Genomic DNA, 144,179 nt, shown 5'->3' on the forward strand with positions numbered 1-144,179 from the left:
TGTTTCAACTCTCCACTTCAAAGGGAATTCTTATTCTTTCACCCATCAGTGTTGCCCTCCTACCTCACTGTGTACATATACTCACATTTGCACAGAACTTTCAAAGTGTGTGTGCTGGACAGTCCACTTACCATAGGCAGGGACCATTTATTTTTCAACTTCATAACCCTTAGTTATGGTTCAGATCTTGGCCCACAGAAGGTACTCAGCAAAAGACTGTGGATTATTGCTAAGCAAAATTCATAATGGCTAAGCATTCCGGCTCTGGATTCTGTCTAATTGGTATTTGCACAGTGAAGTGTTAACTCAGCATCTGGGATGTTCAAACTCTGCACATTCCAAAGAGAAGATTGGCCTTTAACAGGCTTCTTGAAGATAACTTCTAAACCCTTGGAAAATCCTGCCTGATAAGAGTGTCTTCTTATTCCTGGAGTCTTGAGTTACTCCAGATAGTTTATGCTAACAATGTTATTTATAATGGGGGCCTAGGGCCATGCTGTATCAGTTTCATATCTGGAGGAATTAGAGACTGAGACACTAAGATCAAATGGGGGTCCATGCCTACATGACTGACCACAACAGAAACGCTGGACACCAGGGCTCAGGTGAGCCTCCTTGGTTGTCAATACTCTATACGTGGCACACATGGTTGCAGGGAGAATTAAACGCTGTCTGTATTACGCCACTGGGAGAGGACAACTGGAAGACTGATTATACCTGGACTCTCCTGAACTCTGCTCTATTTGCCTTTTTTTTTTTTTAATTGGGATATAGTTGCTTTACAATAACGTGTTAGTTTCTGCTGTGCAAAGAAGTGAATCAGCTATATGTATACATATATCCCCTCCCTCTCTGACCTCCCTCCCCCTTCCTTCCCACCCATCTTGGTCACCACAGAGCACTGAGCTGAGCTCCCTGCACTATACAGCAGGTTCCCACTAGTACCTGTTTTACACATGGTAGCTTTGATGACTTTAATCTCTATCTTTTTGCCATAGTAAACTATAACTATGATCATAACAGCTATTCAGAATTCTGTGAGTCCCACTAGCAAATTGTTGACCTAAGAGTGTTCCTGGGGACTTGGCATGGCACAGACTCTGGTTTCAAAACTAATTAGCTGTGTGACCATAGACAGATAACTCAAACTCTATAGGCTTAATTTTATGATGCGATAAGTGGGACAATAATAATAGTGCTTGTCTCATTGGGATCGTGTGAGGATTCAATATTGCACGTAAAGCACTGGACTTATACATAGTAATCAATAAATATTAGCTGTCCTCACTGTCATAATTATCATACCATGAGAATTTCCACGTTTTACAAATTTTATAGTGTTTATAAATGTCATCTTAAAATATCTGTACACTCTTCCATTAAAAGCAAACACCCTTGGTTTATTTAGCTACTCCTTTTTTATAGAACATCTAAGTGTTTTCTAATTTTTTTTATTATTATAAATAACATGGTACTGATTCTACAGAGTATGATTTCTAAATTTAGGATTATGTCCTTAAGACACATTCCAGAGATGAAATTCCTGGGTCAAAAGATTAAACATATTAACACTCCTTGATGCATGCTGACTGACTGCTTTCCAAAATATTTGTACTATTTTGCACTTTTAAGAGCAAAGTAAAATTTTGTCCATCTTTTTAGACCCATGAAGGCATAAGAAAGAAATGATTTCTTTGGATCAAGCATCTCAGAGAAACCAGTCATCCTAACATGACCATAAATTTCCTGAGAATAAACTGAAAAAAATAATTTTTGCTCTTTCTGGTTCTGAAAATGGAAGGTTCATATTTGCACAGACTGCAGTTAAGTATATTTGCTATTCACTCATCTATGCATAAGGTGAGAATGCATCATAATGTAGAAAAAAATAACTTCTATTAGCAAATCTGCATCTATTAGAGAGGATTAAGGGGGAAGAAAAACATTTTTACCTTTAGTTTCACAGAAGAAATTAATTCATTAGGCAGAGTTATGCTAATCATATTCACGTGTAATGTGATAGTCTTGTCATTAATGTTTGCACAAATCTAAAGCAGGAATGAATATTTTTCCAGAGGTGAATTTTAATTTTGGCTTCTCCAAGTGTATCACTGGCATTATTGCATTTTCACCTTTCCTATACACCTCTTATAATAAAATGAGGGTGACAAGCCAAATAAAACTTGTAGCAACATACTAAACTTTTATCCTTGTGTCTTTATATTGCAACTTTCTAATGATTCAGCTCTCACTGATTATTGGCATGTCAGAATACAGCACAGACATCTTGAGAACTCCAACTGGAAGGGGAAGCCAGATGTTTTGCTGAATGTCTTGCGATTACAAAATGGTACCCTGGCCACCTACGAATGCTCTTAAAGAGTGAACACTTTGAAAGTTCATTTTGCCCTCCCCCTTAAAACTTAGCTACAGGGGATACCTGTTGTAAGCTTACTGCAGGCCTCTCTAAGGTGAGGGCTTTTAAGGGTGCTGTACAGAGGCTGTGGCCACCAAATGGATGCAGAACCCTGTGAATTTATCTTATTCACCGCACCAAACTTTAAACTACCCACTGATCCTTTACCCTGTCCCCTGAACTTGCATTAAATGCAGCCCATGTTCAGATTGTTCCTCCCGCCCAGTGGTCCTCTTCCCATCCCTGCACAGCCAAGTTCTAAACATCCCTGCAGACTCAGCTGAAATGTGTCTACCCAAGATGCTTTTTCTCTCTCCCTTCTAGAATAATCCATTTGCTCAACGCATTCAGACTTGTGTCATAGTAACTTCTGTAATTGTCCACTTTCTTCTATTAACTATCAAACTCTCAAGGAAAGACATTTTATCTGATTTACCTTTATATTTCCAACAAAGACTTGGGTATAGAAGTTATTAAAGGGGATCTTGGTGAATGAATAAAGAGCACTAATAGATAAAATTAAGGGCTATTTTGTAAATGTGCACCGTAGTAAGAAAAAATTCTGGTTTTAAGGACATTTATTCCTTTTTTAATTAAAGGTATATATATTTGAGGAACACCTGCTATGTGCCAGGTACTGCTCAAATCCTGGCTCTTCTTCTAATAAGCTGTGTAATTTTTAGACAAAGTCTTTAACATTTCTGAGTCTCATTTTCTTCAGCAGTAAAGTGGAAATGATAGTCTTCAACTTGCAAGTGTTTTGTGAACACTGAATGTGAAAAATTACATAAAACTCTAAGCATAGTATTTGCTTAATAATTTATATTTGCCCTCTTCCTCGCCAGTCTCTCTGAAAAGAAATATAAATCAGTCAAAAAATAAAATCCCTTTCCTAGTTCACACTATGTGGTTTCCCATGCTTCAGATGAAAACAACAGCAGCAACAACAACAACAAAAAAACATAAGTAAGGAAATTATTTCTCAACAATAGTCTAGTATTAACTTCCGGAATGTATGAAGAATTTTTCTAATACTAGAACGTGTAACAATATATCCTTATAGTTCTACCAGGTGACATGTCCCAATGATCCTGTGAGTTGAACAGTACTTAACCCTATTTATTCTAATGTGGAAACTGAGGCTTAGAGGAGTCAAGTGACTACCTCATAGCTATACAGGCAGGAAGCACCAGAGTGAGAAGGTTACCCACTTCCCTGACCCTCAGAGAGTCAGGATCTCTGAAATCCCTGCCCCTCAGAGGTGCTACTGCCTGAACATGAATGTCAGCAGAGACTTCTCTCATCAGTGGCCTTCTACCTATCATTTTTCCCAGCCGGCTCAATTTCCAGCAGGTCTCTCCTTTTCGAGCTCCCAGCCTCCTGCCCCTGGAATCCTGCAAGCCAGGCTTGGTAAATGTGTCATCAAGGCAGTGTGTCATAAATCCATCAGCCTTCCCCAGCTCTGTCATGATACTGCCAGAATCCTGCAAACAAAGCCCAGGTAGACACTGGTGAGCTGTAATGGGGAAAAAAAAAAATGAGTCTGCTTTAAATGAGCTGGAACCTTCTGCTTGAGTTAATGTTTCAGTGGATTTGTTTGCTTCCTGCAGCTGGCTAAGCAGTTTTGGTGACTGTGACAACAGTTTCCACAGATTTGTTTTTACCCCTCATGAGGCTTGACACGCAGCCATTCTGTTCTACAATTTCCAGGCTGGAAGTGCTTTGTGATGTGTTTTAAACAGTGTGCCCTGACCACAGCTCTGAGAATGAGCTGAGGACACCTGAAATAGCTGCAGAAAGAAGCTCCACATACCCTTTACCCTTTTCCAAATTGGGGCAGTACAATAACCTAGGCTGATTCCACCAATATTTTTTTCAAGGAGAAAATGCATTGAAAGACCGCTGGTCTGGGAACCTGGGGAACTGGGCTTCCATTCTCCTTCTGATGGGATGTTACTAGGTAACCACAGACAATTCACTTAAGCTACTACAAAATTGCCTGACCATAAGAATCACTTGGGACAACAATTACTTGTAAAAAAAAATACAGATTTTGAGTTTGTCCTCAGATTATTGCATCAAAACCTCCAAGGGATAAGTCCAGGGTCCTATATTATTAACAAGTGTTTCAAGTGGTGCTGGCAGTCAGATTTTTTTTTTTTTTTTTTTTTACTGGGGGATACTGGCCTCCAAGATCTCAATGCCCCCTGGTATCTCATATTTAATAATACATGGAAGTGCTTCTGTGTTAGTGGTCCATAATCCACCTGCTTCAGATTACCTGGAGACTTTGCTACAAATGCGAATTCCCAAGCTCTACTGAAGATATGTTGAATCAGGATCTTGGGAGTACGACTTATATACTTTTTTGACGGTTCTTTAAGTGATTTTATCCACACCAAAATTTGGGAACCACTAATAAAATTTCTTTATACAGTTGATTATGTTTGGAGATATTATCACTATCCTTAAGGCAGCTGTGAGGATTGCAGGAGGTAAAGTATTTAGCATAGTTTCTGTCATGGGTTAGTCCTTGATAAATGTTAGCTACAAATGCAATAAAGTGTATAGTGCTTTTCGTGGGCAGAAATTTCACCTTCTTCTCTTCTCTTGATTTCCACAACATACTAGGAGGGGACGTGGTGGTTGGTCAATATGTTCTTATTGATCTAAGCTGCTTTAGTATTTCAAATTTTATGCTTTGTATTTTCTATTTCTTCTCACATCTATTCTTGTACTGGAAGAAGCTCAGGGGAGTGAGAACTGCACCTTGACTAGAGCTATTCTGGTCACCATAAAATGTTACATTTGGAAGGTTCCTATGGGGCTGCTTATGCAGCGTCTTTAGAGGTGAGCAGGGTGGTTATTATTAGTCTCATTCCATGTACGAAAAAAAAAAAAAAAAACAGAAAAAGTGACCTTGTACAAGGTTACTCTGTTGGTGAAAAAGCCGAAACCAGAGCTTGCGAATTACAGGACCATCACTAACATCACTTCTGTTTCCTAAAACTTCATTTTTCCTGCCTTTGTCTTCATTCTCCACACTCACCCCTCTCCCCTTTTGTGATCCCAACTTTCCATATCTATCCTATCTTCAACTAATGTGTGATAAATAAATCATGATGCCAGGCACAAAGGAAGTTGATTCCTTTGGTTGTGATTGTTTTTGACCAAAGAGCAATATGCCCAGGAGGTGCCTGACCCCAGCCTGTAACATGATGGTGGAACTTCAAACACCATGGTACTGAACAGGTGAAAGAGATTCAGGTAGGAAGTTCTTCCTGTGTTCCCTCAAATCTTAATTCTGAAGGCAGCTTCCTCCTCCCACGTCTAAGACTGCTACTGACATCAGGATTATAGCACTATCTTTTTCTGTGATAAGATAAGAGATTCCCCAACCTCTGGGATGTTAATATCATTTAGGGAAAAGCACGGATTCCATGGATCATTGAATATCTTGATATTCACTTGAGATGAATATTCTTTTCTAGGTACCAATGTGGGGACAATACTGGACTCTACCAGGATAAAGGTCACATGGGGAGATCCAATCCAGCTCAGAATCCAGTATTTTGAGATCAGGCCTGCCCCAACTTGACCCTGGGCTTCTAGATAGAAAGGTCCACTCATTGGCTGAAATGATACAACTTTATTCCAATGTTTCATGAGAGCGGAATGTGATATTTTAATACATGCTTCTCTGGGACATTATTGAAACAACACATAAGACACTTACCAGCTTAAACTGGTTTTGCTTCTTACTTAAAACAGGTTGTTGATTAATCAAACATAGAGTTATTTTACAGAGACAGCACTGCACATGTGCAATACGGGAACCCATGTCTCCAGAGTGACCCCAGAACCAAGAATCTTCAGTCTATAGAACTCAAAGAATAGAAATGTTGTTACTGGAGCCCTTTACAAAGCAAGGAAGTCCTTCAATAAGGAAAATCTGGCTTCCAGAAGTTGATTACCATATATGGACTGATTTGAGACTAGCCGATCAGCTTATTCTTCCAAACCCTTAAATTTCACTTGAACCCGGGATCAGGGAGACATATTTGAGAACCTAGCCTCCTTTCTCCTTGCTGGTCAACCTCAAAATAAAGCTGTTTCTTTTCTCAAAAGCAAGTGCCATAGCACTGGCTCCTATGTGTGTCTAGTAGCAAAACCCTAGCTTGGTGACATTATTTCTACTTGGAATTTTGCAATATTATTTAGTTTATCCTTTACATTTACCTATATAAATGAATTGCTATTCAGCTGCACTTAGCGCTCAGATTAATTAAAACATATTTCTTCATTACATCATATAAACTAGTCTCAATTTTTTTCTCACTAGTACTAATAATCCCTTGAGGGAAGTACCCCTCCCTACCAACACACAGGCTGACTCTATTATTTTTGTTTCAATTGTTTTCTGGAAGTTATCATCGATGTTGTACAGAATGATGTACTGAAAACAAACCAGGTATTGAACATGGGAATTCAACTATTTTTAACATATAAGAATATGGAGACTGCAGATGGCCATTTGTGCTTGATTTCACCTCCTCAACTTCCAAACTTATATATTCATATGTAACCCATGCTATGCTATCTGAGGCAACTAATGTTATTTTATCTCCCACACTATCTGCTCTTTGACACCTCTCATTCTACATGCAGACCAGGACTATAGTTAGCAGACAAATTATACTTTTTAAAAAAAAAAACCCAAAGTAAGCAATAGTTCCATGAACTCAGACTGCTGTTTGCAGATGCAGTTAGAATCTTTGCATATTATAAATGAATGTTCTAAGGAATGTTGTAATGCTGTCTCTTCATTCTGTGGTGGAGGATTCTGCAGATTTAGATAGACTAGGTTTGGAGGGCCAGTGAGATTTCCCCAAGAAGCCTCCAGGGAAAGCAGCTACTTAGGAGATGAGATACTCCAGGTGCAAATGCTGTGTCTGCAGACTAATCAGTGTCAGAGAGGAGATTATTTTGCATGTAGCAAGGCTTATGCTGGCCATTTTGCTAGCTTTGGTACTTCTTGGTTATTGGCACATACTGGCTCTGGTTGTAACTCTCATTAATATTTGTGTAATTCCTCAAAATATTCCAACAGTGATCTCAAAACACATATTGAATGACAAAAGGAAGGTGTTATTGTACTCATGATGCAGGAGAAGTACAATTTAAAGAAGACTCTGTACATGGAAGAAAAGAAACGTTTAAAAGCATCTGATTTGTGCTCTGAATGAAGAGCAAGAGAATATTAACTCTGAAAGAAACTTTGAAAAATGTAAGAGAAAGAACACACTGCATTAAAAAGAAAGGTGGCTCATAAGCAAGCTGAGTAGAAAAGAGAGCTGCGTAAGCAAAAGAAAGCTTGAACATAAATACTGAGTAGTTAAATTTGAATTGGCATTGGGAACAGCAAGGATAAAAACTGATAATGCAGAAAACAAAATAATCATTTTTGGATAATAAAGTTGCCTAGAGGAAAATGGATAAGAAGATGAAACTCATGACTAAGAAAGTGATAAATGCAGAAGACAATAATCAAGGTGCAATCTACACATAATCAAAGACATGACCAGAACAAATGGAGGAGAGTAAGCATTAAGGTATAAGTGAAGAAAACTTTTCTGTGCACAGAGTGCTTGCATTTATTGATCAAAGCCTTTGCTGAATATCAGAAAATAAATAAGCAAACACTGAAAAAAACTTGTTGGACTTTTTTTCAACATTTTGTTATAAAAATTTTTAACATAAAAAAATTGATCAAACTACAGTGAACACAAAATGTCATCTTGATTCTGGCACCAGAATTGTACTATATTTGTTTACCACATTTCTATGCATTTATCTCCCCATTCAAACATCAATCTTTCTTATTTTTGATGCATATCAATGTAAATGGCAAACATTTGTGTACTACTCCCCTAAATACTTCAGAATGAATATTATTAACTAGTGTTTAATATATTTGCTTAGAGTGTTTTTGTCTTTAGATATATGATTTATCTTCAGTAAAATGAATAAATGTTGCTATACTTTCACTGATTTTTCACAAGGGACATTCTTTTTTTTTCCATATAAATATCTAGGTATTCCAGTACTATTTGCTAGAATGTTTTTCTTTTACCCATTTGATTGCTTTAGCACTTTTTCCAGAAACCAAAATGATTCATACATGTGGGTCTATTTCTGGGTTTCCTGTAATGTAACATTGATACATTTCTCAATTTATGTGCCAATATCACACTGTTTTTATTGAAATGGAATTGACATATAACATTATATTAGTGTCAAGTGTACAATATAATGATTCAATATTTGTATATATTGCAAAATGATCATCATCGTAAATCTTGTTGACATCCATCACCACACATAGCTACAATTTTTTTTCTTGTGATGAGAACTTTTAAGATGTACTTTCTTAGCAACTTTTGGATATATAGTACAGTATTACTAACTATAGCCATCATGTTTGTACATTAAATTTGTAAACTTATTCATCTTGTGTAGCTACAACTTTGTAACCCTTGACCAGACCAACTTCTCTCTCTTTATCCCACTCTAACTCTAACGCCTGGTAACCACTGTTCTACTCTCAGTTTTTATGAGTTCAACTTTTTGTTTTTATATAGATTTCACATATAAGTGAAGCCACACAGTATTTGGCTTTCTCTGGCTTATTTTACTTAGCAAAATGTCCTCCAGTTTCATCTATGCTGTCACAAAGGGCAGGATTTCCTTCTTCCTCACAGATGAATAATATATATCATATCTTCTTTATCCATTCATCTGTCAATGGACGTTTGGCTGTTTCCATATCTTGGCTATTGTGAATAATACTGTAATGAACGTGAGAGTGCAGATAGCAGGTACGTCTTAGAGATAATGATTTCATTTCCTTTGAATGTGTACACAGAAGTGAGTTGTTGAATCATACGGTAGTTCTAGTTTTAATTTTCTAAGAAGCTTCCATACTGTTTTCCATAATGGCTGTGCCAATTTACATTCCCACCAACAGAGCACAAGGGTTTCCTTTCTCCACCTCCTAACAATTATCTATTTTTTTTTTTTTTGATACAACCATTTGAGCAGTTGTGAGGTGATATCTCATTATGGTTTTGATTTGCATTTTCTTGAACATCTTTCCATGTACCTGTTGGCCATTTGTATGTCTTCTTTTGAGAAATGTCTAATCACATCCTTTTCCCATTTTAAATCAGGTTATTTGTTTTCTTGTTGCATTGTTTGTGTTCCTTCTATATTGTGGATATTCACCCCATATCAGATGTTTCGTTTGCAAAAATTCTCTCATTCCGTTGGTTGTTTTTTCACTCTGCTGAATATTTCCTTTGAAGTGAAGAAGCTTTTTATTTTGGTGCAATTCCATTTTTCTATTTTTGTTTTTGTTGCATGTGCTTTTGGGGTCATATCAAAAAAATCATTGCACAGATCAATGTCAAGAAACTTTTTCTCTATGTCTTCTTCTAATAGTTTTATGGTTCCAGGTCTTGGATTTAAGTCTTTAGTCTATTTTCATTTGTTTTTTGTATGTGGGATGAAATAAGGTTCCAATTTCATTCTTTTGCATGTGGAAAGCCAGTTTTATCAGTACCATTTATTGAAGCTACTCTCCTTTCCCCATTGTGTATTGTTGGCCCTTTTGTCAAGGATCAATTGACTATAAATTTATGGATTTATTTCTGGTAGGAAATCATGAAAAATAGTCAAAATTACAAAATCAAAAATAGTTTAAAGGAACTGATGTTATATATTGAAATGTTTATTGATTGGATCCTAAATGTAAATGCAAATTATAGCAATGTAATATAAAAATAAGATTAAATTAAATATATTAAAACATAGATTTATTATATAGTTTCTAAAATAATTTTTTAATTCATAATTTAAAATGAAATTAATGAAGTCAAAATTATTTTCAGCTCTTAACTCCACATTATATTAACAATGACTAGATTAGGTACTGAGATCATTTCTTTCTGGACTTGATATCAGACAAATAAAGACTGAAGGACGTTTTAGAGCTAAGCTCATGCACTAGCAGAGGTAAAAACAGGCTGTGTACTTTTGAAATTATTACAAGAAGGACAAATGAGCAAAGGCATGAGAAAATATAGATTCTATAAAACCCAGAAAAATATAATTTTTACTTTGCTGTGGTTATTTCCTGGTGGTATGGGGGGAAAATAATCATGTAGGATTTTTTTGGAATTTTATTTAATTTATTTTTTTATACAGCAGGTTATTATTAGTTATCTATTTTATACATATTAGTGTATACATGTCAACCCCAATCTCCCAATTCATCCCACCACCACCACCCCCTGCCACTTTCCCCCCTTGGTGTCCATACGTTTGTTCTCTACATCTGTGTCTCTATTTCTGCCCTGCAAACCAGTTCACCTGTACCATTTTCCTAGGTTCCACATATATGCGTTAATATATGATATTTGTTTTTCTCTTTCTGACGTACTTCACTCTGTATGACAGTCTTCTAGATCCATCCACATCTCTACAAATGACCCAATTTCATTCCTTTTTGGGCTGAGTAATATTCCATTGTATATATGTACCACATCTTCTTTATCCATTCGTCTGTTGATGGGCATTTAGGTTGCTTCCTTGACCTGGCTATTGTAAATAGTGCTGCAATGAACAATGGGGTGCATGTGTCTTTTGGAATTATGGTTTTCTCTGGGTATATGCCCAGTAGTGGGATTGCTGGGTCATAGTCATGTGGGATTCTTGTCTTTATTGTGTCTTTTTATGTTTTTTAAATTCTTGCCTTTGAGCATCTGTTGCATTTGTAATTGAAATAAAAATGTAAAATTCAATTTAAAAACACTTGGAAAAATCTTAAAAATGTAATAATTCATGTTTTGAACCAACTCTGCACCACAATTTGATTCACTTTTCAAGTTAAAAAATTCTTTTTATAGAAAGTATTTCACTTAATACTGTGGAAAAATGTACAGTGTACTTCACAATTGCCCCTAGAGAATTCATTGTAAACCTCTTGGTGTTTCTTATATTTACTTATGTTGCTGTTTTACAGAATAAACATTGTACCTAATGGATATCAAAAGCATAACATACTATTAATTCATTTGAAAATGCAAATCTTCTAAGCATTAAAAAATAAAATTCTTCAGATATATACAATTAATTCAACGACTTGGGGAAAATATATATTCATATATATATATATATATATATATATATATATATATGCAGAATTCAAAGAAATGCATTGCTAACGACTAAATGTTTGCGTCCTCCCAGCCCCCTCCAATTCATATGTTAGCATCCTAACCCCAAGATGGTAGTATTCAGAGGTGGGGCCCTTGGGAGGTGATAGTTCACGAGGGCAGAGCCCTCACGGATGGAATATTAACATCTTTATAAGAGACCACAGAGGGATCCCTCCCTCCTTCTGCCATGTGAAGACACAAGAAAAGACTATAAACCAGGAAGTGTTCTCACCAAGACACCTAGTCTGCCCAAACCTTAATCTTGGACTTCCCAGCCTCCAAAGCTGTCAGAACTAAATTTATGTTTTTTATAAACCACCCAATCTATGGTATTTTGTTATAATAGTCTGAATGAACTAACACATGCATTTAGAATCATCTCTTTAGAATCTTGGTTTCAACTTCAGACTAAATTGGGATTGCAATTTTTGAATGCAGAACCCAGTTACCAGGGAGGCAAAACTACCTTGTTAAAAACTGAAAGTGAATGATAGTTACATGAGTCCTGACTGCTGTTCTCAAGATGCAGTTAGAACCTTTTTCCAAAAAATGTCCTAGTGCTGTCTTTTCACTCTGTGGTGGAAGACTGCTGCAAATTTAGATAAGCTTTAAGAGCAAAAGGCAAAACTGATTCTTTGACAATGTAATAAGTAAAACAAGTAAACTGAAGGAAGGATGTGCACTTTACTGGATGATATTTGGGGCACACTGGCTTATGCCATAGTTTGCATGTTAAGTGCAAACTTAACATTGGCTTGCACTGTGATGGGAACCAGATTGTTTTGGGGGATGAGACCAGGTGGAATAGTGTTTCTCAACATTTTGCATCTGATACAAGGGTTCCTTGAAGTAATTCAGGTAGACTGCTTTGGAGGGAAAAGGAAAGACACCAATGAGAATATCCTGAACTAGTTGAAAAGAAATTAATGGGGAGGTGGGGTTAGGAGTTCTTCAATCATTTAAGATAAAAGACAATGTCAAAAATACATTTAGGGGAAACCTTTCTCCTCTCCTGTATCTCTACATCATAACGCAGAAGAAGGAAATTTTGGCAATCCATCTGCCTTACAGGGAAGGCTGTGGGAGGCATATTGCTTCTCTCTGGAGGAGTAAGTAGCCTGGGTTGCATTGGAATGCACTTCAATAGAGAATAGAGATAGTGTGGAAAGGCCATGCTTCTGCTTCCTGATGTCTCTCTCATACCACCCTGAACTTGGACTTAGTATATGTCCACACTTTCTTGGCTTCTTGCTTGGTCTTACAGTCTTTTTTCTCTGTCTGTTACACTGATCAGCCCTCTGTCAGAACATCCAGAGTCTCTGCAGTTTGGTAATATTTCACCCATGTAGAAGCTATGTAAGACCTGCACAATGCACCCAGAGGCTTCAGAGCTAGGAGTGAAAATACCTTTTTGTTTTCATGTTACAGGCTTGTCCTCTGATAAAGTTTAACAGAATCTCTGCATTTGGCAGTGATTAAATTCTTGTTAAACCATTAATAAACATGAAACCTTGAACTCTACTTGATAGTGATTCTTATCTCTTCTTATTGGTTAGAATTTCAGTGGGGAACAGGGGCAAGCTCAGCCTGTTTCCATCCCAAAATTCCAACATTTTTTAAAATAATAGAGTATTGATAGCCCTTTATTAATAAAGATATCTGTTGATATTTAATCGGCTTAGGTATGATAAATGTACTGACATTAGAGCAAGGACCACTAATCAGGGTCTTAATAATTTAATAAGATCATGAAGTCCTCAAAACATTGCATACATTATGACACTAACTGTTGAGCATCAACAATATATTCTAGGTGAGTGAACACTAACTAATTCATCTTTCTTGAGTGGCATCTACTTCTTCTGTGAATTGCTTCTTTAAAATATATTTTGAAAATGATCTGCCCTGTCTCACCTCCTTGTCCAGCATGACTGCATCTGATTCAAAATAGGTCAATGAAAAATCTTTCCTAGAGTTATTGACATGAGGTCTGCAACAGAGGAGACATTTCCAGTGGTACGATGACATCATGATGATGTGAGACTGGGCTCTCCCTGTGACCATATACACCTTGCTACAAGGAAAAGCCAGCTGTGGTAAGAGACATGGAGTCAACATACCTAAAAAAGCATTGTGAAAATAGTGAAAGTGGAGAGTGAATAGTGACTCTAGTCACGTGGTCTCCAGTTTGCTCTGTCTCCTATTTTTTGGAAGCTTGGTTGTTCAGCTCATCTTGGAGATCCACATGTTTCCTTATAATAAATCCTCTTTTGTGTAAGCTTGTTTGAACTGTGCTTCTGTCAATTACAGCCAGCTGTCCCGATTAATATACCAGATCTTTTAAACTAATTTTTCCTGTATTTGTGACAACCCTACAAATAGATATAGATCCCATCTACAGATGAAAAAAGTTAGGCTAAATCACCTGTCTCATTCCGAAGTCCACATTTTTTTCTTAACCCCATCTCAAATATTTTTGGAAATATTTAAACTAAAGTTAACATGATAATAATGCAACCAGTTGATCACAGGCTAAGATGGCTGGTTGTCCTAAAGCTCCACTGTAGGTGAGATGGAAGAATTTATTTGTAGAAGAAGTTTGTGAAGTCCCCCAACTGGCTGAGTCATGTCAGGTGCTCTTCTCTCCTTAATGAGGTGGTAAATGGCTGACATTCTGGTACAAGACCATGGAGAAAATAAGACAGCTGCAATGGAGCTCCAGGCTCCAGATTCTCAGGCTGCTCCTCTTTTTATTGCGACGTATTACACTCTGGGATTTTCCTTTTGGCACAATGAGAATTCGGAAGACTATGCTATTCTCTTAGTAAACAGTAAGTCAGATGAAGGAGTGAAGTTATGCAACAAGAAAAGAGCATCCAGAGACCGATGTGATGGGGAGCAAAGAGCAGTGTTAGGTTGGGTGTAAGGGTCTGAGACAGGCAAGTATAGCCAATGAGTAATTAACTGGCGAAGTTCAAGGTTAGCAGATGGTCGGTGCTAGAGAGACTGGGGGGAGTTGTTGGGATGCTATGCTGAGTCGTGGGTAGAGGAGGACAGTATTCACAAAGAAGACTGGCCAGAGCAATGTAGGGTCTCCAACTTGGAGAAAATAGGATATTGGTTAGATTGTGAAGACTCAGACCAAGACATGGGAAAATAAGGTAACTGATAGAGTTATTAGGGCTAAGAAACAAACATGGTTTTATTGCTAATAGTTAAGATCCTAATTTAATTTAAATGGTTGGATTCCTAGGGGTTAAATTGCTAGCCCTTTTCCCTATTTGTTGCCCTCAGGAGATCTAATCCAGTGCTGTCCAGTCACACTTTCTTTGATAATGGAAATGTTCTGTTTTGTTCAATATGGCATCCACTGGCCATGTGTGGCAAATGAAATATAAATTAATTAAATTAAATTAAATGTAAAATTCTGTTTCTCAGCTCTACTAGGTATGTTTCAGCTGCTCCATAGCCACACGTGGTTAGTGGCTGCCGTAATAGAAGCCATGGAATTCATTGCCCATAGCTTCTTCCAATACTGATAATCTTCAGTTTTATTTCTGAGAACCCAATTCATATCTTCATTCCTCTGTATTAAATTGCCTACCAGGCATTTTTCTCCTAGAGTTCACAGGACCCTCTTGTATTCCTACATTTCAAAATCTAACTCATTTCAGTACCCCAAATTTATCTTTCCCTTGCCTTGGTAAGAGTTACCATTGAGAGGCTAGTTGTTTGAGCCAGGTATTAAATTGAGATGATTCTCCTTCTAATTTCCTAAAACCAGTAATTTATCAAAACCCATTTATTTTCTCTACTAACTAACTCCTTTCTTGAATTCTGTCTCTGCTACACATTCTTGCTGTCACTGCCCTGATATTTAGTTCCTCAAAATATCTTGTCCCTAATTCCTTGAAAACAAACCTCCTAACTTGAGTCCTTCCTCACAGTTTTGCTCCTATTCAGGCAATCTTCTCTCATGGTTAATCATTCCATTATGGTACATATTCTGAAAAGCAGAACCAGACCTCTTGTGGTAGTATTTTTGAATAAAGTTCCTCTTTATACAAGTCTGAATTTATTTGTATTTGACATCAGGCACACAGGTTATTTGATATTTAGTAATAGGAGCTACAAATATGAGACTCTTTTAATCCCTACAACTAGGGTAATTACAAGATTTTGAGACAGGAAGAGTCTAAGGTCCCAAGATATTGGTGGAAACCAGAGTGGAGACCAGGGAGCAAGTCAGATGAGTACACAGCAAATTAATTGATAACTGTGATCTTCAGAAACCCTTGGGGGCTTTTATCAATGTCCCTACCCCAGATTACTGAATCCAAATCTTCAGAATGGGGGCTAGGAATCTGCATTATTAAAGAACTTCCCAAGAGATTTATATTCACAATCAGTTAAAGGAAATTTTAAAACTTTGACTCCTTCATCTGAATCCTCTTTATTGAATCCGCCAGTGTTTCAAATTATGCATTTCAATATTAACAGAATTGAGCTGTGCAATTTACAATTTTAATCCCTAAACATTTAAAACCAGGCATTTATTTCCATCTCATGCCCCCCCCTTCTTTGAATGTGACCTTTATTTTAATAGTAATGAAATTTATGAAGCATGCTTCATTTCCCTGATTTACTATAACGTAGCTAAATTCATGTCGGAAATGATTAGACTGTGGCTACATATTAAATCCTTAATAAACACACGGAAGTGAAATTACTGGGTTCTCTTAAGCCAGTCAGTTAAAAAACGTAGATAATGGAAATAAAATTTCCCGTCAGATCTCTCCTTATTATGACTCAACGGAGTTTGTCATCACCATACAGAATCCAGACACAGATAAAAGGAAGATTATTTAAAAAATGAAGGCCATGTCTTCATTGAATCAGGTTAATTGTGAGAGACCTGATGGCAAATGAGCAGCTTGCAAGATTTTCTTTCTCAATAGATTGGTTGTTTTGGCACATTATAGATGCAGCCTCAGGCTACCTAAAATGAGTGATGAATTCCAGTATATGCTTTGGCCCCAGATTTATTTTTTCCTTATTCCATATCACTTGCCAACACGGTAGGCAGTGAAATACAGTGGGGAAAATATGAAGCCAAATAACACAACAAAATACTGGAACACCTCTTGGGGTCAATTCTGAATCCATAAAGTGGCTGTTAATATTTTCCAATAGTCACTCCAAAGAATACTAGTAATCTGTATGGTATTTCTGAGCAACCTCTAGACTAGATAGGGAAGGACAAAAGTAAAACACAAAACAAATATTTGCGGAGACATATTTTCTTGTAGGAAGATGAAGTCCAGAAATGCAATCCCAAATAATTATACAGAGGAGACAGGACAGTAAAATGATGGAGCATGATCTATATACCAGACATTTTACATCAATTCTTTCATTTAATCCTCATAAAACCCTGCAAAAAAGCTGCTATGACTCTCATTTTACAGATGAGGAAACAGAGGTCTAGAGACCCTAAGAAACTTGCCCATAACTACAGATTTAGGTTGTACGGCTCAGATGCCCAGCCAGGATCATAAGACTCCAAAGTCCAGTCATTACATTCAATTCCAATATTTCCTAAAATAAAGTGGTGTACTTTTGCATGCTTTGTTTTCTCATTTAAACCTGGTAACAATCTTGTGGGAAAGGGAAGGGTAATTTTTATATTCACTTAACTGTAAGAAAAAGGAACAAATAAAAATATTTCACTCTTCCCTGCTACTTCTCTAAGAAGGAAGCTTTTATACTGAATTTATTTTTATCTCCCTCAAGCTTACACATTCCAGATATATATTTTATATGTCTCATCATCCTCACACTATTGTAGTAGCCTGCCACAAAAGGGAGCAGAATTTGGAATTAAAAGACCTGGATGGCTGTACACCTGAAACTAATACAACATTGTAAATCAACTATAATTCAATAACATATATGTATGTAATAATGAATATATATATATATATATATATATATATATATATATATATATGCACAAAAAGAAATGCAGACAAACAAAGAGATCTGGATGTGACTCTCAGTTCTGCTTCCTACTATATTTGGTTTAGCACTATTTTGTTTCTCTCTGAGATTCAGGAGTGTATTTCATGGTTCCTGGTGCACCGTGGGTGCCTTCAAAATGCCAAAATGCACATCTTAAACTACATGACAGGGACCTTGGTCAGGCACAAACTGGCCGTGGGTCATAGTGATGAGACCTGGAGCTGCAGTGTTGACTGAGCTCTAATTTCTCGTGGGGAACTAGGCTGGAAGAACCTCCGTTTAGCCAAGGGTGTGGTAGAAGCTGTGTCTTAGCAAGGACTGCCTCTTCTGAATTGTTTTTTCTGAGGCAATGTTTTTCTTTGACATGCCTTTGGACATATCCATTATAGCTTCTTCACTCAATGTACTGACCTGGCTACTCTATCCATCACTGTTGTTGACAGAGCAGCACTGGCTTCTTCTGACAGGAAGAGCTTGGCACTGCTTTTACCTTCATACCTGGCTGGGGTTCTTGGCTTTGGAGACCTTCCCAAGTTTTTATTTAAAAAAAAAAAAAAAAAAGGTTCAGTAAAATATGTCCCATCGCCATGGCAATATTTTGAACCAAATATTCAATGTAAATGCGTGTGTTACTCCTTTAACTGGTTAATTTGAGAATAATTTTATCCAGAGCATTTTAAGCAAGAAACCTTATCTAGCTATTTATCATATAAATAATATTTTTAAAATTATTTTTTCATGTTAGATTATAAACATTAATAATTAATGAAAATAACTGACTTGTATTAGAAGCCTACTGTGTGCAAGTTACTGTGCTTAAGGTATAGTTTCCTAGGACTGCCACAACTAAGTTCCACAGCCTGGCTGGCTTAAACAACAGAAATGTATTTTCTCACAATTCTGGAGGCTAGAAGCCCTAGATCAAGATGTTGGCAGGGTTGGTTTCCTCTGAGGCTTCTCTCCTTGGCTTTTTGATGACCATCTTCTCCCTTTGTCTTCAGGTGGTCTTTCCTTTGAATGTGTCTGTGTCCTAATCTCTTCTTATAAGCACACAAATCAGATTGGATTAGGGTCCACCCTAACAACCTCACTTTAACTTAATTACGTCCTTAAAGACCTTACAAATACAGACACAATTAGAGGTGCTGGGGGTTAGGAATTCAACATATGAATTTTGGGGGAACACAATTCAACCCATAACAGTCATTTATATGAATTATTTTATATAATTAATTGAGAATTTTGCATAATTATTCACATTTTAGAATGAGGGCAAAGATGTTGAGTGTCCTTCCCAAGGTCAAAGAGCTGACAGGTGACAGAACCAGGATTTAAAGCTAGGTCTGGGAAACTTCAAAGTTCTTAATAATGAGTCTAGTGCCTTTTCCACCCTCTGCCATATCTTCTTTCCAGTTGTCCTATCTGCCATATATTAATATTCATATCCCTCTGAGCATGGACATCAGCTGACACATGGCAATTTTTGCTGCAGGCCAATAACATCTTACCCTAGTGATGTTAAATTTTGCCTGAAGAGTGGACATCTCCTTTCAGGCACTATGCAGCAGCTGTCTTGACTAGTTTGATAGAATTTGATTCAAGTGGAGATTAGGAGTGTGTTTTGTTCAGTTTCACAGAATTTTAAGTAGCTTCATGTGAGATAACACTTTCCTGTTTAAATGATATTGAGTTGTGGAGTGGCTCCACGTCTTAGTCACTTTTGGCTGCTATAACAAAAAAACCTAGACCGGGTGGCTTAAACGACAGAATTTTTTTTCTTACAGTTCTGGAGGCTGAAGTCCAAGATGAAGGTGCTGGCATATCTGATGTCTGGTGGGGGCTCTCTTCCTGGTTTACAGATGGCCGTCTTCTCATTGTATCCTCACGTGGCCTAAAGAGAAAGGAAGCAAGCTCTTCTTATAAGGGCACTAATCTCATCATGAGGGCTCTACCCTCATGACTTAATTACCTCCCCACTGCCCCTCATCCAAATATTATCACATTGGGATTAGGGTTTCAATATATTAATTTTGAGTGGACACAAACATTCAGTCCATAGCACTCATGAAGAAAGAATGTCTTTTACAGACATGTGATATCACACTTTCATGTGGGCTATCTTATCCGATCTCATCACAAAAACCTTCTGAGGTAGAAAACACCAGTGTCTGTATGACTTTGTCAATTTGCACTATTCTCAATGCAAGGGTCAGACCAGACTTGAAAGTGGTTATAGGACAAGTCAGAAGATGATTGTACTAGGACTTAAAAACTAGTAGTGATGAGCCAGATTAATTGGGGATGGGGGAGGCAGAGAAGAGCTGCAAAGAACAGCAGGAAAGCAGGTAGAAGAATTGATTACAGAACTTATGGAAGAGAGCTTTCAAAAGTATCTTTTGGCCACATTTTTGGGCACATCTCACTTGTGTGGGGTTCTGTTGACTTCCATTAAGATGAATTATAAAGGCATAAATCACAACCTCAGAGAGAACTCTATCAGGGAAGGTAAGATAAATGTGCACATACCTATAGTACAGGTAAGCATGCAATTAAATGATAATGAGTGTTTAAATTGTTTTCTGTAGGAATGCTTTAATAGTTTTCTGCTTCTCTATCAGAAGAGGGGTCAATTTTACCTAAAATGATAAGTTACGACAAAGTGAGATTTGACTGAAATTGGAAGGATATGAGAGGAAGGATATGAATTCAAGAATGAGAATGAGACAGGAAGATTATGAGCTGACTGGTAGACATAATGTGCATAAGAAAATGGCAAACTGTAGAGAAAGAAGGAAGATAAAGCAGTAATTAAACAGTAATAGGAGAACTGGTTGTAGATATGATTTGGTCCCAGTTTATGATGAAATATGGGAGGGGCTGCCTTGACAGATTAAAGTATTAGGGCTTTATTCACCAGGCAGTGGGGATTGTTTATTTGCCTTTCACAAACAAAATCTCTTTGCTCTGGAGATTTTGGAATGAAGCCATCTTCACCTTTTAAATGTTCACATCAGAATTTGGTCCCAAAGCAATTAGACCAAATTTTTATTTTAAAATGAAAAGCTCTTTCTTTTGATCACTCTCAAAAGAGTAATAAATGCCTTTACTTAACTATTTAACAAACACTTGTAGGGAATCAATCTGAAACAAAAAAGCCAAAATGCAGACAAAGATGTTCATACAGCAATATTAGTTTTAATAGTGAAAAATTAGAAATAACTTCAATTTTTCTTTTTAGAGGAAGAGCTAAATAAATTGACATATCTATACAATAGACTAAAATACAGCATTCTAAAAGTTTTGATGATGTAAAATTGAAAGAAGGAACAATGAAATATTAACAATTAACAATTGTTAACAATTGTTAACAATATTAACAATCCTGATAGGATTCTTGGAAGTAAAAAAAGTAGTTTATAAATTTATCTATTTTCTAAGTTTCACAAATTGATCACATAGTTATTAGACAATCAGAACAAAAATTTAAATTAGTCTGAAATCAGTTCCAGGCAATGGTTTTCAATAATACGGCAGCATTTTTGGAATAATCTATAAGCAAGCAGATGGACTTTGAAGGAAACAAATATTATCTGCAAGGCCACATTCTATCACCTGACAGTCTATTCCCTTAACCAGTTTTTAGCTTATTTTATCTCCAAAACTTTGTAAAAAAGAGCAGCCCTATCCTCTGGGTGGGGGTTGCTGGGTGGAGGTGCTGGGGGCACCCATAGTCTAGTCTTCTGATTGGAGGCTCACATACAAATCTGATTCATCTTTATAACAACAGAGTCTAGTACTGGGCTTGACATATTGTAGACATCGAGGCATATTTGTTGATTGCATGAAAAAATCTTGTCAAAAGATTAGTTCCTCTCACAAATAGTGTATTGTTAACCTGAGAATTTTGCGCATATTTGTTTTGAGGATTTGCCCAGATCACAACTCAATGTATTATAAATATTTCTGTTATATAGAATGTATTTTGCTGAAATTCCCTTTGTGGAGTGAGAGTACCCCAGCTTTTCTTCTTATGGGCTTCAAGACCATGGGCAAGTCGTTTATCTTCTCTGATCCTTATTTTATCAACTAAAATTAAAAATAAAAATGGAAATATCTAGCACTGAAACAATATAAGTAGCAAATACAGGTTGTTTGAGCTTGAGTTGACTGTTTCTTGGTAAACATGATTGAATGCAAGCATTTTAGAAAAAGCATGAGCTCTTCAGAAAAGAGACATTTAGCATTCATGATAGCAACTAGAAATGATGAAGGATGAGGATGTGTTAATGCCAAGACCTGACCGCTCTTAATGTCAGAAAAAGTCATCTTTGCTGGCTGCAAAACCCACCTACCACCTCTCAAAAATTTCACCACAGTAGAAAATAGCACACTAGCTTTGAGGGTCAGGTGTAATCTAAAATATAAAGAGATACTTTTAATGTTGGTTAATTTATAACCTTTCCAAAAATTGCTAGGAATGGACAGTAAAATCTTGATAAATTTACAAAGTGATTTCCTCAACATATTCTTCAGATATTTCTTCATTCACTTAAAGATGGTCTGAAAGGCAGGTAAAAGAGAGATCAAGGTATACGTGCCCAGAAGCCACAGTGAGGCAATAACAATTTTATTAATGCCCAAGGAAAGCATTTTACAGGCCCGGACACCCAGGCCCTTAAAAGAGCTAGTCCTTTGTTTCAGGCTGAGTTTTATAGAGACACTGCCATCTAGTGGACAGAGCAAAAATGTTATAATAGATCAACTTCTACAACTCTTTTTTTTTGGTAATTTGTAAAATATGATTAATTATATTCTTTATTTGAATTTTATTTTTTTAAAGCAACTTCTTATTAGTTATCAATCTTATACATATTGGTGTATATATGTCAATCCCAATCTCCAAATTGACCCAGCACCACCTCCACTGCCCCCCCCCCACTGCCACCCTCTCCGCTTTCCCCCCTTGGTGTCCATACGTTTGTTCTCTACATCTGTGTCTCTATTTCTGCCTTGCAAACTGGTTCATCTATACCATTTTTCTAGATTCCACATATATGCGTTAATATATGATATTTGTTTTTCTCTTTCTGATTTACTTCACTCTGTTTCACAGTCTCTAGGTCCATCTACATCTCTACAAATGACCCAATTTCATTCCTTTTTATGGCTGAGTAATATTCCATTGTATATATGTACCACATCTTCTTTATCCATTCGTCTGTCGATGGGCATTTAGGTTTCTTCCATAACCTAGCTATTGTAAATAGTGCTGCAATGAACATTGGAGTGCATGTGTCTTTTTTAATGATGGTTTTCTCTAGGTATATGTCCAGTAGTGGGATTACTGGGTCGTATGGTAATTCTATTTTTAGTTTTTTAAGGAACCTCCATACTGTCTCCATAGTGGCTGTATCAATTTACATTCCCATCAACAGTACAAGAGGGTTCCCTTTTCTCCACACCCTCTCCAGCATTTGTTGTTTGTAGATTTTCTGATGATGGCCATTCTAACCAGTGTGAGGTGATACCTCATTGTAGTTTTGACTTGCATTTCTCTAATAATTAGTGACGTTGAGCAACCTTTCATGTGCCTCTTGGCCATCTGTATATCTTCTTTGGAGAAATGTCTATTAGGTCTTCTGCTCATTTATTGATTAGGTTGTTTGTTTTTTTTAATAATGAGCTGCATGAGCTGTTTATATAGTTTAGAATTTAGTCCTTTATCCATTGATTTGTTTGCAAGTATTTTCTCCCATTCTGAGGGTTGTCTTTTCGTCTTGTTTATAGTTTCCTTTGCTGTGCAAAAGCTTTTTAAAGTTTCGTTATGTCCCATTTCTTTATTTTTGGTTTCATTTCCAGTACTCTAGGAGGTGGGTCAAAAAAGATCTTGCTGTGATTTATGTCAAAGAATGTTCTTCCTATGTTTTCCTCTAAGAGTTTTATAGGGTCTGGTCTTACATTTAGGTCTTTAATCCATTATGAGTTTGTTTTTGTGTATGGTGTTAGGAAGTGTTCTAATTTCATTCTTTTACATGTAGCTGTCCAGTTTTCCCAGCACTAATTATTGAAGAGACTGACTTTTCTCCATTGTATATCCTTGCCTCCTTTGTCATAGATTAGTTGACCATAAGTGCATGGGTTTATCTCTGGGCTTTCTATCCTGTTCCATTGATCTATATTTCTGTTTTTGTGCCAGTACCATATTGTCTTGATTACTGTAGCTTTGTAGTATAGTCTGAAGTCAGGGAATCTGATTCATCCAGCTCCATTTTCTTCCCTCAAGATTGCTTTGGCTATTCAGGGTCTTGGTTGTCTCCATACAAATTTTAAGATTTTTTGTTCTAGTTCTGTAAAAAATGTCATTGGTAAATTGATAAGGATTGCATTGAATCTGTAGATTGCTTTAGGTAGTATAGTCATTCTCACAATATTGTTTCTTCCATTTCAAGAACATGGTATATCTCTCCATCTGTTTGTGTCAGCTTTGATTTCTTTCATCAGTGTCCTATAGTTTTCTGAGTACAGGTTTTTTACCTCGTTAGATACATTTATTCCTAGGTAGTTTATTCTTTTTGTTGCAATGGTGAATGGGATTGTTTCCTTAAATTCTCTTTCTGATCTTTCATTGTTAGTGTATAGGAATGCAAGAGATTTCTGTGCATTAATTTTGTATCCTGCAATTTTACTAAATTCATTGATTAGCTCTAGTAGTTTTCTGGTGACATCTTAAGGATTTTCTATGTATAGTATCATGTCTTCTGCAAACAATGAAGTTTTACTTCTTCTTTTCCAATTTATATTCCTTTTAGTTCTTTTTCTTCTCTGATTTCTGTGACTAGGACTTCCAAAACAATGCTGAGTAAGAGTGGTGAGAGCAGACATCCTTGTCTTGTTCCTGATCTTAGAGGAAATACTTTCAATTTTTCACCATTGAGAATCATGTTGGCTGTGGATTTGTCATATATGACCTTTATTATGTTGAGGTAGATTCCATCTATGCTCACTTTCTGGAGAGTTTTTATCATAAATGGGTGTTAAATTTTGTCAAAAGCTTTTTCTGCATCTATTGAGATGATCATATGGTTTTTATTCTTCAATTTGTTAATATGGTGTATCACATTGATTGATTTGTATATATTGAAGAATCCTTGCATCCCTTGGATAAATCCCACTTGATCATGTTGTATGATCCTTTTAATGTGCTGCTGAATTCTGTTTGCTACAGAGGATTTTTGTATCTATATTCATCAGTGATATTAGTCTGTAATTTTCTTTTTTTGGAGTATCTTTGGTTTTTGTATCAATGTGATGGTGGCCTCATAGAATGAGTTTGAGAGTGTTCCTTCCTCTGCAATTTTTTGGAAGAGTTTGAGAAGGATGAGTGTTAACTCTTCTCTAAATGTTTGATACAATTCACCTATGAAGCCATCTGGTCCTGGACTTTTGTTTGTTGGAAGATATGTAATCACAGTTTCAATCTCAGTGCTTGTGATTGGTCTGTTCACCTTTTCTATTTCTTCCTGGTTTAGTCTTGGAAGGTTATACCTTTCTAAGAATGTGTCCATTTCTTCCAGGTTGTCCATTTTATTGGCATAGAGTTGCTTGGAGTAGTCTCTTATGATGCTTTGTATTTCTCCATTGTAACTTCTCCTTTTTCGTTTCTAATTTTACTGATTTGAGTCAACTCCCTCTTTTTCTTGATGCATCTGGCTAAAGGTTTATCAATTTTGTTTATCTTCTCCAAGAACCAGCTTTTAGTTTTATTGATCTTTGCTATTGTTTTCTTTGTTTCTATTTTAATTATTTCTTCTCTGATCTTTATGATTTCTTTCCTTCTACTAGTTTTGGGTTTTGTTTGTTCTTCTTTCTGTAGTTCCTCTAGGTGTAAGGTTAGATTGTTTATTTGAGGTTTTTCTTGTTTCTTTAGGTAGGATTGTTTTGCTATACACTTCCCTCTTAGCACTGCCTTTGTGACATCTCATAGGTTGTGTTTTCATTGTCATTTGTCTCTAGGTATTTTTTTGATTTCCTCTTTGATTTCTTCAGTGATCTCTTGGTTATTTAGTACCGTATTGTTTAGCCTCCATGTGTTTGTGTTTTTTACTTTTTTTCCCTGTAATTGATTTCTAGTCTTATAGCGTTGTTGTCAGAAAAGATGCTTGATATGATTTCAATTTTCTTAAATTTACCAAGGCTTGACTTGTGACCCAAGATGTGATCTATCCTGCAGAATGTTCCATGTGCACTTGAGAAGAAAGTGTAATCTGCTGGCTTTGGATGGAAGGTCCTATAAATATCAATGAAATCTGTCTGGTCTATTGTGTTAGTTAAAGCTTGTGTTTCCTTTTTAATTTTCTGTCTGGATCATCTGTCCACTGGTGTAAGTGAGGTGTTAAAGTCCCCCACTATTATTGTGTTACTGTCGATTTCCTCTTTTACAGCTGTTAGTAGTTGCCTTATGTATTGAGGTGCTCCTATGTTGGGTGCATATATATTTATAATTGTTATATCTTCTTCTTGGATTGATCCCCTGATCATTATGTAGTGTCCTTCTTTGTCTCTTGGAATAGTCTTTATTTTAAAGTCTATTTTGTCTGATATGAGAATCACTACTCCAGCTTTCTTTTGATTTCCATTTGTATGGAATATCTTTTTCCATCCCCTCACTTTCAGTCTGTATGTGTCCCTAGGTCTGAAATGGGTCTCCTGTAGAAAGTGTATATATGGGTCTTGTTTTTGTATCCATTCCGTGAGCCTGTTTCTTTTGGTTGGAGCATTTAATCCATTCACATTTAAGGTAATTATCGATATGTATGTTCCTATTACCTTTACCTTAATTGTTTTGGGTTTGTTTTTGTAGGTCTTTTTCTTCTCTTGTGTTTCCCACTTAGAGAAGTTCCTTTAGTATTTGTTGTAGAGTTGGCTTGGTGGTGCAGAATTCTCTTAGCTTTTGCTTGTCTATAAAGCTTTTGATTTCTCTGTTGAATCTGAATGAAATCCTTGCCAGGTAGAGTCATCTTGTTTGTAGGATCTTCCCTTTCATCACTTTAAATATATCATGCCACTCTCTTCTGGCTTGTAGAATTTCTGCTAAGAAATCAGCTGTTAACCTTATGGGAGTTCTCTAGCATGTTAATGTCATTTTTCCCTTGTTGATTTTAATAATTTTTCTTTATCTTTAATTTTTGTCAGTTTGATTACTATGTGTCTCAGCATGTTTCTCCTTGGGTTTTCCTGCCTGGGACTCTCTGCGCTTCCTGGACTTGGGTGGCTATTTCCTTTCCCATGTTAAGGAAGTTTTCTACTATAATCTCTTCACATACTTTCTCGGGTCTTTCTCTCTCTGTTCTCCTGGGACCCTATAATGTGAATGTTGGTGCGTTTAATGTTGTCTCAGAGGTCTCTTAGGCTGTCTTCATTTCTTTTCATTCTTTTTTTCTTTTTTCTATTCCACTGCAGTGAATTCCACCATTCTGTCTTCCAGGTCTCGTATCTGTTCTTCTGCCTCAGTTATTCTGCTATTGATTCCTTCTAGTGTATTTTTCATTTCAGTTATTGTGTTGTTCTTCTCTGTTTGTTCTTTAATTTTTCTAGGTGTTTGTTCTTTAATTCTTCTAGGTCTTCATTAAACATTTCTTGAATCTTCTTGATCTTTGCCTCCATTCTTTTTCTGAGGTCCTTCCTCATCTTCACTATCATTTTTCTGAATTCTTTTTCTGGAAGCTTGCCTATCTGCATTTCATTTAATTGTTTTTCTCAGGTTTTATCTTGTTCCTTCATCTGGTACATAGTCCTCTGCCTTTTCATTTTGTCTATCTTTCTGTGAATTTGGTTTTCATTTCACAGGCTGTGTGAATGTAGTTCTTCTTGCTTCGGCTGTCTCAACCACATTTCTTAAAAGAAAAAAAGAAGGTAAACTTTCTCTTAATTGACTTCCATGTGTGTGCAGTTTATAATGGAATTATATCTTTTAAAAACCTTTATATTACAGATGAGAAAACTGAGATTTAGGGAGACAAAGTATCTCATCTAACACTACATACCTTTAAGTGGCAGAGTTGGGGTTCCTGCCAAGTTTGCTTGACATTTAAACAATGAGAGAATAATGTTTTCTTCAAAATACCACAGGTGTGTTAATAGTGAATGTAGAGAATTCAGTGGGCTCACTGTCCAGAGCTGGATTTTTATTTTTGGCTCTGACTGTGATCAGCTGTGTAATCTTGCAAAATTCATTTAATTTCTGTAATCTTTGATGTTATCTCTGCATAAAAAGTGAATATTAAACAAGAACATGCATTTAAGCACTCTATAAAGTCAAAGGTTTGAGTTAATTATTATAATTGCAAACATCTCTATTTTAGGTTCATGTTTTGTGTAAATACAAATAGAAATGAAATAGAGGAAGATATGAGAGCATTGTGAGATGAAATGTAGAGAGAGATAGGAAGTGGATAGAGAATTTAATTCCTTTAACTCCAGTTGAGAATCCCCAAATCCAGCACTATTTTTGCCAGAAGAATCCCCCAGATATGGAAATAAGGACTGATGTCCATGCACATTGAATATTAGAAGGCTGCTGCACATTTCCCAGCCCCCTGCCCCCAAACATACTTGCAGCCACGTTTACAGCCATTGATGAGAATCTAGGATTCTTCATTTTTTAAGATTTTAAAATTCTCATATTCTTAGGCATTATAGTTTTTAATCTCTCCTTTTTGTCTCTTCTTCAGACCACATCCCTTCAAAAAAGTATTACTGACTACACAAAGATGTATTCTAATTCAAGACTCTCAAAAAGTATCTCTTTAGACATTCTTTTGGCTAGGGGGTGAAAGGAAAAAAAATAGACAAAAGGAATACTTAGAAATGATGGGTCACAACTAGTCTTACAATAAATAGTTTTTACAACATAGAGATAAAGGATAAAGTAGATTAGAGTTCAATAAGTAGGAACTAAATACAAATTCACTGAGTTCAAATTCAATATCTTCTTTTACTAGTTGTGTGACCTTGGGCAGGTTATATAGTCTGTCTGTGCCTCAGTTTCTTCATCTATAAAACAGAGTTAATAATAATACCTACTTCATAAGTTTGCTGTAAGGCCTAAATGCATTAATATGTGTATGGTACTTAGAACAGGGCCTGACCTTAGTAGATGCTATGTAAGAGCTAGTTATTTCCTTATTGTGCTACCAAAATGTTGTACGTATGTTGTTTTCCACCCTGTATTTTGATTTCTCATTATTATAGCTGTTTGTTCTTTATTTTTTCTCATTAAACTGTGACCTTCTATAACAGAGTTGAAAATCCATAGCTTATGCTACAAATCCAGCCCATAATCTGATCTTTTACAATCCATGAGCTGAGCATAATTTTTATCTTTCTAAAGGGTTGCAAAAATATAAAGAGTAATATGTGACAAAGACCATATTTTGTCCACAAAAACTAAAATATTTAACATCTGGCTCCTAATAGAAAAATTTGGAAATTCTTAAAAAAGACAATATCTTATTCATTTTTATGCTCAATATATTTTTGGTACAGGGAGAAAAGACAAAGACCAGAAAGGAGGGAGGTACGTCCAAGAAGAATACCATGGAAACACTGTGGAAGGAGAAGTTAGTTCTGACCAGGCACATCAGGGAAGTCTTCAGATAGTATTTCAAGAATGGCAATGATCTCAATGAGAGTAGAAGGTTTGATTAATTCAAAATGGATTAAAGATTTAAATGTAAGACTTAAATCTATACAACTCTTAGAAAAGATATAAGGGAAAAGCTTCATGACTTGGGCCTAAGAAATGAGTTCTTATGTCTGACACCAAATGCATAAGCAACAATAGCAAAAATAGACAAGTAAAACATCAAACTAAAAAGGTTCTGTACAGCAAAGGAAACAACTGACAGACTGAAAAAACAACCTGTGGAAAGGGAGGAAATATTTTTAGACCACATATCAGAGAAGGGGTTAATATTCAAAGTACCAAAGGAACTCAATGGCAAGAAAATAAATAATCTGATTAAAAAATGAGTGAAGGACATGAGTAGACATTTCACAGAAGAAGATATACCAGTGCTCGTCAGGTATATCAAAAGATCTCAACATCACTAATCATCAGGGAAATGCAGTCAGAATCACAATAAGAAATCATTTCATACTCCTTAGGAGGGTTATTATCAAAAATCAGAAAATAACAACTGTTGCCAAGGATGTGAAGAAATTGAAATTTATTTATACTTTTGATAGAAATTTTATGGGAAACAGTATGGAGACTACATTAAATAAATTTCAATTTTTTTTCTATCATCCAACAATCTCATTTCTGCATAAATATCCAAAAGAATTGAAATCAAGATTTTGAAGAGTTATTAGCATTCCTAAGTTCATTGTAGCATTATTCACAACAGCCAAGATAAAGAAACAACCTAAATGTTCATCAATACATGAGTGGATAAAGGAAATGTATTGTAGTATATACATACAATGGAATATTATTGTCTTAAAAGATGAAAGGAATCCTGCCATATATGACAACATGGATGAACCTGGAGGGCAATATGCTATGTGAAATTAGCCAGTCACAGAAAGACAAATACTGCATGATTCTGCTTAACAGAAAGTAGAATGGTGGTTGCCAAGGATCTGAGGGCAGGGAAAAATAGAGTTGCAGTTCAACAGATATAAACTTTTACTTAAATAAAATAAGAAAAATTCTAGGGTTCTGCTATACGACATTGCGCTTATAGTTAACAATACTGTATTTTGCCCTTAAACATTTAAGAAGGAAGATCTCATGTTAGGTGCTCTTACCACAATAGTTTAAAAAGAAAAATAAGAAGGTTTGGTACATTAAAGTTTGGAACACAGAAACATTTCAAAACTATTTCACATATGTTGTTGAAATAAACAGTGACAGTTTTATGAATGTAGTGAATCAAAGATACTCTGTATTAAAAAAGGTTAAGTCCTGGGTGAGGAAAAATTCCTTGTATCTCATAACAACCTTCAGGGTCAGGGTGGATTATTGTTCTCTTTTTATGGAGGGGGAAAATGAGGCTCAAGAGTTTGATTTGCTCAAATCCCCAAAGCTCAAAAATGTCAGGATAGAGGCTAAAAACAAATGCAGTCAACCATGCTATCTCCTCCCTCATCACCTGTCAAACAGTTTATTTTCATAGATGATATCTCATAACCTCATCTAGTTCAGTACTCTACCTCTGATTAGGACGCTTGTTGAATAAGCTTGACTCAAGCTTAAGGGCTCAGCATCAATCCTGCCTTTGACTTAAAGCTAGTGAGTAGGGCTTAGCCCCTAACCAAATTAGATGACTTGTGTTTTTGTTCCAGTCATAACTTCCTTGTCCTGTTTCCTCATATAAGTCCTCCCAACATTCATTCTCAAGAGCCTGCTTTGAAAGACTTCCCAGGACCCCAGGTCCTCAACAGCTGATGTGTGATGTTTTCCTGCATTTCCCTGGTCCTAGAGTGCTGCTTGTGAATCTATTCCTTATGTTTTGAGCTCTTCCTACTGCCAAATATTTTCTTACATCTGGATCTCTGCCTCAAGTCTATTGACAGATTTCATCTAACACTTACTCCCTACACCTGCCAAAACAGTGCCTCTTCCCACTTGATGAGCATTGCCATTGTTTTGTTATTGCCCATTCTGCCCTTAAGAGCATGGCTGTTATACCATTCCTCTTTGTCTCTGGTCTTAATCATTTAACTGAATCTAATCCTCGCTAGTGGTAATGCAGTGCAGGACCAAACAAACAAACAAGAACAGATGATGTTTCTGATTATGTAAGTAAATCACTGTTAATGTTTAACATTATGTTGTATTTCCTTTGGTCTTGTGTGTATGAATGTGTATTATCATGCTATTGGTAGAAGGTCTCCATCTTTCTTGGCACACTGAATGTCTTAGAATGTTTTTCATGGCACCTCCTAGGACAGATACCTAAGATTTCCACTTATTAAGTAGTTATTTCTAAACAACTTAAGTATTTGTGTCCTCAAAACTTATAGCCATTTGAAAAAATAATAAATAAATGGAAATAAAAATAACATTTTTATTTGCTTCTTAAATAATTATAATTATCCACTAATGGGATAAAACCAGTGCACTTATCAAGCACTGCATGCCTCGATTCCACTAATCCTTGGAATTAGATTGGATACTACCACCCTAATTTTCTGCTCCACACTGTTTACACAAGTACTTTTTAATCATAGCAACTGTTGACAAAGGTATGTGTTGCAAAGATATGACATCCCCGGGCTTCCCTGGTGGCGCAGTGGTTGAGAATCCGCCTGCCAATGCAGGGGACATGGGTTCGAGCCCTGGTCTGGGAAGATCCCACATGCCGCGGAGCGGCTGGGCCCGTGAGCCACAGTCGCTGAGCCTGCGCGTCTGGTGCCTGTGCTCCGCGACGGGAGAGGCCGCGATGGTGAGAGGCCTGCGCACTGCGATGAAGAGTGGCCCCCACTTGCCGCAAATGGAGAAAGCCCTCGCACAGAAACGAAGACCCAAGATAGCCATAAATAAATAAATAAATAAAATTTTAAAAAAAAATCCCTTTAAAAAAAAAAAAAAAAAAAAAAAAGATATGACATCCCCAAAGGAATGGAACATAGACTACTTTTGAAAATATGAACCACCTTGAGCTAGTAGTTTTTGTAGCATCCAACAGATGTTGAATATAACTGTATTTCTCTCAAAGTGTAAACTATGCTGCAGCACCACTGAGAGTTTGCTGTGGTATCCCAGGGAACTTCTACACATAGCTTGGGGACCATGGCTATATGGAGTTTTGAAATTTGCAATTTTTAATAGCATTGTACACAACCAATGTCCCATAACATTAAAAAAACTTTCTAAAAAGAATTTTATTTTCTGAATTTGAAATTGAAACTTGTTCAGTGTTGTAATTTTTTAAGAGAATATATTTTAATAGATGTCCTCTTCACTCTTTGCTGTATAGTCTGCCAATATTTGCATGTATTTTTTTTCATGGGATTGAGATCACATGGTTTATGAATGTTTGAACCATGCTTTTGTTCCTTTCATATTATGTCATTCTTGTATTTTCAAGTAAGACAAGGTAAGAGGGACTTTAGCCTCAGATTTTCCCCCAGCGTGAAATAGCTAACAGAATAAAGACAAAAAATATATGAAATATCGGTTTTCAAGACTTTGGAAATCAGGCAAAAAAGAAAAAGATAGTGATTGATGAGAAATGGAAAACTTGAGTTGAACCCTATGATTTCCTGATTCCTTTCCTTGAGAGAATCTCCAGGCCATGGCTCAGGTGTGGGGGAACAGAGAAAGAGCTGAGAGTCCAGGGGAAAAAAAAGTGGTTAGAATTTGCAGGACAGAATGCCAGAGAGGAGAGAGCTGACCCATTCTGAATATCCCATTAGACTATTCCATGAAGGATCAGGGCATACATGTGAGGAAAATAATCCAGGACTTAAGAAAGAAATATTCAAAAGGACAGCTGAGGACAGTGCCTGGAACTCACACTAGACCAGAAATATTGCCTGTTCTCACCAGTCAGACTGGAAAATTCCATAATTCATGAGGAATTGGGTAGAAAACTCAGGAAAGTCTTACCTCAGTAACAGAAAATATAAACCCTCAATTAAGCACTTCCCCAGATGCATCCAACATGTCATAAAAGCAAAGCCTAAATATCCAAAGTGTCCAAGTAACTTATCTGCATTACAACACAAAGCTCAAAATTATATAGAGAATTAAAATATAGAATCAATATAGTTGGGTCTTGCTTGAAAAAAATGCAATCTGACCATCTCTGCCTTTTAGTTGAGATATTTGAATATTTACATTTAATGTGATAATTGATGCAGTTAAGTCTTTCATGTTACTATTTGCTTTCTATTTATCTCCTTTGTTCTTTGTTCCCTTTTTCTGCCTTCTTTTTTATGTGATTTCCATTTAATCACATTTGTTAGCTTATTCACTGTAACAATTAGACCACCCACTTGTGCCAGAAGCTAGAAATGTATTCTTTCTTGGCATCCATGTGGTGAGCAATACAGTTGTAAAATCCTGTCTTAGCATCTGGTTTCATGAGTCATTGCTGGAACTAAATGGCTCCATTGGGTTTCTCAGGAAGCAAATGCTAAGTTGGAATTTAGCATCCATAATGTCTTTTAAGCAGTATCTTTAGGCTCAAGACCTATAGAAGGGAGCTGAAAGAAACATGAGTGAACACACGAAGATGCCATCATGAATTATCCTCAAATAAAACAGGACAATCATGCCTTTATGCTCCCATATGAATTGGTTATTGGATGAGGGCCAGTCCAGTAAGTGTTTTGAGGTTGGGGAAAGCAGTTCTTTGTAGGTGATGAAATCCCATAAAGCGTTGACATATGCACACTGCCAACAGTATTCTCAGAAGTTGGATCAGCAAATTCCTAACTGAAGGAAGATTTGGGCAGCTTATTACAGTACCGATTGCGATATTTCATTAGAATTTCTCAATCTATTCATCTATATCACTTAACTTCTCTTTCTTATTTTTTAACTATTTATTTCACTAGACTACTTTCCTGGAGAATTTGTCTGACTGTCTTGTAATTTACTACTTCTTTCAGATTACAGAAGTGTCTTAGAAGTGTGTAATGACTTTTTAAAGCCATGATTTAAAAATTTTCTAATAGATTTTTGGTCTGTTATGATTTATGTTCACCTTTCTTTGCTTCCAATTTTTTGATTTTTTTTTGTTGTTTGGATGATTTATGTATTTTTAATCTCTTGGAGGCTTTTGAATATAACTGTTTTTAAGTCCTTTGAAGATTGTGCTATTATTTCCATTTCCTCAGAAGTAATTATTTTCTTATTTTCTCTGGTTGATTGACATCTGTGTCTCTAGTAAATTTTGAAATTTTACTTCAGCTTGAGGAGAGGAGTTCCTAAGAAATTTTTTTTAAACTTCATCTTTACCTCTCTATGTAAAGATTTTGTAATTGCTTCTGTCTTGTTCATTGGTTTCTCCAGTTGAGAATCCGACACCTTATTGGTGACTTTAGCTCTGTTTCACAGCATTGCAGTTAACTATTGGTCCTTAACAAACTACCCCAAGGCAATGAATTTAACCACTAAATTAGTACATCTTTAATAGTTTTCTGACTGTGGGACAGGTGTTTCACTCCCTGTCCAGGTTAATCTCTTTGAGGCTTTTGAATATAACTGTATTTAAATCCTTTGAAGACCCAGGCACGCAATCCATTATCGTCTCTTCTCTTGAACAGTGGTATAAGCAGTCATCCATATATGTTCCTGGCTGGTTCAGCCCTCTATTTCACATAATGATTCTATCTCTGGTCCTTTACTATGTGGGAATGCTGTGAATCCTTGTTCCTCTTTGGGGGGGGGGGGGACAGGGGAGAAAATTCCTCACATTCTCTTATATTGAGTAGAAGTTCAAGAAGAATCTAATAATTTGAACATAATAAATGGGCTGCTCTAAGGTAATTAAGCACCAGCTATTGATAGAATTTAGGCAGAACTGTCTGACAATGTTTTGGGCATTCCTACATAGGGTAAAAGCTAGAACCAAATAATCTCTTAGTTTTTTTTTGTTTTTCATGTTTTGATTTTGGCCTAACATCCAGTTTCTATTTTTCTCTGTTCAGAAAAAAATAACATTGAATTGAAAAATATTAGATTCAAGCCAGAACTTAGAGGGAAAAAGTTTAGAAACTTTCCTATTTTGTCCTTCATGGATGAGAACATTCTATAGAGATGTTTGTACTAGTTTGTGGTTGTCATGGGCTAAAAAGTTCCCATTTTGAATGAGCTCTCTGTTACATCTAGCTTGATTTGTGAATGAATGTTCCTGTTATAAATGCACAACTCTCAATTTTGACTCTAAGTAGGACAGACAGAAAAGCACAAATCATCAAGCTCTTCAGTGTTCATCAACATAAAGGCTCACTGTAGATAATTTCTCTGTACCTTCACCTATGTCTGGGAAATATGTCAAATGCCATTTGACATGTCTATGTTCTATTTAGAACCAAGTATACACTTCCAGCATTTCAACAGCACTGTTTTCCTCACTTGAGAATTTTAAATAGACTCATAAAGTATTACAGGTAGGATGGATTTTGGAGATCACTTAGTCTAATCCTTTTATCTCACAGATGGGATTATTTTGCTAGGATGGGAGGTTACCTAGAGACTTTATGACAATGGTAGATGGTGATGATGATGATGATGGTGATGATGATGATGATAGCAACTCATTTCTGAGCAACTGATATGTGACAGATAGTGTGCTCAGTGGTTAACAAAGATTAACTCTTAATACTCACCATGATCCCCTGAGGAGAACACTGCTAACCCCATTTCACAGATGAAGAAACTGAGCCTTGAATAAAATAATTTATGTGAGGTTATAGTTATCTGGCAGCATTGAACTCAGTGAGATCTCACATGTAGTGGCAAAATGGTTCTACCAGCTGGTACTTTAAAAATCTGGACCCATATATATTAAACACCCATTGTAAAACCATGAGATTATCAGGTTTGGATTCAGGAAATGTTGGAATCAAAATCTGCCTTGTTCATACTGTGTGATATTGAGAAAATTACTCTTCTCTGAGCCTCAAGTTCATCATTTATCAAAAGATGAGAGTGAATAGTCCCTATCTTATTAGGCTATTGAGATAACTAAAGATGACATAATGAATGTAAAGTGCTTAGAACTATATCTAATATACAATAGGCACTAAAAGCTGGTAAAATAACACAGATAGTAAGTACATATAACACTATTATTATCATCACTTGATATTCAACTGATATTCAACCTCTAAGCATGTCTTTGCCTAAATGTTCCTGGTCAGTGAGAACTTTCCTGGATATTGTATTTAATATAGCAGACCGGCCTTCCATCCAGCATTTACTGTTTCCTTTTCTACTAGAATTTTCTCCATAGAATTTATCAACACCCACCATGCCACGTAGCTATTTATTATTTGTCTCCCTACACTAGCTTGTCTGAATTAACTCTTTTATTGATTTTGTTCACTGTTCAGTTTGTAGAACTACAGTTTGTTCAATAAATATTGGTTGAATTGCTACTATTACTATTTTTTTTTTAACTTTTGTTATCCAGGAAGTAGCCTTCTCCCTTCAAAGGTCTGATGCAGAACTATATCCTCCCCAAATTAATATATGGAAATCCTATTTCTCAGTGCTTCAGAAAGTGACTATAATGAATATGGAATGTGACTACATTCTTTAAAGAGGCAGTTATGTTAAAATCAGGTCATTAGGGTGGGCTCTAATCCAATACGACTACTGTCTTTATAGAAAGATTTGGACCTAGAGACACATGAAGGCAAAACCATGTGAAGACACAGAGAGACAAGCCATTGACAAGCCAAGGAGAGAAGACTAATCCTGCTGACACCTTGGTCTTGGACGTCTGACCTCCAGAATTGAAATAAAATAAATTTCTGTTGTTTAAGCCATACAATATGTAACACTTTATTATGATAGACCTACAAACTAAAACAGTCACTTTTCTCCAGTATTGTTTGGAAATACGGGGTTTGTCTCCCATATGCTCCTGAATTATGTGCTCAAAAGCTGCTTTTATGAAATACACATTCTATTTTCCCCACCGTTCAGCTCTACAGCTTCCAATTGCACTGTGGGCATGGCAGCACTACACTCCTATTTATCTGATCTTAGATCCACATAAAAGTTATAGATTTGAGCCTCTCCTTATACATAATCTTCAGCAAAAGAATGAATGTTGAGCAGGAGTCATTACTTAATTTTAAATTTTATTTGTTTGTTTCCCCATCTTTTACTCCCTATTATCACAAGCCTGACTGTACATATAAAGTAGACTTTTACTGAATGCTTGAGGCAGTATAGGACATTTATAACACAACAACAGAAACAAATTAAAATGGAATATTAGACATGTTTGCTCTTGGAAATTCCCTACCCTTCCTTCATCTGAAATTCTCATGAATCACCTGTCCCAATAGGTTCATCTTCCTAGACCTTTCTCTCCTATCTGGGTTCTTTCTCTTTTTTATTTATTCTCCTGCCCCTTATCTCCAATTTGCTATGATAGTTTTATGCATTTCAATTTAATTTGTTTGTGATTTCTTCCTAAATCTTGGCTTGCTAATTCTTTTGCTAAGAGGAATCTTGGTGTCAGTTAACATATCACTTGGTTTTTATTATTTTGTTTTATCCCACTACTTTATTATTAATAAGCCAGCAAGAACCTCCAGCAGCAACAAAGTAGGAGTTTAACCCCCTCACCTACTGCTTAAATACCTGACTAATCTTTAATGACTTATATTCCTCTGGTGTGTAGACCACTGTCACTCAAGGTGGGGTCTCAGCAGTATCAGCACTTCTTTAGAACTTACAGAAAAGCAAATTCTCACTGACTCAGAAATTTTGGGGAAGGAACCCAGTGCTCTGTGTTTTATTTAACAAGCCCTCTGGGTAATTATAATGCATGGGAAATTTTGCCAAGTTCTACTCTTAGCTCTCCACAATGCTTTTGCAAACCTCATTTTGCCTGGCTATGAGAATTGTTGAAGGATAAGAATAATGTATGATGTTCATACCCAGGGGCACATAAAGGGTTTGAAGAGCTGAAAGATTATAAAACTTAGGGAAATAATTTTTAAAGTATTAATATTTTTTAAGTATTAAAAGTATTAATAGTACAAATACACAATTAGGTGTAAAGTGTTCAATTAAAAGGACAAAAAGATCACAGCAAAAGTCACATTTGAGCAAGCTGACAAATATTGCCAATATCACAAGATCTAGAAAAATAATGTACTATTTCATACATTAATTTCCTGACATATCCCTTATAATACCTTTTCTTTCCTACACTTTTGTCTGCACACTCATCACCTTTTTACATTACAAGAATTTGATAACATAATTCCCATGGAGGATGTAAAAAGATAATGGTAAGTCATTTTTTTTTATACCATGGTTGTTTTACATTTAGCATCACTATGAATGATAATTTAGAAACCTTTCAACTTAACAACTTACTAGAGAAATTTGCTGTAAAAATATTTAGGATTGTTGTAAAATTTAGCAACACCTTTGTTAAGTTTCTTTCATCCTTGAGCTGTTGCAGACATGCTTATAGTTTGCAGTATTACTATATATTCATGCCCTAGAAACACAGGAATTCTGATAAATTCTGTCATATTATTCCTATAAAATATTAAAAAAATCATGGTGTATTTTTAATTTTCATTTTAAATCATGTAAATTTGTACTTTACTTAATATATTTCTTGAAGTGAAAAATCTGTCTTGACTAGGAATCAATGAAAACTACCTTCTACTTACTTGTCTGATGATTGAAAGTATTTTCACAGACTAAATTCTGACTTTGTAAATTTCATTCATTTTTCTTACATTACTTGTGTACTCCTAGTTATGGACACCAAAAGACACATTTGTCATGATATGAACCTTTGGTCCTAAATTGCCATGCCACCAGTATGAGTGACTAGCACAAGGGTGGTAATGGTATTTCTGACATAATAGTGATATAAATAGATCCAACTAATTAAAAAGTGATGAGTTCATAGATTTCCACTTATATGGAATCCCAAAATGCCCACAGTTAATTAAATTCATCCCATATGAAGAACAGTACGACAGAAGGAAAGTCAAAGTGCAATAGGAAGAGACATTTGTCTTAACCCACTGAGATTAAAAGTATTTATTTTGAAAAAAATTTCCAGAAATATATAATCATGTGAATCCATTACAAATTACCTCTCAGGATGTCTTAAGAAATCCATGCAAATAAGGGACTCTGAAGCTAATTTTCTTCAGCTTTGTGGTATGTCTGCCTCTATCCACATGAAAATTATCTCAGTTGATAGGACCAAGTTGGCATAGGAACTGTAAAAATATTGTACCCATTTAGTAGCTATGATCTTTGTGGCAACATGATAAAATAGAGAAACTTTATGCTCTAGTTCACAGACTTAATAAATTATATTGATGTCATATCTGCCATCTCATATAAGCAAGAGAGTGGACATATTCAATCTAGTTCCAACATGTTCATTTAAACAGCATTCATGTAAGTCACAAGCAAAATAGAACAAAACAAAACAAAACATCCCCTCTCCTCTGCAAGGTTGTATAATTTTTCCCCAATTTAAGCCATTTTTTTTTTATCCCATGACCACTGTGAGATATTTGAGGGAAGGAATCTGTCTATTATTTCATCATTTAGTCTTAGTCGAGGCATGTTTTTTCTCAGAGGCATCTTTCTTGTGAGTACCTGGCATCTTTTGATCTTCTGCACCTGCTTTTGAACATAGGAGTTTCTGGGCTTTTCTCAGTACCGTGGCACCAGAGATAGTACCTAACCTTTCTCTCACTTCCAAAATCCATAGATCAGAAAGAAAAAAAAAAATCAAAATTGCATGCCTCCTAAATAGCAAGTAGGGAAAAAGTGAAGGTGTGACTTTGTAAGACAAATGGAAGTCAGGTTATTACTGTCTCTATTTAATACATAAGAAAATGAAGAGCGAATGAGGGCTCTAATGTTGCATCAAGCTGGAGACCTAAGAGAGGAATAATTAGCCAGAGGGACTGTAATTTCACTTGCTGATGCTTAAGATAAGAGGACAGGAGATATCCTTTGATTCTGATAACGACAACAGTCAGCAAAATGGGGCATATTGGCAAAGAGGGCTGAACTGAAAGTAAGGAACTGTGGCTTCTACTGTGGATTGTGTAACAAGCTAGGTAACACTGTGTAAATTTCATAGATAGAAAAGATGTGGACATAAAAATTGAAACTATATACAGTGGCATTACATGAGGAGAGACTGCTGTAATAGATGAGGAAGTTATCTTAAAAGAAAGTCACAAGGGTCCCTAAATAGGTAATATTATCTTACTATACAAAAGTATTTTCTTTAAAATACATGAAACACTCCAGTTGGCCTCTTATACTCGAGTGCTCACAGGAACCCCAGGATATTAGACTTTAGTCCCAACATGTCACAATGCTTTTGGTGACCATAGACCAGTTATAACATCTGCCTGAAACTCAGTTTTCCTATCTGTAAAATGAAAGCTCAGGTCTGCTGACTCTCAAACTCTTTAAGAACTAGTTAGAAAATAACAAGAGACCTAATTAAGTCTGTATTTCTGTAGTTTTCATTAAGACGTCAGTATGTGCTGTTGTGCATTGGTGTCAGGAAAGTAATATGTCTGTGACTCCATGGGGAAGGGACAATGGATGCTATGCACTTGATAATTTTCCTAGACTCTGCCCTATGTGTCCTGTCCCTTGGCTTAATTTAATATGTTTCTTTTATCTGTAATAAACTGTAACTGTGAATATAATAGCTTCCGGTATGTTATGTGAGTCTTTCTAATGAATTAAAGAAAATGAGGGTGGTTTGGAGAACCACAGAATTTGTAGTTGGTGACAGAAATGAGGGTCATCTTGTGTGGACTATGCTGGCTCTAACTTTGCAGTTGACTAAAACTCTTGCAGAGCTTCATAGCTTCGGAGACTAACTTTATTTAGAACGTAGCTTGAGAAACACCATACTTAAGGGCATTGTCTAAAACAATGGAGGTCTTGGTGGAGAACAATTAAAAGGAGACTGATAGCTCCACAATCTGAATAAAATAGCAGATCAACCAGAATTTTAATAGAGAGAACTAAGAAAAGAGACAACTTAAGAAGGGCCTTCCATGGTTCAGAATCTAAACCAGAGGGCAGAAAGTCTGTGCACATGTGTAGGCTGCACCTACTCAGGGAGTATTGCAAGATGTGGAGCAAACTTGAAAGCATCTCCAAGCAACACACAGACCCTCATCAACACAAAGCAGAAGAACCTTAATGGCACAAGAACCTCAATGGCACAGAAACATTAAACACAACTTTTGACCATACACTGAGTGAAAACTAAGCTACTATGACCCAAGGATAGGTCATAGGGACCCAAACAAAAACAAAATCACATTTATTCCTGGGAGTCTGGAAGACTATGTTCATTCAAGTTTTCCCTATCAGGAATGATTGGTGAAAGAAACCAAGTTACTTGGCTCCTCACTTAATGTGGAACAAAAATATTAATCCCTCAACTATGATAGTAGTCTTAAAGCCACACACGCATCTAACAGTAAAGTGTAAAAATCTAACTTGTCAAGTGGGTTAAACAACCTTTAATTAATAAGTGCCTTAGCCAATCCAGGGGTGACTCCTCATACCCAGGATAAAATATAAAAACAAGAGAAAAATTTTGAGTAGAGCTATCTGAGACACACTGTCGGGGAAATAGACTTTGCAGGATTAGTAGAGTCAAGTTGCTAAACAAATAAACAAGTGACCAAGAAAACTACAGCAACAACCCCTGGTGAAGGGATAGAAGTCAATATCCAGAGATGCTACAATATATTATCTAAAAATGTTTAAAAAATTTATGAAACATGCAAAAAAATTGTGACCTAAAAAGAGAAAAGGAAAACAAGTAATACAATTGCCTTGAAGGGCCCATGAAGTCATAATTAGTACACAGAAGATTCAAAACAGATATTATAAATATGTTCAAAGAGCTAAGAGAAACCATGCTTAAAAAATTACGGGTAAGTCTTATGACAATATCTTATTAAACAGACAATATCAATGTAGGGATAGAAATCATTCAAAAGAAACAAATGAACATTTTGAAGTTAAAAATTACCATAACCAAAATGAAAAACAAAATTACTAGAGGAGATTAATAGATTATGTGAACTGGCAGAACAAAGAATAATCTAACTTGAATATATAGCAATAAATATTATGTAATCTAAAAAACAGAGAGGAAAAGAATGAAGAAAAGTGAACAGAGTCTCAGGGAAATGTGAGATGTCATTACATGTACCAACATATAATGGACATTTCAGGAGAAGAGGGAAAGAAGGGGACAGAAAAAATATTCAAAGAAATGATGGTTATAAACATTTTTTTTGAAAAAAATTAATCTACACATCTAAGAAATTTAACAAATTTCAAGTAGGATAAACCAAGAGATATTATCCACACAGGCATATTGTAGTCAAAATATAGAAACACGAAGACAAAGAGAAAAATCTTGAAAGCAGAAAGGGAAAAGTGACATACTATACAAGAAAAAAAAAGATTAACATATGACTTTCTATCAGATATAACAGAGGGCAGAAAGCAATGGAACAACATAGTCAAAGTGCTGGAAACACACACACACACACACACACACACTTCTCTTTGTTAAACAGAAATCTTATATCTTCAAAACTGTCTTTTAAATATAGAGGTTAAATAAATCCCCAGATTAAACAACAACAGAAAAATAGAATCCATTGCAAAAAGACCTGCCTTACAAAAAATACAAAAAGAAGTCCTACAAGATTAAAGCAAGTGAGATCAAATAGTAATTCTAACCCATTTGAAAAAAGAGCACCATTAAAGTTAACTATGTAGGTAATTACAAAAGACAGTATAACTGCATATCTATTCTCCTTTCTTTTCTTAACTGATTTAAAAAGCAGTTGTATAAAACAATTTTTGTATAAATGCATTGCTGGACTTATATGGAAATGTAATATATTTGACAATAGTAGCAAAAAGGAAAGAGGTAGAAACAAAGCTTCACTGGAGTAAAGAAATTAAAACAGGTGGTAACTGAAGACTGCAAGAAGAAATAAAGAGAACCTGCAAGGGAAAGTAAGAAGGTTAATATGACAAACTCTATAAAACTATACTTGTTTGCCTTTCTTCTTTCAACCTCTTTTATAGACATAATATTATATAAGGTAATACTTAGAACAATGTATTTATGGGTATGTAACATAAATAGAGGTAACATGTACAAGAATAATAGAATAAAAAAGAGGGGATAAATTGAGCTATGTAATAGTAAATTTTCTATTTTCACTTGACCAAAATCAGTACAAATCTAAAGTGGTTTCTGATAACTTAAGATATATATTGTAAATCCTAGAGCAACCACTAAGAATGTAACTCAAAACATAATTTAAAACAAAGAAATTAAAATGTTACACTAGAAAAGTGACTCAATTAAAAAAAAAAGACAATAAAGAAGAAATAAAGGAACAAAAAAAGAGACATATAGAAAACAAAGTAAAATGGCATATGTATTTCCAACCATATCAGTGATAACATTAAATATGAATTAATTAATCTAAGAAAAAGACAGAAATTGCAAAAAAAATGATAAAACAATGATAAAAGGATTGTTCCACCAAAAAATTATAACAATTATAATAATTATAAACATATATATACCTACAAACAGAGCTCCCAACAAACATCAAGAAAACACGGATAGAATTGAACGGAGTATATAATTTAACAATAATAATAGGAGATTTTAATACCCTTTGTTCAATAATGGACAGGACAACTAGGCAGAGGATAAGCAAGAAAATGAAAGTCTTAAATAACACTGTAAATCAAATAAGTATAACAAACATCTGTAGAGAGCTCCATGCAACATAGTTAAAGTATAACATAGAACATTCTCCAGAATAGAACATGTAAAACCTCATTCAATGTAAAAGCATTAAAATCATACAAAGTATGTATTCTGACCACAGTGGAATAAAATTAGAAATCAGTAACAGAATGGAATTTGAGAAATTCACAAATACTTTGGGAATTAACACAATTCTAAATAACCAATAGTTTAAAGAAGAAATCACAAGGAAAATTAGAAAATATCTAGATATGAATGAAAACAACAACACATCAGAACTTATGGGATACAGTAAAAGTAGTGTTCAGAACGAAATTTATAGCTATAAATACCTATATTTTAAAAAGAATGATCTCAAATTTGTAATGTAAACTTTCACTTTAGGAAACTAGGAAAGGAAGAGCGAAGCAGGAAGATTCACACTTCCTAACTTCAAAACCTACTGTAAAGCAATTATAATCAATACAGTCTAGAACTGGCATGAGGATAGGCATATAGGTCAATGGAACAAAATTAAAAACAAGAACTAAAACCGTACATTTATGGTTAATTCTTTTCAACAAGGGATCTGAAATTCAATGGGGATAGAATAGTTTTTTAAATTAATGATGCTGAGACAAATGGTTATTCACATACAAAAAAAATGAGGTTGATGTCTTCCACATACCATGGACAAAAATTAACTTAAAATGGATCATAGACCAAAATATTATGACTGAAATTATAAAACTCTTAAAAGAACACATAGGAGTAAATCTTTGTGACTTCGGATTAGGCTGTAAATTGTTAGATATAACACCAAAAGCACAAGTGACCAAAAAATAGATAAATTGGACCTCATCAAAATGTGAACTTTTGTTCAGAAAACACTAATATTGAGAAAGAAAAAACAAATCACAAAATGGGAGAAAATGTTGGCAAATTATATATGTGATAAAGGAGTTTTACATTAAAAAATCTCTTATAACTCAATAAGATAAATAAATCAAATTAACATTGTTACAGACTGAATGTTTATGTCCCTCCAAAATTCATATGTTGACAACTAATTCTCAATGTTTTGATATTTGGGGGTGAGGCCTTTGGGAGTTAAGCTGATAATGAAGATGGAGCCCTCATGAGTGGGATTAGTGCCCTAATAAAAGAGACTCCAGAGAGTGCCTTGCCTCTTCTAACATGTGAGGATGCAATGAGAGAAATTGACTGTCTGTGAACAAGAAGCAGGTCCTCACCAGACACTGAATCTGCTAGTACCTTCATCTTGGACTTCCCAGATGCTAGAACTGTGAAAAATAAATGTTTGTTGTTTGTTACTCTGTCTATGTTATTTTTGTTATAGTGGCCTGAACAGACTAGGATAATGGGCAAAAGATTTTGATAGACATTTCTCCAAAGTATATTTACCAATGGTTAATAGTACACAAAATGCTGATTGACATCATTAGTCATTAGGAAAATGCAGGTAAAAACCATGATGAGGTTCTACTTCCAATCCACTAATACATCAAAAGATATATGAGTGTTTATGAAGATGTGGACAAATTGGAACCCTCATGTGTTGCTGGTGGGAATGTAAAATTGTACACCTGTTTTAGGAAACAGTTTGGCCATTTCTCAGAATGGCAAACATAAAGTTACCCTCAGATCTAGCAACTCCACTCCTAAGTATTTACCTAAGAAAATAAAAACATATGTTTACACAATAACTTGTATATGAATGTACATAGCAGCATTATTCATAATAGCCAGAAATTGGAAATGGCCCAAATGTCCATAAATGATGAATGGCTAAATACAGTGTGGTATATCCATACAGCAGAATATTACTTGACAATAAAGAAGCCAGTTACAAACAACTATATATTGTATGATTCCACTTATATGAAATTTCCAGTGTTAGTAAATCTGGAGAGAGAGACAATAGATTAGGGGTTGTGTGGGGAGTGTGGTGTGGTGAAGGGTCATAGAGAGAGAATACTAGTGGGTAAGGGAGTTCTTCTTGTGGCAATAAATGGTCTAAATTAGATGGTGGTAATGGTTACACAACCTTGTGATTATACCAAAAATATTAAATTATACCACTTAATAAATGAATTATATGGTATGTTAATTATACTTTCTTTCTCTGTGTGTATATATATATAGTATATATATATAGTATATATAATATATATACTATATATATATATATATATATATATATATATATATATATATATACACACACATATATATTTAGGATGCTCTCCAGAAAACAAGAAAATAAAGAGTTTGAGTAAAGACAAGAGAGACAAAGAAAGAGATAAAGGCAATATATGAAGGATAAAGTTTACCCATTTGTCCAGAGAGGTTTTCCAAGGTAACAGAAATATTTAAGGATTTAAGGGACGATTGTACAGTTCTTTGCTCTGTAGTGAGTGATGTGAATTTTCATCTTCCCTATGGAATCTTTAGTAAAATCTTCATTTCTCACTAACATTTAGCTTTTTCTTTCCTTTTTGAGGTACTTGTAAAAATATTCCGTCTAATTTTAAGATTTGTGTGGCACAAGAATATTATCTATCCACCAAGCAGAGCCAAGCTATGAGATAAGAATAGAAAGCCTCACGTTCAGAGCTGTCTGGCAATGAAGCTATGAGCTTCAAAGGACTCGGGAAGATACTAAAGCACTCTTTATCAAAAAACTGTAACAAATGTAGATTATACTTGTTAGATGATTTGAATTTCAAAATGATCTCACGTGCTTTATCTTCTTAATGAGAATGTAAGAAAGGCAAATTTGCCCCATTTTTTTATAGCATATTATATAACTGTATTATTATTTTTTAATTTTTCAGTTTATTTATTTATTTATTTATTTATGGCTGTGTTGGGTCTTCGTTTCTGTGCGAGGGCTTTCTCTAGTTGCGGCAAGTGGGGGCCACTCTTCATCGTGGTGCGCGGGCCTCTCATTATCGCAGCCTCTCTTGTTGCGGAGCACAGGCTCCAGACGCGCAGGCTCAGTAATTGTGGCTCACGGGCCTAGTTGCTCCGCGGCATGTGGGATCTTCCCAGACCAGGGCTCGAACCCGTGTCCCCTGCACTGGCAGGCAGATTCTCAACCACTGTGCCACCAGAGAAGCCCTATAACTTTATTATTTATCCACATTTTCAAAGTGTCAAAATTTATACGGGAAAGGTACTACCTATTATTATGATGTACCATCCAGTGTACAATCCTTGCAAATACAATCCTTGACATGAAGTGATGTTATTGATATCATTGAGATAAATGGTGTATCCTAAAGCATAATCTTCCCTGACACAAGGACAGGATAATGTCACATGGAGGCAGGAAGGTCGCATAGTTAGGGATGGGTTAAGCTCATATAACAGAGACAAAAATTACAAAATCTCAAGCAAGAGAAGTTTATTTCTCCATTATATAAGATGGTGGAGATAGGCTGGTGGTACAGGGAGAGTGGGCAACTCAGCTCAATGAAGATATCAGCCAACCAGATGCTAATGGAACCCGAGTTAAGTTTCTCCATTTTGATATTAATGTAACTGAGCTTTAAAAGATATGGGGACTACAACACAGATAACTATTAGTGTCAGAGATAGAAAATAGATGTAGATTATTTTGGCTGCCAATGGCTAACTATTTCTCAGACTCCAAAGCAGACCTTCCAGTGAGAGCTTGTTTATTAGATTGTCATCACCTTGAGTACAGGGACAGCATATTGTACATCTTAGTTATGCCTGGCCTCTTTTACTCAGAGTGAGTAAGACATTCAAATGTTATCTTGAATGAATAATCACAGGGTATTGGAAGTTGGATGTTTTTAAAAATTGAAATATAATTGACACATGGAATGTAAGTTTAAGGTATGCAAAGTATTGATTTGATACATTTTTATATTGCAATATGATTACCACCATAGCACTAACCAATACTTCTATCACTTCACATAATTATCGTTTCTTTTGTGTGGTGGTAACAAGATCTAGTTTCTTAGCAACTTTGAAGTATAATACAACATTGTTGTCTATAATCATTACACTGTGTTTAGATCTCCAGGACTCATTTATCTACTGGCTGCAAGTTTGCATCCTTAAACAATATATCCCCAATCCCCCTGGAAGTTGGATTTGATGACTTGCAAAGAGAGGATACTAGATTTCTCCTAGAATCTCCATGTTCTTAGAAATGTTATTGCAAATGGAGAAATATTACCTTCTCTGTTTTCCCAGGTTTTTTTCCCAAGACCTATACTTTACATGGTTTCAGTCATTCCTTATCTGATTGAAATCCTGCTCTTTGGCAATCTCACTAATTCTCTGAATTCAATTAAGACCAGGGAAGAAATACAAATGGCCCCTGGGCTGACAGATTGCTGTTATAAAGAGGAAAGATTTCAAAAATACCCTTCACTGGGTAGCCTAGGGTGTTGGACTCTGCCATGTTTATACTTGGTTTTGAGACTGAGGGTAGTTTAGGATAACTCTAGAATATATTCTCACTGCCTAGGTTTTGTGACCATAGACCGCCCTGCTTTTGTCAGACTGAGGCAGTAGTATGAATTGGGTCCCTGGGTTGCAGGGTAGCTGGTTTTATTTTTAATGCATAATGTTTATTTCCCTGAGGGATTCAGATGAATATCGTGTGCTAAGAATTTTGAACTTTTTGTTTGCAAAAGGAAATAAGCAGCTCAGATACAGGATTCTGTATGTACAGCGAGGCCTAGGTGTCGGAAACACTTACACAACCTATAAGACGCCCTGATGAGGTTTCCTTCTCCTGGCTTTGCAGATAGTTCAGTTCGTGTTTACACAAATGAGAAAACAAATCAGTAGTTAACGGGAACACCGCTGTGCTGCCACGTTAACTTTCACTTTATAACCAGATGATGTCAATGCATGCAGATTACCCCAGTGGGGACTCTGCCAGGCAGGGGAGTGTGCACAGGGTCCCCTCCTGCTGGGATGGCAAAAATAGATTCATCTTTGTCAACCTAAATCAACAAGAAAGTGCAGTGGCTTGTGCATGTGGATGGATGTAGAACTATATTGAGTAGCATAGCTACTATCTTTGCCCTATTACTTTCTTAGGACTGATGCAACAAATTGTCACACATTCAGTGGTTTAAAGCAACAGAAATGTATTTCCTTACAGTACAGGGGCCAGAGTCTGAAATCAAGATGCCAGCAGGGTTGGTCCTTTCAGGAATCCCTCAGGGAGAAACTGCTTCATGTCTTTCTCCTAGAGCCTCTCTTCAGTGGTTTCTTTCTTTTTTTTTTTTTTTTTAAACATCTTTATTGGAGTATAATTGCTTTACAATGGTGTGTTAGTTTCTGCTTTATAACAAAGTGAATCAGTTATATATATACATATGTTCCCATATCTCTTCCCTCTTGCATCTCCCTCCCTCCCACCCTCCCTATCCCACCCCTCTAGGTGGTCACAAAGCACTGAGCTGATCTCCCTGTGCTATGCGGCTGCTTCCCACTAGCTATCTATTTTACATTTGGTAGTGTATATATGTCTATGCCACTCTCTCACCCTGTCACATCTTACCCTTCCCCCTCCCCATATCCTCAAGTCCATTCTCTAATAGGTCTGTGTCTTTATTCCCTTCTTGCCACTAGGTTCTCCATGACCTTTTTTTCCCCTTAGATTCCGTATATATGTGTTAGCATACTGTATTTGTTTTTCTCTTTCTGACTTACTTCACTCTGTATGACAGACTAACTCCATCCACCTCACTACAAATAACTCCATTTCGTTTCTTTTTATGGCTGAGTAATATTCCATTGTATATATGTGCCACATCTTCTTTATCCATTCATCCGATGATGGACACTTAGGTTGTTTCCATGTCCTGGCTATTGTAAATAGAGCTGCAATGAACATTTTGGTACATGACTCTTTTTGAATTATGGTTTTCTCAGGGTATATGCCCAGTAGTGGGATTGCTGGGTCGTATGGTAGTTCTATTTTTAGTTTTTTAAGGAACCTCCATACTGTTCTCCATAGTGGCTGTATCAATTTACATTCCGACCAACAGTGCAAGAGTGTTCCCTTTTCTCCACACCCTCTCCAGCATTTATTGTTTCTAGATTTTTTGATGATGGCCATTCTGACCGGTGTGAGATGATATCTCATTACAGTTTTGATTTGCATTTCTCTAATGATTAATGATGTTGAGCATTCTTTCATGTGTCTGTTGGAAATCTGTATATCTTCTTTGGAGAAATGTCTATTAAGGTCTTCTGCCCATTTTTAGATTGGGTTGTTTGTTTTTTTGTTATTGAGCTGCATGAGCTGCTTGTAAATCTTGGAGATTAATCCTTTGTCAGCTGCTTCATTTGCAAATATTTTCTCCCATTCTGAGGGTTGTCTTTTGGTCTTGTTTTTGGTTTCCTTTGCTGTGCAAAAGCTTTTAAGTTTCATTAGGTCCCATTTGTTTATTTGTGTTTTTATTTCCATTTCTCTAGGAGCTGGGTCAAAAAGGATCTTGCTGTGATTTATGTCATAGGGTGTTCTGCCTATGTTTTCCTCTAAGAGTTTGATAGTGTCTGGCCTTACACTTAGGTCTTTAATCCATTTTGAGTTTATTTTTGTGTATGGTGTCAGGGAGTGTTCTCATTTCATACTTTTACATGTACCTGTCCAGTTTTCCCAGCACCATTTATTGAAGAGGCTGTCTTTTCTCCACTGTATATGCTTGCCTCCTTTATCAAAGATAAGGTGACCATATGTGTGTGGGTTTATCTCTGGGCTTTCTATCCTGTTCCATTGATCTATATTTCTGTTTTTGTGCCAGTACCAAACTGTCTTGATTACTGTAGCTTTGTAGTATAGTCTGAAGTCAGGGAGCCTGATTCCTCCAGCTCCATTTTTCATTCTCAAGTTTGCTTTGGCTATTCGGGGTCTTTTGTGTTTCCATACAAATTGTGAAATTTTTTGTTCTAGTTCTGTGAAAAATGCCAGTGGTAGTTTGATAGGGATTGCATTGAATCTGTAGATTGCTTTGGGTAGTAGAGTCATTTTCACAATGTTGATTCTTCCAATCCAAGAACATGGTATACCTCTCCATCTATTTGTATCATCTTTAATTTCTTTCATCAGTGTCTTATAGTTTTCTGCATACAGGTCTTTTGTCTCCTTAGGTAGGTTTATTCCTAGATATTTTATTCTTTTTGTTGCAATGGTAAACGGGAGTGTTTTCTTAATTTCACTTTCAGATTTTTCATCATTAGTGTATAGGAATGCAAGAGATTTCTGTGCATTAATTTTGTATCCTCCTACTTTACCAAATTCATTGATTAGCTTTAGTAGTTTTCTGGTAGCATCTTTAGGATTCTCTATGTATTGTATCATGTCATCTGCAAACAGTGACAGCTTTACTTCTTCTTTTCCGATTTGGATTCCTTTTATTTCTTTTTCTTCTCTGATTGCTGAAGCAAACACTTCCAAAACTATGTTGAATAACAGTGGTGAGAGTGGGCAACCTTGTTTTGTTCCTGATCTTACAAGAAATGGTTTCAGTTTTTCACCATTGAGGACAATGTTGGCTGTGGGTTTGTCATATATGGCCTTTATTATGTTGAGGAAAGTTCCCTCTATGCCTACTTTCTGCAGGGCTTTTATCATAAATGGGTGTTGAATTTTGTCGAAAGCTTTCTCTGCATCTATTGAGATGATCATATGCTTTTTCTCCTTCAATTTGTTAATATGATGTATCACGTTGATTGATTTGCGTATATTGAAGAATCCTTGCATTCATGGAATAAACCCCACTTGATCATGGTGTATGATCCTTTTAATGTGCTGTTGGATTCTGTTTGCTAGTATTTTGTTGAGGATTTTTACATCTATGTTCATCAGTGATATTGGCCTGTAGTTTTCTTTCTTTATGACATCTTCATCTGGTTTTGGTATCAGGGTGATGGTGGCCTCGTAGAATGAGTAGGAGAGTGTTCCTCCCTCTGCAATATTTTGGAAGAGTTTGAGAAGGATAGGTGTTAGCTCTTCTCTAAATGTTTGATAGAATTCTCCTGTGAAGCCATCTGGTCCTGGGCTTTTGTTTGTTGGAAGATTTTTAATCACAGTTTCAATTTCAGTGCTTGTGATTGGTCTGTTCATATTTTCTATTTCTTCCTGGTTCAGTCTCGGCAGGTTGTGCATTTCTAAGAATCTGTCCATTTCTTCCAGGGTGTCCATTTTATTGGCATAGAGTTGCTTGTAGTAATCTCTCATGATCATTTGTATTTCTGCAGTGTCAGTGGTTACTTCTCCTTTTTCATTTCTAATTCTATTGATTTGAGTCTTCTCCCTTTTTCTCTTGATGAGTCTGGCTAATGGTTTATCAATTTTGTTTATCTGCTGAAAGAACCAGCTTTTAGTTTTATTGATCTGTGCTATTGTCTCCTTCATTTCTTTTTCATTTATTTCTGATCTGATCTTTATGATTTCTTTCCTTCTGCTAGCTTTGGGGTTTTTTTGTTCTTCTTTCTCTAATTGCTTTAGGTGCAAGGTTAGGTTGTTTATTCGAGATATTTCCTGTTTCTTGAGGTAGGCTTGTATTGCTATAAACTTCCCTCTTAGCACTGCTTTTGCTGCATCCCATAGGTTTTGGGTCGTCGTGTCTCCATTGTCATTTGTTTCTAGGTATTTTTTGATTTCCCCTTTGACTTCTTCAGTGATCACTTCGTTATTAAGTAGTGTATTGTGTAGCCTCCATGTGTTTGTATTTTTTACAGATCTTTTCCTGTAATTGATATCTAGTCTCATAGCGTTGTGGTCGGAAAAGATACTTGATACGATTTCAATTTTCTTAAATTTATGAAGGCTTGATTTGTGACCCAAGATATGATCTATCCTGGAGAATGTTCCATGAGCACTTGAGAAAAATGTGTATTCTGTTGTTTTTAGGTGGAATGTCCTATAAATATCAATTAAGTCCATCTTGTTTAATGTATCATTTAAAGCTTGTGTTTCCTTATTTATTTTCATTTTGGATGATCTGTCCATTGGTGAAAGTGTGGTGTTAAAGTCTCCTACTATGATTGTGTTGCTGTCGATTTCCCCTTTTATGGCTGTTAGTATTTGCCTTATGTATTGAGGTGCTCCTATGTTGGGTGCATAAATATTTACAATTGTTATACCTTCCTCTTGGTACGATCCCTTGATCATTATATAGTGTCCTTCTTTGTCTCTTGTAATAGTCTTTATTTTAAAGTCTATTTTGTCTGATATGAGAATTGCTACTCCAGCTTTCTTTTGATTTCCATTTGCATGGAATATCTTTTTCCATCCCCTCACTTTCAGTCTGTATGTGTCTCTAGGTCTGAAGTGGGCCTCTTGTAGACAGCATATATATGGGTCTTGTTTTTGTATCCATTCAGCCAGTCTGTGTCTTTTGGTGGGAGCATTTAATCCATTTACATTTAAGGTAATTATCGGTATGTATGTTCCTATTCCCATTTTCTTAACTGTTTTGGGTTTGTTATTGTAGGTGTTTTCCTTCTCTTGTGTTTCTTGCCAAGGGAAGTTCCTTTAGCATTTGTTGTAAAGCTGGTTTGGTGGTGCTGAACTCTCTGAGCTTTTGCTTGTCTGTAAAGATTTTAATTTCTCCATCAAATCTGAATGAGATCCTTGCTGGGTAGAGTAATCTTGGTTGTAGGTTTTTTTCCTTCATCACTTTAAGTATATCCTGCCACCCCCTTCTGGCTTGCAGAGTTTCTGCTGAAAGATCAGCTGTTAACCATATGGGGATTCCCTTGTGTGTTATTTATTGTTTTTCCCTTGCTGCTTTTAATATGTTTTCTTTATATTTAATTTTTGATAGTTTGATTAATATGTGCCTTGGCGTGTTTCTCCTTGGAGTTATCCTGTATGGGACTCTCTGTGCTTCCAGGACTTGATTAACTATTTCCTTTCCCATATTAGGGAAGTTTTCAACTATAATCTCTTCAAATATTTTCTCAGTCCCTTTCTTTTTCTCTTCTTCTTCTGGGACCCCTATAATTCGAATGTTGGTGCATTTAATGTTGTCCAAGAGGTCTCTGAGACTGTATTCAGTTCTTTTCATTCTTTTTTCTTTATTCTGCTCTGCAGTAGTTATTTCCATCATTTTATCTTCCAGGTCACTTATCCGTTCTTCTGCCTCAGTTATTCTGCTATTGATCCCATCTAGAGTATTTTTAATTTCATTTATTGTGTTTTTCATCATTGCTTGGTTCCTCTTTAGTTCTTCTAGTTCCTTGTTAAACATTTCTTGTATTTTCTCCATTGTATTTCCAAGATTTTGGATCATCTTTACTATCATTTTTCTTAATTCTTTTTCAGGTAGACTGCCTATTTCCTCTTCATTTGTTAGGTCTGGTTGCTTTTTGCCTTGCTCCTTCATCTGCTGTGTGTTTCTCTGTCTTCTCATTTTGCTTAACTTACTGTGTTTGGAGTCTCCTCTTCGCAGGCTGCAGGTTCGTAGTTTCCATTGTTTTTGGTGTCTTTCGCCTGTGGCTAAGGTTGGTTCAGTGGGTTGTGTAGGCTTCCTGGTGGAGGGGACTAGTGCCTGTGTTCTGGTGGATGAGGCTGGATCTTGTCTTTCTGGTGGGCACGTCCACGTCTGGTGGTCTGTTTGAGGGTGTCTGTGGCCTTATTATGATTTTAGGCAGCCTCTGTGCTAATGGATGGGGCTGTGTTCCTGTCTTGCTAGTTGTTTGGCAAAGGGTGTCCTGCACTAAAGATTGCTGGTCGTTGAGTGGAGCTGGGTCTTGATGTTGAGATGGAGATCTCTGAGAGATCATTTTTGCCATTTGATATTACGTGGAGCTGGGAGGTCTCTTGTGGACCAGTGTCCTGAAGTTGGATCTCCCACCTCAGAGGCAGAGCCCTGATGCCTGGCTGGAGCACCAAGAGCCTTTCATCCACATGGCTCAGAGTAAAAGGGAGAAAAAATAGAAAGAAAGAAAGAAAGAAAGAAAGAAAGAGGATAAAATAAAGTAAAATAAAATAAAGCTATTATAAAGCAAAGCTATACAGACAAAATCTCCCCCAGAAGCATATACATATACACTCACAAAAAAAGGAAAAGGGGAAAAATTAATATCTCCTGCTCCCAGAGTCCCCCTCCTGAACTTGGGCTGATTCGTTGTCTATTCAGGTGTTCAGCAGATGCAGGCACTTCAAGTTGTTTGTGGAGCTTTAATCCGCTGCTTCTGAGGCTGCTGGGAGAGATTTCCCCTTCTCTTCCCTGTTCGCACAGCTCCTGGGGTTCAGCTTTGGATTTGGACCCACCTCTGCATGTAGGTCGCCTGAGGGTGTCTGTTCCCCGCCCAAACAGGACGGGGTTAAAGGAGCAGCTGCTTCTGGGGGCTCTGGCTCACGCAGGCCGGGGGGAGGGAGCGGTATGGAGGAGGCGGGGCGAGCCTGCGGCGGCCGAGGCCGGCGTGACGTTGCACCAGCTCGAGGCGAGCAGTGCGTTCTCCCGGGAAAGTTGTCCCCGGATCACGGGAGCCTGGCCGTGGCGGGCTGCACAGGCTCCCGGGAGGGGCGGTGTGGAGAGTGACCTGTGCTCGTACACAGGCTTCTTGGTGGCGGCAGCAGCAGCCTCAGCGTCTCATGCCCGTCTCTGGGGTCTGCGCTGATCGGCGCGGCTCACGCCCATCTCTGGAGCTCATTTAGGCAGCACTCTGAATCCCCTCTCCTCGCGCACCAGGAAACAAAGAGGCAAGAAAAAGTCTCTTGCCTCTTTGGCAGCTCCAGACCTTTTCCCGGACTCCGTCCCGGCTAGCTGTGGTGCACTAGCCCCTTCAGGCTGTGTTCACGCCGCCAACCCCAGTCCTCTCCCTGCGATCCGACCGCAGCCCGAACCTCAGCTCCCAGCCCCGCCCGCCCCAGCGGGTGAGCAGACAAGCCTCTCGGGCAGGTGAGTGCTGGTCGGCGCCACTCCTCTGTGCGGGAATCTCTCCGCTTTGCCCTCTGCACCCCTCTTGCTGCGCTCTCCTCCGTGGCTCCGAAGCTTTCCCCTTCTGCCACCCACAGTCTCTGCCCATGAAGGGGTTTCCTAGTGTGTGTAAACCTTTCCTCCTTCACAGCTCCCTCCCACTGGTGCAGGTCCCGTCCCTATTCTTTGGTCTCTGTTATTTCTTTTTTCTTTTGCCCTACCCAAGTACGCGGGGAGTTTCTTGCCTTTTGGGAGGTCTGACGTCTTCTGTCAGCATTCAGTAGGTGTTCTGTAGGAGCAGTTCCACGTGTAGATGTATTTCTAATGTATCTGTGGGAAGGAAGGTGATCTCCATGTCTTACTCTTCCGTCATCTTGCCCCCTCTCCTCTTCAGTGGTTTCTGACAGTCCTTGGCATTCCTTGGCTTGTGGCAGCATAACTCCAATCTTTGCCTCTGACTTCCTTCACAATGTTGCCTTCCCTTTACATCTGGATCCAAATTTCCCTCTTCTTGTAAGACACCAGTCATTGGATTAAGGCCTACTGTGATCCAATATGACCTCATATTGAATTGATTTCTTGTATTATGTATAAATCCTATTTCCAAATAAGGTCACATTCACAGGTACCTGGGGTTAGGACTTCATCTTTTGTAGGGACATGATTCAACCCACAACATGTTTAGCTTAGGATGCTTGAAAGTTAAGTCCACGTTCTTATGTCTTGTATAGGAGTAGCCTGGAGGGGTAGTGGTTGAGGCAAGGAGCAAGCCCTTGGCGGTATTAGGAGGAATTTAGGGAAGATGGTGTGTATTTGCAGAAGGCTGGCCCAGGATTGGGCTGTCAGTCTACAAATATGTATTAAGTTTCACCATGAGTCAGACACTACAGGTGATATGGTATTGGACAAATAGATGTGGTCTGTGGGCCCAACTGGGACAGGAGAAGAGAGGCTGATTATTATTGTAACACAGTGTCTGTTATGCAGATTGTCTCCAGCCCATTTTCCCCAAAGGTTCATGTTGCAGACCTGGAAACAGTGAGCTAGGAGTGAAACAGACATCTGTGGGATGCACACACTCACAATGAGTGAAATATTGGGGACAATGGGCAGTAATTTTCTAGGCCACAAAAGGCCAGGGAAGCTTTAACACACTTTGGTTTAGACCAAAGCATAAATGGAGCACTTTCTGAGAGTAATCCCTGCGACAGTGAGACTCTGGCCAAGCAACACTGGTGCCAGAGGGAGAGAGCACTGTATTAGTTTCCTGTTGCTGTTGTAACATATTGACACAATGAGTGGCTTAAAACAACATACATTTATTACCTTAAAATCTCCATGATCAGATGTCTGTAATGGGTCTTACGGGATTAAAATCAAGGTGTTAGGAGAACTGTGTTTCTTCTGGACGCTTTAAAGGAGAGTCTGTGCCTTGACTTTTCTAGCTTCTAGAGCTGTGCACGTTCCTTGGCTTGAGTCCACATCACTCTGACTCTGACTCTCCTGCTTCCCTCTTTCACTTATAAGGACCCTTGTCATTACACTGGGCCCATCTAAGGAACCCAGGATAATCATTGCATCCCAAGATTCTTAATCACATCTACCAGATCTTTTTTTCCATATAAGGTAACTTATTCACAGGCATTTGGCATTAGTACATAGATAACTTTGGGGGTCATTATTCTACCCACCAGAAGCGCCCCTAGTCATCATTGCAGAAATCTGGACCTCAGAGGCTTCAGCATGACAGGTGGCCAGATGAGCTGCCATTTGGTCAGATAAGGCTCTGGACATTGGTTCTGTTTATCTTCGGAAGCCTTTCTGCATTCAAGTAAACCTTTGTTTACAGATAAATACTGTTGGTTTTTGTGGTGGGTTGTGTGTGCGTGTTTCTGTGTGTATGTGTGTGTGTGCCTGGGAGTAGGGGCGAATGATGTTTGTATCCCCTCCCTTCAGCAATATTCAACTCCAGTGTTAGTGCAGTAGTCATGCTTATTTTTTTGCATATATAACCTATGCCCTGTTGTAGTCCGGCTATGCCAAAATGTCCTGATAAGTATACAAAATATAGGCACATCTTGTGCATACTATATACTTAACATAGTATATCAAAATGTCCGTATCCAAATTTGCATTCTATATCCATAATTCATATTGTTATATATAATCTGTATCATGGTAAATTTTATAATCATCCTAACTAATAATATGAATATTATTATATTTGTATTAATACTAATGTGAATACTGCTATGTAATTTATATACAAATGTATGTGAACTATTTTATATAACTATATTAAATATATATACATATATATACATATAGATGTAGGCACAATGTGTAAATATACATTTCCTGTGATCACATTTTATTTCTTGGACAGTCCTTTCCTTGGTCCATCAAGTTTGATAAAACAGACAATAGCATAAAAAAGATAATAGACTTTAGAGTAGACTACAGAGCAAAATACAAGATTTCAAGGAAGAGAACCAATATACCTTGAGCAATTGCTTTATATTTTATATTGCTTAATATTCTCACCAACTGTATGATATAGTTAAATCATAATTATACCTATTTTAGAGATGAAAAAATTGAGACTCAAAAACCAGTGAGTTTTCTAAGATCAGGCAGCAGCTTTTGTCAGAATTCAAGCTGAATTCCAGGTTTTCTGATGAATCCTACTCTGTCACTTATAATCATTATGACTTGGCATGTTTGTGCAACTGTGAATGGATGTGATGATGACAACAGCTTGTTCACAAAGTGAAATTCTTTGTTAGATGGCATGCTGCTGAGTGTATATAATGGCATGTTAAATTAGATGGAACCAAGTATTCCCTCTATAGGAATTCAGAAAAAGATAATGTCAATGTAATACTGAGGAGATTGTTATTGACTTGGAATATTCTGCTTTGATTAATCTAATTTAACCCTCCCACATTTCTGCTGTAGTTATCGGTTCCATTGTACAGTTGAGGAAATAAGAATTCAGCAGTGATACATAATATGCTCTCATGGTGCTCGGGTTCAAAATTAGAAAGTCTCTAAAAGCCATATTCTTTTGACTGCTTTCCATGTATTCTCAACAAAGTTTCAAGTCCTCGGTGGTGAAAAGATACATTGGTGCTTAGTGGCACGCTGAAGTACTCACCTCTTATTCAAATAGGGCAGTGGTCTTACAGGAAAAAAGGAGACAGACCAGTGTTCAGATAATTATAACATAAAATAATAATTATTCAAATAAATCCTTATCCAACTGACTTCCTTACACTCTCAACTATCTATATTTCTTTCTGCAAGTGCAGTCTGGCTTTTCAACATTCTGACAGTGGTTTCAGGGAAAGCAGGAGGTATTGAAAACAGGAGAAAGTTCTTTTAAGGCCTCAGGGCAACCTCTAAGTTCTTTAGATGGATTTGGTTCACATTCCTTGGTGAAACCTCTGTGCATATCAAAACCTTCTGCAAGACACCATCCACCCATCCACCATCCTTTCAGATATGCAGTTTAGTGATGAATGCTTACCATCTCTTGCTTCCTTGTGCACATTTGTAACAAATCTGAATCCCTGACCTCTAAAATAGTAAATACAGCCTTGTAATTTTTCTCATTTTTTCAAGTTTTACTTGAGACAAAAAGTGTGAGCTTTTAATTAATACCTCCCAAGAATCTGCCTACAACAGGTATCTGGAACATATTTTTCTGGACTGGAATACAGATGCTTCTGTCACTTCTCCATCCAGGTGCTTTTGTAACACCTCCTCATGCTATGAAAGTTTGCTCTAATGTTACGTCCCTCAGAAAGCCTACCCAGATTAGCTTTTCTCCTGTCTGAGCTGGATATATTTTGTTTTTAGAGAAGCCTGAGCTTACCTAAAACATCGAGCAAATAGAGAGCAGAAATCTTATATTTAAATCTATGAAGTCTCATATAGAATCGGAATTAAGGCGATGCTTAATTTTTTACAAAGATAAATCAATAGCAATACATAAATGGAGAGCCAACAAAACAGTCTGCAATTAAATGGAAGATTGTCATAAACCTCATGAGTTTTACACTGAGGAGAGCTGTATAGCTTCCCTCAAACGATTGAATAACACTCTTTTTGTAAGTAGGATACAAATTCTGCTCACTAGTATTTCTGGTTCTCTTCCTCTGAGCACATGGTCAGATTTTAGTTCCTCCATGCACTCAAGTTTAGACATGATCAGACCACTTATCTAGGTCAATAAAATACACATGTTTCCTCTGGGCAGAAGAATTTACTGTCTGGGATGTGATTCTCCATATTGCCCTTTTCTGTGCTATGGAGCAAGGTGATCTTCTACATGGTGAGACTTTATCCAACCCTGCATTCTAACTATATCAGAAACAGAAGAGGATCCTATCCTTGCCAATCTACAATGGTTCCTGGACAACAAACAACTATTTTATTGCTTTAAACCACTGAAATTTGGGGGTCATTTGTTATGGCAGCATAACCTACTTTTTTCTAAATGATACAATAAGCATTATTTATAAAATTAATATTTGAATATAACTTTGTTGGTTTACATTGATGATCAGTTATTCTTATTCATAAAGGATGCTAGAAGGTGTTTGGATAATTCTGCTTCTTGGGCATTTATCAAGATACATTTTCTTTCCTTATTCATGAATACCATGTGGGAGTCTGTCTTGGGGTGTGAATACCATAGGAACACAAATGTCTAATACATTCCCCTGAGAATTTTTATAAGAGATGGGGTATCTCTGCATCTTATACTGTAACTTGAGAAGTTTCACTTGCCTTATGGTTTGTATTACTTCTGTTAGGAACTATCGAAAGTCCAAATATCAGTGCTTTAAGTGAGAAAGAAGCAACTGTAACTGAATTTCATCACCAACTGTTAACTCAGAAGTAAATTGAGTTAGGGAGTTGTCACCTCAAGAATTAGAATAAGTGACCAGGTGATGCACATGTGTTTGCCTATGGATGATAAACCTGCCCCCCCCCCCAAAAAAACTTCCTAATATTTGGGGATAGAAATCCTGCTTAAATCATTGACAGTTTTTAAGAAGAAAAATGTCACCAATTGGGAGATGAGGAATTAGTAAAAGCTGATATTTTGGTATTGTTTCATAGTATCCTAAGTAAAAATACAAGTAGTTGTTGGAAGTGCTTCTGAATTACCTTCTGGAGTTATGAGTTTCTACCTAATGACCCATTAAAAACAATGTAATATGTATTTGAGTCTATCCCCCAAGAAACAATGCTTTCTTCCCCAATTTTTGTTCCTCCTAAAAGAAGGCACTAAGAAAGGGCCTTGTATGGGTGAGCGAGATTAAGATCAGTGAATATTTAAGCAAAATAATACAATCTACTACACAGAAATTCAGTATCAAAACTGCCCTTCAAATTTAGAACCCAACTACAGTGTTTAGTTTCCTGAAAATTAGCTGATAAGCAACCAAATTGATAATGACAGGATTAGAAAACAAAAACAACTCCACAGAGCTGAGCATGTTGCTTTGCCTTTTCTGCAGAGATTTTTTTTATGTGTTTCCCACTTCACTGGGTAGAAATCAAATTTCAACAAAATGATCATTATTATTCTTGAACAAATAATATGATGTCAAACATTATGTAGACACTTAAATCTATGTTGATCTATTTGCTAGATGTTTTCCATTCTCCTTTTCCCAGATACACCCATGGGAAGCATTTACCTTCAAATTTCCCTGATTTCCCATAATAATGAATTCATAATAGTTTACTTGAACTGGGTATTATACTCAATGTCAGTTTTCTGTCACTTAAACCTGTTCCCTTGGAGGAAACAGAATAACTTTCAGGATGTCTTAGCTGTTCTCTTTTTCTCACCCCTGCCAACAGTGTACTACTTACATAAGCCTGCTATTGACTTAGGACTTAGCCTTCTTTATCCACTTTGAACATGACAAAATCCTTCAGAGGAAACTGAGGGATATTTCCCCAGCCTTTGAATCATTATTCTTTTCTCTGGAGAGATTTGCCAAATCTTAGCTCTGGGTCCAGCCCTAAATATCTAAAGGCATTTTTCGAAGTCTAGTCCCTCTGTGGTCTCTTTCCTGGATTTACCTTAGCTTCTTAAATGTAACTTTTAAAAAAAGTAAAGAAAAAAAAAAAAAAAAACTAATATTATACATTCCAGTCATTCTTCTTTTCCAGGCCCTTAAATATGCACAGATAACAATCAGGTCTTCTTTTTCTTGTCACTTGGCCAAGATTTGAAATATCTTTGAAACTCATTCCTTTTTAAAATTCCTGTTATGAATCAGTCTTTCTACTCACCTGAACTGTTATTCTTGGAGCTGTTTGTTGAGTTCTTTCAATGTTCAAAGTTTAATACATCATTGCAGGTGTAGCCTTGCCAGGGTCAAAGAGGAAAGGAAACTTTCATGTGGAAACACAGAGTCTGCCTTGGGCAAGAATATGAAGATGATCAAAGTCCTTAGTGCCTGAGCTGAAATCGATGACCCATTGCTTCCTGGAGGGTCCTCCGTCCCATTCATTTATGCATCTTTTATTTCCTCATTGAGTATGGGGAGATAATATGCTATCATAGTTAAAGATACAGTCTTTGAACCCAGACAACATGGGCTTGAATTTCTTGCTTACCCACTTGACTGATCTTAAGTTATGTAGCCATTTCAGTCCTTAGTTTTCATTTCTGTGTAAAGGGGCGCATATCACTACTCATACCCTATGGTTAGTATCTCTTTTAAATAAGACAAGGAATATAAATTGTGCAATATATTGCCTGGCACATAATAAATTCTTATTACATGTTCCTGCCATTAACAGTAACTTTGATTCAGGCACTGAGCTCCCATTTTTCTCCCTGCTATGTCATAGGCTTTCTGATACTATAACCTCATTATTTTCTTTTTATTGTTCAAGGATTTTATTTGAATACTGTGCCAGGAAAAATGTTCAGCACATTTGTTATACTCATGTTATGTTATCATAATCTGTGTAAGGGTGTAGACTGATTGCTTCTACAGATGTAGAATCTGTACTCAGAGAGGTCAGGTAACTTACCAAAGATTTAAGTGGCATGGTTATAACTTGATTCTAGATCTAATTTTTTTTAAAGCCTTCACGTCCTCTCTATACCATACCTCTTTACCCCTCAAAAAATATCAACATAGCAGTAACACTATTTTAATGAGGAACTTTCTTTTCCCGTGCTTATTGTTTCCAAGTGGGGGGAAACACATTCACATGAACTTCCTGTTCCCTTTCCACTCTCCACAATTTTTCCCATTGTTAGTTTCAACTCAGTCCTTTTCTCTTCCCTCCCTTTAGGAATCTGCCCATCAATAGAGTGGGTGTGTTGTGGTGCACAAGAGGCCCTGCAAGAAGTCTGGTAAAGACCTCATCCCCAGCAAGAACTGCTTGTGTCTGTATGGGAGTGTCATCCTAATGTTATTAGGCACTGTACTTTCACAGTTAGCCACATTCACCTAAACAGCTTTTAATTGTCACTGAGAAAAGATTTTCATTTCCCTTGACCTTATTTCTAACTCTGTCTCAGATGGTTTCAAATTTATATGGGAAAACATTTATTTTATTGGGCCCTCTCATCAGTCATTGTCAAGACTGGCCTTTTAAAGAAATGCCAAAAGACAGACATGTTTCATTGGACATTTGGAAGGCCAAATACTTGTGAAAAGGGATGTTAGAAGAAGACAGAGTTCTAATTTGTTCAGATATGCTCAAGCCTTTATTTTTCCCAGCTTTCTGTGCTGGGGCTTTCAAGGGTAAGGCTAGGTTCACAATACCTCCTATGTCTGAGTTTATTAGCAAATGATTTCGGGACACTTGATCCCATGCTCTTCTGATTACTCTCTAAGCGAGAGTTTGCCAAATTTCTTGGGACAGGAACTGATTTTAGAATCAACTAAAGACCATGCATCTTTTGTCTCCCAAGTGAAGATAAAAAAGTGAGAGCAAAATTTTGCATATAATTTATTTAAATATATTTTATTTCTTCACTCATTCATTTATTTCTCTATCCTTTCAATGTTTATTAAACTCCCCTTCTTTGACTAGGACTTTACTAGCACTGTGATACAATGGTGGCCAAGCATAAGGGATTCTTAAGTTCAGAGAACTCAAGCAGGACGCCTATATTAGTACAGATCTGTTTTTATTTATGTCATTTTATTTTGAGTGATAAAACCTGACCCTGGTTAGTTTAAGAAAAAAAGCAAATATTTGGAAGGATGTTCAAGTATCTGGTGGAATAGGAGAGGGTGTCAACAACTTGGGAAAGAAAGTAACCAGGGAGATTCTAACTTGGAACAGCTGAGACACTTGAATCTTCTACCTGGAAGCCTGTCATTAACCTGACTCTGCTTTATGACTTCCTGTCTCTTTGTGCCTCCCTGCCCTTCATTGGATATCTAAGTGGATCAGACTGGATTAAGTGCATACCCTTCATCCATCAAATATGGCCATGAGGCGGACTGTCATTTAAGTAGTAACATGGCCACTGACATGTGAGGGCTATCCCCAGAGGAGGCAGAATTATTGTGAACTGAGATATTCATTGCAAGAAGACTCTGCTCTATGAAATACGTGAAATTTCTTTATCACACTTCACAGGCATTGCATTTTTTACAAATGGAAGGTTTGTGGCAACCCTTGGTTGAACAAGTCTATTGGCACCATTTTTCCAATAGCATTTGCTCACTTCACGTGTCTGTGTAACATTTTGGTAATTCGTTCAATAATTCAAAGTTTTTCATTATTATTATATTTTTTATGGTAATCTGTGATCAGTGATCTTTGATGTTACTATTGCAAAAAAGATTACAGCTTTCTGAAGGCTCAGATGCTGGTTAGCATTTTTTTAGCCATAAAGTATTTTTTAATTAAGGTATCTACACTTTTTTTTAGACATAATGCCATTGCACACTTAATAGACTATAGTATAGTGTAAACATAACTTTTGTATGCACTTGGAAACTAAAAAAATTTCACGTGACTTGCTTTATTGTGATTCTCGCTTTATTGTGGCAGTCTGGAACTGAATATCTCTGAGGTAAACCTGTATCTCTTCAAACTTATTATATATTATTAATTTGTATTAAAAGAAGTAAACATATCTCAACTTATCCTGACAATCACCTCTATTACTACCATTTTTCGAATGAGGAAATTGATTGAATCTCAAAGAGACTAACTTTAGAAATCGTAAGTAAACCTACCAAGGTCATGCCATTTATAAGTAATGGCACTGGGATACTAGGTGAATTTGGTCTGATCCCAACTTTGTGTTCCTTCCTTGAGATGCCCTCTGCATTCTTAACTCGCATTACTTCAACTGATTTCCTTTGTGATGTTCCTTTCACTCTTTTTTTTAAAAAATATATACCATATATTATATTTTCAGACCCAATACATCAGTATATGAACACATTCTTGTATTTGGGATTTAAATACTACAACACAAAATCTGAAATTAGTTTGGCTCACACAAACATATGCAAACACATTGGAAATACATGAGTGGATAATTTTTGACTAAAGTTTTAAAGCATGTTTCTTATACAAACACTGTGGCATATTGAAATTTGACATATGTTATTGGTTACTTTTCTTCTGAATTTTCCCATGTCTCTATCTAAATCACACATGCATAGATACGTTTTATATACTGAACTAAAGCTTTTGATGCTTCCATGGCTTGAGCACTAAGGTCATGATTTTCTAGTTTTTGATTTAGCTGTCCTCATGGGGTACTCTGTATTCAATCACTGATTTTCATTGCTTAATAATTTACTCAATATGTGTACCCACTTTATGTTACAAATACAAGTTATAAGTACAAATAAACCCAACCCCTCTTCTCTTAGTAGTAGAAGAATTTTCATGTGTAGTAGGGAAATTTTAGTCAACAATATAACCTCAATTTTATTATAACAATTTGTATATTGAATTAACAGCTCCCAGGGAAAAGATTCTAATTTTCCTCCAAGAACTATATCCCTACTCTCTAGACTCAAGGCTGAGATATGCTGTTACATAGGACTCACAGTTTGGGTCTAGCTGTCTAACTTGATTTTCTTATTGTCCTCAAAGGTAAATAAGAAAAGTGTGGATAGAGCAGGGAGCAAAGAACTCACACTAAATTGCTCTTTTCTTCCTTTTAGAAAACCAAAACCTCTTGTCTAATCCATCAGTAAGCAACCATAATAGTCTTTGAATAATCTGGAGTGAAATAGACACAGGTTCAGTGTTCCCTGCAATGACTGTGAAGAGTGGAATGTATAAAACATGATCTGTAAAAATGTTTACTGAGAGGAAAGTCATCATGCTGCCTGGGGCTTTGTCTTTAAGGTCATTTTCACTGAGAGCTAAGGTTGTAGCTGTGGCTTCTTCATTCCAGTTCTGTTACCAACCTTGGCTGAAAAGAAGTGCTCACTGGCTAAATGGGACCACAGTGACAAAGACCTACTGGAAAGTGCTGTTTTCAAGAGAGAGATGTTAGAAATCATGGCATGATATTTGGAGACCTCAATGTTTAGACACACATTGCATAGCAAATAAAACCTTGTTTTGCTGTACCAATAAGACATTTTTCCAGCTATTTCTCTCCAAATGCTCTCCAAAAATACATAGTACAGCATATCTTTTAAAGCCTAATGGTTTTTCCAAGAATGATTTATTGTAGTGATATTTGAGGAGGTGGATGATATGAGGTGGGATTCCCCTCTGTCTGACCCCACATCTCTGTGTATGAATCACTCTTCCTAGGTTATGGGGTGGAAGTGACAGGTGTTCCCTGAGTTGGCCCCTGTTCCCCTTGCCCACTGTCATGTCCAGATCTCTGGCCACCAAATCACATTTCTCAGACAGTGGGGTTATTGGAGCAGTTTCCCATTCATCTCTAGAACTTTGCTTAGCACAGAGAACAAGACAAGGTGACTTTGAGATCACTTTGGGGACAATGCAGGTCATCAATGAAGGCTGCTTTCTCCACCTCAGCAAAGCAGAGTTGCTCTGGAAGGGGCTAGTCATCACAGTGAGTAGTTATGTTTCTGATCAACCCAGAATTTCTTTATATTTGGTGAGAACAATTTGCTTGCCACAAAGCTCGTCCATGAGTTTGGGATTGACTCAGCTGGAGTCAAAGGTCAACATGTTGTGGTCATACTTGAAGTAATACGTCTCAGGGGCTGGGAGTGTGGATGGAAATAGAAGTGCTGGGGGCCTTAGAGTCTGCTACAGATGATCGAGGGAATAGTCTCAGCCTTTCATAGCAGCTGTGGTGGTGCCCTTGACAGCAGCAACTCTCTCTTTCTCTGGCTGGCTGAGAGCCTGTATCTACCGCTGATTGGGATCGGTGCCCTAGTGGCTGTAAACATAGGGTGTATCTCAGGAATCAATTGTCCTGACATTGATCAGTATGGGCACCCATTAGAAAAAAAGGTAACTGGGGCCCTAGGAAATGTCGAGTGGGAGGCTGTGGCTGGAGGCAAGAGGACGCTTCCTCAAGGGGAGAGTCACTACTACCAGCACCACCGTTAAGCTTCAGTCTTATCATAAACCTGGCCCCAGGGCACTTTCTCTCATAATTTCTATGAGACGGTTTGTTCAGCATCATCAGCAGCAGCAATAGGAACATCTGGTCCATAGAAGGACATGGAGGATGAAGGTGGGAGAGGCCAGTCTGGGACAAGCTGCCAGCCTCACATGCCACTTGCCGCAGGTCAGGAAGGCATATCTAGTTCAGATTATCTGGGGGAGGTTTCGGGGAAAGGGGTACTGTTCAGTCAGTGGGCTTCCCCCTGAGGGTTCAGCTCCATTGGAAGTACTGTGTCTGTATGGGATGGACCTCATGTTTTGGGTGTGGAGTGGCATCTGGTCACAGAACAGGCTACCTTTGTTCTGGGCCAGGGGTCTACTTGAGTTGGCATGGGGTAGCTTCTCTCTCTCTGCTTAAATAGGGAGAGTGCATCCTCCTGGCCTGGGAGAGGCAGCTCCACTTTCTGTTCTGTAGAAAGACATGGGGTATGGGCACCTCTCCTCAGGAGAGAAAGGAGGGGTGAGTTTCTACTTTCTTTTGCTTCATAGGAAGGTTTTGAGATGGCCAATTTGTGACTCGCTAGTATCTTCATAGAAAGGATCTTTTGTCCTTTAGAGACGGGCAGAATGAAAGATCAAAGGGTAATCCTCAGGGAGGGCACAATCCAGGGAGAGGAGGGCACCGCTGCTCAGGCAGCTTCTTGGTGTTGCTGGTGATGATGCTTTTGCCACAACTCTCTCCACCCTGGAAGCCCAGGTCTCCTTCAGAAGTTATGATCAAACAGGTCAAGACGGAGGCTGCTGTGCACAGGGTCCCTGCCCTGGATGAGGCTTGGTTCACACCTGTCTAGGAGGTTAGACTCCCTCTGGAATTCAAGAACTTAGAGACTGGATACTTGTTTCTTTGGCTGTTATTGCTGCTGTTTGTCAAAAATGTTGATCTTAATGTCATTTTTTTATGTCTACAATCACATGGAATTCCATGCCATAGAAGAGTTAAGAAATGTAAAGGAAACAAATGTTTATTAGATATACCAGACACATTCTCCATTGTTTTATTGTATTAAGCCTCACATTTAACCCTGTGGGTTAGGTCTTATTACCTCATTTTATAGATGAGTAGATTGAGCACAGGCTTAACTCAATTTAGAGGGCTATGAATCCAGATAGTGTTTGGGAAAGATTCTTCAATAACTAGACACTTTTTCCATTGGGACAACTAATTCCATAGACTTCAGGTTTTCTTAAATGATCTATTTTAAATAATTTTTAATACATTTATTATCTAAAATAAATAATAAGACTTAAATAAAAATAGTCTCTTGTAATCTCCTAGTAACCTTGTGAGGATAACAGATTGGTCCATTTCATCATAATTTATGTATGAGGACACTGACTCTCAGAGACTAAATGATTCACCTAAGGCCAGGGTCCCCAACCTCCGGGGCCGAGGACTGCTACAGGTCTGTGGCCTATTAAGAACCGGGCCACACAGCAGGAGGTGAGCGATGGGCGAGTGGGCAAAGCTTTATCTTCCTCTCCCCATCACTTGCATTACCGCCCAAAAAATCCGCCCCCACCCCTGCACTGTCTATAGTGCCAAAAATGTTGGGGACCGCTGACCTAAGGGATCTCAACTTACATTTAATGAAACTGTATTCTTTTGAGATTGTCTCCTACATCTTAGTCTGACGTTTGTTTTACTTTGCCCTGCTTTTGTTTGTGGGTTATCATGAAGGCTACTGAGATGAAGAATACCCTGGGGACCTTACTTCACATGTTCAGGACTTTGCCGTTTTTAAAGGGCTTTCCCATAACCTCACAAATGCATACTATTTCTGAAATGAAAAAGATTATGGAGAACATGTCACACAACTCCATCTCTGAACAGGAGACAAGTGCAGGACTCAGTGGATTCCCCAAACGGAAAGGGTGTCAGTGTACCCAAGTTCCAGAAGGTTAAACTGAGTCTTGAAAAACTCAGGTAAACTGCTCATTGGTGACAAGGCTGATATAGCAGCAGGAGAGCTGAAAATTAGCTTTCCTGAAAACTGGGGCAGTTTTCTTTTCTTTCCTTTTTCCTTCCTTACATGTTTAATGAATTAAATTTTTTTTGCTTAGTTGCACATGGGACAGCTCTATCATTCCAAGCAATGTGAACAGGGTTTTAGATGGTGACATCATCGTAGGCTCAGATGTGTTCATTGCTATAAGCAGAAAGCTTCCAGCAGGCTGCAATTTAATGAGGCAATCTCAGAGCAGCTTAGACCATTGTTTGCCTTTTGCCTTTGTTTGCAAATTCAGCACAGCTTCATGAGAACTGCCAGAAAATGACAAGAGTCTAGCAAAATTACTCATAACTCAAGGGACTGGGTGAAACGAAACTGTCATCACCTCTTCCTGTGGCAATTTGAGATGGCCAAAGAGACAGGCACCTGCAAGAGGGTTTATAAGGTCAGGATAACAGCAGCAGCTAGGCCTACACACTTTCCCTAGCAATTCCACCTTTGAAACCCAGTATTCTGGATTCTACCACAGTGACTGAAAAATCTCTGTTGCACAGAATATTGCCTGTAAAAGTCACTTTGTAAAAATAGTCCTCGAAAATAAGGTCTCAATGAGAGTAAAGATAATGATTGGGTTTCCAAAAATAAATAAAAAAAGAAAAACACCCAAATTTTATTTTTATTAGACATGTAGCAGGTTTCAATGGAAGAGAGGAAGAAAAGGAGGAGGGGGAGGGGGAGGAAGAGGAATAGGTGGGGTAGGAAGAGGAGATGGAGATTATGGGAAAGCCCATTAAAAATGGCAAAGTCTTGAACATGTGAAGTAAGATCTCCAGTATATTTTCCATCTCAGTAGACTCCATAATAACCCACAAATAAATGCAGGGCAAAGTAAAACGCACGTCACACTAAGATGTAGGAGAGGATCTCAAAAGAGCACAGTTTCATCAAATATAAGTTGAGGTCCCTTAGGTGAATCATTTAGGAGGAGGAGGATGGGGAGGAGGAAGCAACAAGGACCATTCTGAAAAATAAGTAACTCTAGTGCAAGGTTGTTAACAGAGCCCAAGACCTGGTATCTACACCCTATGGAGATTTTGCCCTTCCAGCACCAGTGTGATGAGAGTAGGATCAAATAACATGCGAGGGGCCCCCAGCCTTTCTCCACATTCCTTCCCTCCCACCCCTAATGAGAATTTTAACTTTCTGTACTCTCATCCTCATCCTCTAGGGAGAGTACCTAAGCCTGCTTGTTTGCTGGGCTCGTGAGATCCGCAAAGCTTGAGAGGAGAGAGCTGCAGGTGCTGGAGGAAGGGAGAGGACTCCAATCCTGTTCAGTCAGAGCCCCTCCTCTTTCCTGTTCATTGTTATTTTCTTGTAGATAATCTGAATAATGGGTAACATGGAGAGAAAATTATAAAAGAAACAAGGCATGATACTAATTAGCTTTGGGAGGAAGATACAGGGAAGAGTGTATGGAGGGGGTTGTTTGTGAGACTAAGAGCAGGCACTGGATACGGGATATGGGGCAATTGGGAGAAGATTTTGCAAATTCTTACTAACTTGCTTGGGAAATATATGGGATCACTGGAATACCTTATTTCACCATTTTGGATGCTTAATTTTTTTTAATGTGACTTTTTTCTCTTTTTGAAAAAATAATGGCTGTTATTTATCGTGCATTAACTATGTATATGCACTTGCTAAGGACTAACATCCCTTACCTGCAGTCTTTATAAATGGAGAGTGCTGTCTGCTTCGTATAGATAAGGACAATGAAGCTTAGGACATGTTCATTTGCGGTCGGCTCTGGAGTAAAAGAAAACGTTGCCCACATGTCATTAGTGGGTTGTGTTCTGCCCTAGTCATCTCTTGATTCTCTGGTGTCTCTTGTTTGTCTTGATCTCCTCTTTGTGGCTGGTATTTTGAATCTGACTGTGTGTAGGGGTGAAGGAGTGGCCATGGACAAGCAATGTGGTTCAATAATGGACTACATGAGGACTCAAACTATGTCAGGACCTTGATCGTGGTGAAGTAGAGTAATATTTGAGTTATTACTCTTAAATAGAATTACATTCCCTTTTCCTTTTTGGAAAGTTAAGCATTCATTGCTATAGGGGAGGTATAGCACAGCAGAATAGGAAACGAAGACATAAGAGGCCCTGACATTTTCTAAGTTATGTCAGTTTCTCTATCGTAAACCCACTAAAGTAGGGTCTTCACCTAACTCTTTTTTTTTTTTTAACATCTTTATTGGAGTATAATTGCTTTACAATGGTGTGTTAGTTTCTACTTTATAACAAAGTGAATCAGTTACACATATACATGTGTCCCTATATCTCTTCCCTCTTGCATCTCCCTCCCTCCCACCCTCCCTATCCCACCCCTCTAGGTGGTCACAAAACACCGAGCTGATCTTCCTGTGCTATGCGGCTGCTTCCCACTAGTTATCTATTTTACGTTTGATAGTATATATATGTCCATGCCACTCTCTCACTTTGTCTCAGCTTACCCTTCCCCCTCCCAGTATCCTCAAGTCCATTTCTAGTAGGTCTGCATCTTTATTCCCATCTTGTCCCTAGGTTCTTCTGACATTATTTTTTCTTTCTTTTTTTTTTTTTTTAGATTCCATATATAGGTGTTAGCATACAATATTTGTTTTTCTCTTTCTGACTTACTTCACTCTGTATGGCAGTCTCTAGGTCAATCCACCTCACTACAAATAACTCAGTTTCGTTGCTTTGTATGGCTGAGTAATATTCCATTGTATATACGTGCCACATCTTCTTTATCCATTCATCTGTTGATGGACACTTAGGTTGCTTCCATGTCCTGGTTATTGTAAATAGAGCTGCAATGAACATTTTGGGACATGACTCCTTTTGAATTATGGTTTTCTCAGGATATATGCCCAGTAGTGGGATTGCTGGGTTGTATGGTAGTTCTATTTTTAGTTTTTTAAGGAACCTCCATACTGTACTCCATAGTGGCTGTATCAATTTGCATCCCCACCAACAGTGCAAGAGAGTTCCCTTTTCTCCACACCCTCTCCAGCATTTATTGTTTGTAGATTTTTTGATGATGTCCATTCTGACCGGTGTGACATGATATCTCATTGTAGTTTTGATTTGCATTTCTCTAATGATTAATGATGTTGAGCATTCTTTCTTGTGTTTGTTGACAATCTGTATATCTTCTTTGGAGAAATGTCTATTTAGGTCTTCTGCCCATTTTTGGATTAGGTTGTTTGGTTTTTTGATATTGAGCTGCATGAGTTGCTTGTATGTTTTGGAGGTTAATCCTTACTTCGTTTGAAAATATCTTATCCCATTCTGAGGGTTGTATTTTCGTCTTGTTTATGGTTTCGTTTGCTGTGCAAAAGCTTTTAAGTTTCATTAGGTCCCATTTGTTTACTTTTTTTTTATTTCCATTTCTCTAGGAGGTGGGTCAAAAGGGATCTTGCTGTGATTTATGTCATAGAGTGTTCTGCCTATGTTTTCCTCTAAGAGTTTGAAGATGTCTGGCCTTACATTTAGGTCTTTAATCCATTTTGAGTTTATTTTTGTGTATGGTGTTAGGGAGTATTCTAATTTCATTCTTTTACATGTGGCTGTCCAGTTTTCCCAGCACCACTATTGAAGAGGCTGTCTTTCCTCCACTGTATATTCTTGCCTACTTTATCAAAGATAAGGTGACCATATGTGTGTGGGTATATCTCTGGGCTTTATATCCTGTTCCATTGATCTATATTTCTGATTTTGTTCCAATACCATACTGTCTTGATTACTGTAGCTTTGTAGTATAGTCTGAAGACAGGAAGCCTGATTCCTCCAGCTCCATTTTTCTTTCTCAAGATTGCTTTGGGTATTCGGGATCTTTTGTGTTTCCATACACATTGTGAAATTTTTTGCTCTAGTTCTGTGAAAAATGCCAGTGGTAGTTTGATAGGGATTGCATCGTATCTGTAGATTGCTTTGGGTAGCAGAGTCATTTTCACAATGTTGATTCTTCCAATCCAAGAACATGGTATATCTCTCCACCTGTTTGTATCATCTTTAATTTCTTTCATCAGTGTCTTATAATTTTCTGCATACAGGTCTTTTGTCTCCTTAGGTAGGTTTATTCCTAGATATTTTATTCTTTTTGTTGCAATGGTAAATTGAAGTGTTTTCTTAATTTCACTTTTAGGTTTTCATCATTAGTGTATAGGAATGCAAGAGATTTCTGTGCATTAATTTTGTATTCTGCTACTTTATCAAATTTATTGATTAGCTCTAGTAGTTTTCTGGTAGCATCTTTAGGATTCTCTATGTATTGTATCATGTCATCTGCAAACAGTGACAGCTTTACTTCTTCTTTTCCGATTTGGATTCCTTTTATTTCTTTGTCTTCTCTGATTGCTGTGGCTAACACTTCCAAAACTATGTTGAATAATAGTTGTGAGAGTGGGCAACCTTGTCTTGTTCCTGATCTTAGTGGAAATGGTTTCAGTTTTTCAACATTGAGGACGATGTTGGCTGTGGGTTTGTCATATATGACCTTTATTATGTTGAGGAACCCTCCCTCTATGCCTACTTTCTGGAGGGTTTTTATCATAAATGGGTGTTGAATTTTGTCGAAAGCTTTCTCTGCATCTATTGAGATGATCATGTGGTTTTTCTCTTTATTTTGTTAATATGGTGTATCACGTTGATTGTTTTGCATATATTGAAGAATCCTTGCATTCCTGCGATAAACCCCACTTGATCATAGTGTATGATCCTTTTAGTGTGCTGCTGGATTCTGTTTGCTACTATTTTGTTGAGGATTTTTACATCTATGTTCATCAGTGATATTGGCCTGTAGTTTTCTTTGTTTGTGACATCTTTGTCTGATTTTGGTATCAGAGTGATGGTGGCCTCGTAGAATGAGTTTGGGAGTGTTCCTCCCTCTGCTATATTTTGGAAGAGTTTGAGAAGGATAGGTGTTAGCTCTTCTCTAAATGTTTGGTAGAATTCGCCTGTGAAGCCATCTGGTCCTGGGTTTTTGTTTGTTGGAAAATTTTTAATCACAGTTTCAATTTCAGTGCTTGTGATTGGTCTGTTCATATTTTCTATTTCTTCCTGGTTCAGTCTCGGAAGAGTGTGCTTTTGTAAGAATTTGTCCATTTCTTCCAGGTTGTCCATTTTATTGACATAGAGTTGCTTGTAGTAATCTCTCATGATCCTTTGTATTTCTGCAGTGTCAGTGGTTACTTCTCCTTTTTCATTTCTAGTTCTACAGATTTGAGTCTTCTCTCTTTTTTTCTTGATGAGTCTGGCTAATGGTTTATCAATTTTGTTTATCTTCTCAAAGAACCAGCTTTTAGTTTTATTGATCTTTGCTCTCATTTCCTTCATTTCTTTTTCATTTATTTCTGATCTGATATTTATGATTTCTTTTCTTCTGCTAACTTTGGGGTTTTTTGTTTTTCTTTCTCTAATTGCTTTAGGTGTAAGGTTAGGTTGTTTATTTGAGATGTTTCTTCTTTCTTAAGGTAGGATTGTATTGCTATAAACTTCCCTCTTAGAACTGCTTTTGCTGCATCCCATAGGTTTTGGGTCATTGTGTTTTCATTGTCATTTGTTTCTAGGTATTTTTTTACTTCTTCTTTGATTTCTTCAGTGACCTCTTGGTTATTAAGTAGTGTGTTGTTTAGCCTCCATGTGTTTGTATTTCTTACAGATTTTTTCCTGTAATTGATATCTAGTCTCATAGTGTTGTAGTTGGAAAAGATACTTGACACAATTTCCATTTTCTCATATTTCCCAAGGCTTGATTTGTGACCCAAGATATGATCTATCCTGGAGAAAGTTCCATGAGCATTTGAGAAGAATGTGTATTCTGTTGTTTTTGGATGAAATGTCCAATAAATATCAATTAAGTCCATCTTGTATAATGTATCATTTAAAGCTTGCATTTCCGTATTTATTTTCATTTCGGGTGATCTGTCCATTTGTGAAAGTGGCGTGTTAAAGTCCCCTACTATGATTGTGTTACTGTTATTTCCCCTTTTATGGCTGTTAGTATTTGCCTTATGTATTGAGGTGCTCCTATGTTGGGTGCATAAATATTTACAAGTGTTATATCTTCTTCTTGGATTGCTCCCTTGATCATTATGTAGTGCCCTTCTTTGTCTCTTGTAATAGTCTTTGTTTTAAAGTCTGTTTTGTCTGATATAAGAATTGCTACTCCAGCTTTCTTTTGATTTCCATTTGCATGGAATATCTTTTTCCATCCCCACACTTTCAGTCTGTATGTGTCTCTAGGTCTGAAGTGGGCCTCTTGTAGACAGCATATATATGGGTCTTGTTTTTGTATCCATTCAGCCAGTCTGTGTCTTTTGGTGGGAGCATTTAATCCATTTACATTTAAGGTAATTATCGGTATGTATGTTCCTATTCCCATTTTCTTAAATGTTTTGGGTTTGTTATTGTAGGTGTTTTCCTTCTCTTGTGTTTCTTGCCTAGAGAAGTTCTTTTATCATTTGTTGTAAAGCTGGTTTGGTGGTGCTGAATTCTCTTAGCTTTTTCTTGCCTGTGAAGCTTTTAATTTCTCTTTCAAATCTGAATGAGATCCTTGCTGGGTAGAGTAATCTTGGTTTTAGGTTTTTCTCCTTCATCACTTTAAATATGTCTTGCCACTCCCTTTTGGCTTGCAGAGTTTCTGCTGAAAGATCAGCTGTTAACCTTATGGGGATCCCTGTATGTGTTTTTTGGTTTTTTTTCCCTTGTTGCTTTTAATATTGTTTTTTTGTATTTAAGTTTTGATGGTTTGATTAATATGTGTCTTGGCGTGTTTCTCCTTGGATTTATCTTGTATGGGACTCTCTGTGCTTCCTGGACTTGATTAATTATTTCCTTTCCCAAATTAGAGAAGTTTTCAAGTATAATGTCTTCAAATATTTTCTCAGTCCCTTTCTTTTTCTCTTCTTCTTCTGGTACCCCCATAATTCGAATGTTGGTGCATTTAATGTTGTCCCAGAGGTCTCTGAGACTCTCCTCAATTCTTTTCATTCTTTTTTCTTTATTCTGCTCTGCAGTAGTTATTTCCACTATTTTATCTTCCAGGTCACTTACCCGTTCTTCTGCCCGTTATTCTGCTATTGATCCCTTCTAGAGAATTTTTAATTTCATTTATTGTGTTGTTCATCACTGTTTGTTTGCTCTTTAGTTCTTCTAGTTCCTTGTTAAACGTTTCTTGTATTTTCTCCATTGTATTTCCAAGATTTTGGATCATCTTTGCTATCATTTTTCTTAATTCTTTTTCAGGTAGACTGCCTATTTCCTCTTCATTTGTTAGGTCTGGTTGTTTTTTGCCTTGCTCCTTCATCTGCTGTGTGTTTCTCTGTCTTCTCATTTTGCTTAACTTACTGTGTTTGGAGTCTCCTCTTCGCAGGCTGCAGGTTTGTAGTTTCTGTTGTTTTTGGTGTCTTTCCCCAGTGGCTAAGGTTGGTTCAGTGTGTTGTATAGGCTTCCTGGTGGAGGGGACTAGTGCCTGTGTTCTGGTGGATGAGGCTGGATCTTGTCTTTCTGGTGGGCACGTCCACGTCTGGTGGTCTGTTTGAGGGTGTCTGTGGCCTTATTATGATTTTAGGCAGCCTCTGTGCTAATGGATGGGGCTGTGTTCCTGTCTTGCTAGTTGTTTGGCAAAGGGTGTCCTGCACTAAAGATTGCTGGTCGTTGAGTGGAGCTGGGTCTTGATGTTGAGATGGAGATCTCTGAGAGATCATTTTCGCCATTTGATATTACGTGGAGCTGGGAGGTCTCTTGTGGACCAGTGTCCTGAAGTTGGATCTCCCACCTCAGAGGCACAGCCCTGATGCCTGGCTGGAGCACCAAGAGCCTGTCCTCCACACGGCTCAGAATAAAAGGGAGAAAGAAAAGAAAGAAAGAAAGAAAGAAGAAGTTAAAGTAAAATAAAATAAAGTAGAATAAAATAAAATAAAGTTATTAAAATGAAAAATAAAAAATAATTATTAAGAAAAAAAATTTTTTAAGTAATTAAAAAAAAAAAAAAAACGGATGGACAGAACCCTAGGACAAATGGTAAAAGCAAAACTACACAGAGCAACTCACACAGAAGCATACACATACACACTCACAAAAAGAGAAAAAGGGAAAAAAAATATATGTATCGTTGCTCCCAAAGTCCACCTCCTCAATTTGGGATGATTTGTTTTCTCTTCAGGTATTCCACAGATGCAGGGTACATCAAGTTGACTGTGGAGATTTAATCCGCTATTCCTGAGGCTGCTGGGAGAAATTTCCCTTTCTCTTCTTTGTTTGCTCAGCTCCTGGTGTTCAGCTTTGGATTCGGACATGCCTCTGCAGGTAGGTCGCCTGAGGGTGTTTGTTCTTTGCTCAGACAGGACGGGGTTAAGGGGTTAAAGGAGCAGCTGATTCGGGGGCTCTGGCTCACTCAGGCTAGAGGGAGGGAGGGGTAAGGATGCGAGGCGAGCCTGCGGTGGCAGAGGCCAGAGTGATGTTGCACCAGCCTGAGGTGCGCCGTGTGTTCTCCCTGGGGAGTTGTCCCTGGATCACGGGACCCTGGCAGTGGCGGGCTGCACAGGCTCCCGGGAGGGGGGTGTGGATAGTGACCTGTGCTTGCTCACAGGCTTCTTGGTGGCTGCAGCAGCAGCCTTAGCATCCCATACCCGTCTCTGGGGTCCGCGCTGATAGCCTCGGCTCGTGCCCGTCTCTGGAGCTCCTTTAAGCAGCACTCTGAATACCCTCTCCTCGTGCACCAGGAAACAAAGAGGCAAGAAAAAGTCTCTTGCCTGTTCGGCAGCTCCAGACCTTTTCCCAGACTCCCTCCCGGCTAGCTGTGGTGCGCTAACCCCTTCAGGCTGTGTTCACGCCACCAACCCCAGTCCTCTCCCTGTGATCCGACTGAAGCCCGAGCCTCAGCTCCCAGCCCGCGCCCGCCCCGGCGGGTGAGCAGACAAGCCTCTCGGGCTGGTGAGTGCTGGTCGGCACCAATCCTCTGTATGGGAATCTCTCTGCTTTGCCCTCCGCACCCTGTTGCTGCGCTCTCCTCCATGGCTCTGAAGCTTCCCCTCTCCACACCGGTAGTCTCCGCCCGCAAAGGGGCTTCCTAGTGTGTGGAAACCTTTCCTCCTTCACAGCTCCCTCCCACTGGTGCAGGTCCCATCCCTATTCTTTTATCTGTTTTTTTTTTTTTCTTTTGCCCTACCCAGGTACGTGGGGAGTTTCTTGCCTTTTGGGGGGTCTGAGGTCTTCTGCCAGCGTTCAGTAGGTGTTCTGTAGGAGTTGATCCACGTGTAGATGTATTCCTGATGTATTTGTGGGGAAGAAGGTGATCTCCGCGTCTTACTCTTCCGCCATCTTGAAGCTCCTCTTCTCCTAACTCTTAATTCTCCTTTTCAGTATGATGAGCCGTTAGATGTAACCATATGACTCTCATAGAGGATAAAAAGAGTGAAATATTTATTCTGGATTCAGGGCTCCATCTTTAGTTAATTCATGATTTTTGTCTAAATCCCTTGACTGACCCAGACCTTATTTTCCTCAGTGTTATAAATATTGCAATTTATGTCAAGAACCAAGCACATAGCAGAAGCACAGTGTGTGGCAGTGATGAATAGGGAGAAGGGGTGGGGGATTAAACAGGGAGGAAGAAAAGTGAAATGGAAATCAGGTTCTTTTTTTGTGTGTAAAATATTCTCTTACCAATTATAAATTTCTATGTAAGTCTTAAATGGACAATTCCTTAACTCTTGGGTACTGCAGTCTGTTGAATGAACATACATTTTGGAGTTGTGTATTCTTAAACTTTTATTATTGCTTCATACCCTGTGGTGTGCTGGTACATGTTGAACAGCTGGCTCTCAGGGCAGGGGCCAGGGCTGCTTCCTAGCAATTTCTGATTTACATGTTGTAAACAATTCCACTGTGGCTGATTTCTGCTACCAAAGTGACACCCCTGAACACAGAGTGGGCTCTTATAAGCTGGTGTGAGCTGGGTTCAGTGTACCTCCCACAATGTAACCCTGCAGAAAAATTCTCTGAGACCCACTTTCCTGGTCCATAAAATGGGTGTATCAGTAGATGTCTCCCAGATGTAGGGCCATTGGGCAGATTAAATGTGACAGTTCATAGAACTGCCAAGCACAGTGCCTGTTACTCAGCAGTGAACAATGAATATTGGCCCCTTCTTCTTATTTTTTATTTTTAAAAATTTTTATTGGAGTATAGTTGATTTACAATGTTGTGTTAGTTTCTGCTGTACAACAAAGTGAATCAGTTTTATATATACATATATATGTATTCATAAAACTCTTTTTAGATTCTTTTCCCATATAAGTCACTACAGAGTATTGAGTAGAGTTCCCTGTGCTATACAGTAGGTCCTTGTTGATTATCTGTTTTATATATAGTAGTGTGTATATGTCAATCCCAATCTCCCAGTTTATCCCTCCCCTTCCTTTCCCCTCTGATAACCATAAGATTGTTTTCTACATCTGTGACTCTGTTTCTGTTGTGTAAATAAGTTCATTTGTACCATTTTTTTTAGATTCCATGTATAAGTGATATCATGTGATATTTGTCCTTCTCTGTCTGACTTACTTCACTCAGTTGACAATTTCTAGGTCCATCCATGTGGCCCCTTCTTTTTAAAGATAATTGAAGGTTAAAAGTGCAAAAAATTTCTTCAAGGTTGTGTTGATAGAGAAGTGGGAAGAGAACCAAGTTCTCTTAAAAGAAACAATATTTCTCTTACTTCTGCACCTTATTTTTTATTCTACCTGCATAATAATCTAAACATTTTTCCTTGGCTCTCATTTCATCTGATGAGAGCTATCTGGTCAATCACAGAAAGGACAAAATAAATGAGAAACCATAACTATGGCCTTGGTGCCATGTTTGCTTTATAAATAAAATGAATCTTTCAGAATATTCTGTCTGATAAAATGACATAGCCAAGACCCTAAAGCTGAATTTATAAGATCTTAATATACAGGTTTCAGGATTTTAATAAAAAGTGTTAAAGCACTTGATTTATTATAGCGGTTGCAAAACAAATGGCTATACACACAAAGATATGTATATATGTATATATATATAATATATATACATACATATGTACACATACATATATTCATATTTATACATAAATCTGTATGTGTTCATATACATATATATTAGATTACAATATTTTATTCATAAATTTTTATGTGATTTGGAACAAAGAAACCAAGAAATAATTAGTTTGTTGATTTATTTTCTCATTTATTTATTCATTCATTATTTTAATCATTCAGGCATTACATCTTTATAGAATATCTGCCACATGTCAGACATTGGGCTAGGCAAGAGGTCATACAAAGATGAATTTTACAGGTCCCTTGCACTGTTGGAATTAACTAACTCCTGGGAAGATAGAAATACACAAAGATAATTACAATTTTAAAAAGTGCAGAGCATCATGATAAAAATAAAAATGGGAGACAGTTTTTCTTCAGTTTTGTAAAGTAATGATTTTGCAGGGAACCAGGTGGAAGGGAGTATTGCTTTTAGGACAGTTTTAATTTTTTGCTTATATACTGACATTGAAGGACAGAAACAGAGCATTGGCTCCCAATAATTCAACATAGAATCGTCTCTTTGAGCTCCCATACTGAGTATTACCTAAGACTTACTACAACCTGGGTTCAAAGTCTACCAGTACCCACATGGTGATACATTTGTTGGCCTGTAGATGGCAGGCTTCGCTCATTGTTCCAGTGGATTTTATCTACTCCTGTTAGATGCCCTGTTAAACTTTGCGCCACAGCAGTCTAACCCTCTGTCTAGCACCGTTCCGCAAACGAGTTACGTATTTATTTACTTGGTTCATCTTAAAACCTTGTGGTGCGACATATTCTTATGTCAGGAATTTTTAATGTTCCTGAGCATTTTGTGAGCACAGCTCATAAATGTGTGTGTAGGCAAGACTTAAGCTTGAAAGACTTTTGATCTTCAGATGTAAATAAGGAATTATTTAAGCAAAAAGTCGATACTGTAGAAAAATCCGGTAAATTAAAAATAGAGGCCACTAACCCCGAATATAAACGTGCCTGCTAAGCACAGGCACTCTGCAACACCTCCACACCTGTCTCTTCTCTGAGATTATGGAAATCTGTGAGCGTTTGGCCCCAGGGCTGGAATTATTTCAAATAAGCAGGCATTTATTGACTTTCCACTATGTGCAAGACACTGCATTAGGTGATAACGGAATATGTAGTTGAATAAGCATAAAAACCTGGCCTTTGAGACTCATAATTTTAGGGAGGAAGCTAATAATAATGCAGCTAGAATGTTACATCAGAAATTCCAGCAAGGTGCTATGAGAGTGGAGGGAGAGAGGATATTACACCCAATAATGGTGGATGGAATATTTGTGGAAAAGTTGGAATTATAATTGGCTGAGGGATTATACACAGAAACTTCAAGGGCAGCTCTGAGGAGAAAGCACTCCAAACATTTGCATTATTTGGAATTTTGCAAGCTGCTTAGAGGCAAAAACTGTGTGCCCCTTGTTCCTTTTTCCCCCATTTTCTGTAATGCATAAGGAAATATTCAGTGGAATGGAATTTTAGATTTCGTGGTCAACAAATCCATATAATTCCAAAATAAATGAGTCTCTATCCTCTATGCAATTTACTGTATTTCTTAAAATAATTATATACTACGTTAAAATATAGCTATTTGGCAACTTTATAGTTTTTAATATACACTTATTGTAAAAAGTTGCAAAATTCAAGAAAAATATTAGATAGTAATAAAAGTAACCTGCAATCCTACCTCCCTGATAAAGCTATTCCTGATATTTCAGTGTTAAATAAACTTTGTTTAAATAAGCATCCTAATAGCATGGTGTCTACATTTATGAAAAGCTACTAAAATCAGGCTAAAATTATTGACACATAAAGCCAGTCACAAGCACAATGACATTTTCCTGCCTTGTTAAAAATTGTAAGTGATCAATGAAATGGATTTCCATTTTGAAACTAGAAAAAAAATAACTATGCATTTTTTCCCCAGTGACATCTCATCTCTGGGCTTTGTATCTAAAAGATTTGGATTGAAGTTTCAGCTAAAATCAGTTATTTATTGGGTAGTTCCTTCTCTTTATGAAACTCTATTTCCTTTTCTATAAAGTAATGTCATAATATCTACTCTCATTTGTGAGATTGAAGAGTAGCTGTGCGCTGGACCTGACACATAACAGGCGCTCATGAAGTGTAATCCCCACCCCTGCCTTATGTCAAGTAAGTCCCTTTTCTCTTGCTCACTGAGAATTTCTGAGAAGCTTGTCAACATTGCCCTAGTCCAGGATTTCTCAGTCTCAGTGCTATTGACATTGGGGTCAGATAAATTTTGTTATAGGGGCTGTAGGATGCTGTATGATGTTTATCAGTATCCCTGTTCTCTACTCGAGGGATGCCAGTGGCAACTTTTCTAGTTGTAGTAATCAAAAATATTTTCAGACATTGTCAAATGTCTTCTGGGTAGCAGAATCACTCTGAATTAAGAATCACTGCCCTAGTCCCTTAAAGAATGCCTGTTCAGTGGCTATAGTGGATGGGAAACGTCTCTCTCTAACAGACCCGTGCTGTACACCATCGGCTGCACAGCTGCAACTCTGGTTGTGAATCTTCAAGCCCTGCCTTCCCCAGATTTATTCAGCAGATACTGTGACCCCTTACTGCCCTTCCCTGCATCACTTACTTCATGAGAAGTCTTGGGCACAATAGTTTATGTCTCAGCATCATTTTTCCCAGATAGCTCATGAAGTCTATAACTCTCTTATTTTTTAAAATTTTTATTTATTTATTTATTTATTTTTGGCTGTGTTGGGTCTTCCTTGTGGTGCACGGGCTTCTCATTGAGGTGGCTTCTCTTGTTGTGGAACATGGGCTCTAGGCACGTGGGTAGTTGTGGCGCGTGGGCTCTAGAGTGCAGACTCAGTAGTTGTGGCGCACAGGGTTAGTTGCTCCGTGGCATGTGAGATCTTCCCGGACCAGGGCTCAAACCCGTGTCCCCTGCATTTGCAGGTGGATTTCTTAACCACTGCACCACCAGGGAAGCCCTATAACTCTCTATGTTGCCATAAGTTAATTATCTGGCTTGCCTCAGGTAAATGCTTCACCCATTGAATTAGCCTCTCCAACTGCACACCCAGTCTATCCAAGTGGGCTTCATCCCTTGGTCCTGCTTAGTCGTTTGGTTTCCCACTGGCACTGTCTTAAACCACAGGACACTTGGCTGAGACCCTGGCATCTTTCATAGTTTGGAATCATTTTAACCTTCCAGGAACTTGGGTCTCTATATTCTCAGTGACTGAGATATATATATATATATATAGATATAGATATAGATATAGATATAGATATAGATATAGATATAGATATAGATATAGATATAGATATAGATATAGATATAGATATAGATAGATATATATATATATATACATATATAGTGTTATATAGTTATATATATAAAATTCTTGGAAGGAGGGGTCATATTGTTTGAATATGACTGTGATGAATATCTCTATGAAACAAGGACAATAAAATTGCATCAAGATTTGAGCTAAACCATACTGTCTATACTTGTCTTTTGTTTTCTATCTTGATTATCTTTTTCTGCCATTTTATGACTTTACAGAGTGTACACAATTATACTTATGTTTCTTCATTTATTTAGGTGACTTCAAGCATGTTTGACAGTTCTGTCATATTTCTTACCATAACAGCTCTGCCTGCATGGAAGGGCATGAGGTTCTGCACAACACCTAACACCATCCAGTTTCCTTTCTGACAATGTTATGATTTTCATGCCTAAATAGATGTTTAGTTGAAAATAGGCTGACCTCTGAGAAACACCTCTTCACTACCTCCCTGAAATTATAGATACTTTCCCACAAGAACTTCCTATTTTAGTGTATTTGTACCTGACCATACTATTGGGTATCCTTGGATATCAAATTAGGTTCAAATAAAGTAAAACTTTTTACCATACTGCATATTGAACTTCTGGAATGGTTTTGGCCATATCAAATTCCTTTATTCAGATTTTTCTAGATTCCATCTTATTTTTTTCCTCCCATGAGTTCTACAACCTAGTGTTAGTCAATATTTCTCAAAAAGCAGAATCTCAGGGCTTGAGTGTCCAAATCAAGATAACGGAGTAGGAAGATCTGAACTCACCTTCTCCCATGGACACAAGAAAACTACAACTACATAGAGAACAACTATCTCTGAGAACAACCTGAAGTCTAGCAGATCAGATTTTCTTTAACTAAGGATATTTTAAAAAGGCCACATGGCGATGGGTAGGAGGGGCAGAGATGCGGTCTAGTCAGAACTCACACCTGGTATGACACTCCACAAACTGGAAGAATATTACAACTGCAGAGGTCTCCCCTGAGGAATGAGGGGTCCAAGCCCCATATCAGGCTCCCCAGTCCAGGGACCCTCACTGGGAAGGTGAACCCCCATAACATCTGGCTTTGGAAACCATCAGGGCTTATGTGGGACAGAGCCAGAGGGCTGTGGGAAACTGAGACTCTGTTGCTGAAGGGTTCACACACAAACTCACCCGCTCCAAGTTCCAATGCAGAGTAAGCAGCAAGAAGAGTACCTGAGTCATATGAGATTGAGATTCATTGACTAATTTTAAAGCATGTGCTGGAGGGGCAGGAATCTTGTAGAATTTTCTCTGAGGATGAAATTGCTGGCTAGTACCATTTAAAAAAACATAGCCTTCACCTAGAAGTTGCAGCCAGGCTTTATAGGGTGGGGACTGTCCTTACCTAACAATGTGTCTTCAGTAGTCACAGTTGAGTCATGCAGTGAGCCAGGCCAGGGACATGGCTACAACAATTATTGCCCAACCGCAACAGGAGGGCACATACAGCCCACACAGGGGATATCCCTGGAGCACCTGGCTCTAGTGACCAGGGGGTACTGTGCCTCTGGGCCCCACAAGACACCTTCTAGATAAGGCCACTTTTTCTAGTCTGCAAAATACAACTGATATGCAAATACATAGAAACAAAGAGAGTTAAGCAAAATGAGGAGACAAAAGTATAGCTTTCAAATGAAAGAAAGACAAAACCTCAGAAAAAGAACTAAGAAAAATGGAAGTAACCAATTTACTAGGTACAGAGTTCAAAGTAATAGTCATAAAGATGCTCACATAACTCAGGGGATGATTGGATGAATGCAGTGAAAACTTCAACAAAGTGATAGAAACTATAAAAAATAACCAGTCAGAACTAAGAATACTATAAATGAAATGGAAAAAACACTAGAAGGACTCAACAGAAGATTAGAAGGTGAAGAAGAATGAGTCAGTGATCTGGAAGATAGGGTAGTAGAAGTATCCCAGTTGAAATAGCAAAAAAAAAAAAAAAAAAAAATTACAAAAATGAAGATAGTTTAAGGAACCTCTGGGACAATATCAAGTATACCAACATTCACATTATAGGGGTTCCAGAAGGAAAAGAGAGAGAGAGAAGGGGACAGAACACCTATTTCAAGAAATAATGGCTGAAAACTCTCCTAATCTGAAAAAGGAAACATACATCTAAGTCCAGGAAGCACAAAATGTTCCAAATAAGATAAACCCAAATAGACCCACACCAAGACACATTATAATCAAAATGTTAAAGGTTAAAGATAAAGAGAGAATCTTAAAATCATCCAGAGAAAACAATTGCTTATATACAAGGGAATCCCTATAAGACTATCAGCTGATATTTCAGCAGAAACTTTACAGGTCAGAAGAGACTGGCACAATATATTCAAAGTGCCAAAAGGAAAAAAATATATATATAACTATGAATACTCTATCTGGCAAGGTTATCATTCAGAACTGAAGGAGAGATAAAGAGTTTCCCAGACAAATATAAGTTAAAGGAGCTCATCACCACTAAACAAGCCTTAAAATAAATGTTAAAGGAACTTCTTTAAATGAAAAAGAAAAAGCTATAACTAGAAACAAGAAAATTATGAAAGCAAAAATCTCACCGGTAAAGGCAAACTTAGGTTAAAAGTTGTGGAACAAACATCTATAAAGAGAGTATGAAGGTTAAAAGACAAAAGTAGTAAAATAAATCTATATTTAAAAAAAATAAAGTGATATACAAAATAAAAAAGATGTAAAATATGATGTCAAAAACATAAAATGTGTGAGGAGGTGTAAAAATGTAGTACTTTAATAATGTGCTTGAACTTTAGTGACCATCAACTTAAAATAGACTACTATATACGTAGGTTGTTATATATGAACCTCATAAAAACCACAAACTGAAAACTAAAGCAGATACAGAAAAATAGAGAGAGAAGAATACAGACATAACAGTAAATAAAGTCATCAATTCTCAAGGGAAGAAAACAAGATAGGAAGACAAGAACAGATAAGAACTACACAAACGACCAGAACACAAGTTAAAAAAAATGGTAATAAGTATATACACGTCAACAGTTACTTTAAGGGCAAATGGACTAAATTCTCCAGTCAAAAGATACAGAGTTGCTGAACAGATTTTTAAAAATCCATATATATGCTTCCTATAAGACACTTACTTCAAATCTAAAGATACACATAGACTGAAAGTAAAGGAATGGAAAAGATTTCCATGCAAATGGAAACAAGAAGAAAGCTGGGGTAGCATTACTTATATCAGACAAAATGACCTTTAAAACAAAGACAGTAACAAGAAACAAAGACAGAAATTGCATTATAATAAAGGAATCATCCCAATAAAGGGCTTTAAAAATTGTAAATATATATGAACCCAACATAGGAGAACCTAAATATACAAAGCAAATATTAAGAAAAATAAAGAGAGAGGTTGATAGTAATACAATAATATTAGGGACCTTAACACCCCACTTGCATTAATGGATAGATCACGCAGACAGAAAATCAATGAGAAAACAATTTCACTGGTCTTAGATAACACAGACCAGAGGCACTTAATAAATATATACAGAATATTCAACCCCAAAACAAAAGAATACACATTATTTTCAAGTGCACCTGGACATTCTTCAGGATAGATCACATGCTGGGTCAGAATGGATCTCCAGGATAGATCACAAAAAAAGTCTCAATAAAATTAAGAAGATAGAAATCATGTCAAGCATCTTTTCCAAACACAGTGGTATGAAACGAGAAATCAATTACAAAAAGAAAATTGGAAAGAAAAACACACACACACAAACAAGTGGAGACTAACAAACATGCTACTAAGCAATTAGTGGGCCAGTGAAGAAATCAAAGAAGAAATAAAAAAATGAACATAATCAATCATGGAGAATCTAAGATTTCAACTGTTCCCACTAAATCTCTGGAGTCTCCCAATATATGTCAGTATTTAACATTCTCTGCAATCCTCTGTTTAAACCTATGCAAGGACATCATCAAATTATTTTATATTGACGTCCTCCATTGTGTGTGTTCTGCACGCACATGTGTGTGTGAAGGTGTGTGTATGTGTAGTAGAGAGAATGTAGAAGTTACAAGTTACAAGGTGTTATAGATTAAAGGAGGAAGGGTCATCTTAAATTGGGTTTCCCCAGTAGTAGAGTATGAGATGAAGTTTTGAGTGCAAATAGTGTCTTGGGTGATCCCAGGATACACTGGTAAGGAGCAGAGAAATAATACAGAAAAAGGAACACAGCTGTATTATTACAGGTCTTCTGAGAGGCAGACACCAAGATGGGATTAGAAGTATAATGATTTTATTAGGGGAAAACATCTGTACAAAAGAAAATGGGGAGGAACTAGGAAAAGCTGAGAAGTAGATTTCCTTCCTTCCCTCTTCCTTCTTTGTGAAGGAGAGAGGGAAAGAAGGAAGGTTGGTTGGAAGCTTCTTAGATTGTTAAGGGAGTTTGCTAAGGTCTACAGGGAATTCTTGAACCCTAGTAAACTATCAGAGGAGTATTGCATCTGCCTTAGTATCCCTGTATCTCTCAGTTATTGGCTGAGAGAAATCCATGGGAAGCATGGTCTTGGTGCCAAAGTGGTATTGGAGTTGAGAACAAAACAGATGGGGCTCGCAATACATTTCCTGCAGTCAGAGATCTGGCAGGTGTATTCTCAAAGCCACCACAGAAGCCAATTCAAGGTGCATTAGTGAACGTGCTAATGACATGGGCATTTGGGCTCAATCTTGCTCAGGGTGTCTGAACACTGTGAACAGACTTCAAAGACCCTCCTACCTGAGGGATGAGGAAGCTAAGATGCTCATCCACTAGATGCTAAGTGGCATTTCCTGAGGACTGTTCACAGGAGCATCAACCACCTGGTACCTCTGACCTGCCCCATGCTCAACCAGAGAAAGCCCCCAGGCAGAGAAGCACAGGTACCTGAGGAGGAGGTCACTGGCACTCACAGAATGGAAAATACCAAGAGGATATTGGCAGAGCACCAGCAGAATCCATGACTCTGAGCTAAGGAAAAAGAGAAGCAAATTTTCCTGAATTTAGCTAATCATTTGTTCTTGAGCCTTTCTAGGTTTTTCAAGATTCGAGGAAAGTCAAGTAGCATTTTCTTTCTGTTTATGATTTCCCTTTGAGACTATCATTGCTTTAGGCAAATGTATTCATGTGAAGAATCATTTTTCTCCATGTCTGAAACTGTAATAAATGTCAACACTTTTTTGGCAATTGCAGCTAATGCTGCAAACCTACCATTAACGAAATTGAAATTACATATGTTAGGACCCTGGATCAATTTATTTCAAGGGACATCCAAGATAATTCTGGACAGGCAGTGAAATTTCTCCACTTCTGTGGCTCTGAGCCTCTTTCTGGACAATGAAGATGAGATTTCTACTCGCTTTTCTTTTTCTGCTCAGTTTCTTCTCATTTGTACATAATGCACACACACACACACAAAATGCTAGCTTTATTAATTCCCCTCCAATCTGGCACCCTCTCTAAAATACTTAGTAAAACCAGGAACTCAGGAAACAAAGTTTAAGACTTTAATGTATGTTTAGTGGAGCCTCTAAAATGTTTAATGAATAGTTCTTAAATTTCCCTAAGAATCATAAGATATTGGGGCAAAAAGTAAGTTCAGACAATATCAGTGCTTTATTTTACAGGCGAGAAGAATAAGTGCCAGAGAAGGAAGCGACTTGCCCAGAGCCATACATCTTGTTAGTGACAGAGCTAACACCAGAATTAAGGTTGTCTGACACCCGGGCTAATAATTTTCCATAGAATTTGATAATTATAAATTTAATAACACTAAAATAGTAAGAAGAAATGGCCTTTGTTATGTTCTAAGTTCTGGTATAAAGACTTTTTGTACATTGTCTCAAAAAAGGAAATCTTTAATAAGATAATGGGTCATTTAGGAGGCAGTGCAGCAACCTGGTTTAAGAGCGGAGAGCCACTAGGATCAGAATGCTGGCATCAAATTCTAACTCTAACATATGTTACCTGCATGACACTGAGTAATCTCCCTGTGCCTTTTTTTCTCCATGGTAAGTACTAATACCTATCTCAGTATTGTTAGAAGGATTGTATGGGATTATACAAGCAGAGTCCCTAGGTGGATAATGGTGAGTATTCAATAAATATGAGCTATTACAAAGCCATCTTCACAACAGCTCTCTAAGGCAGATTTTATCATCCTTATTGTACAGATGAGGAAACAGAAATTTATGAAGGTGTCTCAGCAGCAAGTGGAAGAGCTGTACCTCAAACTCACCGACTGAGTTTTACCCGCCTTGCTTCTCGTTTTCTCGTGCTGATTCTCATGCAATGATAATATATCCGTCATTTAACTTAAAATGTGTTTCTCATCCCATTTGGCAAATCACATCCCTCTTCTTGGATGCAATCTCTCTCCCTGGGTCTTATAATTCTTCTTGAAGTGGCCAGTGTGGTTTTCATCACATACTCTTCTTCATTGGATAGGTCATGGCCCTGTATCAAGGCCAATGCTACTCATTTTCAGAAAAAAAAATCATCTTCAATTCCTCAATATTAAACCTAATGATGACTTTTTATCAACAGTATTTGAGACAGTTTTTTTGCCTTTTTATAAGTATTGTGAAATGGTTGCTACAGTTATTCCTTTGCATTTCAGTTTGTATAGTATAGTTCACATATCTGTAGGTCTCCTACTGTCCCTGGACTTTGCCCTTGCTTTTAGAGAGCTCATAATTAAGGAAGAAAATACTGGGACCATAAACAAACTATCTATCATGAGGCAAATATCCATTGAATAGGAGAAGATATAGACTATAAAATGCACCCTAATGAAGTGTAACTTGTAATGTGAGTTTTAAAGACTAGAGCCACAAATTGTAGAGTATCAATGCTGTGCTTGAACCAGAGTATATAACTACTCTAAGAACTTGGAACAGAGAGAAATTAAGCTGTAAGATAATGTAAACAGACAGAGAAAAGAGATGCAGAATTATCTGAAGCAGAATATAGTGCCTAGGATAACTAGACTCCAGAGTGACATTTTCAAATATATTAATATACTTATAAAATAATGTGCCAATAAGAATGGGTTTGCCTTGTAGTATAGAAAGAGAAGAAACAGAGGACTGTATGATCACAGTGTCCAAGCTATCAGTTGCCACTGGCAAGGATCACCATGAATATGTTAGCCCAATTGCCCTTGACCATGGGACTTTTTTCACAGTTCTTGTTTTCATGCTTACTGAAGGACATTAAAGAGATACTGCACCGATGACAAAGACTTTGACTGTTTACACTCTCTGACAATGATTTCTCATGGTTACTTGATGACTGTTTCTGGTTGTGATTTGGTGTCCCTGTTCATTAGCTACAGAGGAAGAAAAGACTAAACAAGAGATAGATCTGAACATCTCTGGCCCACAAGATGATTATATTTCTCATTGTAAATTGATAAAATGACACACTGAGAACATATTGGTTTTGTATTTGTTTACTTCGTGAGTCATTCTCTTAGTGTCTTGTCATTACTGGGGGCTAGTTAAGCAGTATCTGGGCCCTTAAAGTGGAGTAGAATCCAGTGAGAATCTCTCTTAGAAGACACTTCACCATTTCCAGATCCATGTCTATCTTCTATTGATGACCACACCTTTAAAGGCAAAATATTATTTTCCAAGATTCTTTGAGGGAAGTAAAAGACCTTATTAGGTAAAGACCTTATTAGGTAAACACCTTGATGGTCACATTGGGGTTGATTCTGAGGGTTGAGAGCATGGTTTGGAAGAGATGAACTCTGAATATAAGATGAAAAGGGATTTAGGACTGAGGTAAAGAGAGGCATGAGAGAATAAAGAGAGGTATGATTGCATGACACTCATTAACATAGAAGAAAACTGAATCCCTATTTGGTATAAATGGCCAATGTAATTTTTGTATTGCAGGGATACATTAGAATTTTTTTCAGTCTTCTGTGTAAATAGAAGTTTCATATAGATGGATAGGTATGTTATTGTTATTTTTGTTGTTGGACTCAAGAGAAGAGAGCTACGTATCAGGTTTGTTTTGACATGTGCCTGAATAGAGACATCATCTACATGATGATCCACAAATTGAATTAATTCAGAAGAAGCAGAAACTGCTAATCAGGGGTACCTGGAGAAAATGTGAGTCATTTCCTCCCAGAATCCCTGGAATGCTTGAAAAGGGTGAATTCTACATTGATTTGAATCTGAAAGCACAGGGTATATCTGTTGACATTTTCATTCCATAGAGAAATAATTACTCTTTCTGTTTTTATCATAGGAAGTAATAGAAAAGAGGGATCATTTTGTATTGGGGTAATCATACAACATTTCACAGATGATGCAGCAGCCAGGTGGAACTTTGAAGCATAAAGCTGTTTTCTAAAACCCAAAATTGATGTTAAATAGGGTATGTTAAATAGTGGTTATAAAGGGGACATGGGAGGGTGAACTGTATAGAAAGAAGGCTCTAAGCATATGTGAAAATAAAAGAGCTCTTTGGTGGTCACTGAGCACAGCATTTGGTTGGAGGACAGGGTTTGGGGAGGAATGTAATGTCTGTATACCTCAGTCCACTGGAAGGACTGCTAACTGTGGAACCACATAATAACTGGAGGTCTTGGGGGCATGTTTTCTTGTGAGAAGCCATTCATGAGACCATTAATAGAACTCATGAACTGCTGAGAAGTTATAAAACCAGAAGCCAGGAAGTCCATCTGAAGTCAGGAACAAGGAGAAAGCAAACATGAGTTGCTCTGGGCCTTACTCTAATGCCAGTGGAAGATGGTCCAATGCTACTGGTACCCCAAACCATGTCCCTCAGCCCACCTCTGATTTCAGTGACATTCCGGTAGACAGTTCCACTTACCCTGACAGCATCCCACCCCAAACATACCTAGTGAGACTCTGCTTTTCTACTGCAATGATTTATCTGAAGTCACTGAAGGTTATTTAGCTCATGTATCTGGTACAGCACAGGAGGGTGGGTGAATAAATGTCTCCAAGTGAATTCCCCACTATTGGGAAATGAAAGTTAGGGGGTAAATGCCCCTTGTTCCAGCCTTCAGAAAGGTAATGCTTAAGCTCATTCTAGCAGATTTGAAATTTCCCAAGAGCTTTGAGTCCCATATTCCACCATGGTATCCTGCTTCATAATGTACCTTCCTCTCCTTGTCACACTCTCCCCACTCCCTCACAATTGTATTCAGGGGTACCTCCCAAATAAACCTACTCCTAAGTCCTTGTCTAAGGCTTTGTGGTATTAAATTTGTCAATTATGAAATAATTTGAGAGAACTTGGTGCCCTTGAGATACAGACAGGGAAAAGCTAGAAAATTCTATATCTTTACTGGGCCAAGGTACTTAAGAGAAGAGTTCATTCTTGCAGGAATTGAGAGGAATGGGTCTGCAAGAATAAGCTGGAATCAGAATGCAAAGGATTTAGATCCTTAGACTAAGACTTTGGAAATTTAAACCATGGAGAAGCAGTAAAATTTGAGGGGCTCAGATGTAACAGGATAAAACTGAGATTTTAGGGGGAAGATTAGTATGTATCTAACTGATAGATGAATTTAGAAAGACTCCAGCTAGAGACAGAATGACCTCTGGCATGTTAATCAAAAACCAATAATGCTTTTATTTTTTTTCTACTGTTTAAAATTTAATATATCCGTTAGGTACTTACATGTGTAGTCTTAGGCAAAAAGATCAGTTTTCCATCAGCGAAAAGAAATCCCTTTCCCAGGTGTAGACTATATGTGAGCATGCTTGTAATTTTCTTGCTGACACCACAAATTCTCAATATGCCTTTGATTATTGGACTTCAAGTTCTAAAAGGTGATTTGGGGAGAAGGCATTTGAAAACCTATTCAGATCCTCTTGGCTCAATAGAAATTGGTAGTACTAGTTATTTGATGAGAGGTGAAGACTATCCTCTTCTTTGGAGGATTTGCCTCCACAGGGTGAAACACATGAAAATGGGAAATGTTTTATTTTAGAATGTCTGAATACAAGATCAATATTTATCATGGAGGTTGCAGACATCCCATTAAGAAAAGTTCAACTGCAATTTGGAGAGATACATTTGGTGGGTTTGCAAAGGAAATCAGCTTTCCACTGAATGTAGAAGGCAGTTTGTCACGAAATTCAAAATTGAGTGAAATTGGTCCAATCTAACAACCCAGAAAAGAAATTTAAGTATTTTTAGAAGACCTCAGTCAAGTTTCAAATGAATAGGAGCTGATTTATTATCTGGGGCATATAATGAAAACCAAATTTTCGCTGGGCTCCAAAGTGTCTGTGCCATTAAAATTTTTGAGCTTTAGCGGAATCTGCAAGCAGAGACAAAGAAATACATATAAAGGCAAGAACAAATATCGCTAAAACTTAGTTTGGAGAATTTTTAATGTTTTCCAGTTTCCTTGGCCTGGCATTCAAAACCCCTGTGTATTATGTCCAACACATGTTTATAACTTTGTGAAACAGAATTTAAAATGGGACCTTTGTTTTCTGCTTTTGCTCTTCTCTGAGACTCCCAAAAGCCAAAAACAAAACTAAGATTGGTGGTTAAGTGTTCACACATTCTCAAACTGGTTCCCAGTCCCATAGCCCTCAAGGGAAGAGAAAGCATAATATATAAAATGTGACTTGATAGATTTTCCCACTAGTTAAAAAACTGTGTTCTCTTATCTCCTTTTAGTTCCAGATCAATCTGTGCAAAAATGTTGTTTAATCAACTAGCCTTACTTTCATATCATGACTTATTAAAATGTAACTTCTACCTATAAAACTATTCGAGACCGTTTCTTTGTAGATTTTAGAAAGGTTAGCATGAACTACAACTGCATTCAATTAACTCACTAAACTATATAATTAATCATTTATTATCTCATTGATTAGATTTCAGGATTAAAGAAATAATAAATAAACTATAATCTCTTCTCTTGTGGAATGCAGCATCTGGATGCAATAGGTACTATTACAGAGTATGCATAAGGCATGGAGGAAATACTAAGGGGGAAGTTATAGACTGGATTGGAGGAAGGTATGGAGCTCAATGGGCAAGTAAAGAAGTATTCACAGAGCATGAGTAACCTGATCTGGGGATGAAGATTAGTTTGAGAAGAAGATCCCAGGCAGAGGGAAGGCACAGAGGCCTTAGAGGGAAGTATCCCAGAACCAACAGGGAACCCTGAAGAGCTGGGTGTTGTGTGTATAGGAAAACAACACAGACCATGAAGCACATTCAGTGACACGCTGAAAAACTGTGGATTACAGTATAAGTGATGATAATCCTTAAACGCTTTAAGCAAGGATGCAGTGCAATGCAGTTTTCATTTTGGCGATATCATTTTAGTGCAAGTGGAAAAAGAATTGAAGTAGTAGATTTTGGAAGATAGGAGACATTTAAAGGAAAAAACTGAGTAAAAATGAACACATTATTGAACATCTACTATTGTTTCAGGCATTATACAAGGCACTGGAAGCAAAAAGAAAGCACAACATTCTTTTTAAAAATTTTATTTGGGGTGCTTTTGTTTCAACTGCTTTACCAAGAAAGAGATGGACCAGTCTGGGCCATCAACATGTATGAAATATCTGTGATGGTAGTCTCCATGTCAGATATTAAATATGTGCTAATATATTTAATTCTTACTTCAGTGTTTTTGAAGAAGTAACATTATCCTCATTTTACAGAAGCAGAAAATGATATATACATAAAATAAAAATTATGTAAGTATATGTATAATAAAAATTATATATATGTATATATATAATAAAAATTATATGTATATATACAATAAAATAGTTCAGAGTCTATATTTGGAAATCAGTCAGATCTGGATCTTAAACCTGCTTCTATTATATCACAATCCTATGAGTGTGGGCAAATTACTTGAAGGCTGTGATCTTTAAATTTACTTACTTATAGAAAAGAAACATGCTTCCTTCTTGGAGTATTTTTGAACATGTAAGAGACAGTAAATAAACTTGTTTCAGTGGCTGGAAAATACCACTTACTGAATAATAACTGTGATAATGGTGATATTGTGTTTCACATTTGATTGGGATATATACTGGTGCTATTTACTATGATGAGAAGACACAGAAACAGGTGTGAGAGAGATGACTGAATGTTTAGTTTGGGGAATGCTGATCTGAGAGGCCCAGGAGACGTAACAAGTGTTGCTGTCCTGGTGATATGGACCAGGGTTCTTGGCCTTCCCCAATCAATAGAATTTGACTAGAGGCCAGACAAGAAATTCAGGCAGGGCTTTATTGGGGCCCCTACTGCAGCAGGGGGGAGAAAGAACAAGTAAAAGATTCCCTTGCTCACTCCCAGAGCAGGGGCAAGCTGATTCCTTATATGGGGTGAGGGCAGGGGTATATCCAGGGGGCAGGCACAGTACCCTGCTTTTGCTCCTGACACCTGGTTTTTGCTCCCGACACCTGGTTTTTGCTCCCAGCTCTTCAGAAGTGGCAGTTGGGTTTTTTGGTCTTTTTGTATCTTTCTGTCTATAATTTGCCCCTACTGCGTATGCATGCAGTTAGTTTTAGTCCCATATAGTTTCTTTGTATTTTGTTGCTCGAGGAGAGGTTTGTCCAGGTGCAAGCATTGCAGCACTGCCGAAAATGGTCCCAGGTCCCAACCTGTCTCACTGGTCCACACTGTCCTGGTCTACTTGAGTTCTCCAGGGTAGTTGTAGAGTATAGTTTTCAGCACACTGTTAATTCCTTATCTCAGGAGTCTGGATCTGAGTCCCTCTTCTTTGAAAAATTTCTCCAATATCATTGGGACTTGTTCTGTTTCAAACAGGCATAATCTACAAGTATGAGATAGTTGATGCTCCTGGGGGCAACCCTCAAACAGTGGGAGATGGGAGTTGTTGATTCATGTGCTAGCTTTCCAAATCTCTGGTGGGATCACTCCCAGGTAGTTTTACACAGTTTGCAGAGGGTCTCCAAAAGGATGAAATGCTTGTATCCCACAGTGATACCCAACTCCTCATTAACACACTATTCCCTGTCTCACTTCACCAATTCTCTCGTGCTTCCCATAACCCAAACAAATTATCTGTATTCAAGCCTTGTCTTGGGGTCTACTTTTGGGTAAACCCAAACTAGAACAGATATTCAAATGAAAATATCTGTTGGTTTATAGCTTACCCCTAATTGTTAGTCCAGTGCTAGACACAAAAATGGCATGCAGTGAATGGTTTCTGAATGACTGAATTGATGGAGCATGGGGATCATTTGAAACTAGAGGTAATATATTTTTAAATTAAGTATAAGTGATAGCTTAAGGCATAAGAGTTAGCTGAAAGTTTGGAATTGGATGGGATTAGTGCAAAAGAAAGTATTGAATGGTAAGAACAAAGAAGGCAGGGACACAATTTGGATCAACATGAACATTTTTACTGTAATAAAATATACATAACACAACATTTACCATTTTCACCATTTTTATGTGCATAATTCTGTGGCATTAAGTATATTCACAATGTTGTGATATCATCACCACCATCCATCTCCAAAATATTTTTGTGTTCCCAAACTGAAATTCTGTACCCATGAAACACTAACTCTCCATTTTCTTCTCTCCTCAGCCCCTGGTAGTCACCTAAACACCAACTTTTAATGATCAGGTACAGAAAGACTACCCAGAGACAGGTATTTACTAAGGAGAAGAAAATGAAAGTGGGTTCTTTTTTTTAAATTTAATTATTTATTTATGGCTGTGTTAGGTCTTCGTTTCTGTGCGAGGGTTTTCTCTAGTTGCGGCAAGTGGGGGCCACTCTTCATCGCAGTGCGCGGGCCTCTCACTATCGCGGCCTCTCTTGTTGCAGAGCACAGGCTCCAGACGCACAGGCTCAGTAATTGTGGCTCACGAGCCTAATTACTCCGCGGCATGTGGGATCTTCCCAGACCAGGGCCCGAACCCGTGTTCCCTGCATTGGCAGGCAGATTCTCAACCACTGCGCCACCAGGGAAGCCCCGAAAGTGGGTTCTTTAAACTTAGAGAAGATAGTTTTAAGAAAAGAAAAATGGCCCAAAAGGCCCATGGAATGTAATTGCTGCCTAGAGGTTAAGTTAGGTAACAGCTAAAATATATCTATTGAACTTGGAGATGAGATATTTCCATAAGATATTTCCATGGAGTAGTGAAAATAGAACCGTGCATGGCTACAGTGGACAGAAAAGAGAGTTGGATGACAAATTGGGTCCCGTGAGCCTATGCTGGTCTTTTAAGAAAGTTTTATTTCCTCCACAGACATTTGAATGTCCAAATTGTGTTAGACTTTATACTTAAATTAGAGAAGTGATGTAATATCTTTTCCTGTAAGAATTCATGATCCAGGATTCTCTCAGTAGAACGTTTTGGCCAACTAAACTAAAACTGATTGCTATATGCCAGTCTCTTTGCTGTATGTTATCTCATTATTTTGACATAAGTATTACTGTCCAATTTTTACAGATAAGAAGGAGAAAATCTCTGAAATTGAAAAACATTCCTGTGGTATTTTAATATTATCTTCAGATGTTGCAATTAGAGTGGGTTCAAGATCTTTTGCTTTCTCCACCACTCTGGTAGGTACACAACTTTGGAAGATATGCTTCCCTGCAACACCCAGATAATTGGGGATCAGAGAAGGGAAGACTATTGGCTAAGTATGTGTATGAGTCTTAGGCATATTTTGGTTCCAGGTAATAAAGCTATACATTTCTGTATTACTCATTGCCTTCTATCAAGAACATGGGTTCCAAAAATGCAATTAGTACCAAGTTCAGGCTTGATTTTCTGCAAGTATTAACAACACTAGTTTGGGTTTAGCTTCAGGTATAACCTTCTCTGTGTGGGCTTCTTTAAAGCCTCCCCCTTCCCATTGCCTCTTCTACTTGCCTGTGTACATGAGTTCAAATATTTTCCACTGCAGCTTACAGAAACTGAATTCAAACTAACTTAAACTAAAATTAAGTTTAAGTTAAAGTGGACTATTGATTTAAAAAAAACAATTTAAAAGGCTCACTAAATTCAGGCATGACCTGATAGAAATTTTCCAAAAATGTTTTTGGAATTTGGTCTCTCTTTTGCTAGCTCAATTCTTCTCTCACAGGTAATGATGTCATTCTTTAGTGGATTCTGCTCAAGCGGTCCAAAGACGGGGCTCCCTGCAGATCTAGGCTTCTATTCTACTAAACAACAATAAAGGGAAGATGTTATCACTTTCCTATTAGTCTCAGTCAAAGTGCCTCTACTGACATTAAACATCCTTGTTTTGGCCACATGCACATCCTGAGGATAAGACTTTGGGTCAGCCTGCCTGAACCAATGGTGCCAAGAGTGAAAGAAGTGGGATGAGATGATTCCCCAAAAGAAGTAAAAGAAAGAGGATGCTTAAAAGACAAACCTGTAGATGTATTTTCGCAGCATTTATCACAATGCATTTCAATTTTCTATCTTTTTCACTTAAGCCAAGTCCAGCATGTTACATTCATATGTCGTTTCATCATTTATTCATCCAAAACATATTTATTGAGCATTTACTATATGACAGGAACTCTACTAAATCCTGAGGACACAGTGATGAATAAAGTAAACAGGTTTTCTGGCCTCACAGAACCTAGAGTCTATGGTGGAGACAGACATGGAAAAAAAGATAAGCTTTATGAAAGGAGAAATATAAGGTTCTAAGGTCCTCTAGAAACCCAGGACAGAGGGCTTTAAAGTACATGAGGAATTTGGAAGGCTCTCTCTATTAAGGGATATAATTATAGATATAGATTTCAATAAATGCTCCCTAAATGAGAAAATAAATAGCCACTTTAGGCACTATTTTAAATGGCTATAATACTTTATGATGCAGGTCTTTATTTTTCAGAAGACCTCCACATTAATTTACTCACACACTGTGTACTACATGTTCATATCCTTATTACTATAGATATACATATATATTCACACATATAACATCCATCTATCTACCATCCCTTATCCACTTTTGGGGAATATATACACTTTTGAAGAAGTATAGAAGACCAATGAGACAAGAGTTGCCCAGCAGGGAGGGGAGACTGCATCTTGATGAAGCTGATGTAGTAAGAAGGGGTTGCATCATAAAGAACCATGTTGCAAAGCAAATGGTTTAAGATACCATGAGCCCTTGGAAGGTTTTAAGTTAGGAAACAATAGTGTCACCTTTTGGAAAGTTCACTTGGCTACAGCATGGATAATGAAGTGCAAGGGAGTAGATGTTAGGAGTGAAAACCTAACCAGTTAGTCTCTAAATAGGCTCCCCCTGAATGAATACATAAATGGTCACTTTGGGCCATATCATTCTTTATGGATTATAAATGATAAAAAATGTTAGTTTATTTAGGGTTTTCATTTTGTAGCACACATCTAGGGTCCAAGGAGACCTGGGCACTAAATCTGTTGTTCATCATCATCTCTCTGTGCAAGGTGGCAGCTTGAAAGAGCAGAACTTGAAACATTGCCTCTGAAATTGATTTTCGGTATAACCTTTGTAAGTCATGTCCCAAATCATTTTTGCTCCCTCCCATCTGTGAAAGGGGTGCTAATAAAATTTTCCGTGCTTTCAACTCAGCAGTATAATTATACTAATCAGATGAGAAATTGTGTGTGCAAGTGCTTTGTGAATTTATTCATTCATTAAAATTTATTAAGTGCCTATTATACACCAGGAACTAAACCACATATTGGGGATATATATTCAAATGAGATGTAATCTCTAATCTCTGTAAACAAAACAAAGGAAAGCAATAATTAAAATACAGTGTGTTAGTTGTTGTAAAGGTTAAGCTCAGGATGCTATGGTAGGGTGCCATGGGTGTCCTTAGTCCTTGTGGGATTGGGCATGATCAGAGAGCAAGGCTTAAAGGAAGGGACACTCGAACTTAAATGAACACATTACCCCAAATGTTTAGTTCTTCATTAATATTTTTAATTATTATTCTTGCTAGCTTATGATGAATTGGTATTAAAATATGTATTATTGTTATTATTATTAACCACATGAAAGAGGGCCATAAGAGTCTGTTTAGATTATTTTAGCACATAGATATGAAGAGACTTCCTGGGAATGTGTCTTCCTACTCCTATGCAGATGGTTCCCAGCAAGAGGGTGAATTCCTTTCCAGAGGGAACCAAAATGTAGCAGCTGGCATTTCTGATACTTGCGTAACTGTCAATTTTTATCCCAAATCTACTTCTTCTGTGTACCTGCTATAAATCACCTGGATTTTATTAGGAAGGCATTATGCTTCTTAACAAAGTATCATCTTCAGGAGGTGAGACTGTTTGCCTCTGTCATGAGTAAATGACATTTAAAAAATGTTCTCTGAGCTGGTACTGTGCTAAGATCAAATGGATTGAAATACAGGGCAGCAAATTCTTTTCTTCTTTTATAAACCAAATCTTGTTTTTTCTGACCCTCTTGCTTACATCTAAACTCTGAAAGATTTTAAACTTGAAATCATTGAAGCTATAAGTGGTATATTCTACTTTCAAAGAAAAGTATTAGTTTATTTGCTTGACCTCCCCCATCTCCCTTTTCTTTATTTTTTTTTTCTTTCTTTCCTTCTTCCTTTTATTTTTTATGTCAGAGCTTATAAGCATAAAGATAAACTAAGGGAGAGAAAACTTGGATTAAAACACCCTGTTAGAATATGATTAAAAGAATGAAATAGTGCTTTTAGAAAAGTAATACACACTGGAAATTAAATCTATTGGGTTTACCTGAAGACTCCAACAAAAATTTAAAAGAATGAATAAATAAATTCAGTAAAGTTGCAGGAAACAAAATCAATATACAAAAATCAGTTGCATTGCTATACACAGAAAGAGAAATTTAAAATTCAATCACATGCACAAAAATTGCAAAAAAAGAAATAAGAACTACTAATAAATTTAATCAAGGAAGTAAAAGATCTGTATACTGAAGAATAAGATATTGTTAAAATAAATTGTGGAAGACACAAATAAATGTAAAGATATTCCATGCTTATGGATTAGGATAAGTACTATTGTTAAAAACATCTATATTATCCAAAGTTATCTACAGATTTAATGCAATCCATATCAAAATTCCAATGGCATTTTTCACAGAAATAGAACAAGACAACCTACAATTTGTATGATACTACAAAAGATCCCAAAGAGTCAAAGCAATCTTGAAAAAGAAGAACAAAGATGGAGGCATCACACTTCCTAATTTCATTACATTACAAAGCTATAATAATCAAAATAGTGTGGTATTGGCATAAAAACAGACACATAGATCAATGAAAGAGAATATAGAGCCCAGAAATAAGCCCTCACATGTATGGTCAATTAATTTATGACAAAGACTCCAAGACTATACAATGGGGGACAGATAGTCTTTTCAATAAATGATGGTGGGAAAACTGGACAGCCACGTGCAACAAAATGAAATGACCCCTCTCTTACACTATTCACAAAAATCAACTCAAAATGAATTAAAGTCTTAAATGTAGGACCTGAAACCATAAGATTCTAGAGAAAACATAGAGGATAAACTCCCTGATGTAGGTCTTGGCAATGATATTTTGGATTTCACACCACTAGCAAAGACAACAAAAGCAAAAATAAACAAGTGAGAGTACATCAAACTAAAAACTTCTGCATAGCAAAGGAAACCATCAACAAAATGAAAAGCTAACCTACAAAATGGAAGAAAATATTTGCAAAGCTATAAGGGATTAATATCCAAAATATAAATAACTCATACAACTTAATATCAAAGAAAGTAAACAATCTGATTAAAAATGGACAGAGGAATTGAATAGATTTTTTTTCCAAATAAAACACCCAAGTGGCCAACAGGTATATGAAAAGGTGCGCAACATCACTAATCATTAGGGAAATGCAAATCAAGACCACCGTGAAATATCACCTCTCCTTTGTTAGAATAGCTATCACAAAAAAAAGATAAGCGACAGCAAGTGTTGGTGAGACTGCAGTGAAAGGAAACTCTTGTGCACTGTTGGTGGAAATGTAAGTTGATACAGCCAATATGGAAAATAGTATGGAGTTCCTCAAAAAAGTTAAAAATAAAGCCTCCATATGACCTATCAATCCCAATTCTGGGTATGTATCCAAAGGAAATGAAAACAGACTATCAAGGAGATATCTGCACCCCCATGCAGCATTATTTACAATAGCTAAGATATGGAAGCAATCTAAGTGTCTGTCAACGGATGAGTGGATAAGAAGGTATGAGGTATATATACGCCCTATATCAGCAATATTATTCAGCTATTAGAAATAAGAAAATTCTGCCATTGACGGATCTTGAGAACATTATGCTAAGCAAAATAAGCTGGACAGAGAAAGACGCATGGTGTCACTTATATGTGAAACCTAAAAAATAAATAAATAAATAAAAGGTCAAACTCATAGAAACAGAGTAGAAAAGTAGTTGCCAGTGGCCGCAGGGTGGGAAAAATAGAGGTTGGTGAAAGGGTACAAACTTTCAGCTATAATATGAATAAGGTCTGACAATCTGTAGTATAATATGTTGACTATAGTTGATAACAGTATCCTGTATTGTGTAACTGAGATTTGCTAAAAATAGAGCTTAACTATTCTCCCACAAAAAGAAAAATAAAAGGCAAATATATGAGGTGAGGTGATGAACATGTTAATTAACTAGATGGGGGAAATTCTTTCACAATATATATGTATATGAAATTACCACAATGTACACTTTAAATATCTTACAATGTTCTATGCCAATTATACCTCAATAAAGCCAAAATTAAAAATAAAAAAAATAAGGCTAATGGGTTTGGAAATGAGGAAGACTCAGAGGAAATTTCTGTAATTTGATTTGTTCCTTTATTTTGAAATTCTAAATTGGCAACTATAATGATGATTATGAAGATGATTAAAACAGCTATGATTTTATAGGGTGTTGAATATAATAAAGCAATGATAGGGAAATAGGAGTATGGAGTGTTTTTATTTTATGACATTCTATCTGCAAATGTATCTTTCTAATCTCATCTCTATATATGAAAATTTCCACTCATCTCAGTTCTCTAGCTAACTCTAGAAAGAGTAAACTGTTGGTGGTTTGAACATTCTGTTATTTATTATTACCTTCAAAAAAATGCTTAGACAAGTCTAAGGGCATCTTCCTTTCTAAAAAAATATATTAAATATTTAATTTCTCATGAATATGTGCTTCTCAAATAACATTTATTTTATGACTTGAATTTAGTAAAAGCCACCACCTCCCACAATTATATATCCTAAGTATAAACATTTAAAAAATATTACAGGCAGTTGTATGCATCAAATTATAACAGAATTCACAGAATTGACAGTAGCAAAATATGGCTTGAGGTAGATATGAGTTAGAGCAGGAACCCAATATACAAAAATCACAGTCACTGTTGAAAATCAGGCCTAGAAAGCTACTGGTCTAAATTAGAATATTAAACCTGTAAACTGCAAAAAGAAATGTGGGATGGATCCCAAATTACAATTACTAAGAAGGGAGAAAATATATTAGCAAGAGGGTAAAGAAACACATGTTTTTTATTTCAACAATGCACAAAAGAAGAAAATGGATTAAACACTGTTCAGTTGATGTCAACCTTTAAGGATCAACCTTTGACAAAACACAGAAGTCAGAATAATGTTTAGAAAACAGAAAAAAAATTTATATATTTTTGTCAATGTAAAAGTCAAGTTACAGTTGACGGAAGATGGGGAGCAGCAGGGGGGAAGGTAAAGTAGAAAGAAGGGTGTAATCATATTTTCATCTCAGTGAGGGAAAATCACAAAGATAATATAAAATTAATAGCTTAGAAGAGAAATGGAAATAAAATAATAACTATCAAAATTGTAGACAAACAGAAAGGAAAAAAAAAGTTGAATTCTCACCTTTCATGGCCAAAGCCAACAAATAATGTCTTGTAAAAAAACAATTAGTGGCAATATAGAGGTGACTATCAGAAGACAAAAGGAAAATGTTTAAAAGGGAAAATAGAAAGGAGAAGAGGGGACAGAGATGAGGAGGGAGTGGGAAATTGGATAAAGTGGGGAAGGCATCTAAAGAAAATGGAATGATTGGCTCTTAGGGGAGGACAGTGAGGGAGCAATTCATGAAGGAGTCATGGGGTCAAAAGAAAATCATGTTTGGTTTGTTTCTTTCCTTATGATGAGAGAGACTCAAGTGTTTTAAATTCTTTATGGAAAGAACCAGTTAAGAAAGTGATGATGAAGATATTGGAAGGAGAATGGAATTGATATTGGAGAAAGACTGTAATTGGTTAACAGCATCCCAAAGGATAGGGATGTATTAGAAATCAATGCTCAGGAAGAGGGTTAATTTTGATGTGGGGGAAAGTCCTCTTTTGGAGTGAGACCTGAAGGGGCAAGACAAGGATGAGTGCAGATTTTAGCAGCACCATTACTTTCCTCTTCTCTCTTGATACTCTTTTATTAATCTAAATGAAAATAATATCGACATTTTGCACAGCTGAAAGAAACCAAGTCTCAGGGGACAATGTGACTAAGCCAGGGTCTCTCTCTATGAAGTCAGATCCTGGAATTTTTTTCAAGTGCAATGTTCTTCCCTTCCCTGTTTCTTTCACCTGGGTTTATATGACCAAGTACAAACTCTTAGCATCCTTAAGTCCTAAGTGCATATTCCCCTCTTAGCACTTTTCCTTTGTGGTAATATCTCCTTAGGGATATACAATCAAACTAATTCATCTGAAGCCTTTGAAATCAACCTTTCTACATTACTGTGTTTTTAAAAAATGCAAAAAGAAATGCTATTTTCTATGCTTGTGCCAGGAGGCAATTTTAGAGTGAAAGAAAATCAGCTCTATGAGAGCCTCCAGGGAGCCTAGATTTCTAATATAAAAAGGAAACTTCAGTTTCTCCCTATCTCCTGTGTTTAGGACTTCAGTTTTCATTATTTTATTGCTACCAATCTAGAAAAAAGAAAAACACAGAAAAAACAAAACACCATGCCATTCTGGAAATAAGTGACCTAATTTCAGCCTTAGAAGAAAAGGAGAAATAAGGAGGCAGAGGGAGAAAATATCTGCAGGAAGAACAGAATGGTTAGGGTTCAGGATTAAGGTAAGTTAGCAAAATCCTCTTATGGCAGGAGCTGAAATGGTAAGGTACACAACAGATGGCTTTGGGTGTATGGAAGCTCACGGTAATGGTTGGGAGGAGGGATGAAATGCATACTCAGCTCACTTCATCTGTATCTCATGTCTAGTCAAACCATGCAAGTCCAAAGTTAGCAAATGAATGCTGGGGGCTCAAGTTCTAAGTGCAGTTCTAAACTTGGGGCTCTCTCAAAATAAGGACCAGTTGTTCTGCCCTTGGGATACCTGGATCCCAGCAATAAGCCCCCTGTAGTTGATTGAGAATGCAGAGCGGTAAACTAGTTGTCAGTCTATAGTCAAAAAAACAATAAGCAAAAACAGGTTTCTCTTCCCTGGAGAAACAAACACAGAGCTACACGAGGAGAGTAATTTGCTACATTAATAAATAAAAGGGAAACAAATTGAAGATTTTTCTTTAAAACAGACACATAGGATTTTCATTGTTGATGCAGTCTTTATTATTTATGGGTCTTTGTGAGAATCAACTCCTTTGAGCTTATCCCTGGATGTCAGGCAAGACAGAGGGTAAGGCCTGTTCCCTGGATTTAAGGCAAATTTCCTCATCTGTGATATGGGATAACAGCATCTTTCTTACAGAGTTTGTGAGGATGGTGTGAGCCTAACTAAGGTCCTGGCACAGAGAGGACAGTTAAAAAGTTGCTTCTTTTCCTTCCATAAATGCCATAAACCATGCAAAACATTTATAGTTCTGTCATATTGCTGGAAAAAACTGTATGAAGAAAAAGGTGAACATAAGAGAAAGATTGGAAAAAAAATAACCCCAAGAGATTAAAAAAAAACACATATAGCAAGTTATACTTCTTTTACATTTCTGAGAAGAGTTTTCCGTATATCAGAACTTCTGATATAAGGTATATATGTTCTGATATATTCTAAAATAGGGACTAGGTGCTATTTCCCAAAGTGTCAAATCTTATATTTAAGTGCTCCCAGCTTCTAAATTTCCCCCAAATTCTTTATCATCTGTTTGACTTTCCCTTAAGTTCCTGCATAACTTCAGATCCTTACTTGCCTGTGACCTTGGGAAGTTTCTCATGGTGGTCTCTGGAAAGAGACTTTACAAAGCCAGGCAGGCAGTGTGCTGCCTGTCTTAGTCCCACTGTTTCTCCTCATCCTCTCAAGAACCCTTCATACAGGCAACATTATTATCCCCATTTTACAAAAAAAGAAACCCACATTTAAAAGAACATTGCAGTAGGAGTAGACTTTGGGCACACCTTGCCTGGCTTTGAATCCCAGTTCCCTATCTACCAGCTATGTGATTCTGAGCAAGTTGTTTGACCTCAGATTCCTCATCTGTAAAATGGGAATAGCATTTGTACTTATTGCACATGATTATCATAAATCTGAAAGAGAATAATTCTTGTTAAGTGCTTATCACAGTAACTTTCACTAAGGGAACTTAGAATAAATATTAGCCATCACTACTGCTTTTAAAGATGTTTAGTAATCCACTTTTAGTAAAAAGCAGCACCTCCTATAAAAGGCATATCAGCCTGTCTCCAGGGCCAAAGTTCTCCACCATTAGCATGTCCACACCTCACATCTTCTGTTATTTTACGAACTGAATTGAAGGCAAAATGCTATAGTCCTTGGAAGGCGATTATTGCAGCTTAAAAAATGATCAGAAAATTTATTTAAGAAATTTCAAGCTGTCAGAATTTCAAGATGTAAATATTTTATTCTTCCTAAAATTGAAATTGAAGGATGGATATATATGATTCGCAAATAAAAGTGCACATAAAGTGATTTAACATGAGTGTCTCAGATAATGAAAATGGCAAGAAACTGTCCTTCCTTGAAAAGATAATGAACGATTTACAAGAGAAGTAAATACAAGCTGCTGTTCATTCAAGCCTTAACAATAATCTCCCTGTGGTAAAAAGGAACCTATTAGGGTTTGAATGTGGCATAGGCTAAGTGTTATGATGGATGACTCTTAAGAAGAGCTGTATTGGGAAGTAGGGAGCAGTTAAAGAGGAATAAAGAAACATAGTATGAATAAATTACCTCTTTCTTTGCTTCTGAATGGATGAGGAAATAGCCACTCATGAGAGCGGACTGGCTAATGTCCCCTTTCTGAAAGCAGATACTTCAAGAGTATCCTACTGAGATTACAGAATGGAACAGTCTTTGTGCTTCTCTGAATTTTTGGAACCAAGAGTTTTAAGACATTTGAACACCTAGGTGGAGGCCCTGCTTGTACTCAACACTTCTTTCTTATATTTCTTTTACCTCTTTTTCTAAGGGTGAGCTTGGTTTCCAAATCTGTGATATTGTGTGATCTTAGGAAAATCACTTCACTTCTGTGGTAAGGGTTGGGCAAAATGGGAGCACAGAGGAAAAGCAACTCTATCTCTCTAAGGATTTCAAAAGAAGGATCATTTCTGCAAGGTTCTTGCCCATTGTATGGGAGCTGGTTTAAGTGGAGGAGGAAGAGGGAACTGGGTGTGAAAGGGGAATGGTGAGAGGTGCACTGTGGAAAGGTACCTAGATAAAAAATGCAGCTTCCTGGCTGACAGCTTCATCCTTTCCTTGAAACATAGGGGCCCAGTGGTGCTTGGGAATTTGGAATTTTTCAGATTTTTGAAACATAATATGGAACAAATGCCTTTTATTATATGATACCCTTGGTTGATCTCGACAGTGTCACATAATCAAACCAATATTCTGCTTAGTTCTGCAAAGCAGGATAAAGAAAGACTATAATTAGCTTTGTAACAGTTCAACGTTGTTGAGTTCATCCAAGTTTAACAGTTCTCCTGTTAAGATAGTTTTCCCCACAAGCAGTGCTTCTTCAGGGCATTTTCTTTGTGTCATAATTAAATTTCTCTGTTTCCTTTGGTAATTGGCCTCTTCTGAATTCCCTGCATTTCTCTCTAATTTTCCTTAAGAATTTGGAAAGCAAATACCAGATTTTGTTGCAGAGAGTAAGAAGTGGACTGGCCCATTCCCTAGAAATCAACAGAAGAACAAAGTCTTTTGGGTCTTCAAAATGTAACTGCTGCTTTTTTTGTAACTCAAAGTCCATGAGTTTAGTTTCTAGCCAACAATTTCCTAATGTTCCAATGGGATTCCTTTGTTCTTTCTGTGCACCATCCCACCCCTGCATATACAAGCACTTATTGAGGGCCTGGTTTTATTGTAATCATCCAATTGATAAAACTGATTTTTCTAAGAGAGAATACTTTAAAATTTTTGTATTTTATCATTTCACTGATTTGAACAAGAGAGGATCCACTTAGCATTTTTACACAGCCAAACAATGTGTGGGCCTATCCGTGTGATGTCCACATCGCTAGACTATCACGGTGATTCTCAAACTTGAACATGTGTCAGAATCACCAAGAGGTCCCCATTTCTGGAGTTTCTGGTGCAGGAGGTTTGGAGTGGGCCTGAGAATTTGCATTTCTAAGTTCCCAGGAGGTGCTGATACTACTGAGAATGACCAGGATTTAGCATGCTGGGGGGTTAATCAGCTGGCAGGGGGAGTGAAGGGGACTCAGACCGATGGCTGTGGGTGTTCACTAAAGGGAGAGAGAGAGAGAGGCTACATCAGAACATTCAGCAGAAGATAGAGACAAGAAGGAAGAAATTCAGAAATGTGCCTTTGATCCTTCCAAATCACAAGATTAAGGCAGATGGCTTCAGGGTAAGGGATTGGCAAACCTCTTGAGAGTGCAGTGCAAGGCAGGAGACACCATTATGACTTGATGATGGAATTATGAGGAGGCAGCAGGAGGAAGGGTAAAGAGCTTGAGCTCCAACACCAAACAGCCCTTGCTTGGTTCCAATCCAGGGTTTCCAATTTACCCAAGTGATTTGATTTTGTATAAGTGAGTTAACCTCTGACACTCAGTTGTCTTATCTGTACAGTAGGGACAGTTGCAATAACCTCATGGAGATTAAATGAACTATGTCAGACACTTAATATATAGCTATTAAGGAAATAAAGTATTAAAATATTTCTATTGGTCGTAATAAGAGAATCAGCTAATGATCATGGGGAATCTGGAGCCATGGATCACATTTGATGTGTGCTTGTATCCAAGCAGGACTTACAATGATTAAATCAAATGTCATGATTTTGAGGGATAAGAGGAAATTACAAACTGCAGAGAAGCCATAATCCCTCACCCTCAATTACTGGGGATGGAGAAGAGGCATTGTTGAAACAGAGCAAAAAATTGCCACTAATCATATGCCCCAAGGTACTTGAAGGATATTTAGGAACATCCATCAACATCAAGGATCTATTCCCAGACTCTATAATATGTCATTCCCAAAATAACAACAACAATAGTAATAAAACAATAAAAATGGATATTTGTTGAATTATTCCTAAATTTTTACATGCCAGCCCAGCACAGTTGTAACGTGTATACATATACATATTTTGTGTGTGTATGTGTGTATATTGTACATATCAGTATAATCCTCCACAGAATTCTATAAGATAGGTATTATTAATATCCCAATATACTTTAGGGAATTCTGAAGTACAGACAAATTATGAAACACGTAAGAAAAGCTCCATGGGCAAAAACGTCAACATTCAACATGTAAGTCCAAAGTCAGCCCTTGAATTTTCTGTACTTGCCCTGTTTATGTTCTTTGATATCTCTTGCTTCATTCTTCCAACTTCTTAGCTACTCCAATACTTTTTATAGAGCAACCTGCCTGACTGGTTCATAACCCCTCACCATGTTCCCTGACATGTTCTCTTTATCCCTGGCATGTTGCTTTTTTTCTAAATTCATTCTTGATTTAAAAAATCTGTGAGGACCAACTGAGCACAACCAAGTGTTGCCATCCACATTTCTTTTTCCCATATCCAATCATGGAGGGTAGGGGATAATACAATATCACCCATCCTTGTGGAGGGAGTCAAGGTGACCACTAACGCCATGGCTAGGAAGACTAACTTTCTGATTAGGAGTTTCTACCAAGTTTCCATCATTAGCCTAGACTTCAAAAACAGCACTTGCCTGGCCCCCTCACAGACACTGTCTTGCTTTTTTAAGAGAGAGGAAATTAGAGAAACAGACTTTCTTGATAATAATCATCTCCTATCTCATGCTCTGACCCTCTGGCTGACATAATATCTCATTCTTTCTCTGTTCATGTATCCTTGCCTCTCAGTCTCTCCCCTCACACTCCTAGCTTAAGTCATTTTATCCTCTGTCACTTGAATCCTGGTGAGAATGAGTAATGCTCCAGTGTAGCACATTAGCAAGCATAAGGTTTCAGTACCTAAGACATATTGTTCTAAGGAGGCCAAGTCAGTAGAGTTTGTTTCATTAAGCTAAAAGGCTTCAAGAGATAATTAGCACCCTATATATATATTGAAATAGAGAGAAAACTCACTACTGTTTCTAGAAAAGTCATCATACTTGTGAGATTGCTTGAACTTCAAACTTAAATTCAATTTAAAATTTATTAAATTTTATCGCTTATGGCTTCTCAGAGACATTGTTGCACAAACAATGATATTCTCAGGTGCCTTTTTTATGGATGGAAAAGAAAGATTTGCCCCATTTAGGGTATCCACATCTCTCTAATTACATAGTCTTCAATGCTTACTTTTACCACTGAGCTTATAATACTACAATGAAATTGTCTACTTATAGCTACTTTCCCCACTAGTCTGTGACCAAGGGGGACCCTATCTTATTCATCGTTGTATGTTCAGTATCTCAGTCCCTGGCACATAACATGTGTCTAAAGAATGTTTGTCAAATTGAACTCAACTAAAGTGGGATGAGGGATGTTGGGAGGAGGGGCCCTCTCCAAATTAAGGATATTATAAATTCTTGTGGGAATCCAGCTCTCACTGAGCCCTGAACATTAGGTTAGGTACATAATTCTTAGGGTCTATGACTCCAGGAATATCTGCTGTAAACACTCAAATGTCAGTTATTCAGTGTCTTGTTGATGGGTTTGCAAATTCTACGTGGTTCACATAGAGATGTCCTTCCTTTCAGGGAGGTGGGGGTCCATTATTAAGCAACCTTTAATTTCTACTCTCTCTAACTTCAACACATGGTTCCTCCTACATTGCTTCACCCATATGCTACTTTAAATCAAGCAATTCAGGCTCGTTCTGGTGTACAGGAATTAATAGATATGTGGCCTGGATTTTCTAGATGATTGGGGTTTTGAGGGAAGAAGTTGGCATTTTAGCTGGTCAGGATCAGGTCAAAAGGAGGTATAGAGACCTTTATTGACTGGGGTTTCTCTATGTATTTCCTCTTCTATAAGCTTTGTAAGCATAGATGACAAGCATGACATTGAAAGGTACTTAGATAGAAAAAAGAAAAAATAAGAGAATCATACCTACAGTGGGTGGGCAGGGAAGAGCTATCAGATCTTGTGTCAACTTAGTCATCTCAACAGTACCCCCTGATGCCACAATTTGGGGTTATCTGTGCCCATGTTCCCTTTCATTCCTTTGTTATCTGAGAGTTGACTATCACTTTCAGTACAAACTCAAACTTTCATGAACCCTGATAGCCAAGGCTTGTTTCTAACATGCAAATTAGATACCTGGGAGATTATTTTCTCTTCTACTTTTGAAAAATGTATCTCTCTTTTCTTTTTGCCAAAGACAATAAACTAAGGACAAACTCAAAACTGTCAGCTCTGATACAGATTTTGTCTTGACCCCCTAATGAGATTAAATTCAAGACCAATTAGCTCTTTCATGACTTTCATCTTTGATGGATGGCAGTAGTTGCTTTTGTCCCCACACCAAAGGAATAAAATAAGAGGCAGAGAGCTGAAAGGGATAAAATAGCTTTTGGATAAGAAACCTTCAGTGTTTACTGGTTTTAGTGTTTTCCCCAGGTAAAGTCATAGAATTTTTCTGATGGGAGAACCAGAACTTGGCCTTAGAGCATAAGTGGTGCTAACATCTATTGCAAATATAAGAAAGCACTTCCAGCGTGAGGTGACTTGCTCCTCTGCGTGATAAGTCCCAGGCAAGCCTTCAGATAGCCGAAGTCTGGCTCATATCTTTACTGTGACCTCACAAGAGACCTTAAACTGGAAACACACAGCTAAATCACTCCCAAATGCCTCACCCACAGACACTGTATGAGATAAAAATGTACTGTTTCAAGCTTCCATGTTTTGTGGTAACTTGTTATACAGCAATTGAAGCAACAATGCTTAAGTTTTCTTCTAAAGTGTGACATGAAGAACCCACACAATACTCTTTCTACAGTCAAAAAGAGTTAAAAGAGTGGTGGTAAGATTGAAGTTTCCTCCTAGGACAATGATTTAATCATTTCAGATAATCAAGCCTATTGTTTTCCTCAAAAGCATCTGAGATGTTGGATTATTGGGTTATCAACTCACTTTCTTCAGTTGACAAGCCCAATCAACTGATATTACAGAGAAAGCGTATTTTAAGGGAAAGATCAAACTTTGTTACACCAGTGAAAATTAGCTCTTTATCTTTTCCCTTGTGGATTTGTCTGTTCTGAACAGAATACCAAAACTTGTAGCTACTTCATTACCCCCAAAATTGTGTTACTGAAAAGGTACTTTTTGTTCTCAGAGAGCTTCATCTGTCTAGAAAAAGTTTTTTTTCTTTTTCTCCTTATTTCAACCAGGAAGTATTTTATTTATTTTTTTAATATTTATTTATTTATTTTTGACTGTGTTGGGTCTTCATTGCTGCACATGGGCTTTCTCTAGTTGTGGCTAGCGGGGCTACTCTTCATTGCACTGCACGGGCTTCTCATGCGGTGGCTTCTCCTGTTGTGGAGCATGGGCTCAAGGCATGCAGGCTTCAGTAGTTGTGGCACGCGGGCTCAGTAGTTGTGGCTCACAGGCTCTACAGCACAGGCTCAGTAGTTGTGGTGCACAGGCTTAGCTGCTCCACAGCATGTGGGATCTTCCTGGACCAGAGCTCGAACCCATGTCGCCTGCATTGGCAGGCAGATTCTTAACCACTGCATGACCAGGGAAGTCCCAGGGAGTATTTTAATTTAGATGACTATCTTTTATTTTAGCCATATCAAATACTATAAATGTTAACATTTACAGTATAGCTAATTATTTAATTAACAACGAACACATTGGTGATAACTGTAATATGTTGGGGTCAAGATAATAATGGTGATTTGATGAGAGCTCTGATAATATGCTAAGGGCTGTTTAAAAGTCAGCAGGCCAGTTTGAAGACCACAAAAATATAGACTTAGAGGACATGATTGTCTTATATGAGCCACAAAGGACAAGTGTCTGAAAATAAAAGCAAGTGTGTCAGCCAAAAAATATGACCAAGGAATTTTGACAGAAAGGTAATTTGTTCAGAATTCCCTTAGACATTCTACAATTAAGATAATGCCATTCAAAATGCCCTGAATTGGAATACAGAAAGCCCTGCAATTGAATTTCTGGTAAGATATTGAGACTGTCAGATTTCAGTTTCATGCTGGTAACATCAATCTGGGCATTATTTATTAATCTGACTTCTTGTTCAAGTATTTCTGTCTCCTAGTAAACTGTGGGACACTGAATAATACAAAGAATGCTTTATTCATTGTTGTTTTCATGCTACATTGTTGAACAAATAGAAGACACTCAACCAATGTTAGTTAAAGTTAGAAAGACGGCAGGGAAGGAGTGAGGAGGAAAGAAGAGAATGTCATCAAATAAGACATAAAATGCCCAGCTTAATAACAGAACTTGACATTGTTCTGTCATTAATTCATCAAATACTCACTGAACACTTACAGTTTCCGAATCCAGGTAACAAAGAGAATTTTTCTAGTCCGACTCTTGAGTAGCTTACTGTTAGACAAAGGTAATAGAAAATAAATAAAAACAAAATCATGGGAGCATATGCTTAATTTTATAATAGAGATTTGATTGGAAGGACTTCATAGAAGTTACCAGGCATCAAGGCACAGAAGGATATTAGAGATGCAATATCTGAAAAGACAAAGAGGTAAGTGAGAGACTGAATCAATAACATATATATGGTAAATCGTTTTAGTTTCTTAATTGACTCTCTCCTATAAGAGACACAATTCCAAGAGTTGCTATGTGACTTTTGGTGGCTCTCTCCAGTATATGTAGATGGCTGAACATCATTTTTGTTGAGACTGACCCTATGACCTTCTGTGACCAATGGAAGGACAATGGACGTGACCTTGTCATATCCAAACAGAAGCTTTAAGAGCCCAACATGGTTTGGATGTTGTTTTCTTTGCTTTTTATCATGAGACTGAGTTAAGGTATAATTCTTAAAGCTGGGCTGTGAAATGAAAAGAGGCTCTGAGCAGAGTCACAGCAACCTGCAGCTCTGACATGTAGTACAGGAAAGAAATAAAGCTTTGTTGTTGGAAGCCATTGAGATATAGGATTGTCGTTTATTATCACAAGATAACCTAATGAAAGCTTACCATAGTAATGAAAATGATTAAGCTTGTACATTGCCAACGGTGATGGCCACTCTAAGTATGTAATTATGTACACTATAGTCATTATTGTGAGTGTATAAACTCAAAAAACACCCACACATGCAGCTGTCAGAGTGATGGGCAGTTAAAATACCAACCGAATTACTTGAATACTTTATACAGATCTCTCACTGGAAACTCACATTCACATGCTTTTACCACTTATGGATTGTGCTGTCCCACTTAAATTGTTTCTGTTTTTTATTCATAAACATCACGTGTAATCAGAAACATATTGATTTTAAATGAATTTCAATCTGTTATTTGAAATTCAGTATGATTATGAATGAGATTATAGTGATATTTATTCTAGGTTAATAACAATGAGCTCACAAAATTCAGAAAACCTGAGTTATGCTATATCATATAGTGAAGGATGAACTGAGGGTACCCGAAGGATTGACCATGCTGGCTTGTGATGGTCAACCAGGTTCATGGAACACAATAGCATAGAAGCATGGGAGCAAGTTAGCTCCAACAAAGATTTCACACGTTCACGTTCATGGTTTGGACAGTTGGAAGCTCTTCAATGTTTCCAATAGAAATAAACTTTTTTTTTTCCCCCTTAGGCAATTCACTGTGTATCCATTAACATGTATTCCATAGCAAATGATAACTGCCCTCATGAGGGTCTGTTGAGAGTTTAAAGCTGAATGAAGCAAGAGAAGAGGGAAACTAATGGGAGCATGATGTGATAGACCACATGGAGGTATACATAGCATTTCTAGACAGGAGGAGCAGACCCCTTTCTTTTATTTTTCTTCTAAATCACATATAATAAAATTTACCCTTTTAAAGTGTAAAATTCAGTGGTTCTTAGTATGTTTATAAAGTTGTGCCACCATCACCATATAGGAATTCCAGAACATTTTCATCACCCCAAAAAGAAACATTCTACTCACTAGTAATTACACACTATTGCTCTCTCTTTCAGCTCCTAGAAATTATTGATCTATTTTCTATCAGTAAGGATTTGCTTATTCTGAACATTTTATATGAAAAGAGTCATACAAGATATGACCTTTTATGTCTGACTTCTTCCATTTAACATAATATTTTAATGGTTCACCAATGCTGTAACATTCATCAGTACTTTATTCCTTTTTATGTTGGAGTAATATTCCATTTTACGAATTTTTAAGTATTTTTTATCCATTCCTCAGTTGATGGATATTAAGGTTGTTCCACTTTTTGGATGTTATGAATAATACTGCTATGTATCCGTGTGTAAGTTTTGTATGGATGAATGCTTTCATTTCTTTGGGGTATATATGTAGACACCTAAAAGTGCAATTTCCAGGTTATATAGTGATTCTATATATAACATTTTGAGAAAATGACAAACTGTTTTTCAAAGTGACTGCAAAATTTTTCATTACCACTAAGAATGTATGAGGGTTCCAAATTCTCCAGATCCTCTCCAAGACTTGTTATTGTTCATCTTTTTGATTATAGCCATTCTAATGTGCATGAACAATATCTCATTTTTGTTTTGATTTGCCTTTCCATAGTGACTAATGATGTTCAGTGCACGATGTACTTCTTGGCCATGAACATATCTTCTTTAGGAAAATGTCTATCCAGATATTTACAGATATTTTAATTTGGTGATTTGTCTTTTAATTCTTGGGTGTTAATTGTTCTTTTTATATTCTGAACACCAAGCCCTTATCAAATATATGATTTTCAAATATATTCTTCAATTTTGTGAGCTGTCTTTTCATGTTCTTGACATTATCCTTTGAAGCACACAAGTTGTTAATCTTGTTGTAGCCTAACTGGTCTTTTTTTTTTTTTTTTTTTTTTTTTTTCCTTTTGTTGTTGATGCTTTTTGTGTCATGTCTAAAAATTAATTGATTAATCCAAGATCAAAAAATGTACTTCCATATTTTCTTTAAGAATTTTGTAGTTTTAGTAGTTACATTTAGGTTTTTGATCTATTTTGAGTTAATTTTTGTGTAAAATGTGAAATAGAACTTCACATTCATTTGCATGTGAGTATCCAATTGTGCCAGAATCATTTGTTAAAAAGATTTATTTCCTCTAGTGAATTGTCTTGGAAGTCTTAATAAAAATCAATTGACCCTAAATATTATTCCATTGATCTCTATACCTATTTACATACCCTACCAGTACCACACAGTCTTGGTTACTATAGCTTTGTAAAAAATTTTGAAATTGCAGAGTGTGAATCCTGCAACTTTAATCTTCTTTTTCAAGATTGGGCAATTCTGGTTCTTTTGTTTTTATATATGAATTTTAGGAGCAGCATGTCAATTTCTGTTTAAAAAGCAGCTGCAACTTTGAAAGAGGTTGTATTCAATCTCTGTAGCAACTTGGGAATTATTGCCCTCTTAATAATATTAAGTATTCTAATCCATGAATATGGATGTCATTCCATTTATCTAGATTTTTTTTTAATTTCTTGCAATGATTTTTTGCAGTTTGCAGTTTGTACAATTCTTGCACCTTTTGTGCTACATTTATTTCCAAGTATTTTATTCTTTTTCATGCTATTGTAAATAATTTTTTTAATTTAAAATTCAGATTTTTATAGCTATCGTATAACAATATAGCTGATTTTTATATTGATATTTTCAATCTTGTTGATTTTGTTTTCAGCTCTAATAGTTATTTTGCAGGTTCTTAAAACCATAAAAGATAATGGCTTCTGAAAATAAATATAGTTTTACTTCTTCCTTTTTAATTTGGCTGGCATTTTTTTTCCTTGCATAATTACCTTGCTAGAACATCCAGTACAAGGTGGAATAGAAGTTGTTATAGCAGAAATCCTTGTCTTGGTCCTATATAGTTGAGAAAGGTTTAAGTTTTCCACCATGATGTTGGCTGTAGATTTCTCATAGGTGATTTTCTGGATTTCCTACAGCTCAATTTTTACCTTTCTTGAATTATTTTTATATACACATGGCAAGAGATGTTAACAATAACACAAATGCCACCCTGTTCCACCAGCAGATAATTGAGGGCTTTTCAGTTGCTCATTATCACCTTGGCTAGTGAGTTTAGTGTGTCTTCTTGGTCTTGGAGCCTAAGAAAAGTCCAAGTTATTGTGCACTGACCAGGCCATTACACAGGGAGTGCAGGATGAGAGGGACTTCAGTCGGGGATGACAGATCCAGCAATGTTTGAGTCCGCCTTCTGTCGCCACAACTGTTCTGATTTATATCACGGTGTTTTTGTGCCAGACACAGCAGAGGTTTCTGCAGGAATGAAGAGAGGTAAAATGCATGTTACCACCCTCCTCCCATTTTATGAAACTCCTAAGATTGGAGATGCTCTTGTCCAATGATCCAGGGTGAGGACTACCCTGGTATAGCTACCCAGGCCGTTTGTTCAAGTCCTGAGGCTACAACTTCCACAGGAATCCACTGCACCTTTTGCTCCATCCAAACGTTTCAGCTCTGGTTGTGAAACCTAGGAAGGGAGGTCACATACTGAACAAATATGACATATTCTATAATATTGCCCACATGTACCTAGCGAGCAGAAGTCCCAGGTTCACCCAGGGAATCCTAGAGCCTTTATATTCTGTTGTGCCTCCACCATGACGTGGTGTACTTTGGTGGCAACCCTGCATTGTGCAAACTATCAGGCAAGTAACACCTGCTGCTCATAATCAGGAATAGCAGTCCCAGAATGTCAATGATTTCCACTACTCTGTCTTCTAGCTTGCTGATCCATTCCTCTGCATCATTTAGTATACTGTTGATTCCTTCTAGTGTACTTTTTATTTCAGTTATTGTATTCTTCATTTCAGTTTGGTTGTTATTTATATTTTCTAAGTTTTTGTTAAAAACTTCTAATTTCTCTATCTGTTCATCGATTCTTCTCCCGAGTTCTTTGATCATCTTTCCATCGTTACCATGAACTCTTTCCTGGGTAGGTTGCCTATCTTCACTTCACTTAGTTCTTCTGGTGTTTTATATTGTTCCTTATTTTGGAACATGTTCCTCTGTCATCTCATATTGCCTAACTTGCTGGGGTTTTTTTTTATGTATCTGGTAGGTTGGTTATGTTTCCCAACCTTGGAGAAGTGGCTTTTTGTAGGAAATGTACTATGCATCCCAACAGAACACTCCTCTCTGGTCACCAGAGCTATATGCTCTAGGAGTGCCCCCAATGTGGGCTGCATTGGGACTTCTGTTGTGGTGAGCTGACTACTGTGGGCAGTCTGGTAGGAGTTGCTGGCACCTGGGTTTGGTTGATTGCCAAGTCCTGCCTTGTGCGGAGGCTGCCAGCCACTGGTTGGCAGGGCAGGGTCATGAGGAAGCTGGCTGAAAAACCCTAAGGGGCCCCAGAAGTAGTGTTAGTTCACTGGTGGGCAGAGTCAGGATCCAAGAGACCTCGAGGATGATGCCCTCCCACCAGTGGGTGAAGCCAGGTCCTGGGATTAGTGCCAGCCAACTGGCAGGCAGGGCCAGGTGCTGGAGTCAAGCTGCAGGACCCTGGGATCCTAGAGGTAGTGTCAGACCTCTGGTGTGTGGAGCTAATTCCCGACACAGCTGGTTGTGGGGTTTGTGGTGTCCCAAAACTTGTATTGATGTGTGATGGGTGAGGCTGAGGGCCAGCAGATTCTGAGGCTGGTGCCTGCCCATTGGTTACTGGAGATTGGTCCTGGAGTCTCTGGTTACAGGGCCTTGGGGGTCCCAGTTCTAGTACCTGCACAGTGGTGTGTGGAACTGGGTCCTGGTCTCCCTGGTGGGCAGGGCCATGCCCAAGGGTGGCTGGGGGCACAGGAGGTCTTTTTTATTTTAATATTTATTTATTTATTTATTTATTTATTTTTGGCTGCATTGGGTCTTATTTGCAGCACCCGGGATCTTTCCATTGTGGCTCACGGGCTCTTCGTTGTGGTGCACAGGCTCAGTAGTTGTGGTGCATAGGCTCAGGTGCGTGGGCTGTCTAGTTATGGTACGTGGGCTCAGTAGTTGCAGCGCACGGGAACTAAGATCCTGCTGCATGTGGGATCTTAGTTCCCTGACCAGGGATGGAACCCACGTCCCCTGCATTGGAAGATGGATTCTTAACCACTGGACCACCAGGGAAGTCCCTCAAGAGGTCTTAAGGAAGATTGTCTGCTGGTTGCTGGGGCTGTGTGCCCACCCAGTTAGGTGCTTGGCCTGAAGTGTTGTAGTACTGGTACCTCTAGGCTGGTAGGGCTGGGTCCTCAGTCTAATAAGCTAGAAAGAGGATTCCAAAATGGCACTTTCCAGCACCAGTGTCCACATGGTAGAAGGAGCTTCCAAAAATGGCTTCCCCCAGTGTCTGTGTCCCCAGGGTGAGCTCCAGTTGCCTCCTGCCTCTCCAGGAGACTCTCCAAGATCAGAAGGTGGATCTGACCCAGGATCCTTTTAAATTACTGCTTCTTCCCTGGGTCCCAGAGTGCGTGAGATTTTGTATGTGCCCTTGAAGAGTGGAACCTCTATTTCCTACAGCCCTCTGGCTTTCCAGAATGTAAGCTTCACTGGCCCTCAAAATCAAATGTTCTAGGGGCTCATCTTCCCAAGACAGAACCCCTGGCCTGGGGAGCCCAATGTATGGTTCAGACCCCTGGCTCCCTTGGGAGAGCCTCTGCAATTATAGTTATTCTTTCATTTGTGGGTTGCCCACCCTGGGTTATGGACCTTGACTGTACCATGACTTTGTCCTTCCTACTTGTCTCACTTTGGTTCCTTCTTTATATCTTTAGTTCTAGAAGGTCTTTTCTCATAAGTTCCAGTCTTTCTCATCAATAGTTTCTCTGTAAGTAGTTGTAATTTTGGTGTCTGAATGAGAAGGTTAGCTCAGGGTCTTCCTACTCTACCAGTAAACAGAGTATTTAAAGATGTACTTCAATTAAAATTAGGTTATTAGGGTGGACCCTAAACCAATATGACTAATGTCCTTGGAAGAAGAGGAAACTTGGACACAGACATGTACATTGAAAAGACCATGTGAAGACACAGGGAGAAGAGAGCCCTCTATATGCCAAGGAAAGAAGCCTCAGAAGAAACCAACTGTGTGAACACTTTGATTTCAAATTTCTAGTCTCCAGAATTGTTAGAAAATAAATTTTTCTTGTTTGAGTTACGCAGTTTATAGTTTTTTCTTATGGCAGTCCTAGCAAACTAATACTGGTACCTGCTATCATTCTTAATATAGGTATTAATAGCTATATATTTCCATCTAAGGTCTGTTTTCAATGTAGCTCATAAATCTTGATATGGTGTGTTTTCAGTTTTATTCAGCTCAACATAATTTCTAATTTCCCTTGTGATTTCTTCTTTGACCCTTTGTTTATATGGGAGTGTGTTGTTTAATTTCCACACATTTGTGTATTCCCTAAATTTTTATCTGTTGTATTCTCTAATTTCATACCATTTTAGTAGAGGAATATACTCTGTGTGATTTTAATCCTCCTGAAGTTATTGATATTTGTTTTATGGGCGAATGTATGGTCTATCCTGTAGAATAGTCCACGTGTGCCTTCAGCACTTGGAATGCTATCCTTTCTTCTGAACTTCATATATTTTGTTAATCTTACTGAGGATCTCTTGTACATGATAAGTCATTTCTCTTTTGCTGCCTTCAAAATTCTCCTTGTCCTTGATTCCTCTGTTTGATTATAATGTGTCTAGGTGTGGATTTCTTTGGGTTTATCCTACTTGAATTTCATTGAACTTTGTGGATTTGTAGATTGAAGGTTTTCATCAAATTTGGAAAGTGGTCAGCCTTTATTTCTTCAAATATTCTTTTTTATCTTTCTGTTTCTCATCTCCTATGGGACTCTGAGATTCTCTTTTATGCATGTGATATGCTTGATTGTGTCCCACAAGTTTCTATGTCTCTTTATTTCTCTTCATTCATTTTTTCCTTTCTCTTCTTCAGAATGGATAATCTTAATAAAAACATCTTCGTGTTTGCGAATTCTTTCTTTTGTCTGCAAAAATATGCTGTAGACCCCTTCTAATGATTTTTTTTGATTCAGTTATTGTATTTTTCAACTCCAGAATGTCCATTCGTTTGTTTGTTTTTTTACTAATTTCTAACTCTTTATTTATATTCTCTATTTGATGAAAAATCATTCTCATACTTTGCTCTAGTTCTTTAGACAAGATTACATGTTATTCTTAGAAAATATTTAAAATAGCCTATTTCAAGTCTCTCTAGTGACTCTAATGCCTGGACCTCCTCCAGTACAGTTTCTATTGATTTGCTCTTGTTTTCTTGTGTATGGGCCATACTCTGTTGTTTCTTTTCATATTTCATATGTTTGTTAAAAAACAAATTTAAAGAATTTAAAATAATATAAGGTAACAATTCTGTAAATCAACCTCTCTCCTCAAGATTTGTTTTTAGTTCTGTTTGTTCTTTTTGTTTGTTTAGTGACTTTTCTGAACGAATTCTTTAAAGCCTCTATTCTTTATCATGTCTGACCACTGTTCTACTAATTTAAGAGTCAGCTAATGATTGTACAAAGATTTCCTTAGAAGCCTGCAACCAATAATTCTCCCAGTCTTTGCTAAAGGGCTCTGTATGCATGTTTGTGTAAACCTTAAACACTCAGATAGACAATTGACACATATGCCTTATAATTCATTCCTACTTGTTAAGAGCCTTAAACTTAGGCAAGGATAAGAGAATGCTTTCAGATGAGCGTGTGCAAATTTCTGGGCATGAACACAGCCCTACCTGTGCAGATGGCATTCCGAGGAATATGCTGAAGATTTTTAAGGCCCTATGCACTGCTTATTCTTCCACTGTTTAAACTTTTTGGTTAGTTTATTGCCCCAACTGTTATCTGCTTTCTCAGGAAGCTGCAAAATTACTAATTTTCCTACAATTTTTTGACAGCCCCCAGAGAAAAGTTTTTTCATACTAGTCAAGTTCTCTGTAAAGTCAAATATTGACAATGTTTCACCTGGGACTTCCAGGGAAACCCTAGACAGATAAGTAATGTCAGTACTCTGAGAATGAGGTTTTGAAGGAACTCTAACCCTATTTTACCACCTCTGGAGGCTGTCAGGCTGCTGATTTTCATTGTAATAGCAAGATGTTGATTTACAGTTTTACCACAGAACTGAAAAGCAGGAGAAAGGAGTAGGGCTAGTTAGGACACTACAAATCTCACAATTTTTACCAAGAATCAGCCGTTTTTCTTAAACAATCTTGAATTTTTGCAAGCTTTTGGTTAATTTCCAGAATCCTGAAAAATTTGATTATGGAAATTTGTTCCATTTATCTGTTGCCTTTATGAAGAAGTGAATTTTGGAAGTCCTTACTATTGCCATTTTCATATTATTCAGAGATTCCATTTTTAATATCACATTTCCTCTATGCAACTAAATTATTTTCAGTAATAAATAATCATTCTTTTATTTTATTTTTTACTTTAAAAACAAATCATTACCAATTTTAAACTAACATATTTCAGTCATAGAGATATTATTTACATTTAGCAAAATAATTTTCTGTATGAGCAAAAACTTGCATTTACCAAATAAAACTTCACCAAATATTCACTTCACATTGTGTTTTACTATTTTAAACACAAATATATATCCCAAAGGTACATATAGAATTATGGAATTGAAGTAACTTAAGTGGTGTTTCTTCAGTTTTATAATCAGTGTGCTATTATTGTTTATTTTGAATATGCTCTTTTAGTGCAGAAATATGAAGTACCAAAGGGTTTGGAAACCCAAAGTTTTGCAAGTGAACTTGAACTATTCTACACCCTTGTGAACTTAACTGTGTCTTTACTCTCAAATAGAACACATTTACCCAAGTCTGTGTGTCAGGGGCTGATGGTATTAACTGGAGTTGTACAAATTAACTTCTATGAGAAATATAATGTTTATTAAAGAATAAATATCAAATGTGTATCAATTTGAATCTCATATATATATTATTAAAACTCAGTAATAGCTGCATTGATCCTTTGCACTAACATTCTTCAGAATGTACGCATTTATTGCCTGAATGTGGGATGCACTACTTCCCCCTCCAGGTGCCTGGTGTGCCACCCTGATATGTGCTCACCTTTTCCTCTTTTGAACACAGTACAGACATGTTATCTCTCACCTGAGCCTCTCTACCTGCCCTTATCTCTGCACAGTGTTTTCTTCTCTTCATTACAATCTTTCTTTATCTAATTCCAGCTAGTCTTTTCTGTTTTTGCTAAGGTATCACATCTTCAGAGGAGTGTTCCTGATCCCCCTACCTCTACCCAAATTTGTCTATGCTCTAATAACAAATATCTTGTGCATATCCATATTCTAGCACTTTCCATTTTGTATTGTCATTGTGTGCTTGTCTCTCTTTTGGAGACAGAAAGTAAGTCTGATTCAGTTTTGTTAACAACTAGTAGTGCTTGTCATGTATCAATAATGTAATAATTATTTTTGGATGGAAGGATGGGAAAAAGACCACTGTTGTTCACTGAAATAATTTTATAGCCATACAAAGTAGAAAGATTAGAGTAGTTAATGTAATCAAATATTGGTGGCCAGCATACAGACTGATTTCTGCTCTTTCAGTATATATTTATTCCCTAAGTGTGAATTTATCTTTGAAAGGTATTTCTCAAAGTGTGAGCAATAACTCCCTTAAGAAAATATTTCTTCCTAAAATGTGTAAGACACATGAAATTTTATAACTGCTGTAGCAGTAGACAGAGTGCTACACTAGAAATATAAGAAGATTATTCAAAGATGGGCCATTAAGTGGAGCACAGTTTGAATTATCTAAGGCTGATGACATGAATATCTTTGTAGACTTAAAATAAAACAGTAAGTAATACATTGTGTGATCATAATTAGCTATTATCATATTCTTATAATGTTAACTTACATCAAAGTACTTATAAAAATTTATTCAGATTATCCACATTTGTAAATTCCTCTTTTTTACGGGTTGTTTCCTTTTTTAAAAAAAATTTGCCAATACATGAAAATAGATATATTTAGAATTTTAGGGTAAGTTTTGTTTATATCGTGGATTTTCTAATGATAAACTCTTTAAAGTGGTACTTATCTTTTGAAGGTTATTTAAAACACTCTGTCACTCTTGGGAAACAGTCTAATTGCTAGCAAAATGGCTTTATCAATTAAACTGGAAGTTATAAAATATCCTATTTACACTTTGATTTTATGTCTTTGTAATTTGCCCTCTAATCTCATTGGCCACTCATTTTCAGTATCTTTTACTCTTTTCTCAGGTCTTTAAAGATTAAAATGTTTTAGTATTTAGTTCTTAGACTTGTTCTTTGTTGTCAGCTTTTACTTTAGGTTACCTCATCAATTGAATGATTTTATGTGCCTTAACCTTGATGATTATTAAATGTGTATTTCAAGTCCTGACTTCTCCCAATGAACTTCACACTCAATTATCTAACTGTCTATGAGATCTATTGAATGTCTAATATACATCTCAAACTTAAGATTTCCAAAACCCAGCTCTTATTTTCCACCTACACTCAAATCTGCTCTGTCTCAGTTATTCTCATCCCAGTAAATAACAAATCTAAACTTTAGAAGGCATGTGGGTCAAAAGCTTAAGTAATTTTTGAATAATTCCTCTCTCTACATTTATAGATATCCATCACAAAGCAAATACTCTTTTTTTTTTTATTCTTTCTTCTCTTTTTTATTAACGATGAGTATGAATTACTCAGAAAACTAAGTGATCACGATTACATTTTTCTAAACATTATTTATATATTAGATTAAGAATGTGAATTTCTGGGCTTCCCTGGTGGCGCAGTGGCCGAGAATCTGCCTGCCAATGCAGGGGACATGGGCTCGAGCCCTGGCCTGGGAAGATCCCACATACCGCGGAGCAACCAGGCCCGCGAACCACAACTACCGAGCCTGTGCGTCTGGAGCCCGCGCTCCGCAACAAGAGAGGCCGCGACAGCGAGAGGCCCGCGCACCGCGATGAAGAGTGGCCCCCGCTAGCCGCAAATAGAGAAAGCCCTAGCACAGAAACGAAGACCCAACATAGCAATCAATCAATCAATCAATAAAATAAATAAATATTAAAAAAAAAAAAAGAATGTGAATTTCTGTTCTTTAGGACCATTAACTTACAGTAGCCAAAACTCAAGTTAGGGGGTCATACACAAGAAAAAATGTATCCTGGTTTAGATTTTCCTTTTTTTTAAAGAAAGAAGAATGATGTGTATGGGATTGCATTTTTTGGGGAGATAATATTAATAATAACTAAAATTTATTGAGCCACTTCTATATGACAGGCACTGTGCTAAGCTATTTACTTGGGTTTATATAGATTATTTCCGACTATAACCCCATGAAGCAAATACTGTTATTTTTTTTTTTCACACACACACACACACACTGTATTTTATTTTTTCAAGAGATAAATAGACTGACACCAAGCATTGTACATGGATGACCACAACAAAAGCAACAATGATTGCAATTACCAAACATGAAACACACTCATACTATGTCATAATATTGACATTCAGTCCAGTAATCCTCCACTGTAACAGCTCCTTTACTTTGCAGTGAAAATTGATTTGTATATTCTTTGCCTCTGAGTCCTTGTGGGATTTTTTTTTTTTAATTCAGACAGAAAGTCACAAAAATTATACTCATCCTCATCAGTTCACTCAGTCCCATGTAATTAATTTTTTTTTCATCTTGATCTTTTGTTAGCACTTTTATGAGTTCATCAGTTTTTCATTAGAGTTCTGAAAATGCTTATTCATTCAGTTCAGCAGTACAGTCAGTTACCAGAAACCTGTACTTGTCAGAGTCTTTTCCATGAATTTCTTGAAGATGAAACCCTTTTATAGGAACATATTTGCAAAATCATCAGAGTACACCCAGAACTGTCTGTAAATGACAAAAGACTTAAAAATGACCACGGTTAAAGATTTGATGAAAGTTCATAATAATGCAGTTGACAAGAAAATTAGTTATTTCTGAGATATACATTTTAAAGTAATAACTAGGATTATTACTTATAACATTATACCAGAACATATAAGATTTTTAGAAATTTCATGTAATGTCTGAAACATTTATATTAACATATTTCCATACATATTTCCATACAAATACAAATATAAGATTTTTAGAAACTTCATGTAATGTCTGAAACATTTATATTAACATATTTCCATACAAATAACCCAATGAAAGTTTAGTATTAGTTGTTTTGTTTGTTTTTTTATACTGCAGGTTCTTATTAGGCATCAATTTTATACACATTAGTGTATACATGTCAATCCCAATCGCCCAATTCAGCACACCACCATCCCCACCTCACCGCAGTTTTCCCCCCTTGGTGTCCATATGTCCATTCTCTACATCTGTGTCTCAACTTCTGCCCTGCAAACTGGCTCATCTGTACGATTTTCCTAGGTTCCACATACATGCATTAATATAAGATATTTGTTTTTCTCTTTCTGACTTACTTCACTCTGTATGACAGTCTCTAGATCCATCCACGTCTCAACAAATGACTCAATTTCGTTCCTTTTTATGGCTGAGTAATATTCCATTGTATATATGTACCACAACTTCTTTATCCATTCGTCTGTCAATTGAGGTAGGTTCCCTCTGTGCCCACTTTCTGGAGAGTTTTTATCAGAAATGGGTGTTGAATTTTGTCAAAAGCTTTTTCTGCATCTATTGAGATGATCATATGGTTTTTATTCTTCAATTTGTTAATATGGTGTATCACATTGATTGATTTGCGTATATTGAAGAATCCTTGCATCCCTGGGATAAATCCCACTTGATTGTGGTGTATGATACTTTTAATGTGTTGTTGGATTCTGTTTGCTAGTATTTTGTTGAGGATTTTTGCATCTATATTCATCAGTGATATTGGTCTGTAATTTTCTTTTTTTGTAGTGTCTTTGTCTGGTTTTGGTATCAGGGTGATGGTGGCCTCATAGAATGAGTTTGGGAGTGTTCCTTCCTCTGCAATTTTTTGGAAGAGTTTGAGAAGGATGGGTGTTAGCTCTTCTCTAAATGTTTGATAGAATTCACCTGTGAAGCCACCTGGTCCTGGACTTTTGTTTGTTGGAAGATTTTTAATCACAGTTTCAATTTCATTACTTGTGATTGGTCTGCTCATATTTTCTGTTTCTTCCTGATTCAGTCTTGGAAGGTTATACCTTTCTAAGAATTTGTCCATTTCTTCCAGGTTGTCCATTTTATTGGCATAAAGTTGCTTGTAGTAGTCTCTTAGGATGCTTTGTATTTCTGCGGTGTCTGTTGTAACTTCTCCTTTTTCATTTCTGATTTTATTGATTTGAGTCCTCTCCCTCTTTTTCTTGATGAGTCTGGCTAATGGCTTATCAATTTTGTTTATCTTCTCAAAGAACCAACTTTTAGTTTTATTGATCTTTGCTATTGTTTTCTTTGTTTCTATTTCATTTATTTCTGCTCTGATCTTTATGATTTCTTTCCTTCTGCTAACTTTGGGTTTTGTTTGTTCTTCTTTCTCTAGTTTCTTTAGGTGTAAGGTTAGACTGTTTACTTGAGATTTTTCTTGTTTCTTTAGGTAGGCTTGTATAGCTATAAACTTCCCTCTTAGAACCGCTTTTGCTGCATCCTATAGGTTTTGGGTCGTCGTGTTTTCATTGTCATTTGTCTCTAGGTATTTTTTAATTTCCTCTTTGATTTCTTCAGTGATTTCTTGGTTATTTAGTAATGTATTGTTTAGCCTCTATGTGTTTGTCTTTTTTACGTTTTTTTCCCTGTAATTCATTTCTAATCTCATAGTGTTGTGGTCAGAAAAGGTGCTTGATATGATCTCAATTTTCTTAAATTTACTGAGGCTTGATTTGTGACCCAAGATGTGATCTATCCTGGAGAATGTTCCGTGCGCACTTGAGAAGAACGTGTAATCTGCTGTTTTTGGATGGAATGTCCTATATATATCAATTAAATCTATCTGGTCTATTGTGTCATTTAAAGCTTCTGTTTCCTTATTTATTTTCATTTTGGATGATCTGTCCATTGGTGTAAGTGAGGTGTTAAAGTCCCCCACTATTATTGTGTTACTGTCGATTTCCTCTTTTATAGCTGTTAGCAGTTGCCTTATGTATTGAGGTGCTCCTATGTTGGGTGCATATATATTTATAATTGTTATATCTTCTTCTTGGATTGATCCCTGGATCATTATGTAGTGTCCTTCCTTGTCTCTTGTAACATTCTTTATTTTAAAGTCTATTTTATCTGATATGAGTATAGCTACTCCAGCTTTCTTTTGATTTCCATTTGCATGGAATATCTTTTTCCATCCCCTCACTTTCAGTCTGTATGCGTCCCTAGGTCTAAAGTGGGTCTCTTGTAGACAGCATATATATGGGTCTTGTTTTTGTATCCATTCAGCCAGTCTATGTCTTTTGGTTGGGGCATTTAATCCATTCACGTTTAAGGTAATTATCGATATGTATGTTCCTATGACCATTTTCTTAATTGTTTTGGGTTTGTTTTTGTAGGTCCTTTTCTTCTCTTGTGTTTCCCACTTAGAGAAGTTCCTTTAGCATTTGTTGTAGAGCTGGTTTGGTGGTGCTGAATTCTCTTAGCTTTTGCTTGTCTGTAAAGCTTTTGATTTCTCCATCAAATCTAAATGAGATCCTTGCCGGGTAGAGTAATCTTGGTTGTAGGTTCTTCCCTTTCATCACTTTAAGTATATCATGCCACTCCCGTCTGGCTTGCAGAGTTTCTGCTGAGAAATCAGCTGTTAACCTTATGGGAGTTCCCTTGTATGTTATTTGTCGTTTTTCCCTTGCTGCTTTCAATAATTTTTCTTTGTCTTTAATTTTTGCCACTTTGATTACTATGTGTCTTGGCGTGTTTCTCCTTGGGTTTATTCTGTATGGGACTCTCTGCGCTTCCTGGACTTGGGTGGCTATTTCCTTTCCCATGTTAGGGAAGTTATCGACTATAATCTCTTCAAATATTTTCTCTGGTCCTTTCTCTCTCTCTTCTCCTTCTGGGACCCCTATAATGCGAATGTTGTTGCGTTTAATGTTGTCCCAGAGGTCTCTTAGGCTGTCTTCATTTCTTTTCATTCTTTTTTCTTTAGTCTGTTCCGCAGCAGTGAATTCCACCATTCTGTCTTCCAGGTCACTTATCCGTTCTTCTGCCTCAGTTATTCTGCTATTGATTCCTTCTAGTGTAGTTTTCATTTCAGTTATTGTATTGGTCATCTCTGTTTGTTTGTTCTTTAATTCTTCTAGGTCTTTGTTAATCATTTCTTGCATCTTCTCAATCTTTGCCTCCATTCTTATTCCGAGGTCCTGGATCATCTTCACTATCATTATTCTGAATTCTTTTTCTGGAAGGTTGTCTATCTCCACTTCATTTAGTTGTTTTTCTGGGGTTTTTTCTTGTTCCTTCATCTGGTACATAGCCCTCTGCCTTTTCATCTTCTCTATCTTTCTGTAACTGTGGTTTTTGGTCCACAGGCTGCAGGATTGTAGTTCTTCTTGCTTCTGCTGTCTGCCCTCTGGTGGTTAAGGCTATCTAAGAGGCTTGATGGGAGGCTCTGGTGGGGGGTAGAGCTGACTGTTGCTGTGGCGGTCAGAGCTCAGTAAAACCTTAATCCACTTGACTGTTGATGGGTGGGGCTGGGTTCCCTCCCTGTTGGTTGTTTTGCCTGAGGCAACCCAACACTGGAGCCTACCCGTGCTCTTTGGTGGGGTTAATGGCAGACTCTGGGAGGCCTCACGCCAAGGAGAACTTCCCAGAACCTCCGCTGCCAGTGTCCTTATCCCCACGGTGAAACAGAGCCACCACTCGCCTCTGCAGGAGACCCCCCAACACCAGCAGGTAGGTCTGGTTCAGTCTCCCCCAGGGTCACTGCTCCTTCCCCCTGGGTCCCGATGCACACATTACTTTGTGTGTGCCCTCCAAGAGTGGGGTCTCTGTTTCCCCCAGTCCTGTCAAAGTCCTGCAATCAATTCCCACTAGGCTTCAAAGTCTGATTCTTTAGGAATTCCTCCTCCCGTTGCCGGACCCCCAGGTTGGGAAGCCTGACGTGGGGCTCAGAACTTTCACTCCAGTGGGTGGACTTCTGTGGTGTAAGTGTTCGCCAGTCTGTGAGTCACCCACCCAGCAGTTATGGGATTTGATTTTACTCTGATTGCGCCCCTCCTACCGTCTCACTGTGGCTTCTCCTCTGTCCTTGGACGTGGGGTATCCTCCTTGGTGAAGTCCAGGGTCTTCCTGTCGATGATTGTCCAGCAGCCAGTTGTGATTCTGGTGCTCTCGCAAGAGGGAGTGAGAGCACGTCCTTCTACTCTGCCATCTTGGTTAATCCTCAGCAAATACTCTTAACTTTAACTTCAGACTTCCCTTCACCAACAAATTTCTATAATATTCTTTGTCACCAACCAAGAGCAAGCACCACCATTGCTCACCCATCCCACTGCAATAGCATCCAATTATCTTTTTACTTCAACCGTGATCATCTCTCTCATAATATACACACACAAACTTTTCAACATCCCTGCATGACTGAGACTTTTAAATTTCAAAACTGTTGGAATCTTCCAGTGCTAGCCTTTTCCACAAAGAGAAAAATTTTAATTTTTACAATGTTCTACAAGGTGCCACAGTTCTTAGTTTACTATAGTAACCTTGCTACCACATATACTTCTGCCCCAGGCTGTTCCAGCATCTCAGAACACAATTTTATGGAATCTCATTGGCTGCAGAGATTACTTTATGGAGAATTAGCACATTTACATGACTAAGTTTTTCTATCCTAGAATGAGCTGTATGTATTTTCCTGTTTTTCTTTTTTAATATAGTTTTTCCCACAAATGAATCTGTACATTTCTTATATTTCCCTCTATGTTTTATTTGTTATATCTCTAGCCTTTGTTATTATTCTTAATGTGCACTCAATGTTTTTTACAATTATGTTTTCTAATTAATTATTATCTGACTACATCAGGGTTTTTCAATCTTGGCACAATTTAATATTTTGGGCTGATAATTCACTGTAGACGCAGGTTGTTCTGTGCATTGTAGGGTATCTAGCAGAATCGTTGGCCTTTATGCAATAGATGGTCAGTAGCATTGCTCCGACTGTGATAACTAAAAAATGCCTCCAGATATCTTGTGAGGCACAGAATTGCCCATGGTTGAGAAGCACTGATCTTTATTAAAGTACAGATGGGTTCTTATGTGCTGCATGCAGCTCATTCTCATTTGGTCTAAATGTTTCCCATGTTCCATATAATCTTAATTGGTTCTTAATTTGAAAACTTATGGGACCTAATATATTGGCTATAAGAGATAGACATGTCAAGAGATTTCCTCAGAGCCTCACATACATTAAGTCCATGATTCCCAGTAATCATAAATCTACCAGTTTATGTGCTTTAGCCAGCACTAAGTAATTGAAAGTGCAAGGGCATTGGGGACCTATAACCTGGGTGTGGTTCTTAACTCCATTGTCTAGTGGGTATACAGTTTCATAGACATAATTTAAACTCTTTAAGTCTCCATTTTCTCATCTGTAAATGGGAGGTGGAAGCAGCTGCTTTACACAAGTGTTTTGAAGTTTAGTAATGATATATGTGTGGTTCAGAACACATATTAGACCAATATATGTGGCAATTGGGAGCTCTCCATAAGGCCTAAGGGCGGGACTGCAGAGGTGGAAAATAACTATTCCTTGATCAGCACTGCACTGGGCAGTGCATTATATTTACCACTTTATTGAGTGCTTTCTCTAGGGATTATGGAAAACTGAATTTTCAAATGTGTGATATCTAGACCCTGTCTTTAAGAAGTTCACTGACAGGTAAAAAGAAACAGTGACAGTACAAGGTGGCCTGCACTTAATAAGTAAATGAATTATACCAATACAGGGAACAGATTCAGAGGGGTGATATTTCTGTGATGCCTCATCTCAAGAGTAAGAATTGATATGATAAAAATGATTATCCTTATGTAAAATATTAATTTGGTAAAATAATAATTGGTTTACAATTCCAAAATTTCCATCAATAATTCACGTCTCTGGAAATTTCCTTTTGGGGTTAGCTATTTGTGTTAAGTAATGAACCCTTTTAACCAAACTCAAAAAATACCTTGGAGGGACTCATACAAGTTGTTTCTTCCTTAGTCTGCTAAACAGCATAAAATAACTAACCAGAGAGTTAAGAGGGATTTGCAGTTGTTTGGCAAAGTTAGGATTAGCAGGACATGAAAAGAAAATAAACATCAGCTGGCCTAGAGCTACTACCTCTTCCTGAAGCCCCAGATTTGATAAGGGGAAAGAGCTATAATTTACAGCAGGAATTAATTTATTCACCAAATAATCATTTTTAATTTTTAGAAAAAATTCAGAATGTTTTACATGATTCTTTTGTTGATAGTTGATCAAAAGTAGGCCTTCCCATGCCAATACACAAATCCAAGAAATCAGACTTCAGGAAAAGAAAAAGAAAAAAAAAAAGTAGATACACTGTCTGCTTTAAGGTTGTGACTTTTTTTTTTTTTTAATTAAGAAAATGAGACCCAGAGTGATGAAATGACTTGTTCATAGTAACATACTTCTTTTCTTTTAAAGAGAAAGTTAGAACACACTTATACCCACACTTAGCCAGTGTTTTTTCTATTATATTTGCTCCTTTTCCACATACTTCACTTTGTCATTTTTTTTTTTTTTTTGAAATGAATGGTGCTTGGATCAGTTCCAGAGGCAAATGCACCTTCAGCTCCATTTCAGGAGTCCATCTTGTAATTGTAACACCTGATCTCTGTCCCAGTGCCTGAACCCAATCACTGGAGATAATTTGAGTTGACTGAAACTCCTCACGTCAGCCATTGACCCTCTTCATTCACAGTATGCCACTGTGATAGGCAAGGTTGGTCACTGCCACTTTAAATTAGTGGTTTATCTTGAGTCCTGGAGAATGCAAGTCCTTTCAGGGGGAAAGGATGATGAATCACATGGCAGGGAGCAAATGTAACTGTGATTAATGGGACATTACACAACAACAAAAAAATAGAACCAACTGTGCACAGAGATAACTGGAACCACAAAGACTAACTTATTGTCTAAGTTGATGTAATTAACTTCAAGCCCCTTCAGAGCTTGGCTGGCTGATTCCGGTGAGCCTTTCCGTTGTGCTGGTAATAATGACAAAATTGTGGCTCCTTAGTTCAAATACTATCCTATTAAGGACTGTTTTTCTCCAATGCTTGGCACTGATAAAATGTCTAAGACTAAGATATGGCAATTTGAAGTAGCACAATTATAAGCAACTGTTCAGATCCATCCAACTTTCCCTTTTTCCCAGCGAAGACAATGAAAGACCACTCGTCTTATGATATATGAGCTTCCTCAAATATATCAATGAAGAAGGGCTTACTGATTATCTTTTTTTTGGGGAGGGGGGGTTGTTCTGAGTTAAAAGAAAAGAAGTTTTAAGAAAATGTCGTATTACAGTAACTATGATGAAGAAAGATTTCTGTTTTCTTATCATGATCCAATAACATAACTTATCCTTTCCATGCAAGTACGTTTCTCTCATTCATAGGAAATAAGTAATTGTTTTGTCTATTAGAAGGAATGGTTGGCTTGAATACTTATGAGAAAGTATTATGGATTCAGAAATTATTTTGCACACTTTAAATAAAGAATATTAGCATTATGTATATTTTCATCCATTGAAATCTTGTCTACATTCTTCAGTTAGCAACGTTGGAATGAGATTCTGCATTTAAAAATGCTTGCCAACCTCCTTGCAAAATTTGGAGGCTTCCCAAATATTTGATACCTGTTTCATTTCATGTTTTTGGAATTGTTTGTCTACTCCCACAGGCTAACAGAATAGCAAATACTTTCTCTAAAATTCTGAGATATGATATATTCAGAATACCAATTTTTTTTCCAACTGCCAGGTGTGTTTTTCTCCTCCTGACTTTAAAATTATAATAACATCGCATAATTTATAGTGTATTTATCCTTTACAAATAATATTAACCTAATTGATTCTATCAGGATAGATGTTAGAGAGTAGAGGTGTGCTATGAGTGAAAGAGCATGGACTCTGGGGTCACCTAGCTACGTGTGACTTTTAGATCACTTAATTTTTCATATTAGTAGTAAGTAACTTATTTTCTCTCTCTGAGTCTCATTTTCCTTGTCCATTAAAAGCGGGTAATAGGGGCTTCCCTGGTGGCGCAGTGGTTGAGAATCTGCCTGCTAATGCAGGGGACACGGGTTCGAGCCCTGGTCTGGGAAGATCCCACATGCCACGGAGCAGCTGGGCCCGTGAGCCACAATTGCTGAGCCTGCGCGTCTGGAGCCTGTGCCCCGCGACGGGAGGGGCCGCCATAGAGAAAGGCCCGCGCACCGCGATGAAGAGCGGTCCCCGCACCGCGATGAAGAGTGGCCCCCGCTTGCCGCAACTGGAGAAAGCCCTCGCACGAACCGAAGACCCAACACAGCCAAAAATAAATAAATAAATAAATAAAATCAAGTAAAAAAAAAAAAAAAAAAAAAAAAGCGGGTAATAATATTTACTTCATAGAAGTTTCTGAATACTGAAAGAGACCTTGTATGCATGTTATGCTATGAAATCATTCAACTATTTCTTTCCACTATTCCCACCCTTTCTTTACTGGAAGAAAGCATGATGTTTTATTTATCTTTGTGTTTCCCGAGAAAAGAGAAAGAAATGAGGTTATGTAGCTTTTATTAAGAACATACCGCAATTCAAGTTCTGTTGTAGTTCATTTCACATACATCAGATTATTCAAAAGGTATTATCTCAATTTTTGCAAGTAAGGAAAGAAGATGTTGGGAATATTAAATAAATGATTAAAAAAGTGTCCAGACCAGTGATTTAAGTTTAACAAATGATTTCTGAAATGAAACATGAAATGCAAGTATGATGAGACACCATGGGTGAGCATTCTCTAATCTGTATGTCACTCAGGGTCCCATGCCAAGCTTCAGAACAGGCCCAAAGTCCTGCATATGCAGGCAGCTCCAGCCACATGTGTAGTCCTTCAGCCTTAGTTCTACTTGCTTCATATCCACTCTCCACTCTTCCTTCCTTGAATCAATTTCACTCTGCTACTGACCCTACTGACATCAGTATTGCTCCTCATTCTTCAACTTCCATAGTAGGCTCTTTGCTCTTGATAATGACCATCATTCCCCCAGCTATAACTTTGATTCCTATCCATGATTCTGGTCTTCACCAACTCTCTGCATCAATGACTGCTACAAACAAACATCTTTCCAAACTTGAGTTGCTTTGGCAATCCTCTTATCATTACTTCCTCTTTTGTTAGGCTCACACCTAGTGCATCTTGTTCAGTTAAAAAGGAAATATAGTGTCAAAGAAAGATTATTCAGTGGCACTTGTTAAAGCATAGTTTGAAAGACTTTATTCAAGGGAGGACCATCATGGTAGGAATAGGGACCATTGTGTTGGAATTTTACAGTGATGGAGAGAGTTTGGAGTCAACTCTGAATACAGCATGTGCAAGTGGGAATTTATGGCCAAGGATTAGGGTGGAGGTCAGTGGATGGAAAATTAGTTAGAGGAAACCTCAGGAGTAAGGAGGATTCTGGTTTAACTGATCTAACATGATTCTTGCTGAAGGCATGCAGGGTGATCAGACTTCACCTAGGGGATGGTGGAGGTGAGAAACCCAATCAGATATTGAAGATAATTAGATATTGAGTGTGGGAGTTCTGGTTAAACTGACTAATCAGGATTCTTGCTAAAATTGGACAATGCAGAGAGGATAACAGAAGTCCAAAAGTCAAGCCTAGTTGAAAAAAGAGTTCAGGGAAATATGAGTAGAATTTGCTCAATGAGAGAATCTTTGTCTCTAGACAAATGAATGAATGAAGTGAAACAACAATGGTTTGCTTCAAGTTGCAAAGTTAGTTATGGGACCAGATCTATTTTCTGCCTTAGCCTGAACTATGGCCATTTCTACTAGATGACTGCTTTTCGACAGGGGGGTGATTTTACCCCTCACAGGACATTTGGCAATATCTGGAGATATTTTCTGGTTGTAATGCTACTGGCATCTAGTAAGTAGGGATCAAGAATGCTGTTAGAACATGCTATAATGCACAGGACACCTCCACAAACAAAGAGTTGTCTGGACTCAAATGTCAGCAGGGCTATGGTTGAGAAATCCTACCCTGGACTAAAGTACTGAATCATGAGGAAGCAGGAAGAAGTCTCCCTTGTGATTTTACTGCTTTTTATACATGTGAGAACAGCTTTGTAGAGCTATGATTAAAAATGCAAGTCATGAGCTAAGAGTTCTATTTACATATTTCCTATTGATTTACTTTGTGGTTTCCTATTCATCACTTTACTCCCAATCACAAACATTTACTGAAAAGCCCAGGCATGTCACTATAAAGGAGGCATTAAGGAAACAGAGGTTTTCTGTATCAGCACTGACCACTTGTGCACCTCTGCAGATACTATTCACCTCAGTGCTCATTTGCCCTTTGCAGATACAAAAATAAATAAATAAATTCTCCAATTTCCCATTTATGTTATGGTTATAACATCCACAGAGTCGGTATCTAAGTGTTACATATGCTATTGGCCAAGTATTAAATAATGCAATCTAAATTAATAATGTATTGTAATAAAATGTTCTTTATCACCATTTTATTTATACTGTTTTATTAATCCTTCTTTTGTTTGTTTTCTTTATTCTTTTCTTTCTGCCAGCCACCTGGCCTCAAATGTTGCACTAATTACTTACCAAATCTCAGTTACTCTCACGTCTTTCTAGCTTATTTTTCTTCTCGTTTCTCAGCCTTAACTCTCTTTTATCTTAATCTTAGGTTGGTATTTTTTGCTATCTTTTTCATCTCCTTTTCAATTAGTCTCTTTTCTCTCCTTTTCCACTAATCTTTTCTGCTCTCTTTAAAAAAACAAAGTGTCCCCAGAGCGTTATAAAAAAAAAAAAAAAAAAACAGAGGGAAATGGAAAAAGGGCAGACAATTGTCAAACTCATAGTTACTTTCTTTAATTCTCTTCTGTAAAATTACTGATCATATTTCCAAGGAATAGACAATGGTGACAGCCAGACAGCCCATACCTTAAGGAAGAAGGGAGACTTACACAAACCACAGACCCCTCAGGGCATGGAGCATAAGGCTGTGAGGCTGGTGGTAGGAAATGCCTTTGAGATTCAATTGAACATTCACTCATGAAACTGTAAACATGAAAGTCAATCTTCCCACTGCTGGGTTCCTCACTGCCTTCAGAATAAGGCTGTTGAAGGTTTGGCTCTTATCTCTTTATTCCCTTTATTTATATCTTGGACCCAAATGCCCTTCTCTGCAGCCAGTTGAGACACCTGATGTTCCCTGAATGCACCATGTTGGTTTCATGTCCTTATGTCTTTACATCCAACATTCTTCCTATTAGGAGGATTCCCTTTTCCTGGTTCTCCGCCTAGAACATTTCTGTTCATCTTTAAATATTTAGCTAAGAAAAGTCCCCTCCATTGTGTTTCCATATATTGTGTACTGATCTTAATTATCTGAATGTATTTGTCTGTTGTTTTATTTTCTGTACTATGTTATAAACTTTTAGTGGGGGTTGGGGCCGTGACTTTTGCTTTTTCTCTCTAACATCAATCACATGATTTTGCTCGGTAGATGGACAATGAATGGCAGCTGATTGAATAAATGGTTGGAAAGAAAATGTGTGAAAATTACCAAGAAGAAGGGAGGTCCTAATGGGATGCACTCTTTGTGTACAAATGTCACAGGAATGGAAACAACAGCGATACTTATTTGCCACAAAATACCTTTCAGTGCATGGGAAAAAATAATATACCAACTAGCTAGGAATTATGGGAAGAAACGTCTGTCATTTATTTTTTCATTTTGAACACTTGGACTTATAATCAGTCGTCTCTTTTTTTGGTTAAATAAAATCATTTCCTCCTTTAAGGTAATTTCATTATAATTATTAAATATGTATCTTCTAAAGGGAATTAGAACTAAACTCTACTTATGTATATGTAAAACTTATTTATTGCATGAGCTAGACTTGTACCACTTTATTCTTTCTCACCAATATCTTTCCAAAGCACCTTACTTGAGTTGATTTTCCCCAAACTTGGATGATATTAAAGTTAAAAATAAGTTATCTGGTTACATTCAAGTAATTAAAAAGAGTTTATTAAAGGAAGTCCTCCTCAATATACTATCAAACCACATATTACTCAATTTTAAAAAGCTTAGGGAACCCTAACTTAAATCAGAAAACTTGAGATGGGGAAGGAACTTTTTTTTTTCCCTCTCTTTTTCATTCATTTTCTCCTCCAACTCGTCACTGCTGTTTTGGGTTCTTTCTGGGTAGGAATAAATAAAGGTCCAAGAGTTAAGGGAGAGAAAAATCTTTTATGGATTTAAATTTTTTAATTTGGCCCAGGTGCTCTTTGTATGTGGCTAATTCCCTTCTTTTGTGCTATTTTATTTGAGAGGGAGTAGTTATTTCAAGTGCCTATATAATTTCTCTCAGTTCCAGTTTTCTTGGTCTAGGTAATGACTCATTTCAGCCACTTCTTAACTTTCAAACCCTCACTTCCCATCATCCTTTCCATTGTTGGGTCACCTTACCCATCCAGTCTGCTTTCTTGGATGAATTCCTCTAGACCACTCTGTCTACCTTCCTTCCACAGGGTGCCCATATGTCCCAACTGGAAATGCCTTGCTATACTTTCTTGTCACAGGCTGTTCTCAATGTACCCCATGTCTCATCTATGCTGCTGGCAGAAAAGACTTCTCAAAGCAAGTGTCAAGTGCCATTTGCTATGTCCCTCATCCTCCTGGCAACACGCATCAGGCTTTCTAAATGGTCACTTCGTTTGAGTAACTAGACTACTTCTCATCTGATCTTCCGTATTGGTATTGGCTGATGGGCCATGGTACTCTGGAGATTAATTTCAAAGAAATCTTTCCATCGTTATAAGTCATTGGTGATTTTCCCCTTGGCTGCAAAGAGATTTTCTTATCACTAGCTCTGCTCCTTAATCCTACCACAGAATGACCTGGCTGAAACAGATTCTCCTTTGCTTGTGACCAGAAACAAGCATATTTTGTATTTTAAGTGGCACCAGTGTAAGATGTCAATCTGAGATCCTGCTGACACCTTAGAAATGCAATGTTCCTCTTTTTAGGCTTTTAGCTGGACAGAGCCTTGTGTGTTGCAGGGTGGTCAATAATCTATAGCAAATAGCAACATTTTTTACTAGTGCTATAAAGACTGAGTGTCTGTTAGCATCTGCTGCATAACAAACTCTCCTAAAAGTTATGGCTTAACAATTCTGCAGATTGGTAATTTGGACTGGGCTTGGCTGGGTGACTTTTCCAGTCTATTAGGCTCATTTGTGCAGCTGTGGTCAGCTACCAGTTTTGCTGGGGCATCTCAGTAGAATAACTGTCCCTGCTTCATATAACACTGCATGCTCTGGCATGTTAGGATAGATGCCTTCACATGCTAGTGACAAGGATCTAAGAGAAAGCAGGAAGAGAGTAGATGCACTCAAGTCCCCTTGATCCACATTGACCCTTTCACTGCATTCTCTTGCCAGAGCAAGTTACAAAGCTAACCTGGGTTTTAGAGGAGTGGAAATAGATGTTCCTTTGTGATAAGGCATGGATACAGGAAGGGGAATCATTTTAGCCATTTTGTAAGCAATCTATTACAGATGGTCTAATGTATCTCTCTTTATCCTGTGCCAATATCCATACATCCGTTTATCACTGGTGATGAAATCTACAGGCTGGAAATTATGAATGGGCAGGTAATATGAGAAGTAAAACTCAATCAGATCATCTATGGGATCATTTAACAAAATAGGGAAGTAAAAGCTCAAATGGAGGGTTAAAATCTAACAATTTCTAATGTTCTGTGGTTGTATTTTTTTGTGAGTCCAGTTTTGAAACAATGAGATCTTGAATTTTGTTTTATGGTTATTATGTGACTATTTTCACATCTCTTTTTCTAAATTTAGGTAATTTTCTTACAATTCTCAAATTATGAGGATTGCCTTTACTTCTCCTAAGAAAATGTTCAACATAGTGTAACTAACAAATAGCAGATATAAACATATTTATGAAGTTTAGCAATTGAAATGTGATGTGTCTGTAAGTTATCATTTTTTGTTGTTCTTTACATGTTAGACTGGAAAACACCCAAAGACATGATTTTACTCTCACATTCCCCAGAGTTCACTTTTGTTTGAGATTTATGTATTTATTTTTAACTTTTTTGGAGAATGGTTGATTTACCATGTTGTGTTAGTTTCAGGTGCACAGCAAAGTGATTCAGTTGTACATAAACATACATTCATTCTTTTTCAGATTCTTTTCTCATATAGGTTATCACAGAATATTGAGTATAATTCCCTGTGCTATACAGTAAGCACTTGCTGGTTATCTATGTTACATATAGTAGTGTGTGGATATTTATCCCAAGCTCCTGATTTATCCCTTCCCCCCAATGTTTCCCCTTTGGTAACCATAAGTTTGTTTTTGATATCTATAAGTCTGTTTCTGTTTTGTAAATAAGTTCATTTGTATCATTTAAAAAAATGGATTCCACATATGAGTGATATCATATGATATTTGTCTTTCTCTGTCTGACTTACTTCACTTAGTATGATCATCTGTAGGTCCATCCATGTTGATGCAAATGACATTATTTCGTTCTGTTTTTAAAATGTATGAGATTTCTATATGCATTTTACATGCACCAAATTATCCTACAATGATCCATCACCAGTAAAACACAGACAAATTTTCTGTGCTTTTGGTATTGCATTATTAATTGGCAGAAAATTATAAACATGATTTATGAATTATTTACAAAGTGTGTCTACTGGGAAGGAAGAAATCTGAATACAGGTAATGCAAAAACATGTTTAAGCTCCAGATACTTAGGTTACCATTTGGGGAATCTCTGTTTGAAACATACAATGAGTAGCATGACTTTTCACTAGATATAGATAACTGGAGCTTTCACTGTATTATAAAAAGACTCCTTAAAATTCAAGGCATGATAGAATATTGACAAGTAATACAAGATTTGTAAGCACAGTTCATATTATTTTGCCTATCAAATTAGTAAATATTTTTTTAAAGTAAGATAACTGAATAGATACAGTGTTATAGGTTTTCTTTTGCTATAGGAGATAGGAAAATAAATTATCATAATCTGGAAATACAGATGAAATGCCTAAGAATATTCCTGATATTTTGTTTTGGTTGAGGGGTGACAAAAAAAGAGCATCTATCTTCTCTACTTGGGTTCTGATGTAACTTAGAAGTAAGGGAATGGATTCAACAGATGGAGACCGGTTATTACCTTTATTTCTCTCAAAGGCTAGACTGAAGACATAACTTACATGTTAGGCAATTAAGTTTCTTAACACTTGCTAATATTAATGTCCAGAATTAACCTTATCAAACCAGTCATAAACAATAGCTATCTCTATAATATTGGAGGAGAGGCCAAGAACTTTTACCAACCTAAGGCACCATCATATCAAAGTTAACTCAGGTACGGAGCATGGTCAGACATTGTGAGGCATGGTCACTGAGCTGACACCAGCAGATGTGCCTTGAGAAAAGCCTTGGTAAGGTAAGATGGCCCTGCAGCAGAAGCTGGGGAATGACTAGGGCTGGATGGAGGTAATGTCAGAAAATAATATCTAGACCTTGCAAAATTGAATCTAGTGTAAATTCAAGGCCAACAAGGATAAGTGGCTGAAGGCAGAAGCAGGAAGGGAGAAGCTATCTTATAGGCTAACAATTTTTATTAAGAATTTGAGGATAACATATGTGGAACATTCTCACACTATCAAATTGCTCTGTGTTTTATACCAGATTGGATAATTATCTATTTTATAACCCTTTCAACATGTAAGGGAGCAACTTAGAATGAAAAAAGGGGGGAGACAGATAAAATAAATAAAATAACCCAAGTTTATAAGATCAACACATTTGAAATACGAGTTAAAGTTTGGAGCAACACTATGTTAGGCTTGTGGAAAGATCACTCAATTAGAGATCAGGAGCCCTCTGTTCAAAATTTAGTTTAGCTACAAAATAGTTGTGTGGTTTTAGGCAATAGCCCTAGCCACTATATTCTGAAACTTGCTCCTCCTACCTTTTTTTTTTTTTAATTTAGGAATTGGCCAAAGTGACCTTTAAAGAATTATCATATCTTATGATCTTAGA

The sequence above is a fragment of the Balaenoptera acutorostrata genome, chromosome 5 (genome assembly GCF_949987535.1).
Source record: "Balaenoptera acutorostrata chromosome 5, mBalAcu1.1, whole genome shotgun sequence".
NCBI lineage: Eukaryota > Metazoa > Chordata > Mammalia > Artiodactyla > Balaenopteridae > Balaenoptera > Balaenoptera acutorostrata.